Consider the following 144,179-nt stretch of genomic DNA (forward strand, 5'->3'; position numbering starts at 1 on the left):
GCTGGTGAGTGATTAGCACTACAGTTAGAGCCACCTATCGCTAGGTAGAAATGAGCAGTTTCACCAACATTTTTATGTGAAACCATATTACTAACTGTCTGGTGTTTTACAGGATTCATGGAAGTTTATTGTCATATAATTTATTTAATAATAAAATCAAACTCATTAGAAAGGAGATTGAAGACAACGCGCCCCAGCTACAACTGGGTTCTATTAACAGATACGACTGTATAGACGACGGATACTGCCCTCCGAAATAGTCTCTCTCTTTTTGATGAAATAACATTAGGAGATTTGCTACGACGTGTAAATGGGATAAAACAAACAACATGTTTACTTGACCCACTTCCTGCGAAACTTATAAAGGAGCTTTTTGTATTATTAGGTCCATCAGTGCTAAATATTATAAATTTATCACTTTCCTCTGGCACTGTTCCCCTAGCATTCAAAAAAGCGGTTATTCATCCTCTGCTGAAAAGACCTAACCTCGATCCTGACCTCATGGTAAACTACCGGACGGTGTCCCACCTTCCGTTTATTAAGAAAATCCTTGAAAAAATGGTTGCACAGCAGCTGAATGAACACTTAGTGTCTAACAATCTCTGTGAACCTTTTCAATCCGGTTTCAGGGCAAATCACTCTACGGAGACAGCCCTCGCAAAAATGACTAATGATTTATTGCTAACGATGGATTCTGATTAGGGATGTCCGATAATGGCTTTTTGCCGATATCCGATATTCCGATATTGTCCAACTCTTTAATAACCGATACCCATATCAACCGATACCGATATCAACCGATATATGCAGTCGTGGAATTAACACATTATTATGCCTAATTTGGACAACCAGGTATGGTGAAGATAAGGTTTTTTTTTTTTAAATGAGTAAAATAAGATAAATAAATTTAAAACATTTTCTTGAATAAAAAAGAAAGTACAACAATATAAAAACAGTTACATAGAAACTAGTAATGAATGAAAATTAGTAAAATGAACTGTTAAAGGTTAGTACTATTAGTGGACCAGCAGCACGCACAATCATGTGTGCTTACGGACTGTATCCCTTGCAGACTGTATTGATATATATTGATATATAATGTAGGAACCAGAATATTAATAACAGAAAGAAACAACCCTTTTGTGTGAATGAGTGTAATTGGGGGAGGGAGGTTTTTTGGGTTGGTGCACTAATTGTAAGTGTATTTTGTGTTTTTTATGTTGATTTAATAAAAAAAACAAAAAAAAAAACCCGATAAGATAATTAAAAAACCGATACCAATAATTTCCGATATTACATTTTAACGCATATATCGGCCGATGATATCGGCAGGCCGATATTATCGGACATCTCTAATTCTGATGCGTCATCTATGCTGCTGCTTCTTGATCTTAGCACTGCTTTCGATACCGTCGATAATAATATTTTATTAGAGCGTATCAAAACGCGTATTGGTATATCAGACTTAGCCTTGTCTTGGTTTAACTCTCATCTTACTGACAGGATGCAGTGCGTCTCCCATAACAATGTGACCTCGGACTATGTTAAGGTAACGTGCGGAGTTCCCCAGGGTTCGGTTCTTGGCCCTGCACTCTTTAGTATTTACATGCTGCCGCTAGGTGACATCATACGCAAATACGGTGTTAGCTTTCACTGTTATGCTGATGACACCCAACTCTACATGCCCCTAAAGCTGACCAACACGCCGGATTGTAGTCAGCTGGAGGCGTGTCTTAATGAAATTAAACAATGGATGTCCGCTAACTTTTTGCAACTCAACGCTAAGAAAACGGAAATGCTGATTATCGGTCCTGCTCAACACCGACATCTATTTAATAATACCACCTTAACATTTGACAACCAAACAGTTACACAAGGCGACTCGGTAAAGAATCTGGGTATTATCTTCCACCCAACTCTCTCGTTTGAGTCACACATTAAGAGTGTTACTAAAACGGCCTTCTTTCATCTCCGTAATATTGCTAAAATTCGTTCCATTTTGTCCACCAGCGATGCTGAGATCATTATTCATGCGTTCGTTACGTCTCGTCTCGATTACTGTAATGTATTATTTTGGGGTCTCCCTATGTCTAGCATTAAAAGATTACAGATGGTACAAAATGCGGCTGCTAGACTTTTGACAAAAACAAGAAAGTTTGATCATATTACGCCTATACTGTATATACCTTTATATACATATATATATACATACTGTATATATATCAATCATCAATCAATGTTTATTTATATAGCCCTAAATCACAAGTTGTCTCAAAGGGCTGTACAAGCCACAACGACATCCTCGGTACAGAGCCCACATACGGGCAAGGAAAAACTCACCCCAGTGGGACGTCGGTGAATGACTATGAGAAACCTTGGAGAGGACCGCATATGTGGGTAACCCCCCCCCCCCCCCCCCCCCTCTAGGGGAGACCGAAAGCAACGGATGTCGAGTGGGTCTGACATAACATTGTGAAAGTCCAGTCCACAGTGGATCCAACACATCAGCGGGAGTCCAGTCCACAGCGGGGCCAACAGGAAACCATCCCGAGCAGAGACGGGTCAGCAGCGCAGAGATGTCCCCAACCGATGCACAGGCTAGTGGTCCACCCGGGGTCCCGGCTCTGGACAGCCAGCACTTCATCCATGGCCACCGGACCTATGCAACTCCCCCTCGCAAGGGACAGGGGAGAAGAGGAGAGAAGAAAAGAAACGGCAGATCAACTGGTCTAAAAAAGGGGGGGTCTATTTAAAGGCTAGATTATACAAATGAGTTTTAAGATGGGACTTAAATGCTTCTACTGAGGTAGCATCTCTAACTGTTACCGGGAGGGCATTCCAGAGTACTGGAGCCCGAATAGAAAACGCTCTATAGCCCGCAGACTATATATACCTATACTGGCTCACCTGCACTGGCTTCCTGTGCACTTAAGATGTGACTTTAAGGTTTTACTACTTACGTATAAAATACTACACGGTCTAGCTCCATCCTATCTTGCTGATTGTATTGTACCATATGTCCCGGCAAGAAATCTGCCTTCAAAGAACTCCGGCTTATTAGTGATTCCCAGAGCCCAAAAAAAGTCTGCGAGCTATAAAGCATTTTCTATTGGGGCTCCAGTACTGTGCAATGCCCTCCCGGTAACAGTTAGAGATGTTACCTCAGTAGAAACATTTAAGTCCCATCTTAAATCTCATTTGTATACTCTAGCCTTTAAATAGACCCCAGAGTCGGGACCCGGGGTGGACCGCTCGCCTGTGCATCGGTTGGGGACATCTCTGCGCTGCTGACCTGTCTCCGCTCGAGATGGTCTCCTGCTGGCCCCACTATGGACTGGACTCTCACTATTATGTGTCACAATATTATACTAGACCCACTAGACGTCCATTGTATCCGGTCTACCCTAGAGAAGGGGGGCGGGGGGAGGGTCACCCACATCTGCGGTCCTCTCCAAGGTTTCTCATAGTCATTCACATCGACGTCCCACTGCGTTGTGAGTTTTTCCTTGCCCTGATGTGGGCTCTGAGCCGAGGATGTCATTGTGGCTTGTGCAGCCCTTTGAGACACTTGTGATTTAGGGCTATATAAATAAACATTGATTGATTGATTGATTGATACCAGCACATGATACACATGAGATGGCACACAATTTAGTAGCATGTGAACAATAGGATTGGTCCTGGTGGAGATCTACACTCTTAGTGCTTTTCTTCTTTATTCAGAGTAATCATTTGACTTTCTAAAGGTTTTTAACTAAAACAGCTAAGTGGGTTGAAAAATATTTCTGTGTTTCTTAATTGTAGTATTTAAAATGTAGGATTTTTCTTCTTCAATGTTTGCCCTTTTTCTGGTTTGAACAACAGCCATCGAAAAAGTCTGTGCACGTGCTTGTATAGATATATTTTTTATTTTTAAACTGTAGTTGTCCATTATTTGATGTTAGATACTTTTGCCAACCATTGTTTTAAAACAAGATTAAATGCCTTTATTTTGAAAAACCACTGTTGTGGAGTAGGAAACGGAAGTTGCTGGCTTCTAGCGCATGCGCAAATCTACTTGAAGCCAAGCAAAAAGACGAAGACCGCATGCTATGGTTGTTCGGAGATTCTTCGAATTCACGATCTTAAAGTCATATGATTCACAGCAAATATAGCAACAAATATCTCAATTGGTATTTTCCAAAGCCACGAAACGTGCATTGAGTTTGTAGCGATATCTGAAGTGAAGATTGAAGACGTGATAAAAGATGGACGACTACTGCTATGCTAAGATGGCGACGTCCGCTAAAAGAGAACATGAAAGAGAATCAGCGCCACCAACTTCCAGCAAATCACCAACGGAGATAAAGACGAAAGATGAAGGTGAGTGACTTGAAGTTTTGTCATTTGAAAGCTATTCCAAGCCCTTAAAGTCGAAATTAGCCGACCTTGTTGAAGAATGTAAATAAAGAGCCGCCATGATTGTTAGCTTGAAGAAGGCAGTGGAGTTCACATCAGAGGAGATGAAAGAATGCAAAAGTCAAATGAAGAAAGTGGAAGAGCAAAACAAGCGCTTGTGTAAAGAAAATAATGATGTGAAAGAAGAGATGTTGGGGAAGAGTAAGAGATGTGAAGAGAAGACTGGACCACATGTCTACATCAACGTGCAGAGGATTGGAGGTCATAAAGAACAAGAATCATTTCATTACTGTCAACTTTTGATTGGGAAGTTCAAAGTTACTAAAGAAAATGTAAATAATTTGCATTCTTGTTATGCGCCTTATAAGAATATTGTAGAAAGTAAACACTTAAAGGCCTACTGAAACCCACTACTACCGACCACGCAGTCTGATAGTTTATATATCAATGATGAAATCTTAACATTATAACACATGCCAATACGGCCGGGTTAACTTATAAAGTGACATTTTAAATTTGCCGCTAAACTTCCGGTTCGAAACGCCTCTGAGGATGACGTATGTGCGTGACGTAGACCGGCGAACACGGGTATGCCTTCCACATTGAAGCCAATACGAAAAAGCTCTGTTTTCATTTCATAATTCCACAGTATTCTGGACATCTGTGTTCATGAATCTGTTGCAATTATGTTCATTGCATCATGGAGAAAGAAGCTGAGCAAGCAAAGAAGAAAGTTGTCGGTGCGAAACGGACGTATTTTTCGAAGGAAGTCAGCAACAACAGTACACAGCCGGCGCTTCTTTGTTTACATTCCCGAAAGATGCAGTCAAGATAGAAGAACTCGGATAACAGAGACTCTAACCAGGAGGACTTTTGACTTTTTTTTTGCGTATGTACGTAACTTTTTAAAAATATATAAGCTTTATGAACCTTGGGTTAGGTGAACGGTCTTTTGGGCTGAGTGATTGTGTGTGTTGATCAGGTGTTTGAATTGTATTGGCGTGTTCTATGGAGCTAGGAGCTAGCATAGGAGCTAGGAGTTAGCATAACAAAGACGTAGGTGTTTTTATGCAGGATTAATTTGTGGCATATTAAATATAAGCCTGGCTGTGTTGTGGCTAATAGAGTAAATATATGTCTTGTGTTTATTTACTGTTTTAGTCATTCCCAGCTGAATATCAGGTACCGTGAGTATGCAGCCTTGGCTGCTAAACATTTGATAGCTTGACCGTATGTGCGCGTCACGTACGTAACTTTTTAAAAATATATAAGCTTTATGAACCTTGGGTTAGGTGAACTGTCTTTTGGGCTGAGTGATTGTGTGTGTTGATCAGGTGTTTGAATTGCATTGGTGCGTTCTATGGAGCTAGGAGCTAGCAGAGGAGCTAGGAGCTAGCATAACAAACACGTAGGTGTTTTTATGCAGGATTAATTTGTGGCATATTAAATATAAGCCTGGTTGTGTTGTGGCTAATAGAGTATATATATGTCTTGTGTTTATTTACTGTTGTAGTCATTCCCAGCTGAATATCAGGTCACCCCCGGCTCTCACAGCATCTTCCCTATCTGAATAGCTTCAACTCCCCACTAGTCCTTCACTTGCACTTTACTCATCCACAAATCTTTCATCCTCGCTCAAATTAATGGGGAAATTGTCGCTTTCTCGGTCCGAATCTCTCTCACTTCATGCGGCCATCATTGTAAACAATAGGGAACTTTGCGTATATGTTCAACTGACTACGTCACGCTACTTCCGGTAGGTGCAAGCCTTTTTTTTTATCAGATACCAAAAGTTGCAATCTTTATCGTCGTTGTTCTATACTAAATCCTTTCAGCAAAAATATGGCAATATCGCGAAATGATCAAGTATGACACATAGAATAGATCTGCTATCCCCGTTTAAATAAAAAAAATTCATTTCAGTAGGCCTTTAATACACCCTGTAGTTTTAAACTTCAACTAATTGATGAAGTACTATTTTAGTTGACTTCATCTGGCGTCAGGCTGTCGCCGGCCGGTATATATAAATATAATATGTGTATATATATTAAATGGTAAATGGGTTATACTTGTATAGTGCTTGTCTACCTTCAAGGTACTCAAAGCACTTTGACACTATTTCCACATTCACACACACATTCACACACTGATGGCTGGAGCTGCCATGCAAGGCGCTAACCATGACCCATCAGGAGCAAGGTCTTGCTCAGGGACACAACGGACGGGACTCAGATGGCGGAAGCTGGGGATCACACCGGAAACCCTCAAGTTGCTGGCACAGCCGCTCTACCAGCCGAGCCACGCCGTCCCATCCATCTTCTTCCGCTTATCCGTGGTCAGGTCGTGGGGACAGCAGCCTAAGCAGAGAAGCCCAGACTTCCCTCTCCCCAGCCACTTTGTCCAGCTCCTCCCGGGGGATCCCGAGGCGTTCCCAGGCCAGCCAGGAGACTCCCAACGTGTCCTGGGTCTTCCCCGTGGCCTCCTACCGGTAGGATGTACCAGAAACACCTCCCTAGGGAGGCGTTGGGGTGGCATCCTGACCAGATGCCCGAACCACCTCATCTGGTTCCTCTCCATGTGGCTTTACTTTGAGTTTTTCACAGATGGCAGAGCTTCTCACCCTATCTCTAAGGGAGAGACCCGCCACCCGGCGGAGGAAACTCATTTCGGTCACTTGTACCCATGATCTTGTCCTTTCGGTCATAATCCAAAGCTCATGACCATAGGTGAGGATGGGAACGTAGATCGACCGGAAAATTGAGATCTTTGCCTTCTGGCTCAACTCCTTCTTCAACACGTCCGCATTACTGAAGACACCGCACCGTGAACAGGACTCCGAGGTACTTGAACTCCTCTACTTGCGTCAAGATCTCCTCCCCAACCCGGAGATGGCACTCCACCCTTTTCCGGGCGAGAACCATGGACTCGGACTTGGAGGTGCTGATTCTCATCCCAGTCGCTTCACACTCGGCTGCGAACAGATCCAGTGAGAGCTGAAGATCCTGCCCAGATGAAGCCATCAGGACCACATCATCTGCAAAAAGCAGAGACCTAATCCTGCAGCCACCAAACCAGATCCCCTCAACACCCTGACTGCGCCTAGAAATTATGTCCATAAAAGTTATGAACACAATGGTCGACAAAGGGCAGCCTTGGCGGAGTCCAACCCTCACTGGAAACGCCATTAATATTATGTGTAGTATATCAATATATGTGTATATATACATGAATACACACATATATATATATATATATATATATATATATATATATATATATATATATATATATATATATATATATATATATATATATATATATATATATATATATATATATATATATATATATATTTGAAAAGCCCTCGGCCAAATTTTTTTACCCAAATGTGGCCCTCGAGTCAAAAAGTTTACAGACCCCTGCACTGGCCTTTCTAGAGCTTTTCAGCTCTTTAGTATTCAAACCATTACTGCATTTAAACATGTTCTACAACCTGTCACTATTTACACTTCACGCACCCTCTTTATTAACCAGTAGAATTGTCCTTTGTTGCCTTTCTTCCTCTCCACCATGTTATTGCTTGTATGCACTTTGTGTGTGCGTTTTGACACACTCAACATCATGCGCCTCGGCTCTGTAGTCACCGCCTCACAGCAGCATTCAGATGAAAGAACGGTACCGGTACTTTTCAAAGGTGGTATAATACCGATTTCAATTGATTAGTACCACTATACTTTATTAGTAGCAGTATACTGTACAACCCTACTACACACACATACAGTACGTAGAAGAAAGTGTGTTTTTGTTGTTTGTGTCTTGCAGACGTCCAGCAGCTGATCGGTAATCCAGAAGAAGTTTCCCCTCAGTTAGGGGGGAGCTCCACTTTGAAGCAGGAGACTCCACAACCACCCTGCATTAAAAAGGAAGAGGAGGAACTCTGCATCACTCAGGAGGGAGAGTGTCTTCTAGGACGAGAGGAAGCTGATTACACCAAGTTTCCACTGAGTATTCTCTCTGTGAAGACTGAAGATGATGAAGAGAAACCACAAGTAGACAACCTCTTAGCTCCACTATCAGATAGTGAGGCTGAAGACGAGGTTGAAGAACCTTTGAGCAGCGATAAAGACTGTGAAGGTGATATGAGGACTCACACTGACAACAAACACTCTGAATGCTCTTCAAAGAAGAGAGTTAAAACATGTTTGAGCTGCTCAGTTTGTGCTGAAAGTTTTACCAAAAAGAGCCGTTTGACTCGACACATGAGAACACACACAGGAGAAAAACCATTCAATTGTTCAGTTTGTGGCAAAAGCTTTTCTCGAAATTGTGGTTTGACTGAACACATGAAAACACACACAGGAGACAAAACATTTAATTGTTCAGTTTGTAGCAAAAGCTTTTCTCGAAATTCCAGTTTGACTGAACACATGAGAACACACACAGGTGAAAAACCATTTAACTGTTTAGTTTGTGGCAACAGCTTTTCTCGAAATTGCCGTTTGACTCAACACATGAGAACACACACAGGTGAAAAACCATTTCAGTGTTCAGTTTGTGGCAACAGCTTTTGTCAAAATAGCAAGTTGACTCAACACATGAGAATACACACAGGTGAAAAAACATTTAATTGTTCAGTTTGTGCCAAAAGCTTTTCTGTTAAGAGCACTTTGACTGAACACATGAGAACACACACAGGTGAAAAACCATTTAGTTGTTCAATTTGTGGCAAAGGCTTTTCTGTTAAGCGGAATTTGACGCAACACATTAGAACACACACTGGACTAAGACCATTTAATTGTTCAGTTTGTGGTAAAAGCTTTCCTAATAATAGCTCATTGTGTCGACACATAAGAACACACGCTGGAGAAAAACCATTTAGTTGTTCAGTGTGCTGTAAAAGGTTCACACATAATGCAGACGCAGTAAAACACATAGGAACACACAAGGGAAAATAACCAATTAGCTGTTTAGTTTGTGGTATTTTGTTCAAGCTGTTTAATCTGCGAAGACTCCAGGCAAAGACAAAAGTACAGACCACCAAGGTTCATGACTTTCTCTTTGCCGACGACTGTGCCCTGAATGCTTCCAGCGAGCTGGAAATGCAACGGAGCATGAACAACTTTGCCACAGCATGCTCAGACTTTGGACTCACAATCAGTACAAAGAAAACAGAGGTGATGCATCAACCTGCTCCTGGAGACCCGTACACTGAGCCCCTCATCAGCGTAAATGGTGAGGACTTCAAAGCTGCTGAAAAGTTTGTCTACCTGGGTAGCACCTTGTCACGCGTGGGCAACATCGACGAGGAGGTCATGCATAGGATAGCGCATGGAAGTGCTGCATTTGGCCGACTTCGCAGTTCTGTCTGGGAGCGCAGAGGGCTTAGCCTACGGACCAAACTTAAGGTCCACCGTGCTGTTGTCCTACCCGCCCTGCTGTATGCCTGTGAGACCTGGACTGTATACAGCCGGCATTCTAAACAGCTTAACTCTTTCCACATGAGATCCCTCAGGAGGCTGCTCAACATCAGGTGGCAGGACAAGATCCCAGACACTGAGGTCCTCCACAGGGCTGAGATGGATAGCATCTATGCCATCCTCAAGCGCTCCCAGCTGAGATGGGCCGGCCATGTCTGCCGCATGTCAAATGAACGCCTACCAAAAATGCTCCTGTACGGTGAACTGCACCATGGAAAGCGCTCACGCGGCGGACAGCGGAAACGCTTTAAGGACACCTTAAAGGCCAGTCTCAAGGGCTGTGGTCTGGACCCAGAGACATAGGAAGCCGATGCCCAACATCGTTCAACCTGGCGCTCTGCAGTTTGGCATGGTGTAGCAGACTTCGAGGAAAAACGCATCCATGAAGCCGAACAGAAGCGACAGCTTCGCAAGACCAGAGACAGTTCCTCCCTCTCTGCCAGCCACCCCCCCAGCCATAACCTGCCCTCACTGCAGCCGGTCATTCCGCGCAAGGATTGGCCTCATCAGCCATCTTCGCACACACAAATCCACGTGAAGTCACCTGGTCATCTTCGAAAACGAAGGACGAACATGATGATGTTGCTCATATGTGGTGACATCCACCCTACCCAGGACCTCCTCACTGCTTATTTCACAAATATCTGAGGTATTCATACAAACTTGGATTTTTTGGAGCATAATCTTATCCACTCATGACCCCATGTCTTCTCTGTATCTGAAACCTTCCTGAACAGTAAGATAGATGATGCTTCAAGTGCTTGGTTACTCCCTCTTCAGTCCAGGGACCTGGGGCCTCATGTGTCAAGTTTGCCCACGCTCAAAAACCTGCACTACACCCTTTTTTACTGCAAAGTTGAGATGTATCAAAACTGACGTTGACGCATAAGTGATGCTGGGTAACTGTTTGCGTAACAAACTGCCAACTTTTAATCTTTGACTTTGTCATATTTGTATTTTTAAGTTATCATGCCATGATTTTACCCGTCCCGCCCACGTGGAAATAGATTTTCCTCCATGCGGCCCCTGAGCTAAAATGAGTTTGACACCCCTGCTGTAATCTGACTCATGTGAGCAGGTTACTGTATAAACACATTTTGTTATAAGTTATAAAAATGTGTTCAGTTCTCAGAGACACATCAATGTCAGTGTAGCTGCTGACAGAAGCAACATGTATATTTGATATATAATGTCATAGTTGGTGAGAATAAATAAATACAATGCATAAAGATAAGTTCTTATTGTACCCATAATGTGATTAAAAAGGTATTTCCTTGGGTTAATTCATGCAAGTTTGTTAACTTTATTTTTGTTACAAACCCATGTCAATTGAGTGGGGAATATATGTTTTGTTTCCGGTTTGGTCACGTTGTTGGGGGGACAATTAATATGTGAGGGAATTAAGGAAGCAGTATGAGACGACAAGTGTTTGATGTGGAAGACGTTAATGGAGTCTCGGATTGAAAATAAACTTTATTCCCTTGGAGTTTATGAGGCCAACGAGGTATGATTACTTCTGATATGTTTGTGAAATCTATGTGTTTTCTTTTTTGGATGTCAGACTAATTGTAAGTTCTGTTTGCTTATTTTATTACTTCTGACGGCATTATATTTGGCATCGTTGGTAACGGGAAGAAGACGTGGCTGAAATAAATGTCTGTGAGAAAAACCTTGATTAAGACCTCGGAGGGAGTAACACTGATCATGTATGGAAGTAGAATTGTCTCACATCAACTTACATATATCAATATGATATTAATACATATGCATATATTAATAAATATACATATGTTATTCATAAATAATTTGTATGAATAAACGCGTATTTGTAAATATATTTTTGAGATTTGAAAATATATATAAACAAAATGTATGAATATAAAAATGTGACATACAAATAAATCAAGAATTTGTATAAATACACGTGTATTTGTGAGTATATATTTGAGATTTGAATATAAATATGCTTGATTGTGTTTTTGTATTGAATTTGCATTTGTGGGTCGCTTTTTTTCCTTTTGTGTAGATGAGACATTTCCACCACTAACCAGATGCACAAATAAATGTGACCTACACACTCCCCTACACAACCAGGAGAGGGCACTGCAGCCAGAGCGGTCTGGGTCACAGATGCATTGTACAATATACAAAAACAATGCACGTCTTTACAGATAAAACGCACAATGGGCCTGAGCTAGCTAACGTTAGCGTTGTATTAGCTAATGCTAATGTTTTCAGTTAATCTGAAAGACCGTGCTAGCTGCTTATTTTATTGTATCAATGCCGTTTAATGACCTTGTCCCGATGTAGATACTGATCTCTTATTAGTGCAATGTGTGGCTCTGGCTGCAGTGCCCTCTGCTGGTTGTGTAGGGGAGTGTGTAGGTCACATGTATTTGTGCATCTGGTTTGTGGTAGAAATGTCTCATCGACACAAAAGCAGAAAAGCGATCCACATATGCAAATTCAATACAAATAGAAAATCAAGCATATTTGTATTCACATCTCAAAAATATATTTACAAATACACGTTCATTTATAGAAATTCTCGATTTATTTGTATGTCACATTTTTATATTTATACATTTTATTTGTATATATTTTCAAATCTCAAAAATATATTTACAAATACAAGTGTATTTATACAAATTATTTATTTATATATCACATTTGTATATTTATTAATATATGCATTAGTATTAATATAATATTGATATATATAAGTTGATGTGAGACAGTTCTACTTTCATACATTATCAGTTAAAATAATAAATAAAGTATGGGTTTCAACTAAGGCTGTCAATGTTAATGTGTGACCATAAATGAATGATGATTAATCACAGTGTTGGTTTTGACCGGCGCAGGAAGGCAGTGCGCATTGCACAGGCAGCGATGACGTCACACACCAGTGGTAGAGGGATGTGCTCTGCGCCCACTTTCGCTTCAAAACAAACCTCGATGGAACTTCAGATAAAACTGAGGTTATTAGTCAGTAATGCAGCGACAAACTTTCTTATCATCGGCACACATCAAGTTTAAAATAGAATCAAAGAATCAGGACGCACTTTGTCCTGTATGTTTATTAAGTAAGTGGCCAACACAGCCCATTATTCTGTTTTCATGTTCCCGGGTGTGTGTAAAAGAAAAAGGTCAATGGTGACGTCACACGGCAGTTTTGACACAGCAGTTTGGCTACAGTCGCCAACACGCACCGAGCAGGCATCTTGTCAGTGCAGCAGATAACTAAAGTCAGTGTACAAAAGTGAAAATAGAAGTGTTCTGCTGTCTATGCTTGCAATAAGAGCAATATTTATGTGAGCGTGTTTGTTTCCTCACTGAGTGCAGTTGGTCCGAGGTCGAGTACAAGTCATCGTTCAATGAGGATATTACTGATAAAAGTCAAGAGGAAAAAACGTCAAAAGGGTGAAATGCTATAATGTTGAAAATGTATACTGGGGTAGTGTGAGTTTCACACTTTCACAACACTTACTTTGTCAAACAACTTGCCGTTTGCTTCAACCCACTAAAAGACAGAATGCAACATTGTCGATTTTTGTTTCATTTCTATCTCCAAAGTATTTTGATATCAAAAATTGTTTTCGCGAAATAAGGAGCACTTCAATTATGAGCCAGAAATGTAAGAAAAGATGAAAAGGGTCGCTAATTATTTAAAAGGTATTTTATTTTTTAAAGTGCGGTTGTCGATCGGAAGTTGCACACTTCTGGCGCATGCGCAAACACATGGAACAGTGGCAAAGCGGAAAGTCCAAGATGGCGGACTAAGCGGCGTGGCTTTCCGGAGAAGTTTCACATTTACGATCTTATACATTCAAAAATAGCATCAAATACCTCAACTATTCACATTTTCTTAAGCCCAGGAAACGGACTTTGAATGTGGAGCGATGGCGTGTTATCTGAAGTGAAGATTGAAGACGTGATAGAAGATGGACGACTACTGCTATGCTAAGATGGCGACGTCCGCTAAAAGAGAACATGAAAGAGAATCAGCGCCACCAACGGAGAACAATCTGAAAAGCGAAGATGAAGGTGAGTGTGTTGCGTTCCCTCATTTGAAAGCTATTTGAATTCCAAGCCCTAAAAATAGAAATTAGCCGACTTTGTTGAACAATGTAAACAAAGAACCTGTTAGCATTTTTACCTCGATCAAAAATGGCGGAAATGTTTGTCAGAAGTTACCGCAGTAGTATCCTGCACCGGAAAAACTGCCTTAATTTAAATAAAAAGTGATATTAATCGAGATTGGATGGTATATACACTACCGTTCAAAAGTTTGGGGTCACATTGAAATGTCCTTGTTTTTGAAGGAAAAGAACTGTACTTTTCAATGAAGATCATTTATACATTACTATACATTGCTAATGTGGTAAATGACTATTCTAGCTGCAAATGTCTGGTTTTTGGTGCAATATCTACATAGGTGTATAGAGGCCCATTTCCAGAAACTATCACTCCTGTGTTCTAATGGTACAATGTGTTTGCTCATTGGCTCAGAAGGCTAATTGATGATTAGAAAACCCTTGTGCAATCATGTTCACACATCTGAAAACCGTTTAGCTCGTTACAGAAGCTACAAAACTGACCTTCCTTTGAGCAGATTGAGTTTCTGGAGCATCACATTTGTGGGGTCAATTAAACGCTCAAAATAGCCAGAAAAAGAGAACTTTCATCTGAAACTCGACAGTCTATTCTTGTTCTTAGAAATGAAGGCTATTCCACAAAATTGTTTGGGTGACCCCAAACTTTTGAACGGTAGTGTAGTTTGTATTTTTTGTTTAGCACTTAGCAATAGTGCTAATTGCTTGATATGCTTATCACTCAGCTTCTAAAACTTGTAGCTCATCCTCCTTATATTCAGGCTCAAAAATATAAGGTTCTGGATCATAATTTGTCCCAAAGTATTCTTTGATGGCACTCGTGAAGTCTGCCTTTATTAGTAATAGTTGGTGGTGGTGTTGAAGGAAATAGCGAATGTTGTGATGCGTCTGTGAAAATAATGTGCCGCCGTTTGCTTAACATGATAAAAAAAATGATGAAAATACGTAAATATTACATGTTATTATGAATGTGCCTGTTATTACAGTACATATATACTTACAGCGTGTATATAAAAAGTTGCTGGATATTTTGTTAAAGTTTTTTTAATGAAAGAAATAGAGTGCATCCCCATTACCTGCATTGTTAGCTGACTTTTGTTAGCGTTTATTTAGGAGTTAGAATAAGTGATGGGCAGTAATGCACAACAAGTAGCGACGCTATGTAGCTTAACTACAGTTCCCAGTAGCGTGGCGTTAGCCTCACTCCTTTTTGAACCCGTAGTGATGCCGAACAACCCTACTACACACACATACAGTACATAGAAGAAAGTGTGTTTTTGTTGTTTGTGTCTTGCAGACGTCCAGCAGCTGATCGGTAATCCAGAAGAAGTTTCCCCTCAGTTAGGGGGGAGCTCCACTTTGAAGCAGGAGACTCCACAACCACCCTGCATTAAAAAGGAAGAGGAGGAACTCTGCATCACTCAGGAGGGAGAGTGTCTTCTAGGACGAGAGGAAGCTGATTACACCAAGTTTCCACTGAGTATTCTCTCTGTGAAGACTGAAGATGATGAAGAGAAACCACAAGACGAAGACGAGGTTGAAGAACCTTTGAGCAGCGATAAAGACTGTGAAGGTAAAAATGTTCGAGCTGCTCAGTTTGTGGCAAAAGCTTTTCTCAAAAAAGCTCTTTGACTCGACACATGAGAACACACACAGGTGAAAAACCATATGTGTTCAATCAATCAAAGTTTATTTATATATTCCTTAATCACAAATTTCTCAAAGGTCTGCACAAGCCACAACAACATCCTAAGTTCAGATCCCACATCAGGGCAAGGAAAAACTCAACCCAATGAATGGGAACAATGAGAAACCTTTGCGACCAGTGCGATGGACGTAAAGTGGATCTAGTTAATAGTGTGAGAGTCCAGTCCATAGTGGATCTAGTTAATAGTGTGAGAGTCCAGTCCATAGTGGATCTAGTTAATAGTGTGAGAGTCCAGTCCATAGTGGATCTAGTTGATAGTGTGAGAGTCCAATCCATAGTGGATCTAGTTAATAGTGTGAGAATCCAGTCCATAGTGGATCTAGTTAATATTGTGAGAGACCAGTCCATAGTGGATCTAGTTAATAGTGTGAGACTCCAGTCCATAGTGGATCTAGTTAATAGTGTGAGAGTCCAGCCCATAGTGGATCTAGTTAATAGTGTGAGAGTCCAGTCCATAGTGGGGCCAGCAGGAGATCATCTTGAATGGAGACAAGTCAGCAGCGCAGAGACGTCCCCAACTGATGCACAGATGAGTGGTCCACCCCGGGTCCTTGGAACAGCTAGTGCCTCATCTGTGGTCACCTAATAACCTCTCCTTGCAGGAGAGGGGGGCAGAGCAGAAAAGAGAGGGCAGATCAACTGGTCTAAAAGGGGGGTCTATTTAAAAGCGAGCGTTTACAAATGAGTTTTAAGATGGGACTTAAATGTTTCTACTGAGGTAGCATCTCTAACTGTTACCGGGAGGGGATTCCAGAGTACTGGAGCGCAAATAGAAACTGCTCTATAGCCCGCAGACTGTTTTTTGGGCTCTGGGAATCACTAATAAGCCGGAGTTCTTACAACGCAGATTTCTTGGCGGGACATATGGTACAATACAATCAGCAAGATAGGATGGAGCTAGACCGTGTAGTATTTTATACGTAAGTAGTAAAACCTTAAAGTCACATCTAAAGTGCACAGGAAGCCAGTGCAGGTGAGCCAGTACAGGTATATATATATATATATATATATATATATATATATATATATATATATATATATATATATATATATATATATATATATATATATATATATATATATATATATATATATATATATATAAGGTATATATAAAGGTATATACAGCATAGGTGTAATATGATCAAACTGTCTTGTTCTTGTCAAAAGTCTAGCATCCACATTTTGTACCAACTGTAATCTTTCAATGTTAGACATAGGGAGACCCGAAAATAACACATTATAGTGACTGAGACGAGACGTAACGAACGCATGAATAATGATCTCAGCGTCGATGGTGGACAAAATGGAACACATTTAGCGATATTACGGAGATGAAGGAAGGCTGTTTTAGTAACTTGTATGATATATTGTAGCGTCCCGGAAGAGTTAGTGCTGCAAGGGGTTCTGGGTAATTGTTCTGTTGTGTTTATGTTGTGTTATGGTGCGGATGTTCTCCCGAAATGTGTTTGTCATTCTTGTTTGGTGTGGGTTCACAGTGTGGCGCATATTTGTAACAGTGTTAAAGTTGTTTATACGGTCACCCTCAGTGTGACCTGTATGGCTGTTGATCAAGTATGCCTTGCGTTCACTTGTGTGTGAAAAGCCGTAGATATTATGTGAGGGCCGGCACGTAAAGGCAGTGCTTTTAAGGTTTATTGGCGCTCTGTACTTCTCCCTACGTCCGTGTACACAGCAGCGTTTTAAAAAGTCATACATTTTACTTTTTGAAACCGGTACCGATAATTTTGAAACCGATCATTTCCGATATTACATTTTAAAGCATTTATCGCACATTCCTAGTGCAAATATTTTCTAGAGGATTTTCGAGATAAGGGGAATGTGGGACACCGGCCGGTAGTTTACCATGAGGTCAGGATCGAGGTTAGGTCTTTTCAGCAGAGGATGAATAACCGCTTTTTTGAATGCTAGGGGAACGGTGCCAGAGGAAAGTGATAAGTTTATAATATTTAGCACTGATGGCCCTAATATTACAAACAGCTCCTTAATAAGTTTCTCAGGAAGTGGGTCAAGTAAACATGTTGTTTGTTTTATCCCATTTACACGCCGCAGTAGTTCCTCTAATGTTATTTCATCAAAAAGAGAGAGACTATTTTCAAGTGCAAAATCCATCGTAAATACATTTGTATTTATGTTAATAGAACCCAGTTGCAGCTGGGACGTGTTGTCTTTAATCTGCTTTCTAATGAGTTAGATATTCTTATTAACGAAATTCATAAAGTCGTCTGCCGAGTGGGTGGAGCTACTGGCAGGAGTCCTTTGTTGGGTTAGCGATGCTACTGTACTGAACAAATATTTAGTATCATTTTTATTGAGGCGGATGAGATTGGAGCAGTAATTAGCTATAGCTAAGGTAAGCATACCTTTATAAGTTAGTAAACTATCACTCCATGCTTGATGGAAAACCTCAAGTTTAGTCGCACGCCATTTGCGTTCCAGCTTTCTACATGATAGTTTAAGACCTCTAGTTTCTTCTGTAAACCAGGGGGTACACCTTTTAGGGGCCTTTTTTAGCTTTAGCGGTGCTATACTATCAATGGTGTCGCGCAGGGTATCGTTAAAGTTGTTAGTGAGGTTATCGATAGAGCCCACATAATTTGGAAATGGCACCATTACCGAAGGCGGTAGGCAAGCAAGAGTCATAGTTGTGACAGCATTAATTTTGCACCTGCTAAAGCAGTGGTTCTTAGTAGCTTGTTGACAATGAGTCAGAACTTTGAATTTTATAAGGTAATGATCGGACATTTCTTTAGTGTACAGGAGTATCATAACTTGGGACGTGGTGACACCCCGGACAAGGACTTCATCTAACGTATTAACGTTGTGATGCGTGGATTGATATATTATTTGTGTAAGACCACAGCTATCAATTATAGTCTGGAGCGCCACACACGGAGGGTCTGATGGAGTATTCAAATGGATATTAAAATCCCCCATTATAATTATATTATCTGCGTGCGTCACTAGATCAGCGACAAACTCTGAAATTTCACTGATAAAGTATGAATAGGGCCCAGGGGGGCGGTAGATAACAGCTAGGTAGAGAGCTAGCGGCGTGACAGACCCCATAGTAAGCCCCTAAAATTATTTATATTTATTACTTAGGTTAGGGGTAAGGTTAAGGTTTTCATTGTATATTAGTGCGACCCTTCCACCCCTTTTTAAGGGGACGGGCAATATAAGCATTTGTATAATTAGGGGGAGATGCCTCGTTAAGAAGGAAAAATTCATATAACCGGGTTATAAGGCGCACTGTCGACTTTTGAGGGAAAAAAAGGTTTTCAAGTGCGCCTTACAGTCTGGAAAGTACGGTAATAACGTTTTGGGAAACAATGATCTGACTGTTGTTACCCAAAGTATATTAAGTGGGATTTTTCAGAAAAACAAATATATACAGTAACACAAAAACAACCTGTCTCTGTGATCACTATAGGTGTATAAATAATAATATAGTGTTAAATAAAATCAGTCCCTTGGGCACAAAACTGAAAATAATACAGCTCTCCAAAAAGTGCACTTCTGCTGCTATTTGACATAACTGTTTGTTATGACGCCTTGACATTTTTGCACTTTATTTCTTTATTGAAAGAAAATTCTATGAAGAGAAAAGTTGTTTGCAAATGTGGTTACAATGCTAAAAAATGAAAATTTAAAGCTAAAAAAAGAAATACACTTTATTGAGTTAACATTATTTCTTTATAGGTGGAAATATGTGATGTTATGAGCCAGGGAATATAACAGCTACACTACCCAGCATGCAACGGGAGTGACGAGCATGCGCGGTAGCCCCGATAATTGTTGTTGCATGTCATCACCGGGCAGCTAAGAGTGAGGTTATGAGCACGCTGTGAAAGTAAACGTCAAGAACTCAGCCAACACGCCTCGTCTGCATTATTTATAATTAGACAGACAACACATATACAGTGTGATTTTGTTTTGTTTACAAGGAAAGAAAAACAAAAGTTAAAAAAGGGAGATATATGTTGTATATATGTGTATGTGCTGCGGTTGCTTTAAGAACGTTGCGACAGCTGCCGTAAAGGAGGTGCGTTGCTAGCCTGGTTGCTATGTTTCCGGTTGGTCGTAAAAGTGTTGGTCATGTGTTTGTACCCTGCTCAAATCTCTCAGTAAAGTTATTCATTGGATTATACCTTTTGTTTTGAACTTTATTACACCTTGGAGCGCTTTTTCCGGTCCATTGTTTTCCTGCTTTCCCTATCTGCGCCTAATGACTGAGCTACGTGACGTCATTTCTTGTGATGTCACACGGAGCATTTCTGGTTGGGACTCGTTTCGTTCCCAGTGATTCGAATAAAGAACCAACTCTTTTTCTTTACTATAGTGGTCTCGATAACGGGTACTGGTTCTCAAAAAGGGATTTGAGTCTGAGGACTCGGTTCTTTTCTTATCGAACAACCGGGAAAACCGGTTTCGAGTATCATCCCCACTGACTCCTTACTCTGTGTAACAGACACTGTAATTGCCTGTGTCTTGCTCTAGTGTAGTTAGTCAAGTGTGATTTAACCAGTAATCTATGTTTCTAGATAGAGTGATGGCGCCTTCCCTGTTAGGGTGTAGGCCGTCCCTCATAAGCAAGCCCGGTTTCCCCCAGAAAGACGGCAAACTATCAATGAACGTTCTCTACAAAAACTAGCCAGCCACTTGTTAAGCGAGACTAATCTCCTATACCTCTCATAATTACCTCTCGCAGGCAGGAGGCTAGAGACAAGTACTCCATGCCTGGACATCTTTCTAGCGAGATTACAAATCCTAACTACAAACCTTGTTTCCATATAAATTGGGAAATTGTGTTAGATGTAAATATAAACGGAATACAATGATTTGCAAATCATTTTCAACCCATATTCAATTGAATGCACTACAAAGACAAGATATTTGATGTTCAAACTCATAAACTTTATTTTTTTTTTGCAAATAATAATTAAATTAGATATTCATGGCTGCAACATGTGCCAAAGTAGTTGGGAAAGGGCATGTTCACCACTGTGTTACATGGCCTTTCCTTTTAACAACACTCAATAAATGTTTGGGAACTGAGGAAACACATTTTTGAAGCTTCTCAGGTGGAATTCTTTCCCATTCTTGCTTGATGTACAGCTTAAGTTGTTCAACAGTCCGGGAGTCTCCATTGTGGTATTTTAGGCTTCATAATGCACACATTTTCAATGGGAGACAGGTCTGGACTACAGGCAGGCCAGTCTAGTACCCGCACTCTTTTACTATGAAGCCACGTTGATGTAACACGTGGCTTGGCATTGTCTTGCTGAAATAAGACAATGTATGCACTTTGTGTGTGCGTTTTGACACACTCAGCATCATGTGCCTCCGCTCTGTAGTCACCGCCACACAGCGGCATTCAGATGAAAGAACGGTACCGGTACTTTTCAAAGGTGCTATAATACCGATTTCAATTGATTAGTACCACGATACTTTATTAGTAGCAGTATACTGTACAACCCTACTACACACACATACAGTACATAGAAGAAAGTGTGTTTTTGTTGTTTGTGTCTTGCAGACGTCCAGCAGCTGATCGGTAATCCAGAAGAAGTTTCCCCTCAGTTAGGGGGGAGCTCCACTTTGAAGCAGGAGACTCCACAACCACCCTGCATTAAAAAGGAAGAGGAGGAACTCTGCATCACTCAGGAGGGAGAGTGTCTTCTAGGACGAGAGGAAGCTGATTACACCAAGTTTCCACTGACTATTCTCTCTGTGAAGACTGAAGATGATGAAGAGAAACCACAAGTAGACAACCTCTTAGCTCCACTATCAGATAGTGAGGCTGAAGACGAGGTTGAAGAACCTTTGAGCAGAGATACAGACTGTGAAGGTGATATGAGGACTCACACTGACAACAAACACTCTGAATGCTCTACAAAGAAGAGAGATAAAACATGTTTGAGCTGCTCAGTTTGTGCTAAAATTTTTACTACAGAGTGCAATTTGACCCGACACATGAGAACACACACAAGAGAAACAAAATGTAATTGTTCAGTTTGTGGCAAGAGCTTTTGTCAAAATAGCTGGTTGACTCGACACATGAGAACACACACAGGAGAAAAAACATTTAAATGTTCAGTTTGTGGCAAAACCTTTTCTCAAAACAGCCATTTGACTCGACACATGAGAACACACACAGGTGAAAAAGCATTTAGTTGTTCCATTTGTGGTAAAAGCTTTTCTCAAAATAGCGATTTGACTCGACACATGAGAACACACAAAGGTGAAAAACCATTTAGTTGTTCAGTGTGCGGCAAAAGCTGTTCTGTTAAGAGCACTTTGATTGAACACATGAGAACACACACAGGTGAAAAATTTAATAAGTGTTCACTTTGTGGCAAAAGCTTTTCTGTTAGGAGCAAATTGACTGTACACATGAGGACACACTCTGGAGAAAAACCATTTAGCTGTTCAGTGTGCTGTAAAAGGTTCACACATAATGCAGATGCAGTAAAACACACAAGAACACACAAGGGAAAATAACCAATTAGCTGTTTAGTTTGTGGTATGTTGCTCATATGTGGTGACATCCACCCTACCCAGGACCTCCTCACTGCTTCTTTCACAAATATCTGAGATATTCATACAAACTTGGATTATTTGGAGCATAATCTTATCCACTCATGACCCCATGTCTTCTCTGTATCTGAAACCTTCCTGAACAGTAAGATAGATGATGCTTCAAGTGCTTGGTTACTCCTTCTTCAGTCCAGGGACCTGGGGCCTCATGTGTCAAGTTTGTGTACGCTCAAAAACCTGCACTACACCCTTTTTCACTGCCAAGTTGAGATGTATCAAAACTGACATATTTAAAATGCAGCATGAGACACTGCACACTGATATAGTTCTGTGAAAATGATTGTCTTCTGTGCAAATGTAAAGAAAGTGAACAGTGTGTGATTTACTGCAATACTGTCAGTCTTTTAACTTTTTATTTGTGCTTTGTTGAAATTGTTCACACATTGCACAGCTTTTATTTTTCTATCAATACACATTATGTCTAGAAGACAGGAAGTAACTCAACACTGTAGAATAGTTTCTACCTCAGTTTGTATGGTTTGTTGAGTTAGCACAGGATTAATATGTGGAAATGACAAATGAGGTAGTTGATACATAGAATAGTTTTTATTCATGCTTTATTTAGTTATTTGTTCAATCCTAGATGGGTTGTGACTTAAAGTTTAATAGAAACACTGAGATTAAGTCTAAATGCATTGTGTTCTTTAAGGTTTTTTTTGAAAATGCACCATTTTTTTCCCCTCAGAATTTTTAACTAACTTGAAGTGTTTTGTCAAGATGATTATTTGTGATATGTACAAATTCAGAATGTGCTTGTTATATTTTGGGCCAAAGTAAAATAAAGAAAACTATCTGAAGTTGTCATAGTCGTATTTTTAAGTTATCTTGCCATGATTTTACCCGTCCCGCCCACGTGGACATAGATTTTCCTCCATGTGGCCCCTGAGCTAAAATGAGTTTGACACCCCTGCTGTAATGTGACTCATGTGAGCAGGTTACTGTATAAACACATTTTGTTATAAGTTATAAAAATGTGTCTTGTTTTCATGTAAGATAGTTGACATTTAGCATGATAGCTGTTAACTGGCGATTAGTGATGTTAAGTGCCTAAGATGGTAGTTATTGATTAGCAGTGCGATGAGGGCTTTCTGCTGGTGAGTGATTAGCACTACAGTTAGAGCCACCTATCGCTAGGTAGAAATGAGCAGTTTCACCAACATTTTTATGTGAAACCATATTACTAACTGTCTGGTGTTTTACAGGATTCATGGAAGTTTATTGTCATAGCAGCACACGATACACATGAGATGGCACACAATTTAGTAGCACGTGAACAATAGGATTGGTCCTGGTGGAGATCTACACTCTTAGTGCTTTTCTTCTTTATTCAGAGTAATCATTTGACTTCTAAAGGTTTTTAACTAAAACAACTAAGTAGCTTGAAAAATATTTCTCTATTTCTTGTAGTATTTCAAATGTATGATTTGTTTCTTCGATGATTGCCCTTTTCCTGGTTTGAACAACAGCCATCAAAAAGTCTGTGCACGTGCTTGTATATATATATTTTTTATTTTCAAAGAGTAGTTGCAGATTATTTAATGTTAGATACTTTTACCAACCATTGTTTGAAAACAAGATTAAAATGCCTTTATTTTGAAAAAACACTGCTGTGGAGTAGGAAACAGAAGTGACGGGATTCGAGCGCATGCGCAAATGTACTTGAAGCCAAGCAAAAAGACGAAGACCGCATGCTATGGTTGTTCGGAGAATTTTCGAATTCACGATCTTAAAGTCATATGATTCACAGCAAATATAGCAACAAATATCTCAATTGGTATTTTCCAAAGCCACGAAACGTGCATTGAGTTTGGAGCGATATCTGAAGTGAAGATTGAAGACGTGATAGAAGATGGACGACTACTGCTATGCTAAGATGGCGACGTCCGCTAAAAGAGAACATGAAAGAGAATCAGCGCCACCAACTTCCAGCAAATCACCAACGGAGATAAAGACGAAAGATGAAGGTGAGTGACTTGAAGTTTTGTCATTTGAAAACTATTTCAAGCCCTAAAAGTCTAAATTAGCCGACCTTGTTGAAGAATGTAAAGAAAGAGCCGCCATGATTGTTAGCTTGAAGAAGGCAGTGGAGTTCACATCAGAGGAGATGAAAGAATGCAAAAGTCAAATGAAGAAAGTGGAAGAGCAAAACAAGCGCTTGTGTAAAGAAAATAATGATGTGAAAGAAGAGATGTTGGGGAAGAGTAAGAGATGTGAAGAGAAGACTGGACCACATGTCTACATCAACGTGCAGAGGATTGGAGGTCATAAAGAACAAGAAAATAACAAATGTATGCTTTGTTCAAACACTAATGGTCAAATAAGATAGCTGGTAGTGTTTTTGTTATACTGTAAAGTTCAAATTTGAATGATAATGAAAATAAGTCTTAAAGGCCTACTGAAATGATTTTTATTTATTTAAACGGGGATAGCAGATCTATTCTATGTGTCATACTTGATCATTTCGCGATATTGCCATATTTTTGCTAAAAGGATTTAGTAGAGAATTTAGTAGAGAACATCGACGATAAAGTTTTGGTCGCTGATAAAAAAAAAGCCTTGCCTGTACCGGAAGTAGCGTGACTTCACAGGTTGAAAGGCTCCTCACATTTCCCCATTGTTTACACCAGCAGCGAGTGCGATTCGGACCGAGAAAGCGACGATTACCCCATTAATTTGAGCCAGGATGAAAGATTTGTGGATGAGGAACGTGAGAGTGAAGGATTAGAGTGCAGTGCAGGACGTATCTTTTTTTCGCTCTGACCGTAACTTAGGTACAAGCTGGCTCATTGGATTCCACACTCTCTCCTTTTTCTATTGTGGATCACGGATTTGTATTTTAAACCACCTCGGATACTATATCCTCTTGAAAATGAGAGTCGAGAACGCGAAATGGACATTCACAGTGACTTTTATCTCCACGACAATCCATCGGCGAAGCACATTAGCTACGTAGCTAACGTGATAGCATTGTGCTTATCTGCATATAGAAACAGATGAAATAAGCCCCTGACTGGAAGGATAGACAGAAAATCAACAATACTAATATTACTATTAAACTCTGGACATGTAACCACACGATTAATGCTGTGCCGCCTGGCGAAGCCTAGCAATACTGTTTCTAACGACGCCATTGAAGCTAACTTAGCTACGGGACCTCGACAGAGCTATGCTAAAAACATTAGCTCTCCACCTACGCCCGCTCTCATCTGCTCATCACAACCCATGCTCACCTGCGTTCCAGCGATCGACGGCCCGGAGACGGAGGAAGTCAAGGTGAGGACAGCGGTGCGATAGCGGCGCGGCGGCGGGCGTTGTAGCTTTCGACGACACCCCAGCCGCCATCAGAGTCGGCAAGAAACATATATTTCCCCAAAGTTACGTATGTGACATGCACACAGCGCCACGCACGTACGGGCAAGCGATCAAATGTTTGGAAGCCAAAGCTGTACTCACGGTAGCGCGTCTGCTATCCAACTCAAAGTCCTCCTGGTTGTGTTGCTGTAGCCAGCCGCTAATACATTGATCCCACCTACAGCTTTCTTCTTTGCAGTCTCCATTGTTAATTGAACAAATTGCAAAAGATTCACCAACACAGATGTCCAGAATACTGTGGAATTATGTGGTGAAAACAGACAACTTAAGCTGACCACCGTGCTATTCCAAAATGTCTCCTTCAACCCTTGACGTCACGCGCAAACGTCATCATACAGAGACGTTTTCAGCCGGAAGTTTCCCTGGAAATTTAGAATTGCACTTTATAAGTTAACCCGGCCGTATTGGCATGTGTTGCAATGTTAAGATTTCATCATTGATATATAAACTATCAGACTGCGTGGTCGGTAGTAGTGGCTTTCAGTAGGCCTTTAAGTTACAAACATCTGAGCCTCTTTAAATATTTGTGTTTATTTGTAGTTCTTATCTTCTTGTTTTTTCTAAAAAAGTTGTATTGAATTCCTTTGGTGGTGCTATGGTATGATATGTTTTAATAACAGATAGTTTATGTTAAAAATGTGCCTGAAATTAAACAAAGCCCCAAATTCGAACAGAGAACTTTCACCAGGGTGTGACATGAATATTCAAAAAACGGAATAACAGAAAACCTGAATTAGATTAGTTTTTCATATTGCTATAGTCATTTTAATTTATTGTTAATATGATTTTTATTTTACGTGTTATTTATTTGTTACTAATGTATATCTGGTTGTTCTTTTAGATTATATTTAAAATTGAGTTTTGGTGCTACTGTTTTTACGTTTTCAAATTAATAAATAATTTAGTTATTTATCGTGATTCCAAAATCCCTCAAAATAATTGTGATTATTATGTTTTGCCATAATTGTCCAGCCCTAGACGAGGTATTGGAAAGGACTTCATGATAAACTATGTATCACGGTACTTGAGTCACGATACAATAGTCTATTGTAATATTGTGACATGGAGTTTTACTGACATTTTTACAAAATTGAAAAAACTACTTAAAATTAATGTTGTATAAATGTATACTTGATGATAGGTATTATTTATTGGACAAATTGTGTCAAAAACAAAGTAAATAAAATGATCATTGCAGTTGTACAGAAAGTGGATCACATTTCTTGCATTTAATATCTAAAAAAGTCCTCAACTTCTTAACTACAGACTTCTTTCAGATAGAAACTATCTTCTTTAGTTTTGCGATGTATTTCAATATTGACTTTTTCCCCACTGTTAGTTTGTAGTATCCTAATGTCCTTCGCAGCAGATGTTTTCTACTTTCTGTGATTCTAGCTGAACTTTTCTGAGTCTATGACAAGTCATGTAAACATTGATCCATCATTCTGGCAAGGCACTAAATGAATGGCCATGAAACACTACACACTAGGGTTGTCCCCATACCAATAATTTAGTACCGGTACTAAATGTATAGATACTTTTCTAAATAAAAGGAACTACGAAAAATGTCAAAATTGGCTTTATTTTAACAGAACATCTTACACTACTTTAAACACTCACAGTCAAAGAACAATTTTACAAGGTTAAAATATAAATTAAAAGGCATTAAACACATTGGGCTTTTCTTGTTGCACTCAATTTACAATTTTCCATATTACATATAGTCTGCTATAATCAAGTATTAGATTAGAATAGAACAGAAAGTTTTACTGACATTATATAAAGTTATTCTTCATTTATGGTTGCCACTCCTGGTCTGTGCTTTAAGAAAAATACAATTATTAATGAAGTACTAAAACAAAACTATGAATACATGTACACAGATAAGCCATGTAAGGCTGAAACGACGCGTCGACGTAGTCGACGTCATCGGTTACGTAAATACGTCGACGCCGTTTTTGTGCGTCGACGCGTCGCATATTTACGTCACACTACCGTCATGGCGGAGCGCAAAACAGACTGTGCGAGCGAGGGGAAAAACGCACGCCAAAAGTCGTCAAAAGTGTGGGAGTATTTCAATACACAGCCTAATAATGTTGTTGTATGCACAGTGTCGAGCGGAAATGGCCTATCATAGCAGCACAACGGCTATGGACGAACATTTGAAAAGAAAACCATCAACCATCAACTAGTCAATCGTCCGCGTTAGCATACGTTGTCATCATTACACAAAAACATGAATGTGTCTTTTGTATCTGCTAGGGGTGTAACGGTATGTGTTTTGCATTGAACCGTTTCGGTACGGGGCTTTCGGTTCGGTACGGGGGTGTACCGAACGAGTTTCTAAGCTAAAGCTAACTTTAGCTGCTAAAGTCTTAACAAGTTGCTTTGCTCCTCTGTCTCAGCACGCAGCATTGTCCCACCCATACAACCATCTGATTGGTACACACGCAGCATTGTCCCACCCACACAACCATCTGATTGGTACACACGAAGCATTATCAGCCAATCAGCAGTGCGTATTCATAGCGCATGTAGTCAGCGCTTCAGCGTGGAGCAGATATGTGTTTAGCAGGTGAGCATCAGGCAGCGGACTCTCCCCAAATGATAATAAACACCTCCCAGTCAACTACTAGTAACATCACCATGAGCCCGTTGACCTACTAGAAACTTAAACTGCAGCTCAGCTCGCTCGCAGTCCTGGTTTGAGGTGAAGGCTAATTACCTCTCAGTTCCAGCCACATCGACCCCTTCTGAGCGCCTATTTTCAGCTGCTGGGAATATTGTAAACAAGAAAAGAAGCAGCCTCACCCAGAGCATGTAGACATGCTAACCTTTCTTCATTACAACTGTTAGTCACTCACTGGAATGAGTAGAATTGGTTATTGTGTACTGTGTTGGACTGGATGTTTATTTTGCACATTTTAAAAGCAATACTTAATGTTTACAGTGCTCCAGAATATTTAGATTGGCACTTTTTTGTATTGGATGTTTATCTTTATTTTTGCACATTTGAGCAAATAAGCAATACTTTTACTTTTGAAATGCTTATACTATTGCAGAATATTAAGATTTGCACTGGATGTTTACTTTTATATTTGCACATTAAAAAGCAAATAAGCTACTTTTAATTTTGTTAAATGTTAAAAGTTTTAAATGTTTACATTGTTACAGAATATTTTGTCATGTTGTTGTCAATGTTGACTTAGTGGCTATACTTTTTTTTTTGTAAATAAAAGCCATGCCTTTTGAAAAAACTGGCCTACTTTTATTTTTTCATCTTCATTTTAAATAAAATAAAATAAAAAATAATCGGTAAAAGGTAAAATAATCTATAGATGAATCGAAAAAATAATCTATAGATTAACCGATTAATCGAAAAAATAATCTATAGATTAATCGATAGAAAAATAATCGTTAGCTGCAGCCTTAAAGCCATGTAGCAGGTAAAACACATTTATTAAAGACAAAACACAAATGGTAGGAATTTGTTACAAAATGTAGTCATTTCACTTGCATTAGTTGACTGCTAATTGGGCAGTTTTAACTGTGCTAATATTTGGCATCAAGCCAAGCAGCTGTGTGCGCGTCTACGTATCTACTAACCCCAAAAGCAGTGAAGTTGGCACGATGTGTAAATGGTAAATAAAAAGAGAATACAATGATTTGCAAATCCCGTTCAATCTATATTCAATTGAATAGACTGCAAAGACAAGATATTTAACTTTCAAACTGGAAAACTTTGTTATTTTTTGCAAATATTAGCTCATTTGGAATTTGATGCCTGCAACATGTTTCAAAAAAGTTGGCACAAGTGGCAAAAACATCCCACAGTTGAACAGGCTAATTGGGAACAGGTGGGTGCCATGATTGGGTATAAAAGCAGCTTCCATGAAATGCTCAGTCATTCACAAACAAGGATGGGGGGAGGGTCACCACTTTGACAACAAATATGTGAGCAAATTGTTGAACAGTTTAGGAACAACATTGCTCAACCAGCTATTGCAGAGAATTTAGGGATTTCACCATCTAAGGTCTATAATATCATCAAAAGGTTCAGAGAATCTGGAGAAATCACTGCACGTAACATTGAATGCCCGTGACCTTGGATCCTTCAGGCGGTATTGCGTCAAAAACTGTTATCAGTGTGTAAAGGATATCACCACATGGGCTCAGGGACACTTCAGAAAACCACTGTCAGTAACTGCAGTTGTAATTACAGTCTGTAAGTGCAAGTTAAAACCCTACTGTGCACAGCAAAAGCCATTTATCAACAACACCCAGAAACACAGCAAAAACCATTTATCAACAACACCCAGAAATGCCGCCGGCTTCTCTGGGCCCGAGCTCATCTAAGATGGACTGATGCAAAGTGTAAAAGTGTTCTGTGGTCTGACGAGTCCACATTTCAAATTGGTTTTGGAAACTGTGGACGTCGAACAAAGAGGAAAAGAACCATCCTGATTGTTCTTGGCGCAAAGTTCAAAAGCCAGCATCTGTGATGGTATGGGGGTGTATTAGTGCCCAAGACATGGGTAACTTACACATCTGTGAAGGCACCATTAATGCTGAAAGGTACATACAGCTTTTGGAGCAACATATGTTGCCATCCAAGCAACGTTATCATGGACGCCCCTGCTTATTTCAGCAAGACAATGCCAAGCCACGTGTTCTAACAGCGTGGCTTTGTAGTAAAAGAGTGCGGGTACTAGACTGGCCAGCTTGTAGTCCAGACCTGTCTCCCATTGAAAATGTGTGGTGCATTAAGAAGCCTAAAATAGCACAAGGGAGACCCCCGGACTGTTGAACAACTTAAGCTGTACATCAAGCAAGAATGGGAAAGAATTCCACCTGAGAAGCTTCAAAAATGTGTCTCCTCAGTTCCCAAACCTTTACTGAGTGTTGTTAAAAGGAAAGGCCATGTAACACAGTGGTAAAAATGCCCCCGTGCCAACTTTTTTGCAATGTGTTGCTGCCATTAAATTCTGATTCAATGATTATTTGCAAAAAAAATGTTTCTCAGTTCGGACATTAAATATATTGTCTTTGCAGTCTATTCAATTGAATATAAGTTGAAAAGGATTTGTTGTATTCTCTTTCTATTTACCATTTACACAACGTGACAACTTCACTGCTTTTGGGTTTTGTACATGTGCACAGCAGGGGAGCTGGTTAACTTATGAGAGTAGTATGTGTGTTTGTGAGAATGTCAACGTGTTGTCTGAGTGACGTCAGCGAGTGAGCGGGCGTCAGTGAGTGAGCGGGCGAGTAAGGAGAGGTAGTGGTAGTATGTGCAGGAGTGTTAATAGCATGGTGGATGTCCGGTTGTGCCCTGTGGAAATAATAAATAAAGTGAGCAAGTTGTAACTAATCGACGGCCTCGTCCTTCCGACCAAAGAGCGGAGCTTTATGGACCCAGTGTTACCCCCGACACAACATGGGCCCTGGGGGGAACGTCTCCCCTGCGCTCCTCGACCACGGTCTGGGAGCCCACAAACAGGAAAGGTGTAAAGCAACCCTTGCAGAGCGGCGGCTCCGTGTTTAAAGTGTCACCTTTATTGTTAGTTTAGAAGCCCAAATACCTCCATATTGCACTTCACGCACCCTCTTTATTAACCAGTAGAATTGTCCTTTGTTGCCTTTCTTCCTCTCCACCATGTTATTGCTTGTATGCACTTTGTGTGTGCGTTTTGACACACTCAACATCATGCGCCTCGGCTCTGTAGTCACCGCCGCACAGCAGCATTCAGATGAAAGAACGGTACCGGTACTTTTCAAAGGTGCTATAGTACCGATTTCAATTGATTAGTACCACGATACTTTATTAGTAGCAGTATACTGTACAACCCTACTACACACACATACAGTACATAGAAGAAAGTGTGTTTTTGTTGTTTGTGTCTTGCAGACGTCCAGCAGCTGATCGGTAATCCAGAAGAAGTTTCCCCTCAGTTCGGGGGGAGCTCCACTTTGAAGCAGGAGACTCCACAACCACCCTGCATTAAAAAGGAAGAGGAGGAACTCTGCATCACTCAGGAGGGAGAGTGTCTTCTAGGACGAGAGGAAGCTGATTACACCAAGTTTCCACTGAGTATTCTCTCTGTGAAGACTGAAGATGATGAAGAGAAGACTGAAGATGATGAAGAGAAACCACAAGTAGACAACCTCTTAGCTCCACTATCAGATAGTGAGGCTGAAGACGAGGTTGAAGAACCTTTGAGCAGCGATACAGACTGTGAAGGTCATATGAGGACTCACACTGACAACAAATACTCTGAATGCTCTACAAAGAAGAGAGGTAAAACATGTTTGAGCTGCTCAGTTTGTGGTCAAAGTTTTACTAAAAAGAGCAGTTTGACTCGACACATGAGAACACACACAGGAGAAAAACCTTTTAATTGTTCAGTGTGTGGCAAAAGCTTTTCTCTAAATGGCATTTTGACTCGACACACGAGAACACACACAGGAGAAAAACCATTTAATTGTTCAGTTTGTGGCAAAAGCTTTTCTCTAAATGGCATTTTGACTCGACACACGAGAACACACACAGGAGAAAAACCATTTAATTGTTCAGTTTGTGGCAAAAGCTTTTCTCTTAAAAGCATTTTGACTGAACACATGAGAACACACACAGGTGAAAAACCATTTAATTGTTCAGTTTGTGGCAAAAGCTTTTCTGTTAAAAGCAGTTTGACTCAACACATGAGAACACACACAGGTGAAAAACCACTTAATTGTTCAGTTTGTGACAAAAGCTTTTCTCGAAATAGCCATTTGACTGAACACATGAGAACACACACAGGTGAAAAAACATTTAATTGTTCAGTTTGTGATAAAAGCTTTTCTCGAAATAGCCATTTGACTCAACACATGAAAACACACATAGGTGAAAAACCTTTTTATTGTTCAGTTTGTGGCAAAAGCTTTTCTCGAAATAGCCATTTGACTCAACACATGAAAACGCACATAGGTGAAAAACCATTTAGTTGTTCAGTTTGTGGCAAAAGCTGTTCTGTTAAGACAAGTTTGACAACACACATGAGAACACACACAGGTGAAAAACCATTTAGTTGTTCAGTTTGTGGCAAATGCTTTCTTTGTAACAGCTCTTTGTGTCGACACATGAGAACACACACTGGAGAAAAATCATTTAGTTGTTCAGTGTGCTCTAAAAGGTTCCCACGTAATGCAGACGCAGTAAAACACATGAGAACACACACTGGAGAAAAACCATTTAGTTGTTCAGTTTGTGGCAAATGCTTTCTTTGTAACAGCTCTTTGTGTCGACACATGAGAACACACACAGGTGAAAAACCATTTAGTTGTTCAGTGTGCTGTAAAAGGTTCCCACGTAATGCAGATGCAGTAAAACACATAAGAACACACAAGGGAAAATAACCAATTAGCTGTTTAGTTTGTGGTATGTTGCTCATATGTGGTGACATCCACCCTACCCAGGACCTCCTCACTGCTTCTTTCACAAATATCTGAGGTATTCATACAAACTTGGATTATTTGGAGCATAATCTTATCCACTCATGACCCCATGTCTTCTCTGTATCTGAAACCTTCATGAACAGTAAGATAGATGATGCTTCAAGTGCTTGGTTACTCCTTCTTCAGTCCAGGGACCTGGGGCCTCATGTGTCAAGTTTGTGCACGCTCAAAAACCTGCACTACACCCTTTTTCACTGCAAAGTTGAGATGTATCAAAACTGACATTGAGATGCTGGGTAACTGTTTGCATAACCAAGTGCCAACTTTTACTCCTCAGACTAATTGATGTGCAAATCAGAGACATATGAACATTAACACCCACAATCCAACCCCCACCTCCCTCGACATTCGGGCATAACAGGTTCAATCTGGCCCGTGAGATGAGTTTGCGAAGTGTAAAATTCAGCTGCATTTTTAATGAAAGAAACTGCTGTTCTAATTGTCTCCACTGGATGTCGCAATAGCAATTCTGTTAGGCAAGCAAATAGCATAGCAAGTATATCAAGCAAGAGGTACACGGTAAAGCGGGGCTGTGACTCCTCCCCCTCCACCCAATGTAAAACAGAAGTAAAATAAGCAATCAGTAACCCCACTTAAAATGCAGCATGAGACACTGCACACTGATATAGTTCTGTGAAAATGATTGTCTTCTGTGCAAATGTAAAGAAAGTGAACAGTGTGTGATTTACTGCAATACTGTCAGTCTTTTCACTTTTTATTTGTGCTTTGTTGAAATTGTTCACACATTGCACAGCTTTTATTTTTCTATCAATACACATTATGTCTAGAAGACGGGAAGTAACTCAACAATCTTGAATAGTTTCTACCTCAGTTTGTATGGTTTGTTGAGTTAGCAGAGGATTAATATCGTATTTCCTTGAATTAGCGCCAGGGCGGTAATTAATTTAAAACCTCTTCTCACTCCGGCGCTCACCAAAGGCATGCGGTAAATTCAGGCCTGCGCTTATAAATTTGAGTGTGATGTAAGGATACCATCATGAAAAGCACATTTATTAAAAAAAACTTTATTATGGTCTTACGTTTACTTATAAATGAAGTCCATGCGCAGCTCCTTCTGAACAAAAGCATCGATAACTTGTTTATAGAAGTCTTCCTTATCTTTCTTCAGTTTTAAAAGTCTCTCTGTCTTGATGGAGATATTCCTTTAATTATTACCTCCTGCTTCGATTGAAAGTCCAGTTTAGAAAACTGTTTTATTTTAGATATGTAATCGTCCATGTTAAAAGGCCAGACGAGAGGAAAAAATAATCGATCGCTGCTAACTGTTGCTGCTTGTTGTCACTTCTTCTGCAGCCGAGTAGTCGCAAGAAGGATCACTAGCGCCCTCTACCACCAGGAGGCGGGAGTCATTTAATGACTCATATTTGACACACGCAGCTACGGTATATTAATAAAACATAGCTGATTACTGTTCTTTTTAGCATATTCAAGAGCTTGGACCTTGAATCCTACTGAATAGCTTTTAATCTTCTTCCATTTATGTGATTTTAAATGATTGAAATCAGCCTCCTCCATTTTGAAAATGATGACAGGTGAAGTGTCACTCGTGACGTGACGAGTTTGACCCGGCGGAAATTCTAGACATGCGCTAATAAAAATAATATTTTGCGAAACGAGTTTGACCCAGCGTTACTCCTGAGCCGGCGGTAATGCTAAGCATGTGCTAATTACTTTGCGAAACGAGTTTGACCCCGCGGTAATTCTAGGCAGGCGCATACTATATATCCGGCGGCAATTCAAGGAAATACGGTATGTGGAAATGACAAATGAGGTAGTTGATACATAGAATAGTTTTTATTCATGCTTTATTTTGTTTTTTGTTCAATCCTAGATGGGTTGTGAGTTAAAGTTTAATAGAAACACTGAGATTAAGTCTAATTTCATTGTGTTCTTCAAGGTGTTTTGAAAATGCACCATTTTTTTCCTCTAAATGTTTAACTAACTTGAAGTATTTTGTCAAGAGGATTATTTGTGATATGTACATTTTCAGAATGTGCTAGTTCTATTTTGGGCCGAAGTAAAATAAAGAAAATAATCTGAAGTTGTCGTAGTCGTATTTTTAAGTTATCATGCTATGATTTTACCCGTCCCGCCCACGTGGAAATAGATTTTCCTCCATGCGGCCCTGAGCTAAAATGAGTGTGACACCCCTGCTGTAATGTGACTCATGTGAGCAGGTTACTGTATAAACACATTTTGTTATAAGTTATAAAAATGTGTTCAGTTCTCAGAGACACATCAATGTCAGGCTGACAATCGCTCTTCCGCTTTCTCCAAACACGAGAACAAGGCAGCTCCTACTGACTTGTGATTGGTCAGACCGTGCCCATCTTAATCACATGGCTAATTTCAATATAATAAATTGCGATGTAACACAATTGAATATCTTATATGCTCAGACAGTAATGTGTTTATATAAGTTTAGATTGTGTTATGATGTTTGTAATGGGGAAAGACGTTAATGTGTCTTGTTTTCATGTTTGCATTTAAGATAGTTGACATTTAGCATGATAGCTGTTAACTGGCGATTAGTGATGTTAAGTGTCTAAGATGGTAGTTATTGATTAGCAGTGTGATGAGGGCTTTCTGCTGGTGAGTGATTAGCACTACAGTTAGAGCCACCTATCGCTAGGTAGAAATGAGCAGTTTCACCAACATGTTTATGTGAAACCATATTACTAACTGTCTGGTGTTTTACAGGATTCATGGAAGTTTATTGTCATATAATTTATTTAATAAGAAAATCAAACTCATTAGAAAGGAGATTAAAGACAACGCGCCCCAGCTGCAACTGGGTTCTATTAACAGATACGACTGTATATACGATGGATACTGCCCTCCGAAATAGTCTCTCTCTTTTTGATGAAATAACATTAGGAGATTTGCTACGTGTAAATGGGATAAAACAAACAACATGTTTACTTGACCCACTTCCTGCGAAACTTATTAAGGAGCTTTTTGTATTATTAGGTCCATCAGTGCTAAATATTATAAACTTATCACTTTCCTCTGGCACTGTTCCCCTAGCATTCAAAAAAGCGGATATTCATCCTCTGCTGAAAAGACCTAACCTCGATCCTGACCTCATGGTAAACTACCGGACGGTGTCCCACCTTCCGTTTATTTAGAAAATCCTCAAAAAAATTGTTGCACAGCAGCTAAATGAACACTTAGCGTCTAACAATCTCTGAGATTGTTAGACGCTAAGTGTTCATTTAGCTGCTGTGCAACAATTTTTTTGAGGATTTTCTAAATAAACGGAAGGTGGGACACCGGTCGGTAGTTTACCATGAGGTCAGGATCGAGGTTAGGTCTTTTCAGCAGAGGATGAATATCCGCTTTTCAATCCGGTTTCAGGGCAAATCACTCTACGGAGACAGCCCTCGCAAAAATGACTAATGATCTATTGCTAACGATGGATTCTGATGCGTCATCTATGTTGCTGATTCTTGATCTTAGCACTGCTTTCGATACAGTCGATAATAATATTTTATTAGAGCGTATCAAAACGCGTATTGGTACATCAGACTTAGCCTTGTCTTGGTTTAACTCTTATCTTACTGACAGGATGCAGTGTGTCTCCCATAACAATGTGACCTCGGACTATGTTAAGGTAACGTGTGGAGTTCCCCAGGGTTCGGTTCTTGGCCCTGCACTCTTTAGTATTTGCATGCTGCCGCTAGGTGACATCATACGCAAATACGGTGTTAGCTTTCACTGTTATGCTGATGACACTCAACTCTACATGCCCCTAAAGCTGACCAACACGCCGGATTGTAGTCAGCTGGAGGCGTGTCTTAATGAAATTAAACAATGGATGTCCGCTAACTTTTTGCAACTCAACGCTAAGAAAACGGAAATGCTGATTATCGGTCCTGCTAGACACCAACATCTATTTAATAATACCACCTTAACATTTGACAACCAAACAATTACACAAGGCGACTCGGTAAAGAATCTGGGTATTATCTTCGACCCAACTCTCTCGTTTGAGTCACACATTAAGAGTGTTACTAAAACGGCCTTCTTTCATCTCCGTAATATCGCTAAAATTCGTTCCATTTTGTCCACCAGCGACGCTGAAATCATTATTCATGCGTTCGTTACATCTCGTCTCGATTACTGTAACGCTTTATTTTCGGGTCTCCCTATGTCTAGCATTAAAAGATTACTGTTGGTACAAAATGCGGCTGCTAGACTTTTGACAAGAACAAGAAAGTTTGATCATATTACGCCTATACTGTATATACCTTTATATACTTTGTACATATATATATATATATATATATATATATATATATATATATATATATATATATATATATATATATATATATATATATATATATATATACATATATATATATATATATATATATATATATATATATATATATATATATATACTACCGTTCAAATGTTTGGGGTCACATTAAAATGTCGTTATTTTTCAATGAAGATAACTTTAAACTAGTCTTAACTTTAAAGAAATACACTCTATACATTGCTAATGTGGTAAATGACTATTCTAGCTGCAAATGTCTGGTTTTTGGTGCAATATCTACATAGGTGTATAGAGGCCCATTTCCAGCAACTATCACTCCAGTGTTCTAATGGTACAATGTGTTTGCTCATTGGCTCAGAAGGCTAATTGATGATTAGAAAACCCTTGTGCAATCATGTTCACACATCTGAAAACAGTTTAGCTCGTTACAGAAGCTACAAAACTGACCTTCCTTTGAGCGGATTGAGTTTCTGGAGCATCACATTTGTGGGGTCAATTAAACGCTCAAAATGGCCAGAAAAAGAGAACTTTCATCTGAAACTCGACAGTCTATTCTTGTTCTTAGAAATGAAGGCTATTCCACAAAATTGTTTGGGTGACCCCCAAACTTGGCTCACCTGCACTGGCTTCCTGTGCACTTAAGATGTGACTTTAAGGTTTTACTACGTATGTATAAAATACTACACGTATCTTGCTGATTGTATTGTACCATATGTCCCGGCAAGAAATCTGCGTTGTAAGAACTCCGGCTTATTAGTGATTCCCAGAGCCCAAAAAAAGTCTGCGGGCTATAAAGCATTTTCTATTGGGGCTCCAGTACTATGGAATGCCCTCCCGGTAACAGTTAGAGATGCTACCTCAGTAGAAGCATTTAAGTCCCATCTTAAATCTCATTTGTATACTCTAGCCTTTAAATAGACCCCAGAGTCGGGACCCGGGGTGGACCGCTCGCCTGTGCATCGGTTGGGGACATCTCTGCGCTGCTGACCTGTCTCCGCTCGGGATGGTCTCCTGCTGGCCCCACTATGGACTGGACTTTCACTATTATGTGTCACAATATTATACTAGACGTCCATTGTATCCGGTCTCCCCTAGAGAAGGGGGGCGGGGGGAGGGTCACCCACATCTGCGGTCCTCTCCAAGGTTTCTCATAGTCATTCACATCGACGTCCCACTGGGTTGTGAGTTTTTCCTTGCCCTGATGTGGGCTCTGAGCCGAGGATGTCATTGTGGCTTGTGCAGCCCTTTGAGACACTTGTGATTTAGGGTTATATAAATAAACATTGATTGATTGATTGATTGATTGATACCAGCACATGATACACATGAGATGGCACACAATTTAGTAGCACGTGAACAATAGGATTGGTCCTGGTGGAGATCTACACTCTTAGTGCTTTTCTTCTTTATTCAGAGTAATCATTTGACTTTCTAAAGGTTTTTAACTAAAACAACTAAGTGGGTTGAAAAATATTTCTGTTTCTTAATTGTAGTATTTAAAATGTAGGATTTTTCTTCTTCAATGTTTGCCCTTTTTCTGGTTTGAACAACAGCCATGGAAAAAGTCTGTGCATGTGCTTGTATATATATATTTTTTATTTTGAAACTGTATTTGTCCATTATTTGATGTTAGATACTTTTGCCAACCATTGTTTTAAAACAAGATTAAATGCCTTTATTTTGAAAAACCACTGTTGTGGAGTAGGAAACGGAAGTTGCTGGCTTCTAGCGCATGCGCAAATCTACTTGAAGCCAAGTAAAAAAGACGAAGACCGCATGCTATGGTTGTTCGGAGATTCTTCGAATTCACGATCTTAAAGTCATATGATTCACTGCAAATATAGCAAAAAAATATTTTAATTGGTATTTTCCAAAGCCACGAAACGTGCATTGAGTTTGTAGCGATATCTGAAGTGAAGATTGAAGACGTGATAGAAGATGGACGACTACTGCTATGCTAAGATGGCGACGTCCGCTAAAAGAGAACATGAAAGAGAATCAGCGCCACCAACTTCCAGCAAATCACCAACGGAGATAAAGACGAAAGATGAAGGTGAGTGACTTGAAGTTTCGTCATTTTAAAGTTACTTCAAGTCCTGGAATGAGTGTTGATGAGAAATTGCCCGATTTGAATGTAAAGAAAGAGCCGCCATGATTGTTAGCTTGAAGAAGGCAGTGGAGTTCACATCAGAGGAGATGAAAGAATGCAAAAGTCAAATGAAGAAAGTGGAAGAGCAAATAAATCGCTTGTGTAAAGAAAATAATGATGTGAAAGAAGAGATGTTGGGGAAGAGTAAGAGATGTGAAGAGAAGACTGGACCACATGTCTACATCAACCTGCAGAGGATTGGAGGTCATAAAGAACAAGAATCATTTCATTACTGTCAACTTTTGATTGGGAAGTTCAAAGTTACTAAAGAAAATGTAAATAATTTGCATTCTTGTTATGCGCCTTGTTAGAATATTGTAGAAAGTAAACACTTAACGGCCTACTGAAACCCACTACTACCGACCACGCAGTCTGATAGTTTATATATCAATGATGAAATCTTAACATTGCAACACATGCCAATACGGCCGGGTTAACTTATAAAGTGACATTTTAAATTTGCCGCTAAACTTCCGGTTCGAAACGCCTCTGAGGATGACGTATGCGCGTGACGTAGCCCGGGGAACACGGGTATGCCTTCCACATTGAAGCCAATACGAAAAAGCTCTGTTTTCATTTCATAATTCCACAGTATTCTGGACATCTGTGTTCGTGAATCTGTTGCAATTATGTTCATTGCATTATGGAGAAAGAAGCTGAGCAAGCAAAGAAGAAAGTTGTCGGTGCGAAACGGACGTATTTTTCGAATGAAGTCAGCAACAACAGTACACAGCCGGCGCTTCTTTGTTTACATTCCCGAAAGATGCAGTCAAGATGGAAGAACTCGGATAACAGAGACTCTAACCAGGAGGACTTTTGACTTCGATACACAGACGCCTGTAGAGAACTGGGACAACACAGACTCTTACCAGGATTACTTTGATTTGGATGACAAAGACGCAGACGTGCTACCGTGAGTATGCAGCTTTGGCTTCTAAACATTTGATCGCTTGACCGAATGTGCGCAACTTTTTTTTTGCGTATGTACGTAACTTTTTAAAAATATATAAGCTTTATGAACCTTGGGTTAGGTGAACGGTCTTTTGGGCTGAGTGATTGTGTGTGTTGATCAGGTGTTTGAATTGTATTGGCGTGTTCTATGGAGCTAGGAGCTAGCAGAGGAGCTAGGAGCTAGCATAACAAACACGTAGGTGTTTTTATGCAGGATTAATTTGTGGCATATTAAATATAAGCCTGGTTGTGTTGTGGCTAATAGAGTATATATATGTCTTGTGTTTATTTACTGTTGTAGTCATTCCCAGCTGAATATCAGGTCACCCCCGGCTCTCACAGCATCTTCCCTATCTGAATAGCTTCAACTCCCCACTAGTCCTTCACTTGCACTTTACTCATCCACAAATCTTTCATCCTCGCTCAAATTAATGGGGAAATTGTCGCTTTCTCGGTCCGAATCTCTCTCACTTCATGCGGCCATCATTGTAAACAATAGGGAACTTTGCGTATATGTTCAACTGACTACGTCACGCTACTTCCGGTAGGGGCAAGCCTTTTTTTTTATCAGATACCAAAAGTTGCAATCTTTATCGTCGTTGTTCTCTACTAAATCCTTTCAGCAAAAATATGGCAATATCGCGAAATGATCAAGTATGACACATAGAATAGATCTGCTATCCCCGTTTAAATAAAAAAAAATCATTTCAGTAGGCCTTTAATACACCCTGTAGTTTTAAACTTCAACTAATTGATGAAGTACTATTTTTGTTGACTTCATCTGGCGTCAGGCTGTCGCCGGCCGGTATATATAAATATAATATGTGTATATATATTAAATGGTAAATGGGTTATACTTGTATAGTGCTTGTCTACCTTCAAGGTACTCAAAGCGCTTTGACACTATTTCCACATTCACACACACATTCACACACTGATGGCGGGAGCTGCCATGCTAGACCCTAACCATGACCCATCAGGAGCAAGGTCTTGCTCAGGGACACAACGGACGGGACTCAGATGGCGGAAGCTGGGGATCAAACCGGAAACCCTCAAGTTGCTGGCACAGCCGCTCTACCAGCCGAGCCACGTCGTCCCACCCATCCATCTTCTTCCGCTTATCCGTGGTCAGGTCGCGGAAACAGCAGCCTAAGCAGAGAAGCCCAGACTTCCCTCTCCCCAGCCACTTTGTCCAGCTCCTCCCGGGGGATCCCGAGGCGTTCCCAGGCCAGCCAGGAGACTCCCAACGTGTCCTGGGTCTTCCCCGTGGCCTCCTACCGGTAGGATGTGCCCTAAACACCTCCCTAGGGAGGCGTTTGGGTGGCATCCTGACCAGATGCCCGAACCACCTCATCTGGTTCCTCTCCATGTGGCTTTACTTTGAGTTCTTCACAGATGGCAGAGCTTCTCACCCTATCTCTAAGGGAGAGCCCCGCCACCCGGCGGAGGAAACTCATTTCGGTCACTTGTACCCGTGATCTTGTCCTTTCGGTCATAATCCAAAGCTCATGACCATAGGTGAGGATGGGAACGTAGATCGACCGGTAAATTGAGATCTTTGCCTTCTGGCTCAACTCCTTCTTCAACACGTCCGCATTACTGAAGACACCGCACCGTGAACAAGACTCCGAGGTACTTGAACTCCTCCCCTTGGGTCAAGATCTCCTCCCCAACCCGGAGATGGCACTCCACCCTTTTCCGGGCGAGAACCATGGACTCGGACTTGGAGGTGCTGATTCTCATCCCAGTCGCTTCACACTCGGCTGCGAACAGATCCAGTGAGAGCTGAAGATCCTGGCCAGATGAAGCCTTTAAGACCACATTATCTGCAAAAAGCAGAGACCTAATCCTGCAGCCACCAAACCGGATCCTCTCAACACCCTGGCTGCGCCTATATATATATATATATATATATATATATATATATATATATATATATATATATATATATATATATATATATATATATATATATATTATATATCAATGGCCAAATATATATATTTGAAAAGCCCTCGGCCAAATTTTTTTAGCCAAATGTGGCCCTCGAGTCAAAAAGTTTAGAGACCCCTGCACTGGCCTTTCTAGAGCTTTTCAGCTCTTTAGTTCAAACCATTACTGCATTTAAACATGTTCTACAACCTGTCACTATTTACACTTCACGCACCCTCTTTATTAACCAGTAGAATTGTCCTTTGTTGCCTTTCTTCCTCTCCACCATGTTATTGCTTGTATGCACTTTGTGTGTGCGTTTTGACACACTCAACATCATGCGCCTCGGCTCTGTAGTCACCGCCACACAGCGGCATTCAGGTGAAAGAACGGTACCGGTACTTTTCAAAGGTGGTATAGTACCGATTTCAATTGATTAGTACCACGATACTTTATTAGTAGCAGTATACTGTACAACCCTACTACACACACATACAGTACATAGAAGAAAGTGTGTTTTTGTTGTTTGTGTCTTGCAGACGTCCAGCAGCTGATCGGTAATCCAGAAGAAGTTTCCCCTCAGTTAGGGGGGAGCTCCACTTTGAAGCAGGAGACTCCACAACCACCCTGCATTAAAAAGGAAGAGGAGGAACTCTGCATCACTCAGGAGGGAGAGTGTCTTCTAGGACGAGAGGAAGCTGATTACACCAAGTTTCCACTGAGTATTCTCTCTGTGAAGACTGAAGATGATGAAGAGAAACCACAAGTAGACAACCTCTTAGCTCCACTATCAGATAGTGAGGCTGAAGACGAGGTTGAAGAACCTTTGAGCAGCGATAAAGACTGTGAAGGTGATATGAGGACTCACACTGACAACAAACACTCTGAATGCTCTACAAAGAAGAGAGGTAAAACATGTTTGAGCTGCTCAGTTTGTGCTGAAGGTTTTACTAAAAAGAGCAGTTTGACTCAACACATGAGAACACACACAGGTGAAAAACCATTTAGTTGTTCAGTTTGTGGCAAAAGCTTTTTTCGAAATTATGGTTTGACTGAACACATGAGAACACACACAGGAGAAAAAACATTTAAGTGTTCAGTTTGCGGCGTAGGTTTTTCTCGAAATAGCCATTTGACTCAACACATGAGAACACACACAGGTGAAAAAACATTTAATTGTTCAGTTTGTGGCAAAGTATTTTCTCGAAATTTTCTCTTGACTCGACACATGAGAACACACACAGGTGAAAAACCATTTAGTTGTTCAGTTTGTGGCAAAAGCTTTTTTCGAAATTATGGTTTGACTGAACACATGAGAACACACACAGGAGAAAAAACATGTAATTGTTCAGTTTGTGGCAAAAGCTTTTCTCAAAATAGCTCTTTGACTCAACACATGAGAACACACACAGGTGAAAAACCATTTAATTGTTCAGTTTGTGGTAAAAGCTTTTCTCAAAATAGCGATTTGACTCGACACATGAGATTACACACAGGAGAAAAAACAATTAATTGTTCAGTTTGTGGTAAAAGCTTATCTCAAAATAGCGATCTGACTCAACACATGAGAACACACACTGGTGAAAAACCATTTAATTGTTCAGTTTGTGGCAACAGCTTTTCTCAAAATGGCTCTTTGACTCAACACATGAGAACACACACAGAAGAAAACAAATTTTACTGTTCAGTTTGTGGTAAAAGCTTTCCTCATAACAGCTCTTTGTGTCGACACATGAGAACACACGCTGGAGGAAAACCATTTAGTTGTTCAGTGTGCTGTAAAAGGTTCACACATAATGTAGACGCAGTTAAACACATAAGAACACACAAGGGAAAATAACCAATTAGCTGTTTAGTTTGTGGTATGTTGCTCATATGTGGTGACATCCACCCTACCCAGGACCTCCTCACTGCTTCTTTCACAAATATCTGAGGTATTCATACAAACTTGGATTATTTGGAGCATAATCTTATCCACTCATGACCCCATGTCTTCTCTGTATCTGAAACCTTCCTGAACAATAAGATAGATCAGTGGTTCTCAAATGGGTTTACGCGTACCCCTGGGGGTACTTCAAGGTATGCCAAGGGGTACGTGAGATTTTTTTTTAAATGTCTGTCAAAGAACTGTGAAAAGAAATGCAACAATGCAATATTCAGTGTTGACAGCTAGCTTTTTTGTGGACATGTTCCATAAATGTTGATGTTAAAGAATTCTTTTTTTGTGAAAAAAGTTTAGAATTCAAGTTAAAGTTAAAGTACCAATGGGTGTGGTGAAATTTGTCCTCTGCATTTGACCCATCCCCTTGTTCACCCCCTGGGAGGTGAGGGGAGCAGTGGGCAGCAGCGGTGCCGCGCCCTGGAATCATTTATGGTGATTTAACCCCCAATTCCAACCCTTGATGCTGAGTGCCAAGCAGGGAGGTAATGGGTCCCATTTTTGTAGTCTTTGGTATGACTCGGCCGGGGTTTGAACTCACAACCTACCCATCTCAGGGCGGACACTCTAACCACTAGGCCACTGAGTAGGTAAGTTCATGAATCCAGATGGATCTCTATTACAATCCCCAAAGAGGGCACTTTAAATGATGATTACTTCTATGTGTAGAAATCTTTATTTATAATTGAATCACTTGTTTATTTTTTAACAAGTTTAGTTATTTTTATGTTTTTTTCCAAATAGTTCAAGAAAGACCACAACAAATGAGCAATATTTTGCACTGTTATACAATTTAATAAATCAGAAACTGATGACATAGTGCTGTATTTTACTTCTTTATCTCTTTTTTTTAACCAAAAATGCTTTGCTCTGATTAGGGGGTACTTGAATTAAAACAATTTTCACAGGGGGTACATCACTGAAAAAAGGTTGAGAACCACTGAGATAGATGATGCTTCAAGTGCTTGGTTACTCCTTCTTCAGTCCAGGGACCTGGGGCCTCATGTGTCAAGTTTGTGCACGCTCAAAAACCTGCACTACACTCTTTTTCACTGCAAAGTTGAGATGTATCAAAACTGACGTTGACGCATAAGTGATGCTGGGTAACTGTTCCCACAATGGACCACAATGGAAACAAGCCTTTTGGCTTTTTGTGCCATCAATTTGCCTTTTTAAATTATTACATGGATTCAATTCTTTAAGATGTCAATAAACTTCTCAATTAATCAATCCCAAAAAGGGCCAAATTTTACTCCTCAAACTGATTGATGTGCAAATCAGAGACATATGAACAATTAACCCCCAACACCCAAAACCCAACCCCCACCTCCCTCGACATTCGGGCATAACAGGTTCAATCCGGCCCGTGAGATTAGTTTGTTAAGAGTAAAAGTCAGCTGCATTTTTATATGACAGAAACTGCTGTTCTAAATGTGTCCATTGGGTGTCGCAATTTCAATTCTGTTAGGCAAGCAAATAGTTGTTCCCGGGCGAGTAAGTATACCAAGCAAGAGGTACACAGTCTTTATTAAAGGAAATATATATATATATATATATATATATATATATATATATATATATATATATATATATATATATATATATATATATATATATATATATATATATATATATATATGTATATATATATGTATATGTATATATATATATATATATATATATATATATGTATGTGTATATATATATGTATATGTATGTGTATATATACATGTATATGTATGTGTATATATTTATGTATATGTATGTGTATATATTTATATATATTTATGTATATATATATATATATATATATATGTACATACATATATATATATATATATATATATATATATATATATATATATATATATATATATATATATATATATATATATATTATATTATTGAATATTATATTATTGAATATATAATATTATATTATATAACTATATATTATATACAATATAATGTGTATGTAACCAACAGGAAATGGGTGTCGGACTATGTGTTTTACTGTAAATGTTGGAGGTGTGTTGAGAGGAGCGGTGCTGTCAGACAAGGGCTAGACAGGCAGGGTTGTCCGGGGGCGGAAGAGTGGTCGTGAGGCAGAAGCGAATCGTCGTAGTCCGGGGGCAAGCGAGGAGTGGAGAACCAGGAAGCACGAGGAAGACAGGGAAGATCCAGGAGCACAAGACACACAGCTTGACTCAGGGACGCACACAAGGAACTGCGAGGCGAGGAAGGACAGGACAATTACGCAGGGAAAACACAGAGTTCAGGCTTTGAAAAAGGCAACTAGGGAGCTTGAGACGAGCTTACGGTACGATGTACAGGTCGCTACGTTCTGGCACTGGATCTCTGGTAGCGGTGGTTTAAGTAGGCGTCCCTCTCATCAGTGCAGTGGAAAGCAGCTGGCCGCAGCAGCCGGGCTTACACGCGCGCGAGCGCTCTTGGAGGTGTGTCAGCGCAGCTCACAGATGATTGTGCACTGGTGTGTGTCCGGGCCGTGACATCCCCTCCTCGGACAATTTTTTACACGGGTAAGGTGCCGTGTATTTCTTGAATCTCTGGCTCTTAGCTTTGTATGGACTCATTGATCGTTTAGAAACTGAGTTCGGAGATGAAGTGACGCCAGAAAGACGCACCCCACACAGGAAGTGATGTCAGAAAGAACGCACCACAGCCAGCTTCATAATAAAGCGGTATCGTAACTCGGAGCTAACCACTGGAAATATGGAGGCGAGTCATCCAGACATGCCCGTGTTTCTCCTTCTTCTACATGTACAGACACTTGTGGAAATCACACATGAATACCTTAAGAGAAAGCGATTGCAGTTATTTGGGATACAACACTTCTCGGACGAGAAGATAACTTTCCAATGTGTGATTCACTACAATAGGGCCCCAAAGCACACTGGATTCCAGTTAATTGAAATACCACAACACTGGATATTGTTAAGATAAGTTACATTTAAGAACTTGCACACAAAGCAACACTGAAGTTAAAACTGTGACGTGTGCATATTCCACGCGTGCGTATTAGGTCTCGTTACGCCGGCTGACGGAGGCGGGGAGGGTCTTAAACGGTGGCATTGTGTGTGTGTGTGTGCAAGGATAAGGTTAGGTGGGATTTACCCTTGATAACCTACTTGGTGTAAACGGGTCCTAAAAATAATATTTTGCGTTACCATAAATGAATGATGATTAATCACAGTGTTCGTTTAGACCGGCGCAGGAAGGCATTGCACAGGCAGCGATGACGTCACTGCTCGCTGTACATATCCTACGAAGTCAGACCTACACTGTTTCTATGTCTATTTCTCAGATAATGCAATTGTTGATGACTGAAGTGCTGATATCAACCAAACCTAACCCCCCCTCCACATCCCACCCCCCGGAGATTAAATAATGTAAATAATTGAATAATAATTGAATCAGTCGAGTCAGTCACCGAGCAAGCTCACTTGTTAGCCACGGCTACAGCACCGGCAACAACACACTCTTGTTGTTGTTATGCTCCGCTCGCGGCGGTTTGATGAGGTCATCAAGCGTCGCCAGTAAACCTCTCATGCTGCAGTCGTCAACTCCTGTGTTGTGTGTGGGAGAGGGTAGGGGCTGCTGACTGGGAGACGCAACTGCTCTGTACTTCTCCCTACGTCCGTGTACCGCTCCGTACAGCGGAGTTTTAAAAAGTCATACATTTTACTTTTTGAAACCGATACCGATAATTTCCGATATTACATTTTAAAGAATTTATCGGCCGATAATACATCTCTACTTGAAACTGGTTTTGATAAAAAGGAAAAATCCCACATTTCAGGTCAATGAGTGATTTGGTGGGAGTGTAGCTGTTGCTGAGAGAGTTTGCATGCTTTAAATATGTGTCATAAATAAATAAATATTAATAAACAAGTTAATTATGCAGAGTCATTGGCGTTGTTAGGCCTATTTTAGGGGGGCTCAAGCCCCCCTAAAATGTTCGTAAGCCCCCCTAAATAATTTGGTGTTAAAAAAATAAAAAATCACATTTTTTTTTCTCGATTTTTTTTGCAAATACATGCCGACATATTCATTATAAAGTGGCCCGAATATGAGTTTAAATAAATAATCATATAACCTGTCATTATTCACTCAGTTTCCCCTCACTTCATAGCGTAAGGTGGAGAGCCTCTTTAGTGCGTCGGTATCCAATCCATTCCACTTGTTCATATAGAAAATGCCCACATCACTCAAAATCCAGTCCGCATTTTCTCTGTGACCTTGCTTGCGGTCCTTGGACTTGTTCATATAGAAAATGCCCACATCACTCAAATCCAGTCCACATTTTCTCTGCGACCTTGCTTGCGGTCCTGCAGGTGTACGAAGCACATTAGCACACAGCACTGCAGAACAAGAACCTTGTGTCTGCAATTGTAAATAATTTAGTTTTTAAGTTTTGTGTGTATTATACATTAGCCTATTGTCAAAATAATGAAAAAAAACATCATTAAATATATTTGTTTTATTGTATTGTTACATTAAAGGCCTACTGAAACCCACTACTACCGACCACGCAGTCTGATAGTTTATATATCAATGATGAAATCTTAACATTATAACACATGCCAATACGGCCGGGTTAACTTATAAAGTGACATTTTAAATTTGCCGCTAAACTTCCGGTTCGAAACGCCTCTGAGGATGACGTATGCGTGTGACGTAGCCCGGCGAACACGGGTATGCCTTCCACATTGAAGCCGATATGAAAAAGCTCTGTTTTCATTTCATAATTCCACAGTATTCTGGACATCTGTGTTCGTGAATCTGTTTCAATCATGTTCATTGCATTATGGAGAAGGAAGCCAAGCAAGCAAAGAAGAAAGTTGTCGGTGCGAAATGGACGTATTTTTCGAACGTAGTCAGCCACAACAGTACACAGCCGGCGCTTCTTTGTTTACATTCCCGAAAGATGCAGTCAAGATGGAAGAACTCGGATAACAGAGACTCTAACCAGGAGGACTTTTGATTTGGATACACAGACGCCTGTAGGGAACTGGGACAACACAGACTCTTACCAGGATTACTTTGATTTGGATGACAAAGACGCAGACGTGCTACTGTGAGTATGCAGCTTTGGCTTTTTTTTGCGTATGTACGTAACTTTTTTAAAATATATAAGCTTTATGAACCTTGAGTTAGGTGAACGGTCTTTTGGGCTGAGTGATTGTGTGTGTTGATCATGTGTTTGAATTGTATTGGCGTGTTCTATGGAGCTAGGAGCTAGCAGAGGAGCTAGCATAACACATACCGTACCTACGTGCGCGTCACGTACGTAACTTTTTAAAAATATATAAACTTTATGAACCTTGGGTTAGGTGAACGGTCTTTTGGGCTGAGTGATTGTGTGTGTTGATCGGGTGTTTGAATTGTATTGGCGTGTTCTATGGAGCTAGGAGCTAGCAGAGGAGCTAGGAGGTAGCATAACAAACACGCAGGTGTTATTATGCAGGATTAATTTGTGGCATATTAAATATAAGCCTGGTTGTGTTGTGGCTAATAGAGTATATATATGTCTTGTGTTTATTTACTGTTGTAGTCATTCCCAGCTGAATATCAGGTACCGTGAGTATGCAGCCTTGGCTGCTAAACATTCGATAACTTGACCGTATGTGCGCGTCACGTACGTAACTTTTTAAAAATATATAAGCTTTATGAACCTTGGGTTAGGTAAACGGTCTTTTGGGCTGAGTGATTGTGTGTGTTGATCAGGTGTTTGTATTGTATTGGCGTGTTCTATGGAGCTAGGAGCTAGCAGAGGAGCTAGGAGCTAGCATAACAAACACGCAGGTGTTTTTATGCAGGATTAATTTGTGGCATATTAAATATAAGCCTGGTTGTGTTGTGGCTAATAGAGTATATATATGTCTTGTGTTTATTTACTGTTGTAGTCATTCCCAGCTGAATATCAGGTCACCCCCGGCTCTCACAGCATCTTCCCTATCTGAATAGCTTCAACTCCCCACTAGTCCTTCACTTGCACTTTACTCATCCACAAATCTTTCATCCTCGCTCAAATTAATGGGGAAATTGTCGCTTTCTCGGTCCGAATCTCTCTCACTTCATGCGGCCATCATTGTAAACAATAGGGAACTTTGCGTATATGTTCAACTGACTACGTCACGCTACTTCCGGTAGGGGCAAGCCTTTTTTTTATCAGATACCAAAAGTTGCAATCTTTATCGTCGTTGTTCTATACTAAATCCTTTCAGCAAAAATATGGCAATATCGCGAAATGATCAAGTATGACACATAGAATAGATCTGCTATCCCCGTTTAAATAAAAAAAATTCATTTCAGTAGGCCTTTAATAGCTGTTGTATTATTATAGGATGGCTTGTTAAACATTTCATAGGATTTTCAGAGGGTGTAAAAACCAAGACATTTAATATAAAATGTAAAATGAATAAATACATAAAAAGAAAAAGAAAAAAAATGGTTAAAAGCCATCGTCCCGGGGAGCATTTAATTTCGTCCCGTGCACCACGGGACTACGTTAATCTCAAGCCCTGGAAGTTACATTTTATTGTTTGCATTATTTGTTTCAGCATTGCACTTTGAAGATGGTCCCTCAGCTCTTTGACAGCTTTGGCTCTTTTTCAGATCAGCAGACGGACTCTAAGTCTTTCTTATTTACAGTATATATAAACGTTTCTCATTTCTATTCAGACTTCCATATATATTTAATTTCCTTAACGGCTTGCCATAATATATATATATATATATATATATATATATATATATATATATATATATATATATATATTATATACAAGCCAAATTATCCCGATCAAATATTACTTTAATTCAAGTAATTATGTAATATTTCCAGGGCTTGAATTTACAACCATTTTAGTCACATATGTGCCCAAAATGTAATCTGTGCAACTTCAAAATATTTGGGAACAAACAATTATTGTATTATGAGCGAAAGTGGTGGCATTAGCCTCTAAGTTGTGAATGAATAACATAGAGGCTAATGCCATGACTTTCATTGTGTTTCAGAGTATCTTGAAGGATCATGCAAGTCATTGTTTCTTGTTGATGATGAAAACAAAATGTCACTGTGCAAACCCATGTTTGTTGTTGTACTGAACACACATTGAAAATAAACCCACTGAAATAATAATAATAACAATGAATAATTTCTAAGTCTTTGTTAGCCGTTTGTGAAGTTTTGTGCTCGTGCGCTACGTTCGTTCGCATCCTGTGCATCTCCTGGGGGCTAAGCCCCCCCTGTCCTTAAAAGCTAGTGACGCCCCTGTGCAGAGTTATAAAATATTATTAGAAAATGTGTGATTGTAAAATCTCCTGAGCAAAATGTAAATGGATTGTGTTAATTGTGTTGCAAAGCGGAAGGATTGTTGTGATGTTGCGACCCCACGGACTGTAAACAAGGCAGAACATGCAAGAGGGGAGGGTGCTTGAGCACGTTGTCTTCAGCTCCTCCAAACATTGAAGTGTATTCCATGATTTGTGCAACACTTCAAGCAAGTGATTATTAGAACCTCTTTTTGTTAAAAGCAGCCAACGAGGTATTGTATATTTGTCATTTAAAGGCCTACTGAAAGCCACTACTACCGACCACGCAGTCTGATAGTTTATATATCAATGATGAAATCTTAACATTGCAACACATGCCAATACGGCCGGGTTAACTTATAAAGTGACATTTTAAATATCCGGCTGAAACGTCCGTGATCCACAATAGAAAAAGGAGAGTGTGGAATCCAATGAGCCAGCTTGTACCTAAGTTACGGTCAGAGCGAAAAAAGATACGTCCATCACTGCCTCTCAAGTCCTTCACTGTAACGTTCCTCATCTACGAATCTTTCATCCTCGCTCAAATTAATGGGGTAATCATCACTTTCTCGGTCCGAATCTCTCTCGCTCCATTGTAAACAACGGGGAATTGTGAGGAATACTAGCTCCTGTGACGTCACGCTACTTCCGGTACAGGCAAGGCTTTTTCTTATCAGCGAGCAAAAGTTGCGAACTTTATCGTCGATTTTCTCTACTAAATCCTTTCAGCAAAAATATGGCAATATCGCGAAATGATCAAGTATGACACATAGAATGGATCTGCTATTCCCGTTTAAATTTAAAAAAATCATTTCAGTAGGCCTTTAATTTCTTTCTGAGTGTTTATTGATGTGAAATCAAAGTCTGATGTACTGTATTGTTCTGTATTTTGTAAGTTCTCACGGCGTGTTGGCGTGGATGGTGTGTACAGCAAGAAGGAGTCAATAAACGCCCGTTTTACAAAAAAGGAACTTTCCTGTGTTGCCGTGTATCGAAAGGAGCTCCACTAACTGTCTGGTGTTTTACAGGATTCATGGAAGTTTATTGTCATAGCAGCACACGATACACATGAGATGGCACACAATTTAGTAGCACGTGAACGATAGGATTGGTCCTGGTGGAGATCTACACTCTTAGTGCTTTTCTTCTTTATTCAGAGTAATCATTTGACTTTTTTAAAGATTTTTAACTAAAACAACTAAGTAAGTTGAAAATATTTCTGTTTCTTGTAGTATTTAAAATGTAGGATTTGTTTTCGATGTCTGCCCTTTTTCTGGTTTGAACAACAGCCATGGAAAAAGTCTGTGCACGTGCTTGTATATATATATTTTTTATTTTCAAACAGAAGTTGTCCATTGTTTGATGTTAGATACTTTTGCTAAAATTGTTTTAAAACAAGAATAAAATGCCTTTGTTTTGAAAAACAACTGCTGTGGAGTAGGAAACGGAAGTTGCTGGTTTTAGCGCATGCGCAAATGTACGTGAAGCCAAGCAAAAAGACGAAGACCGCATGCTATGGTTGTTCGGAGATTCTTCGAATTCACGATCTTAAAGTCATATGATTCACAGCAAATATAGCAACAAATATCTCAATTGGTATTTTCCAAAGCCACGAAACGTGCATTGAGTTTGGAGCGATATCTGAAGTGAAGATTGAAGACGTGATAGAAGATGGACGACTACTGCTATGCTAAGATGGCGACGTCCGCTAAAAGAGAACATGAAAGAGAATCAGCGCCACCAACTTCCAGCAAATCACCAACGGAGATAAAGACGAAAGATGAAGGTGAGTGACTTGAAGTTTTGTCATTTGAAAGCTATTTCAAGCCTTTAAAATCGAAATTAGCTGACCTTGTTGAAGAATGTAAAGAAAGAGCCGCCATGATTGTTAGCTTGAAGAAGGCAGTGGAGTTCACATCAGAGGAGATGAAAGAATGCAAAAGTCAAATGAAGAAAGTGGAAGAGCAAAACAAGCGCTTGTGTAAAGAAAATAATGATGTGAAAGAAGAGATGTTGGGGAAGAGTAAGAGATGTGAAGAGAAGACTGGACCACATGTCTACATCAACGTGCAGAGGATTGTAGGTCATAAAGAACAAGAAAATAACAAATGTATGCTTTGTTCAAACACTAATGGTCAAATAAGATAGCTGGTAGTGTTTTTGTCATATTTTTGGTTTGAAAAATGTAACTGACAGCAAGTTACAAACATCTGAGCCTCTTTAAATATTTGTATTTATTTCTAGTTCTTATTTTCTTGTTTTTCTAAAAAAAAGTTGTATTGAATTCCTTTGGTGGTGGTATGGTATGATATGTTTTAATAACAGATAGTTTATGTTAAAATAGTGCCTGAAATTAAACAAAGCCCCGAATTCGAAAAGACAACTTTCTCTAAGGGTGTGACACGAATATTCAAGAAACGGAATTCAGAAAAATTTAAACAGAAAACTTGAATTAAATTAGTTTTTCATATTGCTATAGTCATTTTAATTTATTGTTACTATGATTTTTATTTTATGTGCTATTTATTTGTTATATATGATAAATGGGTTATACTTGTATAGTGATTTTCTACCTTCAAGGTACTCAAAGCGCTTTGACACTATTTCCACATTCACACACACATTCACACACTGATGGCTGGAACTGCCATGCAAGGCGCTAACCAGCAGCCATCAGGAGCAAGGGTGAAGTGTCTTGCCCAAGGACACAACAGGCGTGACTAGGATGGTAGAAGGTGGGGATTGAACCCCAGTAACCAGCAACCCTCCGATTGCTGGCACGGCCACTCTACCAACTTCGCCTAATGTATATCTGGTTGTTCTTTTAGATTATATTTAAAATTGAGTTTTGGTGATGCTGTTTTTACGTTATCAAATTAATAAATAATTTAGTTATCGTGATTACAAAATCCCTCAAAATAATCGTTATTATTATGTTTTGCCATAATTGTCCAGCCCTAGACGAGGTATTGGAAAGGACTTCATGATAAACTATGTATCACGGTACTTGAGTCACGATACAATAGTCTATTGCAGGGGTCACCAACCTTTTTGAAACCAAGGGCTACTTCTTGGGTACTGATTAATGCGAAGGGCTACCAGTTAGATACACACTTAAATAAATTGCCAGTAGTAGCCAATTTGCTCAATTTACCTTTAACTCTGTTATTAATAATTAATGATATTTATCTTTGTGGAAACACTGATCATCTTAATGATTTCTCACAATAAATATATATAGAAACAGATAAATATCAATATGCAACACTTTATTTTTATATTTTCTCTAAGTGCACATTTTTCAAAATGAACATTTTCAAATGATCACTTCTAAGACAGTCTTGTGAAATCACAATATCCCATTTTAACTAGCTAGCCACTAACATTTTTTAACAAATCATGAATTACTTTGCACCATGTTTGTACAAATAATAACTCATGTAAAATACAAAGTAAACTCTCAAATTTTTAAATCATGTCACACTTTGAACTGGACACCAAATCTGTTATCTGTTTCTTTGTCAGTTAGTGGGAAGCCTAGCATTGCATGCTGTTAACTAGTGTGTTGTACTCTGGTGTGTAACTTGACACTGCAACTCTGAGTGAGTCTTGCACATGTGCATCAGTGAGGCGTGTTCTGTGTTTGTTCTTGATGAAGTTCATGTCAGAAAAGGCTGATTCACAAAGATATGATTTTCCTAATTGTTTGCGGAACCTTCTTAATCTTTTGGACATATTTTCACAGCAATCTGGCCTTAAGCTTAATTATGATAAATGTAAAATGTTAAGGATCGAAAATCTAAAGGGAACGTCCTTTCGAATGGAATGCAAAGTGCCTGTTTTGTGGACAGATGGACGAGTTAACATACTTGGTGTTGTTGTCCCAGAAAATCTGGAAGATCTAGGCTCAGTAAATTATGATAATCGACTAAGAAAGCTGGACAAAATTATGCAATTATGGAAAGGGAAATTCTCTAACCTTGTATGGTAAAATGTCTATTGCCAACTCGTTAATTATTCCTGAATTTATTTATTAGTTTTTGTCATTACCAGCTCCATCACAAAACTTTTTTAAGATTTATGAGCGGAGGGTCTTCGATTTTGTCTGGAACGGCAAACCAGAAAAGATTAAAAGAAAGGTTTTGTACAAAGAGTATGAATATGGGGGCCTGAAACTTCTCAACCTTGAAGCTATGTGTCTGTCTTTAAAAGCATCAATTGTTCCAAAGATGTATTTAAACATTGAGTGGTACACAAATGTCCTGTTGGACAAAAAACATGTACTGTATCAAAAGAAATTGTATCCTTTTTTACAAGTGATCCCCTCCCAGAGAGTCTGCTGGGAAACATGGCGGGGTTCATAAAGGAAACAATCCACTCATAATGGTGTTTTGAATTTTATGTGCCAGAAAAAAGAGACGATATTTTGCAGCAGTTAATATGGATGAACTCTAATATTGTAATAGATGGAAAGCCTTTCTTTTTGAAAAAATATGTTTGAAAGAGGAATCATTTTTGTCAATGATATTATCAATGAGAATGGTAAAATTATGAAGTATGATGAATTTAGAGCTATGTATGGTGATGCTTGCTCAAACTTTTCATTTTATCAACTAACTGGAGTAATTGGGAAAAGATGGAAACAAATAATTAATTATGGAACTACTAAATTATTAGTTTGTAAACCTCTAATAAGAAATTCTAGTTGGCAATAAGGAACTAAAATAAATAGAAAAATATATAATTTTTATTTAATAAAGAAATCTTTGAAGGCTGCCTCATACAACACAAATGGAAAATGGGAGGACTTTTTTGACTGCCCGTTGCCATGGGATGCCATATTCAAACTAATCTATAAAACCACTATCGATGTGCAAAATCGTTATTTTCAAATTGAAATTATTTATAACTTCTTACCCACAGGGAAAATGTTAAAATTATGGAATATGACAGAGTCAGATGATTGCCGATTTTGTTGTCAGGAGCCTGAATCCACCCTGCATTTGTTTTGGTATTGTCATATTGTGTCTTTGTTTTGGGTGGAAGTTGAAAAAATGTGTTTAAGGATTGGTTTGTTTATGAAGCTTAATGTGGTTTCTGTTATTTTAGGAGAGTTCATTGACAATCATGATTTAGTCAATTTAATTATAGTACTCGGTAAAATGTTTATTTCTAAGGCCAAAAACAGATATTCACTTAGTATTACTTTCTTTAAAACATTTATTCAGTATTTTCTAATTTTAGTAAGTTACATGGTTGAAAACGATAATGATGCCAAAAAACATTAAACAAAAGATGAGAAGTCCTCAAAGGCTTATTTTGAAAGTATAATGTTTATAGATTATATGATATCTGTTGTTGTATTCCCTAATTTGAGTGACCTGGACATAATCTGGACTGTACATAAATGCTTACTTTGAAAATGTAATTTTGTTTATAAATTATATGCAATCTGTTGTGTTCCCTAATTTTTTTCTGTGTACATGAATGAAGGTGTGTGTTGCTGAGTCCGACTTGGACATTATCTGGACTGGGCCTGGTTTAAAAAACCCTTTAAACAAATCTAATTTCATTGACAACCTGGTCTGTTGAAGATAAAGCCCTTTTTAAAAAAATAAAATAAGATAAATAAATAAAAAACATTTTCTTGGATAAAAAAGAAAGTAAAACTATATAAAAATAATTACATAAAAAATAGTAATTAATGGAAATGTTAGTGGACCAGCAGCCTATACAATCATGTGTGCTTCAGGGACTGTGTCCCTTGCAGATGTGTTGTCTATGTTGTGGGAACCAGAATTTTGGTAGCAGAAAGAAATAACCCCTTTTGTGTGAGTGGGTGTGGATGAGTGTGCATGGGGGAGGTTGTTTGGGTTGATGCACTGATTGAAAGTGTATCTTGTGTTTTTTCTATGTAGATTTAATTTAAAAAAAAAAAAAAATTTTTTTTTTTTTTTTTAGAACAGGCCCGCGGGCGACTTATCTGGTCCTTACGGGCGACCTGGTGCCCGCGGGCACCGCGTTGGTGACCCCTGATCTAGTTAATAGTGTGAGAGTCCAGTCCATAGTGGATCTAGTTAATAGTGTGAGAGTCCAGTCCATAGTGGATCTAGTTAATAGTGTGAGAATCCAGTCCATAGTGGATCTAGTTAATAGTGTGAGAATCCAGTCCATAGTGGATCTAGTTAATAGTGTGAGAATCCAGTCCATAGTGGATCTAGTTAATAGTGTGAGAGTCCAGTCCATAGTGGATCTAGTTAATAGTGTGAGAATCCAGTCCATAGTGGATCTTGTTAATAGTGTGAGAGTCCAGTCCATAGTGGATCTAGTTAATAGTGTGAGAGTCCAGTCCATAGTGGATCTAGTTAATAGTGTGAGAGTCCAGTCCATAGTGGGGCCAGCAGGAGATCATCTTGAATGGAGACAAGTCAGCAGCGCAGAGACGTCCCCAACTGATGCACAGATGAGTGATCCACCCCGGGTCCTTGGAACAGCTAGTGCCTCATCTGGGGTCACCTAATAACCTCTCCTTGCAGGAGAGGGGGGCAGAGCAGAAAAGAGAGGGCAGATCAACTGGTCTAAAAGGGGGGTCTATTTAAAAGCGAGCGTTTACAAATGAGTTTTAAGATGGGACTTAAATGTTTCTACTGAGGTAGCATCTCTAACTGTTACCGGGAGGGGATTCCAGAGTACTGGAGCGCAAATAGAAACTGCTCTATAGCCCGCAGACTGTTTTTTGGGCTTTGGGAATCACTAATAAGCCGGAGTTCTTACAACGCAGATTTCTTGCCAGGACTTATGGTACAATACAATCAGCAAGATAGGATGGAGCTAGACCGTGTAGTATTTTATACGTAAGTAGTAAAACCTTAAAGTCACATCTAAAGTGCACAGGAAGCCAGTGCAGGTGAGCCAGTATAGTTTTTATGTATATATATATATATATATATATATATATATATATGTATATATATATATATATATATATATATATATATATATATATATATATATATATATATATATATATATATATATATATATATATATATATATGTATATATATATATATATATATATATATATATATATATATATATATATATATATATATATACATATATATATATGTATATGTGTATATATATATATATATATATGTATATATATATATATATATATATATATATATATATATATATATATATATATATATATATATATATATATATATATATATATATATATATATATATACATACAGCATATACAGCATAGGTGTAATATGATCAAACTTTCTTGTTCTTGTCAAAAGTCTAGCATCCACATTTTGTACCAACTGTAATCTTTCAATGTTAGACATAGGGAGACCCGAAAATAACACATAGTAATGGAGACGAGACGTAACGAACGCATGAATAATGATCTCAGCGTCGCTGGTGGACAAAATGGAACACATTTAGCGATATTACGGAGATGAAGGAAGGCTGTTTTAGTAACTTGTATGATATATTGTAGCGTCCCGGAAGAGTTAGTGCTGCAAGGGGTTCTGGGTAATTGTTCTGTTGTATTTATGTTGTGTTACAGGGCGGATGTTTTCCCGAAATGTGTTTGTCATTCTTGTTTGGTGTGGGTTCACAGTGTGGCGCATATTTGTAACAGTGTTAAAGTTGTTTATACGGGCACCCTCAGTGTGACCTGTATGGCTGTTGATCAAGTATACCTTGCGTTCACTTGTGTGTGAAAAGCCGTAGATATTATGTGAGGGCCGGCACGTAAAGGCAGTGCCTTTAAGGTTTATTGGCGCTCTGTACTTCTCCCTACGTCCGTGTACACAGCGGCGTTTTAAAAAGTCATAAATATTACTTTTTGAAACCGATACCGATAATTTTGAAACCGATCATTTCCGATATTACATTTTAAAGCATTTATCGCACATTCCTTGTGCAAATATTTTCTAGAGGATTTTCGAGATAAAGGGAATGTGGGACACCGGCCGGTAGTTTACCATGAGGTCAGGATCGAGGTTAGGTCTTTTGAGCAGAGGATGAATAACCGCTTTTTTGAATGCTAAGGGAACAGTGCCAGAGGAAAGTGATAAGTTTATAATATTTAGCACTGATGGCCCTAATATTACAAACAGCTCCTTAATAAGTTTCTCAGGAAGTGGGTCAAGTAAACATGTTGTTTGTTTTATCCCATTTACACGCCGCAGTAGTTCCTCTAATGCTATTTCATCAAAAAGAGAGAAACTATTTTCGCGTGCAAAATCCGTCGTAAATACATTTGTATCTGTGTTAATAGAACCCAGTTGCAGCTGGGACGTGTTGTCTTTAATCTGCTTTCTAATGAGTTAGATATTCTTATAAACGAAATTCATAAAGTCGTATGCCGAGTGGGTGGAGCTACTGTCAGGAGTCCTTTGTTGGGTTAGCGATGCTACTGTACTGAACAAATATTTAGTATCATTTTTATTGAGGCGGATGAGATTGGAGCAGTAATTAGCTATAGCTAAGGTAAGCATGCCTTTATAAGTTAGTAAACTATCACTCCATGCTTAATGGAAAACCTCAAGTTTAGTCGCACGCCATTTGCGTTCCAGCTTTCTACATGATAGTTTAAGACCTCTAGTTTCTTCTGTAAACCAGGGGGTATGTCTTTTACGGGCCTTTTTTAGCTTTAGCGGTGCTATACTATCAATGGTGTCGCGCAGGGTATCGTTAAAGTTGTTAGTGAGGTTATCGATAGAGCCCACATAATTTGGAAATGGCACCATTACCGAAGGCGGTAGGCAAGCAAGAGTCATAGTTGTGACAGCATTAATTTTGCACCTGCTAAAGCAATGGTTCTTTGTAGCTTGTTGACAATGAGTCAGAACTTTGAATTTTATAAGGTAATGATCGGACATTTCTTTAGTGTACAGGAGTATCATAATTTGGGAGGTGGTGACACTCCGGACAAGGACTCCATCTAACGTATTACCGTTGTGATGCGTGGATTGATATATTATTTGTGTAAGACCACAGCTATCAATTATAGTGTGGAGCGCCACACACGGAGGGTCTGATGGAGTATTCAAATGGATATTAAAATCCCCCATTATAATTATATTATCTGCGTGCGTCACTAGATCAGCGACAAACTCTGAAATTTCACTGATAAAGTATGAATAGGGCCCAGGGGGGCGGTAGATAACAGCTGGGTAGAGAGGTAGCGGCGTGACAGACCCCATAGTAAGCACCTAAAATTATTTATAAAATTATTACTTAGGTTAGGGGTAAGGTTAAAGGCCTACTGAAACCCACTACTACCGACCACGCAGTCTGATAGTTTATATATCAATGATGAAATCTTAACATTATAACACATGCCAATACGGCCGAGTTAACTTATAAAGTGACATTTTAAATTTGCCGCTAAACTTCCGGTTCGAAACGCCTCTGAGGATGACGTATGCGCGTGACGTAGACCGGCGAACACGGGTATGCCTTCCACATTGAAGCCAATACGAAAAAGCTCTGTTTTCATTTCATAATTCCACAGTATTCTGGACATCTGTGTTCGTGAATCTGTTTCAATCATGTTCATTGCATTATGGAGAAGGAAGCCGAGCAAGCAAAGAAGAAAGTTGTCAGTGCGAAATGGACGTATTTTTCGAACGTAGTCAGCCACAACAGTACACAACCGGCGCTTCTTTGTTTACATTCCCGAAATTTGCAGTCAAGATGGAAGAACTCGGATAACAGAGACTCTAACCAGGAGGACTTTTGACTTGGATACACAGACGCCTGTAGAGAACTGGGACAACACAGACTCTTACCAGGATTACTTTGATTTGGATGACAAAGACGCAGACGTGCTACTGTGAGTATGCAGCTTTGGCTTTTTTTTGCGTATGTACGTAACTTTTTTAAAATATATAAGCTTTATGAACCTTGGGTTAGGTGAACGGTCTTTTGGGCTGAGTGATTGTGTGTGTTGATCAGGTGTTTGAATTGTATTGGCGTGTTCTATGGAGCTAGGAGCTAGCAGAGGAGCTAGGAGCTAGCATAACACGTACCGTACCGTACGTGCGCGTCACGTACGTAACTTTTTAAAAATATATAAGCTTTATGAACCTTGGGTTAGATGAACGGTCTTTTGGGCTGAGTGATTGTGTGTGTTGATCAGGTGTTTGAATTGTATTGGCGTGTTCTATGGAGCTAGGAGCTAGCAGAGGAGCTAGGAGCTAGCATAACAAACACGCAGGTGTTTTTATGCAGGATTAATTTGTGGCATATTAAATATAAGCCTGGTTGTGTTGTGGCTAATAGAGTATATATATGTCTTGTGTTTATTTACTGTTGTAGTCATTCCCAGCTGAATATCAGGTCACCCCCGGCTCTCACAGCATCTTCCCTATCTGAATAGCTTCAACTCCCCACTAGTCCTTCACTTGCACTTTACTCATCCACAAATCTTTCATCCTCGCTCAAATTAATGGGGAAATTGTCGCTTTCTCGGTCCGAATCTCTCTCACTTCATGCGGCCATCATTGTAAACAATAGGGAACTTTGCGTATATGTTCAACTGACTACGTCACGCTACTTCCGGTAGGTGCAAGCCTTTTTTTTTATCAGATACCAAAAGTTGCAATCTTTATCGTCGTTGTTCTATACTAAATCCTTTCAGCAAAAATATGGCAATATCGCGAAATGATCAAGTATGACACATAGAATAGATCTGCTATCCCCGTTTAAATAAAAAAAAATCATTTCAGTAGGCCTTTAAGGTTTTCATTGTATATTAGTGCGACCCCTCCACCCCTTTTAAGGGGACGGGCAATATAAGCATTTGTATAATTAGGGGGAGATGCCTCGTTAAGAAGGAACAATTCATATAACCGGGTTATAAGGCGCACTGTCGACTTTTGAGGGAAAAAAAGGTTTTTAAGTGCGCCTTACAGTCCGGAAAGTACGGTAATAACGTTTTGGGAAACAATGATCTGATGTTTAAAAAGCCCATATTATAGGTAGTGGGCTGTTTTGAGGATTTTTTGTTAATGTTATCCATAGTAGTGATATTAAAATGTTATGTTTGTTTTGTGTAGTGCGCCTTAAATAATTTAAATAATATATTATTGATATGATGGGGATTTTCACATTGTTTGCTTGGTGCTGCGATAGATTGAACGCGTCATTATTTGCCACCTCAGTAGAATGCATGTTCACATCTGGTACAGTCACTGCAGAAAAAACATTGCGAGTTGTGTGTAAATCCACAAGAAATTATATATGTGCAGGAATTTTCCAGCCTGGCGCTTGTTAGTTCTAGCTTGACTGACTCCTAGGGATGATGTTTGATAAGAAATTATCGAGTTCGAGCCTATTATCAAATACTCTTATCGAACCGATTCCTTATCGATTCTCTTATCGAGTCCAGATAGGTTGATGTATATGGAAAAAAAACACACAATATTTGGTTTAACAAAAGCTCACTTTTACTATATAAGAAAACAACTAAATCTAATAAATAAATAAATATTGACTGTTACCCCCCTAAAAAAATAAAAAATAAATATTGACTGTTGTTACCCAAAGTATATTAAGTGGGATTTTTCAGAAAAAAAAATATATACAGTAACAGAAAAACAACCTGTCTCTGTGATCACTATAGGTGTATAAATAATACTATAGTGTTAAATAAAATCAGTCCCTTGGGCTCAAAACTGAAAATAATACAGCTCTCCAAAAAGTGCACTTCTGCTGCTATTTGACATAACTGTTTGTTATGATGCTTTGACATTTTTGCACTTTATTTCTTTATTGAAAGAAAATTCTATGAAGAGAAAAGTTGTTTGCAAATGTGGTTACAATGCTAAAAAATGAAAAGTTAAAGCTAAAAAAAGAAATGGCGAAGTTGGTAGAGTGGCTGTGCCAGCAATTGGAGTGTTGCTGGTTACTGGGGTTCAATTCCCACCTTCTACCTTCCTAGTCACGTCCGTTGTGTCCTTGGGCAAGACACTTCACCCTTTGCCTCTGATGGCTGCTGGTAGCGCCTTGCATGGCAGCTCCCGCCATCAGTGTGTGAATGGGTAAATGTGGAAATAGTGTCAAAGCGCTTTGAGTACCTTGAAGGTAGAAAAGCGCTATACAAGTACAACCCATTTATCATTATTTATTTATGAGTTAACATTATTTCTTTATAGGTGGAAATATGTGATGTTATGAGCCAGGGAATATAACAACTACACTACCCAGCATGCAACAGGAGTGACGAGCATGCGCGATAGTGAGGTTATGAGCACCCTGTGAAAGTAAACGTCAAGAACTCAGCCAACACGCCTCGTCTGCATTATTTATAATTAGACAGACAACACATATACAGTGTGATTTTGTTTTGTTTACAAGGAAAGAAAAACAAAAGTTAAAAAAGGGAGATATATGTTGTATATATATGTATGTGCTGCGGTTGTTTTAAGAACGTTGCGACAGCTGCCGTAAAGGAGGTGCGTTGCTAGCCTGGTTGCTATGTTTCCGGTTGGTCGTAAAAGTGTTGGTCATGTGTTTGTACCCTGCTCAAATCTCTCAGTAATGTTATTCATTGGATTATACCTTTTGTTTTGAACTTTATTACACCTCGGAGCGCTTTTTCCGGTCCATTGTTTTCCTGCTTTCCCTATCTGCGCCTAATGACTGAGCTACGTGACGTCATTTCTTGTGATGTCTCAAGGGGCATTTCTGGTTGGGACTCGTTTCGTTCCCAGGGATTCGAATAAAGAACCAACTCTTTTTCTTTACTATAGTGGTCTCGATAACGGGTACCGGTTCTCAAAAAGGGATTCGAGTCAGAAGACTTGGTTCTTTTCTTATCGAACAAACGGGAAAACCGGTTTCGAGTATCATCCCTACTGACTCCTTACTCTGTGTAACAGACACTGTAATTGCCTGTGTCTTGCTCTAGTGTAGTTAGTCAAGTGTGATTTAACCAGTAATCTATGTTTCTAGATAGAGTGATGGCGCCTTCCCGGTTAGGGTGTAGGCCGTCCCTCATCAGCAAGCCCGGTTTCCCCCAGAAAGACGGCAAACTATCAATGAACGTTCTCTACAAAAACTAGCCAGCCACTTGTTAAGCGAGACTAATCTGCTATACATCTCATCATTGCCTCTCGCAGGCAGGAGGCCAGAGACAAGTACTCCATGCCTGGACATCTTTCTAGCGAGATTTCAAATCCTAACTACAAACCCCGTTTCCATATGAGTTGGGAAATTGTGTTAGATGTAAATATAAACGGAATACAATGATTTGCAAATAATTTTCAACCCATATTCAATTGAATGCACTACAAAGACAAGATATTTGATGTTAAAACTCATAAAATGTATTTTTTTTTGCAAATAATAATTAAATTAGATATTCATGGCTGCAACACGTGCCAAAGTAGTTGGGAAAGGGCATGTTCACCACTGTGTTACATGGCCTTTCCTTTTAACAACACTCAATAAACGTTTGGGAACTGAGGAAACACATTTTTGAAGCTTCTCAGGTGGAATTCTTTCCCATTCTTGCTTGATGTACAGCTTAAGTTGTTCAACAGTCCGGGGGTCTCCATTGTGGTATTTTAGGCTTCATAATGCACACATTTTCAATGGGAGACAGGTCTGGACTACAGGCAGGCCAGTCTAGTACCCGCACTCTTTTACTATGAAGCCACGTTGATGTAACACGTGGCTTGGCATTGTCTTGCTGAAATAAGACAATGTATGCACTTTGTGTGTGTGTTTTGACACACTCAACATCATGCGCCTCCGCTCTGTAGTCACCGCCGCACAGCGGCATTCAGATGAAAGAACGGTACCGGTACTTTTCAAAGGTGGTATAGTACCGATTTCAATTGATTAGTACCACTATACTTTATTAGTAGCAGTATACTGTACAACCCTACTACACACACATACAGTACATAGAAGAAAGTGTGTTTTTGTTGTTTGTGTCTTGCAGACGTCCAGCAGCTGATCGGTAATCCAGAAGAAGTTTCCCCTCAGTTAGGGGGGAGCTCCACTTTGAAGCAGGAGACTCCACAACCACCCTGCATTAAAAAGGAAGAGGAGGAACTCTGCATCACTCAGGAGGGAGAGTGTCTTCTAGGACGAGAGGAAGCTGATTACACCAAGTTTCCACTGAGTATTCTCTCTGTGAAGACTGAAGATGATGAAGAGAAACCACAAGTAGACAACCTCTTAGCTCCACTATCAGATAGTGAGGCTGAAGACGAGGTTGAAGAACCTTTGAGCAGCGATAAAGACTGTGAAGGTGATATGAGGACTCACACTGACAACAAACACTCTGAATGCTCTACAAAGAAGAGAGGTAAAACATGTTTGAGCTGCTCAGTTTGTGCTAAAAGTTTTACTAAAAAGAGCAGTTTGACTCAACACATGAGAACACACACAGGTGAAAAAACATTTAAGTGTTCAGTTTGTGGCAAAAGCTTTTTTCGAAATTATGGTTTGACTGAACACATGAAAACACACACAGGTGAAAAACCATTTAATTGTTCAGTTTGTGGTAAAAGCTTTTCTCAAAATAGCGATTTGACTCGGCACATGAGAACACACACAGGAGAAAAACCAATTAGTTGTTCAGTGTGTGGTAAAAGCTTATCTCAAAATTGCAATCTGACTCAACACATGAGAACACACACTGGTGAAAAACCATTTAATTGTTCAGTTTGTGGCAACAGCTTTTCTCAAAATGGCTCTTTGACTCAACACATGAGAACACACACAGAAGAAAAAAAATTTTACTGTTCAGTTTGTGGCAAAAGCTTTCCTCATAACAGCTCTTTGTGTCGACACATGAGAACACACGCTGGAGGAAAACCATTTAGTTGTTCAGTGTGCTGTAAAAGGTTCACACATAATGTAGACGCAGTTAAACACATAAGAACACACAAGGGAAAATAACCAATTAGCTGTTTAGTTTGTGGTATGTTGCTCATATGTGGTGACATCCACCCTACCCAGGACCTCCTCACTGCTTCTTTCACAAATATCTGAGGTATTCATACAAACTTGGATTATTTGGAGCATAATCTTATCCACTCATGACCCCATGTCTTCTCTGTATCTGAAACCTTCCTGAACATTAAGATAGATCAGTGGTTCTCAAATGGGGGTACGCGTACCCCTGGGGGTACTTGAGGGTATGCCAAGGGGTACTTGAGATTTTTTAAAAAATGTCTGTCAAAGAACTGTGAAAAGAAATGCAACAATGCAATATTCAGTGTTGACAGCTAGATTTTTTGTGGACATGTTCCATAAATATTGATGTTAAAGATTTCTTTTTTTGTGAAGAAATGTTTAGAATTAAGTTCATGAATCCAGATGGATCTCTATTACAATCCCCAAAGAAGGCACTTTAAATGATGATTATTTTTATGAGTAGAAATCTTTATTTATAATTGAATCACTTGTTTATTTTTGAACAAGTTTAGTTATTTTTGGAAGGTTTTTTTCCAAATAGTTCAAGAAAGACCACAACAAATGAGCAATATTTTGCAGTGTTATACTATTTAATAAATCAGAAACTGATGACATAGTGCTGTATTTTACATTATCTCTTTTTTTTAACCAAAAATGCTTTGCTCTGATTAGGGGGTACTTGAATTAAAACAATTTTCACAGGGTGTACATCACTGAAAAAAGGTTGAGAACCACTGAGATAGATGATGCTTCAAGTGCTTGGTTACTCCTTCTTCAGTCCAGGGACCTGGGGCCTCATGTGTCAAGTTTGTGCACGCTCAAAAACCTGCACTACACCCTTTTTCACTGCAAAGTTGAGATGTATCAGAACTGACGTTGACGCATAAGTGATGCTGGGTAACTGTTCCCACAATGGACCACAATGGAAACAAGCTTTTTTGCTTTTTGTGCCATCAATTTGCCTTTTTAAATAATTACATGGATTCAATTCTTTAAGATGTCAATAAACTTCTCAATTAATCAATCCCAAAAAGGGCCAAATTTTACTCCTCAAACTGATTGATGTGCAAATCAGAGACATATGAACAATTAACCCCCACAACCCAACCCCCACCTCCCTCGACATTCGGGCATAACAGGTTCAATCCGGCCCGTGAGATTAGTTTAAGAGTAAAAGTCAGCTGCATTTTTATATGACAGAAACTGCTGTTCTAAATGTGTCCACTGGATGTCGCAATTTCAATTCTGTTAGGCAAGCAAATAGTTTGTTCCCGGGCGTGTAAGTATACCAAGCAAGAGGTACCGTATTTTCCGCACCATAAGGCGCCCCGTGTTATTAGCCGCACGTTTAATGAACGGCATATTTCAAAACTTTGTTTACCTATTAGCCGCCCCGTGCTAATAGCCGCACCTACGCTACGCTAAAGGGATGTCAACAAAACAGTCAGATAGGTCAGTCAAACTTTAATAATATATTACAAACCAGCATTCTAACAACTCTGTTCACTCCCAAAATGTAATGTGCAAATGTGCAATAACAAAAATAGTAACACTCAAAATAGTGCAGAGCAATAGCAACATCAATAACTCAACGTTGCTCATACGTTAGTGTCACGCAACACACAAAATAAACATTAAAGCTCACTTTCTGAAGTTATTACTCATCTACAAATTCCTTCGAATTCTTCTTCTTCGGTGTGCTTCACTTGTTTTTTGACACCATCTGTGATGTGGACGCGCATGCAGTCATAGATCAACAGGAACGGCGCTGCGTGAAAAAAGTCACCCGGTGTCTTCGCGTAAACGTCTATCAACCACTCGCTCATCTTTTCTTCATCCATCCATCCCTTCGAGTTAGCTTTTATGATGACGCCGGCTGGAAAGTTCTCTTTTGGCAAGGTCTTCCTTTTGAATATCACCATGGGTGGAAGTTTCTGGCCGTTAGCATGGCAAGCTAGAACCACAGTAGGACGACTTCTCATTCCCTGTGGTGCGAATATTCACCGTACGTGCTCCCGTTGTATCCACAGTGCGGTTCACATGAATATCAAAAGTCAGTGGAACCTTGTACGCGTGTCTCTTAGGAGGAGACATTTTGTTGTCTTTACAGAAACACACAAATGAAATTAAATATCCGCGAGCTTCTTCTTCTACGGGGGCGGGTGCTCACCTTGGCGGTTGCTTACAGTAGAAGAAGAAGCGCTTCCTCTTCTATGGGGGCGGTTGCTTACCGTAGAAGAAGAAGCGCTTCCTCTTTTACGGGGAAAAAAGATGGCGACTGTTTACCGTAGTTGCGAGACCTAAACCTTATGAAAATAAATATGAATATTAATCCATATATAAGGCGCACCGGGTTATTAGCCGCACTGTCTGCTTTTGACAAAAATTGTGGTTTTTAGGTGCGGCTTATGGTGCGGAAAATACGGTACACAGTCTTTATTGAAGGAAATATATATATATATATATATATATATATATATATATATATATATATATATTATTGAATATATATATTATTGAATATATAATATTTTATTATATAACTATATATTATATACAATATAATGTGTATGTAACCAACAGGAAATGGGTGTCGGACTATGTGTTTTACTGTAAATGTTGGAGGTGTGTTGAGAGGAGCGGTGCTGTCAGACAAGGGCTAGACAGGCAGGGTTGTCCGGGGGCGGAAGCGTGGTCGTGAGGCAGGAGCGAATCGTCGTAGTCCGGGGGCAAGCGGGGAGTGGAGAACCAGGAAGCACGAGGAAGACAGGGAAGATCCAGGAGCACAAGACACACAGCTTGACTCAGGGACGCACACAAGGAACTGCGAGGCGAGGAAGGACAGGACAATTACGCAGGGAAAACACAGAGATCAGGCTTTGAAAAAGGCAACTAGGGAGCTTGAGACGAGCTTACGGTACGATGTACAGGTCGCTACGTTCTGGCACTGGATCTCTGGTAGCGGTGGTTAAAGTAGGCGTCCCTCTCAACAGTGCAGTGGAAAGCAGCTGGCCGCAGCAGCCGGGGTTACGCACGTGTGAGCGCTCTTGGAGGTGCGCTCAGCACAGCTCACAGATGATTGTGCACTGGTGTGTGTCCGGGCCGTGACATCCCCTCCTCGGACAATTTTTTACACGGGTAAGGTGCCGTGTATTTCTTGAATCTCTGGCTCTTAGCTTTGTATGGACTCATTGATCGTTTAGAAACTGAGTTCGGAGATGAAGTGACGCCAGAAAGACGCGCCCCACACAGGAAGTGATGTCAGAAAGAACGCGCCACAGCCAGCTTCATAATAAAGCGGTTTCGTAACTCGGAGCTAACCACTGGAAATATGGAGGCGAGTCATCCAGACATGCCCGTGTTTCTCCTTCTTCTACATGTACAGACACTTGTGGAAATCACACATGAATACCTTAAGAGAAAGCCATTGCAGCTATTTGGGATACAACACTTCTCGGACGAGAAGAGAATTTTCCAATGTGTGATTCACTACAATAGGGCCCCAAAGCACACTGGATTCCAGTTAATTGAAATACCACAACACTGGATATTGTTAAGATAAGTTAAATTTAAGAATTTGCACACAAAGCAACACTGGAGTTAAAACTGTGACGTGTGCATATTCCGCGCGTGCGTATTAGGTCTCGTTACGCCGGCTGACAGAGGCGGGGAGGCGGTCTTAAACGGTGGCATTGTGTGTGTGTGCGTGTGTGTGCAAGGATAAGGTTAGGTGGGATTCACCCTGGATAACCTACTTGGTGTAAACGGGTCCTAAAAAGAATATTTTGCGTTACCATAAATGAATGATGATTAATCACAGTGTTCGTTTAGACCGGCGCAGGAAGGCATTGCACAGGCAGCGATGACGTCACACACCAGTGGTAGAGAGGTGTGCTCTGTCCAATAATGGCTTTTTTGCCGATATTCGGATATTGTCCAACTCTTAATTACCGATTCCAATATCAATTGATACCGATATATATAGTTGTGGAATTAACACATGATTATGCCTCATTTTGTTGTGATGCCCCGCTGGATGCATTAAACAATGTAACAAGGTTTTCCAAAATTAATCAACTCAAGTTATGGAAAAAAGTGCCAACATGGCACTGCCATATTTATTATTGAAGTCACAAAGTGCATTATTTTTTTTAACATGCCTCATAACAGCATCTTGGAATTTGGGACATGCTCTCCCTGAGATAATCCTGATACCCACTACAACTATGGGAAGTACTATACTTTGACTTTCACAAAGTGCATTATTATTTATTTATTTTTTAAATATGCCTCAAAACAACAGCTAGAAAAACAATGAAGGCACACAGCTTCAGTCCAGAGTATACTAGTGTAATAAAGTAAACAATAATATAGTCCTCCTTTAGTAGACTGCCTGGCATACTGTATAACAGGGAATTATAAACTGGGCTCAATCTGCCCTGCTCTAACGTATTTGTATGAGTAACACAAATGTGCTGCAAGCTAGTGGTGAGTGCTTGAAGTGGCCTAGCAGTCAGTCAGAGCTTCTGAAATGCTGCGTTGAGACAGGGCACCTCTGTTCACTGCAAGCTGCAAAGTGTGTGCCATGCAGGGCAGACTAGCCACACCAAACTCCACCGTAGCTTTTGCCACACTGTGTGCGTTGTACCTGACCACAATGTGGGCTTTCGCCTTGGGGTGGTTTTTGTTGTATTTTTGTCTTTTCTCTGCGGAGTCTTTAAGCGACAACTGTGTGATACTACTTTCTTGTACGGAATATGTACTGTACTGTGCAATCTACTAATAAAAGTTTCAATCAATCAGTCAAGTCAGTCACCGAGCAAGCTCACTTGTTAGCCACGGCTACAGCACCGGCAACAACACACTCTTGTTGTTGTTATGCTCCGCTCGCGGCGGTTTGATGAGGTCATCAAGTGTCGCCAGTAAACCTCTCATGCTGCAGTCGTCAACTCCTGTGTTGTGTGTGGGAGAGGGGAGAGGGGAGGGGCTGCTGACTGGGAGACGCAACTACTCTGTATTTCTCCCTACGTCCGTGTACTGCTCCGTACAGCGGAGTTTTAAAAAGTCATACATTTTACTTTTTGAAACCGATACCGATAATTTCCGACATTACATTTTAAAGAAATTATCGGCCGATAATACATCTCTACTTGAAACTGGTTTTGATAAAAAGGAAAAATCCCACATTTCAGGTCAATGAGTGATTTGGTGGTTTGCATGCTTTAAATATGTGTCATAAATAAATAAATATTAATAAATAAGTTAATGATGCAGAGTCATTGGCGTTGTTAGGCCAATTTTAGGGGGGCTCGAGCCCCCCTAAAATGTTCTTAAACCCCCTAAATAATTTGGTGTTAAAAAAATAAAAAATCAAATTTTTTTTTTTAGATTTTTTTTGCAAATACATGCCGACATATTCATTATAAAGTGGCCCGAATATGAGTTTAAATAAATAATCATATAACCTGTCATCATTCACTCAGTTTCCCCTCACTTCATAGCGTAAGGTGGAGAGCCTCTTTAGTGTTGTTCATATAGAAAATGCCCACATCACTCAAAATCCAGTCCGCATTTTCTCTGTGACCTTGCTTGCGGTCCTTGGACTTGTTCATATAGAAAATGCCCACATCACTCAATTCCAGTCCACATTTTCTCTGCGACCTTGCTTGCGGTCCTGCATGTGTACGAAGCACATTAGCACACAGCACTGCAGAACAAGAACCTTGTGTCCGCAATTGTAAATAATTTAGTTTTTAAGTTTTGTGTGTATTATACATTAGCCTATTGTCAAAATAATGAAAAAAAAACATCAATAAATATATTTGTTTTATTGTATTGTTACATTAATAGCTGTTGTATTATTATAGGATGGCTTGTTAAACATTTCATAGGATTTTCAGAGGGTGGAAAAATCAAGACATTTAATATAAAATGTAAAATAAATAAATACATAAAAAGAAAAAGAAAAAAAATGGTTAAAAGCCATCGTCCCGGGGAGCATTTAATTTCGTCCCGTGCACGACGGGACTACGTTAATCTCAAGCCCTGGAAGTTACATTTTATTGTTTGCATTATTTGTTTCAGCATTGCACTTTGAAGATGGTCCCTCAGCTCTTTGACAGCTTTGGCTCTTTTTCAGATCAGCAGACGGACTCTAAGTCTTTCTTATTTACAGTATATATAAACGTTTCTCATTTCTATTCAGACTTCCATATATATTTAATTTCCTTAACGGATTGCCATTATATATATATATATATATATATATATATATATATATATATATATATATATATATATATATATATATATATATATATATATATTATATACAAGCCAAATTATCCCGATCCAAATATTACTTTAATTCAAGTAATTATGTAATATTTCCAGGGCTTGAATTTACAACCATTTTAGTCACATATGTGCCCAAAATGTAATCTGTGCAACTTCAAAATATTTGGGAACAAACAATTATTGTATTATGAGCGAAAGTGGTGGCATTAGCCTCTATGTTGTGAATGAATAACATAGAGGCTAATGCCATGACTTTCATTGTGTTTCAGTGTATCTCCTGAGCAAAATGTAAATGGATTGTGTTAATTGTGTTGCAAAGCGGAAGGATTGTTGTGATGTTGCGACCCCACGGACTGTAAACAAGGCAGAACATGCAAGAGGGGAGGGTGCTTGAGCACGTTGTCTTCAGCTCCTCCAAACATTGAAGTGTATTCCATGATTTGTGCAACACTTCAAGCAAGTGATTATTAGAACCTCTTTTTGTTAAAAGCAGCCAACGAGGTATTGTATTTTTGTCATTTCATTTCTTTCTGAGTGTTTATTGATGTGAAATCAAAGTCTGATGTACTGTATTGTACTGTATTTTGTAAGTTCTCACGGCGTGTTGGCGTGGATGGTGTGTACAGCAAGAAGGAGTCAATAAACGCCCGTTTTACAAAAAATAACTTTCCTGTGTTGCCGTGTATCGAAAGGATCTACACTAACTGTCTGGTGTTTTACAGGATTCATGGAAGTTTATTGTCATAGCAGCACACGATACACATGAGATGGCACACAATTTAGTAGCACGTGAACAATAGGATTGGTCCTGGTGGAGATCTACACTCTTAGTGCTTTTCTTCTTTATTCAGAGTAATCATTTGACTTTATAAAGGTTTTTAACTAAAACAACTAAGTAAGTTGAAAATATTTCTGTTTCTTGTAGTATTTCAATCAATCAATGTTTATTTATATAGCCCTAAATCACCAGTGTCTCAAAGGGCTGATTTAAAATATAGGATTTTTTTTCGATGTCTGTCCTTTTTGTGGTTTGAACAACAGCCATGGAAAAAGTCTGTGCACGTGCTTGTATATATATATTTTTTATTTTCAAACAGTAGTTGTCCATTATTTGATGTTAGATACTTTTGCTAACAATTGTTTTAAAACAAGAATAAAATGCCTTTGTTTTGAAAAACAACTGCTGTGGAGTAGGAAACGGAAGTTGCTGGTTTTAGCGCATGCGCAAATGTACGTGAAGCCAAGCAAAAAGACGAAGACCGCAGGCTATGGTTGTTCGGAGATTCTTCGAATTCACCATCTTAAAGTCATATGATTCACAGCAAATATAGCAACAAATATCTCAATTGGTATTTTACAAAGCCACGAAACGTGCATTGAGTTTGTAGCGATATCTGAAGTGAAGATTGAAGACGTGATAGAAGATGGACGACTACTGCTATGCTAAGATGGCGACGTCCGCTAAAAGAGAACATGAAAGAGAATCAGCGCCACCAACTTCCAGCAAATCACCAACGGAGATAAAGACGAAAGATGAAGGTGAGTGACTTGAAGTTTTGTCATTTGAAAACTATTTCAAGCCTGAAAAAAGTGCCGACCTTGTTGAAGAATGTAAAGAAAGAGCCGCCATGATTGTTAGCTTGAAGAAGGCAGTGGAGTTCACATCAGAGGATGCAAAAAAAAAAACTGTTTCTCAGTTCGGACATTAAATATCTTGTCTTTGCAGTCTATTCAATTGAATATAAGTTGAAAAGGATTTGCAAATCATTGTATTCTCTTTTTATTTACCATTTACACAACGTGACAACTTCACTGCTTTTGGGTTTTGTACATGTGCACAGCAGGGGAGCTGGTTAACTTATGAGAGTAGTATGTGTGTTTGTGAGAATGTCAACGTGTTGTCTGAGTGACGTCAGTGAGTGAGTGGGCGAGTAAGGAGAGGTAGTGGTAGCATGTGCAGGAGTGTTAATAGCATGGTGGATGTCCGGTTGTGGCCTGTGGAAATAATAAATAAAGTGAGCAAGTTGTAACTAATCGACGGCCTCGTCCTTCCGACCAAAGTGCGTCACTTCCTGTCAATGAGAAAGGACGCAAAGAAGAAAAGCTCCGCTTCTGCTACCGGAGTTTTTGTTAAGTCTGAAGATTTTGACCACTGATTTGCGATCACAGCCACAGGAGAGTCACCTGGCATCTTCGATATGATTTTGGTCAGTTGAGAGGCACTGATACGCTGAAATAAGGCGAGTGGAAGAGTCGTTAGCCTCAAGCCAAAGGCGCCTCCCGCGGTTCAAAGCGGTTGCCTAGCAACCAAAAGTTACGGCGAGTTTACAGCTGTTTTAAAGTGATCCCGACGTCGCAGAGTGATATAAGTTGACAGGCTGACACCTCAAATTGATCTCTGAACGGCGCAAGGTACGAAATTGTTGAAAAAAACAAATTAAAAGTGCCGCAAGTCGCTAAAGAAGTAACTGCCCTTAAAACATAAGAGGCGCTGACGTCAGTGACTGCCGCAATGCCGAAAGTTAAAGGATTGACTGGAAAGACTGATTTGAAGCTGGGCACAGGACATGATGGGATTCAAGAAGGGATACTACAAAAAATACTCCAGGAATTTAAAGAAGAAATGATAGAAAAATTGGAAGAATTGATGGATGGATGGAAAGAGGATATGAAAGAAGAAATTAAAGAAATGAAAAAAGAGAACAACTCCAGAAATAAAGAAGCCACTGAAATGAGCAAACAAATGACGATCCTTCAAGAAGACAACAACATGCTGAGGAACATCATAGATGAAATGGATCAGGATAAACGAATGAATGATATCATCGTGACAGGGCACCGAATTAAACCAAGATCCTATGCGAAAGCTGTGAATAATGAAGGTGAACCAGATGAAATGGATATGGTCTCAGCAGAACAGCAAGTGGTCAACTTTCTGCAATCAAAAGAAATTGAAATTGACATTAATACCATGGAAACATGCATCCCACTGAACGGAAGAAACAACAACGCCACTCCAGTCGTGCTCGTGAAACTCGTAAACAGAAAATCTAAAATGGCATTGCTGAGACAGGGAAAGAAGCTGAAGGGAACAAATGTGTACATGAATGAGCATCTCACAAAACGTAATGCTGGAATCGCCAAGAAAGCACGCGACTTGAGAAGGCAGGGAAAAATCCAGGGAACTTGGAGCGCCAACTGTAAAATCTACATCAAGCTGAATGGAAGTCCAGAAGCAAGAGTAATTGTTGTCCATGACATCAAGGACCTGGACAATTTTTAAAGTTTACACAGCTACCACAACAACGATGATAATGGACTCTGACAGAAAACAAGCACCTAAATTCAGCATGGACACTACTATGTTCCAAGGGACGACTAAACAACAGGACCTAGATTCAGGATTGCATCCACCTACACTTATAGAGATTATTGAAACAACATCAAAGTTTGTTGAACAAGAAAATATGGAACTAAAAAATTTCTGCAACAAAGATCACAAAAACCAGGATTTGGAAAATGATATAGATCCAGATACACATTTTTTCTCCCACATCAGTAATAGTTGTTTTTATTATACAGATGATCAATATATACTAGCAACATTGAATGTGATAACAAATTGTCAATTATTTATTTTAATAGTAGAAGCTTGTATGCAAATTACAACAACATTAAGAACTTTTTGGAACACATCAACGAACCCTTCAAAGTGATTGCTGTCACAGAAACATGGATTGATGATAAAAAACGGATAGATTTTGATCTGGAGGGATATGAACTAAACTACATCAACAGAACCAACAAAAATGGAGGAGGAGTAGCTGTGTACGTGATGAAGAACCTGAACTACAAAGGGGTAAAAAAACATGTCATTTGCCATAGATAATATCTTAGAATGTATAACCATTGAAATATGTCAGGAAAAAAGCAAAAACATATTCATCAGTTGTATATATAGATCACCTAAGTCAAGTATAGAAACATTTGAAGAATGGATCAAGGCAACTTACATGGACAATGGTCAAAGAATAATGTTCTTATGTGGTGACTTTAAAGGCCTACTGAAACCCACTACTACCGACCACGCAGTCTGATAGTTTATATATCAATGATGAAATCTTAACATTATAACACATGCCAATACGGCCGGGTTAACTTATAAAGTAACATTTTAAATTTGCCGCTAAACTTCCGGTTCGAAACGCCTCTGAGGATGACGTATGCGCGTGACGTAGACCGGGGAACACGGGTATGCCTTCCACATTGAAGCCAATACGAAAAAGCTCTGTTTTCCTTTCATAATTCCACAGTATTCTGGACATCTGTGTTCGTGAATCTGTTGCAATCGTACGTACGTAGCATTATGGAGAAGGAAGCCGAGCAAGCAAAGAAGAAAGTTGTCGGTGCGAAATGGACGTATTTTTCGAACGTAGTCAGCCACAACAGTACACAGCCGGCGCTTCTTTGTTTACATTCCCGAAAGATGCAGTCAAGATGGAAGAACTCGGATAACAGAGACTCTAACCAGGAGGACTTTTGACTTGGATACACAGACGCCTGTAGAGAACTGGGACAACACAGACTCTTACCAGGATTACTTTGATTTGGATGACAAAGACGCAGACGGGCTACTGTGAGTATGCAGCTTTGGCTTTTTTTTGCGTATGTACGTAACTTTTTTTAAATATATAAGCTTTATGAACCTTGGGTTAGGTGAACGGTCTTTTGGGCTGAGTGATTGTGTGTGTTGATCATGTGTTTGAATTGTATTGGCGTGTTCTATGGAGCTAGGAGCTAGCAGAGGAGCTAGCATAACACGTACCGTACGTGCGCGTCACGTACGTAACTTTTTTAAAATATATAAGCTTTATGAACCTTGGGTTAGGTGAACGGTCTTTTGGGCTGAGTGATTGTGTGTGTTGATCAGGTGTTTGAATTGTATTGGCGTGTTCTATGGAGCTAGGAGCTAGCAGAGGAGCTAGCATAACAAACACGCAGGTGTTATTATGCAGGATTAATTTGTGGCATATTAAATATAAGCCTGGTTGTGTTGTGGCTAATAGAGTATATATATGTCTTGTGTTTATTTACTGTTGTAGTCATTCCCAGCTGAATATCAGGTACCGTGGGTATGCAGCCTTGGCTGCTAAACATTCGATAACTTGACCGTATGTGCGCGTCACGTACGTAATGTTTTAAAAATATATAAGCTTTATGAACCTTGGGTTAGGTAAACGGTCTTTTGGGCTGAGTGATTGTGTGTGTTGATCAGGTGTTTGAATTGTATTGGCGTGTTCTATGGAGCTAGGAGCTAGCAGAGGAGCTAGGAGCTAGCATAACAAACACGCAGGTGTTTTTATGCAGGATTAATTTGTGGCATATTAAATATAAGCCTGGTTGTGTTGTGGCTAATAGAGTATATATATGTCTTGTGTTTATTTACTGTTGTAGTCATTCCCAGCTGAATATCAGGTCACCCCCGGCTCTCACAGCATCTTCCCTATCTGAATAGCTTCAACTCCCCACTAGTCCTTCACTTGCACTTTACTCATCCACAAATCTTTCATCCTCGCTCAAATTAATGGGGAAATTGTCGCTTTCTCGGTCCGAATCTCTCTCACTTCATGCGGCCATCATTGTAAACAATAGGGAACTTTGCGTATATGTTCAACTGACTACGTCACGCTACTTCCGGTAGGTGCAAGCCTTTTTTTTATCAGATACCAAAAGTTGCAATCTTTATCGTCGTTGTTCTATACTAAATCCTTTCAGCAAAACTAGGGCAATATCGCGAAATGATCAAGTATGACACATAGAATAGATCTGCTATCCCCGTTTAAATAAAAAAAATTCATTTCAGTAGGCCTTTAATATTGACTTATTGAACCCCAACAAGCAAAAGTCTATTGATGACTTCATTGATACAATGTACAGCATCACTCTATATCCTAAAATCACAAAGCCAAGCAGACTCACAGGACAATGTGCCACGCTTATTGATAATATTTTTACCAATGATTTTGATAATAACACTACAAGTGGTCTACTTATAAGCGACGTTAGTGATCATCTGCCAGTTTTTACAATATATGATGGAAACTACAAGAAGAACATGGAAGACAAAAGGACATTTCGAAGACTATGCACAGAGAAGAGGATGACTGCCTTCAAAATTGAGCTACAAAAGCAAGATTGGGACCATGTGTATAATGAAAAAGAGGTTGATGAAGCATATGAACATTTCTTAAACAAGTTCATAATACTTTATGACAAACATTGTCCATGGATACAACTCAGTAACAAGCAGAGAAAGAATAATCAACCATGGATGACAAAAGGATTAAAAAATGCTTGTAAGAAGAAGAATACACTATTTAGAAAATGTATAGAACAAAGAACTATAGAGGCAGAAATTAAGTACAAAAAGTATAAAAACAAGTTAACAGACATACTACGATCATGTAGAAAAGAATATTACAGTGAATTATTGGACAGGAACAAATATAATATGAGAGCAACATGGGGCATCCTCAATAGCATTATTAAAAATGGAACTAAGAGGGACTACCCTCAATACTTCTTAGATGAAAATAAAAAAAATGACAACATAAAGGAAGTAGTTGAAAGCTTCAATAATTATTTTGTAAATATTGGACCAAAATTGGATGAAAGGATTCCAGACCCAGTTCCAATTGAGGACTATAATGATACCATAGAGCGAAATCCCAACTCCATGTTCCTCAGTAATGTGACACAGGAGGAAATAGCTACAATCGTGAAAACATGTAAATCTAAGACTTCAACTGATTGTAACGGAATTGATATGGAAACGATAAAAAAGGTTATTGAAGAGATCTCAGCACCATTAATGTATATTAGTAACCTATCATTTCAAACAGGTACATTTCCAAACAAAATGAAAATAGCTAAAGTTGCACCAATTTATAAGACTGGAGACAAACATCAATTTACAAATTATAGACCTGTTTCTCTACTTCCACAATTTTCTAAAATCATTGAAAAACTGTTCAATAACAGATTAGAAAGTTTCATAAATAAAAATAGAATACTCGAAGAGAACCAATATGGATACAGAGCTAATGTTTCAACTTCAATGGCTTTAATTGAAATTACAGAAGAAATTACCAATGCAATAGATAGTAAAAAATGTGCGGCAGCGGTTTTTATGGATCTAACTAAAGCATTTGACACAATTAATCACAATATTTTAATCAAAAAACTAGAACGATATAGCATCAGAGGGTTAGTCTTAAACTGGATAAGAAGTTATCTAACGAACAGGAAACAATACGTGAAGCTAGGCGAACACATGTCTACAACGCTAAATATATCCAGTGGTGTACCTCAGGGATCAATACTAGGACCTAAATTATTCAATCTCTATATAAATGACATTTGTAAAGTTACAAAAGATTTAAAGTTAGTATTATTTGCGGATGATACAACAGCGTTTTGTTCAGGAGAGAACACACAGGAGATAATACAAATAATAACAGAAGAAATTAACAAATTAAAAAGATGGTTTGACAAAAACAGACTATCGTTGAATCTTAGTAAAACTAAAATAATGCTATTTGGTAACAGTAGAAGAGAAAGTCAAACACAAATACAAATAGACGGAATAGAAATTGAAAGAGTAAACAAAACCAAATTGCTAGGTATAATGATTGATGATAAATTGAACTGGAAATCTCACGTAAAAAATATACAACATAAAGTTGCAAGAAACACGTCTATAATGAATAAAGCAAAACATGTTCTGGACCAAAAATCCCTTCATATTCTCTACTGCTCACTAGTGTTACCATATCTGAGCTACTGTGTAGAAATATGGGGAAATAATTACAAAAGTACACTTCATTAACGGTGTTACAAAAAAGATCAGTTAGAATAATACATAATGTTGGATATAGAGAACATACAAACCCTTTATTTATTGAATAAAAAATACTGAAATTCCACGACATAGTGAATTTGCAAACAGCTACAATTATGCACAAAGCAAACTATAACCTGCTAGCCAAGAATATACAACAATTCTTCTTAAAAAAAGAGGAGAAATATAATCTTAGAGAAAAACGTAATTTAAAACATTTGTTTGCACGTACAACACTTAAGACCTTCAGTATATCAGTATGTGGAATTAAATTATGGAATGGATTAAGCAAATCAATCAAACAATGTACTAATATGATACACTTCAAGAAACTCTTCAAACTTAAAGTGTTTACAAAGTACAAAGAAGAAGAACCATGACAAACATTCTCAATTTATTTCATCCATCCATTCATTCATTCTTAAAGTAATCTTACTTATCTCATCATATGAAATATGACTTACTTCACCAATTATTATTATTAAATTCTTACTATTATTTATTTATTTATTTTTATTGTGATTACTTATGGAGTTTATTGTGAAAAAATTGTGAACAGGAAGTGAACAAAAAGTTTTGCAACTGTTATGTAAAGAAAAGGGGTAGGATAAAATAAGCTCTGCTTCTTCCTACTCCTTTTCGAACATGTTGAAAAGAAACTGGAAATTGTGATGTATCATGTTGTATGCTTGCATGTTCGAAATAAACTCAAACTCAAAGAGCGGAGCTTTATGGACCCAGTGTTACCCCCGACACAACATGGGCCCTGGAGGGAACGTCTCCCCTGCGCTCCTCGACCACGGTCTGGGAGCCCACAAACAGGAAAGGTGTAAAGCAACCCTTGCAGAGTGTTTTGACACACTCAACATCATGCGCCTCGGCTCTGTAGTCACCGCCGCACAGCAGCATTCAGATGAAAGAACAATACCGGTACTTTTCAAAGGTGGTATAGTACCGATTTCAATTGATTAGTACCACAATACTTTATTAGTAGCAGTATACTGTACAACCCTACTACACACACATACAGTACATAGAAGAAAGTGTGTTTTTGTTGTTTGTCTTGCAGACGTCCAGCAGCTGATCGGTAATCCAGAAGAAGTTTCCCCTCAGTTAGGGGGGAGCTCCACTTTGAAGCAGGAGACTCCACAACCACCCTGCATTAAAAAGGAAGAGGAGGAACTCTGCATCACTCAGGAGGGAGAGTGTCTTCTAGCACGAGAGGAAGCTGATTACACCAAGTTTCCACTGAGTATTCTCTCTGTGAAGACTGAAGATGATGAAGAGAAACCACAATTAGACAACCTCTTAGCTCCACTATCAGATAGTGAGGCTGAAGATGAGGTTGAAGAACCTTTGAGCAGCGATAAAGACTGTGAAGGTGATATGAGGACTCACACTGACAACAAACACTCTGAATGCTCTACAAAGAAGAGAGGTAAAACATGTTTGAGCTGCTCAGTTTGTGGTCAAAGTTTTACTACAAAGAACAATTTGACTCGACACATGAGAACACACACCGGTGAAAAACCTTTTAATTGTTCAGTGTGTGGCAAAAGCTTTTCTCAAAATAGCATTTTGACTCGACACACGAGAACACACACAGGAGAAAAACCATTTAATTGTTCAGTTTGTGGCAAAAGCTTTTCTGTTAAAAGCATTTTGACTGACCACATGACAACACACACAGGTGAAAAAACATTTAATTGTTCAGTTTGTGACAAAAGCTTTTCTCGAAATAGCCATGTGACTCAACACATGACAACACACACAGGTGAAAAACCCTTTAATTGTTCAGCTTGTGACAAAAGCTTTTCTCGAAATAGCATTTTGACTGAACACATGAAAACACACACAGGTGAAAAAACATTTAATTGTTCAGTTTGTGACAAAAGCTTTTCTGTTAAGAATAATTTGACTGAACACATGAAAACGCACACAGGTGAAAAACCATTTAGTTGTACAGTTTGTGGCAAAAGCTGTTCTGTTAAGAGATATTTGACAGAACACATGAGAACACACACAGGTGAAAAACTACTTAATTGTTCAGTTTGTGGCAAAAGCTTTCCTTGTCACAGCTCTTTGTGTCGACACATGAGAAGACACACAGGTGAAAAACCATTTAGTTGTTCAGTGTGCTGTAAAAGGTTCCAACATAAAGCAGACGCAGTAAAACACATAAGAACACACAAGGGAAAATAACCAATTAGCTGTTTAGTTTGTGGTATGTTGCTCATATGTGGTGACATCCACCCTACCCAGGACCTCCTCACTGCTTCTTTCACAAATATCTGAGGTATTCGTACAAACTTGGAATAGTTGAAGCATAATCTTATCCACTCATGACCCCATGTCTTCTCTGTATCTGAAACCTTCCTGAACAGTAAGATAGATGATGCTTCAAGTGCTTGGTTACTCCTTCTTCAGTCCAGGGACCTGGGGCCTCATGTGTCAAGTTTGTGCACGCTCAAAAACCTGCACTACACCCTTTTTCACTGCAAAGTTGAGATGTATCAAAACTGACGTTGGGATGCTGGTTAACTGTTTGCATAACCAAGTGCCAACTTTTACTCCTCAGACTGATTGATGTGCAAATCAGAGACATATGAACAATTAACCCCCAACACCCAAAACCCAAACCCCACCTCCCTCGACATTCGGGCATAACAGGTTCAATCCGGCCCGTGAGATGAGTTTGCGAAGTGTAAAATTCAGCTGCATTTTTAATGAAAGAAACTGCTGTTCTAATTGTCTCCACTGGATGTCGCAATAGCAATTCTGTTAGGCAAGCAAATAGCATAGCAAGTATACCAAGCAAGAGGTACACGGTAAAGCGGGGCTGTGACTCCTCCCCCTCCACCCAACATAAAACAGGAGTAAAATAAGCAATCAGTAACCCCACTTAAAATGCAGCATGAGACACTGCACACTGATATAGTTCTGTGAAAATGATTGTCTTCTGTGCAAATGTAAAGAAAGTGAACAGTGTGTGATTTACTGCAATACTGTCAGTCTTTTAACTTTTTATTTGTGCTTTGTTGAAATTGTTCACACATTGCACAGCTTTTATTTTTCTATCAATACACATTATGTCTAGAAGACAGGAAGTAACTCAACACTCTTGAATAGTTTCTACCTCAGTGTGTATGGTTTGTTGAGTTAGCACAGGATTAATATGTGGAAATGACAAATGAGGTAGTTGATACATAGAATAGTTTTTATTCATGCTTTATTTTGTTTTTTGCTCAATCCTAGATGGGTTGTGACTTAAAGTTTAATAGAAACACTGAGATTAAGTCTAAGTTCATTGTGTTCTTCAAGGTGTTTTTGAAAATGCACCATTTTTCCCCTCTAAATGTTTAACTAACTTGAAGTGTTTTGTCAAGATGATTATTTGTGATATGTACATTTTCAGAATGTGCTTGTTCTCTTTTGGGCCGAAGTAAAATAAAGAAAATAATCTGAAGTTGTCGTAGTCGTATTTTTAAATTATCATGCTATGATTTTACCCGTCCCTTCCACGTGGAAATAGATTTTCCTCCATGCGGCCCCTGAGCTAAAATGAGTTTGACACCCCTGCTGTAATGTGACTCATGTGAGCAGGTTACTGTATAAACACATTTTGTTATAAGTTATAAAAATGTGTTCAGTTCTCAGAGACACATCAATGTCAGGCTGACAATCGCTCTTCCGCTTTCTCCAAACACGAGAACAAAGCAGCTCCTACTGACTTGTGATTGGTCAGACCGTGCCCATCTTAATCACATGGCTAATTTCAATATAATAAATTGTGATGTAACACAATTGAATATCTTATATGCTCAGACAGTAATGTGTTTATATACGTTTAGATTGTGTTATGATGTTTGTAATGGGGAAAGACGTTAATGTGTCTTGTTTTCATGTTTGCATTTAAGATAGTTGACATTTAGCATGATAGCTGTTAACTGGCGATTAGTGATGTTAAGTGCCTAAGATGGTAGTTATTGATTAGCAGTGTGATGAGGGCTTTCTGCTGGTGAGTGATTAGCACTACAGTTAGAGCCACCTATCGCTAGGTAGAAATGAGCAGTTTCACCAACATTTTTATGTGAAACCATATTACTAACTGTCTGGTGTTTTACAGGATTCATGGAAGTTTATTGTCATATAATTTATTTAATAAGAAAATCAAACTCATTAGAAAGGAGATTAAAGGCCTACTGAAAGCCACTACTACCAACCACGCAGTCTGATAGTTTATATATCAATGATGAAATCTTAACATTGCAACACATGCCAATACGGCCGGGTTAACTTATAAAGTGACATTTTAAAATTCCTGCCATACTTCCGGTTGAAAAACTCCTTTGGATATGATTTATGCGCGTGACGTCACAAAAGCAACGGAAGTGGTTGGACCCCATCGGACCCGATAGAAAAGCCTCTTGTTTTCTTCGACAAAATTCCACATTATTCTGGACATCTGTGTTGGTGAATCTTTTGCAATTTGTTTAATGAACAATGGAGACTGCAAAGAAGAACGTTGTAGGTGGGATCGATCGGTGTCTTAGCGGCTAAGTACAATACTATAATATCTGTGATATTTGCATTAGTGTACTGTGTCTTTAAGGGTTTGGGGAACGCGCATGCGCGAGTGAGTTGGCGGAGAACTTGTGTGTGTGAGCGTGAGTTTTGGCTAACAGCAGCTCGTGTATGTGTGTGCGTTACTTTTTGAACTACAACCAGTTACCGCTTGTTAATAAAGCGATTGAGCAGCGCTTCCTCGTCTGTGTGACTCCTTCTCCACTGCGGGGCATTACAATACTTACAGCAACACAACAAGGACTACTTACTACGCCTAGCCGATGCTTGCCGCCAAACCCACGGATGAAGTCCTTCGTTGTGCCGTTGATCGCTGAAATGCAGGTGAGCACGGCTGTTGATGGGTTTCTATCTTCATTTGAGAACGATGCTACGCGCTAGCTCAGTAGCTAAGTGTGTCACCGATGTATTGTCTTGGAGATAAAAGTCACTTTAAATGTCCATTTCGCGTTCTCGACTCTCATTTTCAAGAGGATATAGTATCCGAGGTGGTTTAAAATACAAATCCGTGATTCACAATAGAAAAAGGAGAGAGTACATAGTTCTGTGAGGTCTGGTTGCTAAGTTAGCTTCAATGGCGTCGTTAGCACAGCATTGTTAACCTTCGCCAGCCTGGAAAGCATTAACCGTGTATTTACATGTCCACGGTTTAATAGTATTGTTGATTTTCTATCTATCCTTCCGGGTCAGGGGTTTATTTTTTTTGTTTCTATATGCAGTTAAAGCACGATGCTATCACATTAGCTCGTAGCTAAAGCATTTCGCCGATGTATTGTCGTGGAGATAAAAGGCACTGAATGTCCATTTCGCGTTCTCGACTCTCATTTTCAAAAGGATATAGTATCCGAGGTGGTTTAAAATACAAATCCGTGATCCACAATATAAAAAGGAGAGTGTGGAATCCAATGAGCCAGCTTGTACCTAAGTTACGGTCAGAGCGAAAAAAGATACGTCCATCACTGCCTCTCAAGTCGTTCACTGTATCGTTCCTCATCTACGAATCTTTCATCCTCGCTCAAATTAATGGGGTAATCATCACTTTCTCGGTCCGAATCTCTCTCGCTCCATTGTAAACAACGGGGAATTGTGAGGAATACTAGCTCCTGTGACGTCACGCTACTTCCGGTACAGGCAAGGCTTTTTTTTATCAGCGAGCAAAAGTTGCGAACTTTATCGTCGATTTTCTCTACTAAATCCTTTCAGCAAAAATATGGCAATATCGCGAAATGATCAAGTATGACACATAGAATGGATCTGCTATTCCCGTTTAAATTTAAAAAAATCATTTTAGTAGGCCTTTAAAGACAACGCGCCCCAGCTGCAACTGGGTTCTATTAACAGATACGACTGTATATACGATGGATACTGCCCTCCGAAATAGTCTCTCTCTTTTTGATGAAATAACATTAGGAGATTTGCTACGACGTGTAAATGGGATAAAACAAACAACATGTTTACTTGACCCACTTCCTGCGAAACTTATCAAGGAGCTTTTTGTATTATTAGGTCCATCAGTGCTAAATATTATAAACTTATCACTTTCCTCTGGCACTGTTCCCCTAGCATTCAAAAAAGCGGTTATTCATCCTCTACTCAAAAGACCTAACCTCGATCCTGACCTCATGGTAAACTACCGGACGGTGTCCCACCTTCCGTTTATTTACAAAATCCTCGAAAAAATGGTTGCACAGCAGCTAAATGAACACTTAGTGTCTAACAATCTCTGTGACCCTTTTCAATCCGGTTTCAGGGCAAATCACTTTACAGGGACAGCCCTCGCAAAAATGACTAATGATCTATTGCTAACGATGGATTCTGATGCGTCATCTATGTTGCTGCTTTTTGATCTTAGCGCCGCTTTCGATACCGTCGATAATAATACTTTATTAGAGCGTATCAAAACACGTATTGGTATGTCAGACTTAGCCTTGTCTTGGTTTAACTCTTATCTTACTGACAGGATGCAGTGTGTCTCCCATAACAATGTGACCTCGGACTATGTTAAGGTAACGTGCGGAGTTCCCCAGGGTTCGGTTCTTGGCCCTGCACTCTTTAGTATTTACATGCTGCCGCTAGGTGACATCATACGCAAATACGGTGTTAGCTTTCACTGTTATGCTGATGACACTCAACTCTACATGCCCCTAAAGCTGACCAACACGCCGGATTGTAGTCAGCTGGAGGCGTGTCTTAATGAAATTAAACAATGGATGTCCGCTAACTTATTGCAACTCAACGCTAAGAAAACGGAAATGCTGATTATCGGTCTTGCTAGACACCGACATCTATTTAATAATACCACCTTAACATTTGACAACCAAACAATTACACAAGGCGACTCGGTAAAGAATCTGGGTATTATCTTCCACCCAACTCTCTCGTTTGAGTCACACATTAAGAGTGTTACTAAAACGGCCTTCTTTCATCTCTGTAATATCGCTAAGATTCGTTCCATTTTGTCCACCAGCGACGCTGAGATCATTATTCATGCGTTCGTTACATCTCGTCTCGATTACTGTAACGTTTTATTTTGGGGTCTCCCTATGTCTAGCATTAAAAGATTACTGTTGGTACAAAATGCGGCTGCTAGACTTTTGACAAGAACAAGAAAGTTTGATCATATTACGCCTATACTGTATATACCTTTATATACTTTGTACATTTATACATATATACATATATATACACTACCGTTCAAAAGTTTGGGGTCACATTAAAATGTCCTTATTTTTCAATGAAGATAACTTTAAACTAGTCTTAACTTTAAAGAAATACACTCTATACATTGCTAATGTGGTAAATGACTATTCTAGCTGCAAATGTCTGGTTTTTGGTGCAATATCTACATAGGTGTATAGAGGCCCATTTCCAGCAACTATCACTCCAGTGTTCTAATGGTACAATGTGTTTGCTCATTGGCTCAGAAGGCTAATTGATGATTAGAAAACCCTTGTGCAATCATGTTCACACATCTGAAAACAGTTTAGCTCGTTACAGAAGCTACAAAACTCACCTTCCTTTGAGCAGATTGAGTTTCTGGAGCATCACATTTGTGGGGTCAATTAAACGCTCAAAATAGCCAGAAAAAGAGAACTTTCATCTGAAACGCGACAGTCTATTCTTGTTCTTAGAAATGAAGGCTATTCCACAAAATTGTTTGGGTGACCCCAAACTTTTGAACGGTAGTGTGTATATATATATATATATATATATATATATATATATATTGTAATGGACTGTCCGAAGCTTAAACAGGCAACAAAAGTAGTTTAGTACAACAAATGTATTTACCCATTATCAGAAGTGCAGGTTGAATTAAGTTGGCCGTGCAGACAGACCACATGTTACTCCGGAGCAAACAAGACACACACAAGCCAAAATCACTCTCGAGTTCCGGTCTTCTGCCATTTTTTATATGTCTCTTGTGCGTCATTGTTTGTTATCTAATGCGTCAATGTCTTTTATCTAGTGCGTCAATGTCTTTGTTTTCCCTATCTGTTCCATAACAACTCGAATCCTTTAGACAGTCAACACATTCTGTAGACAGGTTGGCACGACTTAATATTCACTTTTGTCCCACTGGCACAGAATAGAAGAGAAATTAAATGAGCGTACATTCTTGACAGACATGCAATATAGGTCAAAGGTCAGAAATTCTACGACATATATATATATATATATATATATATATATATATATATATATATATATATATATATATATATACCTATACTGACTCACCTGCACTGGCTTCCTGTGCACTTAAGATGTGACTTTAAGGTTTTACTACTTACGTATAAAATACTACACGGTCTAGCTCCATCCTATCTTGCTGATTGTATTGTACCATATGTCCCGGCAAGAAATCTGCGTTGTAAAAACTCCGGCTTATTAGTGATTCCCAGAGCCCAAAAAAAGTCTGCGGGCTATAAAGCATTTTCTATTGGGGCTCCAGTACTATGGAATGCCCTCCCGGTAACAGTTAGAGATGCTACCTCAGTAGAAGCATTTAAGTCCCATCTTAAATCTCATTTGTATACTCTAGCCTTTAAATAGACCCCAGAGTCGGGACCCGGGGTGGACCGCTCGCCTGTGCATCGGTTGGGGACATCTCTGCGCTGCTGACCTGTCTCCGCTCGGGATGGTCTCCTGCTGGCCCCACTATGGACTGGACTCTCACTATTATGTTAGATCCACTATGGACTGGACTCTCACTATTATGTTAGATCCAATATGGACTGGACTCTCACTATTATGTTAGATCCACTATGGACTGGACTCTCACTATTATGTTAGATCCACTATGGACTGGACTCTCACTATCATGTTAGATCCACTATGGACTGGACTCTCACTATTATGTTAGATCCACTATGGACTGGACTCTCACTATTATATTGGATCCACTATGGACTGGACTCTCACTATTATGTTAGATCCACTATGGACTGGACTTTCACAATATTATACTAGACCCACTAGACGTCCATTGTATCCGGTCTCCCCTAGAGAAGGGGGGCGGGGGGGCGGGTCACCCACATCTGCGGTCCTCTCCAAGGTTTCTCATAGTCATTCACATCGACGTCCCACTGGGTTGTGAGTTTTTCCTTGCCCTGATGTGGGCTCTGAGCCGAGGATGTCATTGTGGCTTGTGCAGCCCTTTGAGACACTTGTGATTTAGGGCTATATAAATAAGCATTGATTGATTGATTGATTGATTGATACCAGCACACGATACACATGAGATGGCACACAATTTAGTAGCACGTGAACAATAGGATTGGTCCTGGTGGAGATCTACACTCTTAGTGCTTTTCTTCTTTATTCAGAGTAATCATTTGACTTTCTAAAGGTTTTTAACTAAAACAACTAAGTGGGTTGAAAAATATTTCTGTGTTTCTTAATTGTAGTATTTAAAATGTAGGATTTTTCTTCTTCAATGTTTGCCCTTTTTCTGGTTTGAACAACAGCCATGGAAAAAGTCTGTGCACGTGCTTGTATATATATATTTTATTTTGAAACTGTAGTTGTCCATTATTTGATGTTAGATACTTTTGCCAACCATTGTTTTAAAACAAGATTAAATGCCTTTATTTTGAAAAACCACTGTTGTGGAGTAGGAAACGGAAGTTGCTGGCTTCTAGCGCATGCGCAAATCTACTTGAAGCCAAGCAAGAAGACGAAGACCGCATGCTATGGTTGTTCGGAGATTCTTCGAATTCACGATCTTAAAGTCATATGATTAACAGCAAATATAGCAACAAATATCTCAATTGGTATTTTCCAAAGCCACGAAACGTGCATTGAGTTTGGAGCGATATCTGAAGTGAAGATTGAAGACGTGATAGAAGATGGACGACTACTGCTATGCTAAGATGGCGACGTCCGCTAAAAGAGAACATGAAAGAGAATCAGCGCCACCAACTTCCAGCAAATCACCAACGGAGATAAAGACGAAAGATGAAGGTGAGTGACTTGAAGTTTTGTCATTTGAAAACTATTTCAAGCCTTTAAAATCGAAATTAGCCGGCTTTGTTGAAGAATGTAAAGAAAGAGCCGCCATGATTGTTAGCTTGAAGAAGGCAGTGGAGTTCACATCAGAGGAGATGAAAGAATGCAAAAGTCAAATGAAGAAAGTGGAAGAGCAAAACAAGCGCTTGTGTAAAGAAAATAATGATGTGAAAGAAGAGATGTTGGGGAAGAGTAAGAGATGTGAAGAGAAGACTGGACCACATGTCTACATCAACGTGCAGAGGATTGGAGGTCATAAAGAACAAGAATCATTTCATTACTGTCAACTTTTGATTGGGAAGTTCAAAGTTACTAAAGAAAATGTAAATAATTTGCATTCTTGTTATGCGCCTTGTTAGAATGTTGTAGAAAGTAAACACTTAATACACCCTGTAGTTTTAAACTTAAACTAATTGATGAAGTACTATTTTAGTTGACTTCATCTGGCGTCAGGCTGTCGCCGGCCGGTATATATAAATATAATATGTGTATATATATTAAATGGTAAATGGGTTATACTTGTATAGTGCTTGTCTACCTTTAAGGTACTCAAAGCGCTTTGACACTATTTCCACATTCACACACACATTCACACACTGATGGCTGGAGCTGCCATGCAAGGCGCTAACCATGACCCATCAGGAGCAAGGTCTTGCTCAGGGACACAACGGACAGGACTCAGATGGCGGAAGCTGGGGATCAAACCGGAAACCCTCAAGTTTCTGGCACAGCCGCTCTACCAGCCGAGCCACGCCGTCCCATCCATCCATCTTCTTCCGCTTATCCGTGGTCAGGTCGCGGGGACAGCAGCCTAAGCAGAGAAGCCCAGACTTCCCTCTCCCCAGCCACTTTGTCCAGCTCCTCCCAGGGGATCCCGAGGCGTTCCCAGGCCAGCCAGGAGACTCCCAACGTGTCCTGGGTCTTTCCCGTGGCCTCCTACCGGTAGGATGTGCCCTAAACAGGTGTTTGGGTGGCATCCTGACCAGATGCCCGAACCACCTCATCTGGTTCCTCTCCATGTGGCTTTACTTTGAGTTCTTCACAGATGGCAGAGCTTCTCACCCTATCTCTAAGGGAGAGCCCCGCCACCCGGCGGAGGAAACTCATTTCGGTCACTTGTACTCGTGATCTTGTCCTTTCGGTCATAACCCAAAGCTCATGACCATAGGTGAGGATGGGAACGTAGATCGACCGGTAAATTGAGATCTTTGCCTTCTGGCTCAACTCCTTCTTCAACACGTCCGCATTACTAAAGACACCGCACCGTGAACAAGACTCCGAGGTACTTGAACTCCTCTACTTGGGTCAAGATCTCCTCCCCAACCCGGAGATGACACTCCACCCTTTTCCGGGCAAGAACCATGGACTCGGACTTGGAGGTGCTGATTCTCATCCCAGTCGCTTCACACTCGGCTGCGAACAGATCCAGTGAGAGCTGAAGATCCTGGCCAGATGAAGCCATCAGGACCACATCATCTGCAAAAAGCAGAGACCTAATCCTGCGGCCACCAAACCAGATCCCCTCAACGCCCTGACTGCGCCTAGAAATTATGTCCATAAAAGTTATGAACAGAATGGGCGACAAAGGGCAGCCTTGGCGGAGTCCAACCCTCACTGGAAACGCCATTAATATTATGTATAGTATATCAATATATGTGTATATATACATGAATACACACATATATATATATATATATATATATATATATATATATATATATATATATGAAAAGCCCTCGGCCAATTTTTTTTAGCCAAATGTGGCCCTCGAGTCAAAAAGTTTAGAGACCCCTGCACTGGCCTTTCTAGAGCTTTTCAGCTCTTTAGTATTCAAACCATTACTGCATTTAAACATGTTCTACAACCTGTCACTATTTACACTTCACGCACCCTCTTTATTAACCAGTAGAATTGTCCTTTGTTGCCTTTCTTCCTCTCCACCATGTTATTGCTTGTATGCACTTTGTGTGTGCGTTTTGACACACTCAACATCATGCGCCTTGGCTCTGTAGTCACCGCCACACAGCAGCATTCAGATGAAAGAACGGTACCGGTACTTTTCAAAGGTGGTATAGTACCGATTTCAATTGATTAGTACCACAATACTTTATTAGTAGCAGTATACTGTACAACCCTACTACACACACATACAGTACATAGAAGATAGTGTGTTTTTGTTGTTTGTGTCTTGCAGACGTCCAGCAGCTGATCGGTAATCCAGAAGAAGTTTCCCCTCAGTTAGGGGGGAGCTCCACTTTGAAGCAGGAGACTCCACAACCACCCTGCATTAAAAAGGAAGAGGAGGAACTCTGCATCACTCAGGAGGGAGAGTGTCTTCTAGGACGAGAGGAAGCTGATTACACCAAGTTTCCACTGAGTATTCTCTCTGTGAAGACTGAAGATGATGAAGAGAAACCACAAGTAGACAACCTCTTAGCTCCACTATCAGATAGTGAGGCTGAAGACGAGGTTGAAGAACCTTTGAGCAGCGATAAAGACTGTGAAGGTGATATGAGGACTCACACTGACAACAAACACTCTGAATGCTCTTCAAAGAAGAGAGGTAAAACATGTCTGAGCTGCTCAGTTTGTGCTGAAAGTTTTACTAAAAAGAGCCGTTTGACTCGACACATGAGAACACACACAGGTGAAAAACCATTCCATTGTTCAGTTTGTGGCAAAAGCTTTTCTCGAAATTGTGGTTTGACTGAACACATGAAAACACACACAGGAGAAAAAACATTTAATTGTTCAGTTTGTAGCAAAAGCTTTTCTCGAAATTGCAGTTTGACTGAACACATGAGAACACACACAGGTGAAAAACCATTTAACTGTTTAGTTTGTGGTAACAGCTTTTCTCGAAATTGCAGTTTGACTCAACACATGAGAACACACACAGGTGAAAAACCATTTCAGTGTTCAGTTTGTGGCAACAGCTTTTGTCAAAATAGCAAGTTGACTCAACACATGAGAATACACACAGGTGAAAAAACATTTAATTGTTCAGTTTGTGCCAAAAGCTTTTCTGTTAAGAGCACTTTGACTGAACACATGAGAACACACACAGGTGAAAAACCATTTATTTGTTCAATTTGTGGCAAAGGCTTTTCTGTTAAGAGGAATTTGACGCAACACATTAGAACACACACTGGACTAAGACCATTTAATTGTTCAGTTTGTGGTAAAAGCTTTCCTAATAATAGCTCATTGTGTCGACACATAAGAACACACGCTGGAGAAAAACCATTAAGTTGTTCAGTGTGCTGTAAAAGGTTCACACATAATGCAGACGCAGTAAAACACATAGGAACACACAAGGGAAAATAACCAATTAGCTGTTTAGTTTGTGGTATTTTGCTCAAGCTGTTTAATCTGCGAAGACTCCAGGCAAAGACAAAAGTACAGACCACCAAGGTTCATGACTTTCTCTTTGCCGACGACTGTGCCCTGAATGCTTCCAGCGAGCTGGAAATGCAACGGAGCATGAACAACTTTGCCACAGCATGCTCAGACTTTGGACTCACAATCAGTACAAAGAAAACAGAGGTGATGCATCAACCTGCTCCTGGAGACCCGTACACTGAGCCCCTCGTCAGCGTAAATGGTGAGGACTTCAAAGCTGCTGAAAAGTTTGTCTACCTGGGTAGCACCTTGTCACGCGTGGGCAACATTGACGAGGAGGTCATGCATAGGATAGCGCATGGAAGTGCTGCATTTGGCCGACTTCGCAGTTCTGTCTGGGAGCGCAGAGGGCTTAGCCTACGGACCAAACTTAAGGTCTACCGTGCTGTTGTCCTACCCGCCCTGCTGTATGCCTGTGAGACCTGGACTGTATACAGCCGGCATTCTAAACAGCTTAACGCTTTCCACATGAGATCCCTCAGGAGGCTGCTCAACATCAGGTGGCAGGACAAGATCCCAGACACTGAGGTCCTCCACAGGGCTGAGATGGATAGCATAGTGTCTTTCCCACCTTCTCTTGCCGCTGTCTGGCGGTGGTGGCCCATCGACTGGACTGCAAATACAGCCTGACTACCTGTTGCTGTGTGGTTTAAATCCGGGCAGCCTAGCCTTGGACTCCCGGCTGCTAACGTCGGATCCCGGACAAACATTTTCCCTCCGCTTGCTGCCACTATGCTGAAATACTCCTTCTCGAAGCTGCTGGAGCTTAACAAAAGCGCCATTCCAGCATGCATCTCAATAATTCAACAACTTGGACTCATATGCCGATCCCGCTACAAACAGAGGCTCCCGACGACAATTTGTTTACAGCCAGTCCTCTATCCCTTCCATCTGCTCAACACAACGCCAAGTCGCACCCAATTCGCGTCATCAGAACGCCGGCAACATGGGACCATGTAGCAACCCCGGAAATGACGCGAGACCACGCAACCATAAGCTACGTGGAAAACATGGAGTGGATCACACTGTGAAGCTTCCAGTCACTGGAGTGGATTCCACTGCTCACACCGTGAGGCTTCCACTTACCAGGCTGCAAAATAAACGTGGAGTGGATCTCAATCTACTTCGCCCTCTCCAGAGATTTACTCCCTCCCCATTACTCAAAATTGAACTTTTCAATGTTCAATCTCTCACTGACAAAACCGCACTCATTCATACTCACATCCTCGACAAGGGACTAGACCTAATGTGTCTCACTGAAACCTGGCACAAACCAGAGGAATACATCAACCTCAACCGTGCATGCCCTCCTGGCTATAAATACCTAGAGAAGGCCCGCAGCACGGGGCGTGGTGGTGGCATAGCTATTCTCCACAAGGACCACCTGGAACTGTCCCCTGTCCCCCTGCCTCCGCTGTCCACTTTCGAATGCTTTGCATTCAACTGCAAACCCCCCTTTTCCATGACCCTGCTCCTCATTTACCGACCACCCAAACAAAACGCAACTTTCATCTCCGAAGTTTCTGACCTCCTCACCACCCTCTGCTCAACATCCACAAATGTCATAATTCTGGGAGACATAAACATCCATGTGGACAACCCATCCTGCCAATTTGCATCTGATTTCTTACAACTACTGGACTCTCTGGACCTCACACAACATGTGGATACCCCCACACACAGCAGGGGACACACTCTTGACCTGGTCATCACAGACTCCACTCCCATCAAAAATCTGGTCGCCTACTCACTGGGCGTGTCTGACCACAAGGTCATTTCCATGGAGCTACAGTTCCCTACCTCTCATATCAAGCCCAAACGCCAAATCAATTTCCGTAATTTTAAAAACATAAACCCCGCCACTTTCACCTTCGACCTGGAATTCCTCTCTGCTGCAATCCCCCCATCCTTGAGCGATGCAGTCGACCACTACAACACCATTTTGAAAAACCTCCTCGACCTCCACGCCCCTGTTAAAACCCGTACAGTCACCTTCTCACACTCAGCCCCCTGGTTCACACCCGAGCTGAGGAAAATGAAGACGGCCGGGCGGGCTCTGGAGCGGCGGCGAAACTCCACTGGGCTAACTGTCCACAGACAGGCCTTTAGGGAACACCAAAAGGCCTACGCAAGATCTCTCAGGGAGGCACAGTCACAATTTTACTCCAACATAATCAACAAAAACCCTGGCAACTCTAAAACACTCTTCTCCACCGTCAACCACTTTCTGCAACCACAATCCTCCAAACACCATAACACAACAGCTGATCAATGCAACACCTACCTTGAGTTCTTCAGAACTAAGGTAGACAACATCCGCTCCCTCCTTTCTGGCCCCGTCACTCAAATTGTCCCAACCATCGTCCCACTGCCTCTGATCCCTAACCCCCTCTCATCTTTCACCAGCACTACACAGCAAGAGATTGAGGACATTGTCAGAGGAATGAAGCCCTCTACCTGTGCCCTGGACCCTCTTCCCACCACCTTAGTCAAAACCAACATCTGTACAATAAGCCCCCTGATCACCAACATCATCTACCTCTCCTTTCAGACCGGCCACATTCCACTAACTCTTAAGACCGCCATCCTCACCCCTCTTCTTAAAAAACCCTCCCTCGACCCAGACACCCTCTCCAACTACAGGCCCATCTCAAACCTACCATTCCTCTCTAAAAAACTGGAGAAAGTAGTCTCCTCACAGCTCCAAACTCATCTCAAACTCAACAACATTAGCGAAAAATTTCAATCTGGTTTCCGTTCTGCCCACAGCACAGAAACCGCCCTGGTCAGGGTCACTAACGACCTCCTGATGGCGGCGGATGCCGGCTCCCCCTTCTCTGTTAATCCTACTGGACCTTACAGCCGCATTTGACACTGTCGACCACAACATCCTAATCAGTCGCCTTCAATCCACCATCGGTCTCAACAATACAGCACTACAGTGGTTCAAGTCCTACATCTCCGGTCGGTCAGAATATGTCTCCCTGGGAGGTTCACATTCGCGCACCCTGCCTGTCACCTGCGGTGTACCCCAGGGATCTGTCCTCGGCCCCACCCTGTTCACCTTGTATCTACTACCCCTTGGCCGTATCATCAGCAGGCATGGAATTTCCTTCCATTGCTATGCTGATGATACACAGCTCTACCTGCAAACAATGCAAACCTCACCCTCATTTCCAACGCCCCTCTCCATTCTCACCACCTGCCTGGAGGAGATAAAGGCATGGATGAGCATCAACTTCCTGCAGCTCAATAGCTCAAAAACAGTGGTCATGAAAATAGGCACCCCACACCAGATCAACACATGCCCCATAACCAGCATCACCTTCTCTGGACAGGACCTGCCACTCTCCCCAGTTGTGACCAACCTGGGAGTGAAAATGGACCCCCACCTGAACTTTGAAGCCCACATCAACTATCTGCGCAAAACCTCTTTCTTTCACCTCCGCAACATCTCAAGACTCCGCCCCTCACTCACCCCAGCCGACACTGAAAGACTCGTCCATGCCTTCATCTCCTCCAGGCTTGATTACTGCAACGCACTCCTCGTCAGGGTCCCCAAAAAGAGCATCAAAAAGCTCCAGTACATTCAAAACAGCGCAGCGAGGATCCTGACGAGAGTGCGCACGCGTGATCATATCACACCTATCCTCACATCACTCCACTGGCTCCCTATTGCATCCCGGACCCAATTTAAGATCAACCTGCTCACTCACCAATGCATCTACGGCAACGCCCCCTCCTACCTCAAGGACCTAGTTTCCCCTCAACCCCCTACCCGCAGCCTCCGCTCCTCAAACACTAACCTCCTCAAACCCATCAGGACAAAGTTACAATCTATGGGCCGCCGGGCTTTCTGCTCGACCGCTCCCGAACTTTGGAACGCTCTCCCCGACCATCTTAGAGCACCACAGTCGGTCGACCATTTTAAGAAGGGACTAAAAACCCACCTTTTTAGCACAGCTTTTATCTAATTTCTCTGCCTTCTTGTTTTTAAATGCACTGCTTGCTTATCTGTTTTTTTATCCAGTGCTTTCAGGCTCTTATTTCTACTTTATCTATGTTTCTGTTTTATCTAGTGTGTGTCATGATTCATTTCTATTTTAATTTTTTATTACATATTCTTACTTTCTATTTTTATTTTTAATACTTTGTAGCACTTTGAGATTTTAACAAATGTAAAGTGCGTAACAAATGCAATTCATTATTATTATTATCTATGCCATCCTCAAGCGTTCCCAGCTGAGATGGGCTGGCCATGTCTGCCGCATGTCAGATGAACGCCTACCAAAAATGCTCCTGTACGGTGAACTGCACCATGGAAAGCGCTCACGCGGCGGACAGCAGAAACGCTTTAAGGACACCTTAAAGGCCAGTCTCAAGGGCTGTGGTCTGGACCCAGAGACAAGGGAAGCCGATGCCCAACACCGTTCAAACTGGCGCTCTGCAGTCTGGCATGGTGTAGCAGACTTCGAGGAAAAACTCATCCATGAAGCCGAACAGAAACGACAGCTTCGCAAGACCAGAGACAGTTCCTCCCTCCCTGCCAGCCACCCCCCAGCCATAACCTGCCCTCACTGCAGCCGGTCATTCCGCGCAAGGATTGGCCTCATCAGCCATCTTCGCACACACAAATCCACGTGAAGTCACCTGGTCATCTTCGAAAACGAAGGACGAACATGATGATGTTGCTCATATGTGGCGACATCCACCCTACCCAGGACCTCCTCACTGCTTCTTTCACAAATATCTGAGGTATTCATACAAACTTGGATTATTTGGAGCATAATCTTATCCACTCATGACCCCATGTCTTCTCTGTATCTGAAACCTTCCTGAACAGTAAGATAGATGATGCTTCAAGTGCTTGGTTACTCCCTCTTCAGTCCAGGGACCTGGGGCCTCATGTGTCAAGTTTGCCCACGCTCAAAAACCTGCACTACACCCTTTTTCACTGCAAAGTTGAGATGTATCAAAACTGACGTTGACGCATAAGGGATACTGGGTAACTGTTTGCATAACAAACTGCCAACTTTTAATCTTTGACTTTGTCATATTTGTATTTTTAAGTTATCATGCCATGATTTTACCCGTCCCGCCCACGTGGAAATAGATTTTCCTCCATGCGGCCCCTGAGCTAAAATGAGGTTGACACCCCTGCTGTAATCTGACTCATGTGAGCAGGTTACTGTATAAACACATTTTGTTATAAGTTATAAAAATGTGTTCAGTTCTCAGAGACACATCAATGTCAGTGTAGCTGCTGACAGAAGCAACATGTATATTTGATATATAATGTCATAGTTGGTGAGAATAAATAAATACAATGCATAAAGATAAGTTCATATTGTGCACATAATGTGATTAAAAAGGTATTTCCTTGGGTTAATTCATGCAAGTTTGTTAACTTTATTTTTGTTACAAACCCATGTCAATTGAGTGGGGAATATATGTTTTGTTTCCGGTTTGGTCACGTTGTTGGGGGGACAATTAATATGTGAGGGAATTAAGGAAGCAGCATGAGACGACAAGTGTTTGATGTGGAAGACGTTAATGGAGTCTCGGATTGAAAATAAACTTTATTCCCTTGGAGTTTATGAGGCCAACGAGGTATGATTACTTCTGATATGTTTGTGAAATCTATGTGTTTTCTTTTTTGGATGTCAGACTAATTGTAAGTTCTGTTTGCTTATTTTATTACTTCTGACGGCATTATATTTGGCATCGTTGGTAACGGGAAGAAGACGTGGCTGAAATAAATGTCTGTGAGAAAAACCTTGATTAAGACCTCGGAGGGAGTAACACTGATCATGTATGGAAGTAGAATTGTCTCACATCAACTTACATATATCAATATGATATTAATACATATGCATATATTAATAAATATACAAATGTTATTCATAAATAATTTGTATAAATAAACGCGTATTTGTAAATATATTTTTGAGATTTGAAAATATATATAAACAAAATGTATGAATATAAAAATGTGACATACAAATAAATCAAGAATTTGTATAAATGTGTATTTGTGAATATATATTTGAGATTTGAATATAAATATGCTTGATTGTGTTTTTGTATTGAATTTGCATATGTGGATTGCTTTTTTTCCTTTTGTGTAGATGAGACATTTCCACCACTAACCAGATGCACAAATAAATGTGACCTACACACTCCCCTACACAACCAGGAGAGGGCACTGCAGCCAGAGCAGTCTGGGTCACAGATGCATTGTACAATATACAAAAACAATCCACGTCTTTACAGATAAAACGCACAATGGGCCTGAGCTAGCTAACGTTAGCATTGTGTTAGCTAATGCTAATGTTTTCAGTTAATCTGAAAGACCGTGCTAGCTGCTTATTTTATTGCATCAATGCCGTTTAATGACCTTGTCCCGATGTAGATACTGATCTCTTATCAGTGCAATGTGTGACTCTGGCTGCAGTGCCCTCTGCTGGTTGTTCAGGGGAGTGTGTAGGTCACATGTATTTGTGCATCTGGTTTGTGGTAGAAATGTCTCATCGACACAAAAGCAGAAAAGCGATCCACATATGCAAATTCAATACAAATACAAAATCAAGCATATTTATATTCACATCTCAAAAATATATTTACCAATACACGTTCATTTATAGAAATTCTCGATTTATTTGTATGTCACATTTTTATATTTATACATTTTATTTGTATATATTTTCAAATCTCAAAAATATATTTACAAATACAAGTGTATTTATACAAATTATTTATTTATATATCACATTTGTATTTGTATATTTATTAATATATGCATTAGTATTAATATAATATTGATATATATAAGTTGATGTGAGACAATTCTACTTCCATACATTATCAGTTAAAATAATAAATAAAGTATGGCTTTCAACTAAGGCTGTCAATGTTAATGCGTTACCATAAATGAATGATGATTAATCACAGTGTTGGTGTAACGGCTACTCTTGCGTTCAAAAAAGTTTCGAAAAAATAAAAATAAAGTAATGCAGACTAGTCTTGAGGAGGAGGTGTTTGACTCACTAAATTCCTTAAGCACTCGCGGAGATATTTCTAGATTCAAAATTATCATAATTTATTTTCACAAACAAAAAATATTCTCCGTGGTTGACTTTCAAAATAATCAAAATAACTTATTTAGCGTGGCTTCAAAGTAACTTGTTTAGCGTTGCTTGTTTAGCGTGGCTTCAAAATAACTTGTTTTAGCGTGGCTTCAAAATAACTTGTTTTAGCGGTAAACAAACGGTTCACTCCTCACTCCTTCAACATGATAGACAGACAAAGGGCCCCCAGCTGTCCTGTCTTCTTAATTATAGGAGGAGGAAGTGGCTCACCAGTAGGAGCGTGAGCAGCTGAAAACAATCAGTCAATCACAATGAAATCTAAAACATCCAATAATTCATTAACATCATTCTTGACATTTGATTTCATTGTCAAACAATTAATAAATAAATAATATAGATAGGCTCCAACTGGCTCCAACATCCCGGCGCCTAATTGTGTGCTTTAGCAAAACAATTACATAAATAATAATATTCACAAGAGCCATAATGGAACAATACAATCCAAACAATTATGTTCTTCAAATTCAAAGTTAATTAAGTTACTTGAGTTAATCGTCAAGTCTCTTCAAAGTCCATAGTCATATCTGAAGCGGTCATCGAGTCTGGAGAACCGAAGCCCCCCTCAGTCCATCAAACTGCTTCCATTAGCAGCCAGAGTTTATCTATTGGTTGTTGAACCGTGTTGGTCTTGGTTTTAACCAAAACACTTCTCACAAAGCCTTTGGCATCTGGAAATGTCTTTACTTGTTCCATGGTCTTAGGTCCATGGCCTTGTTATGTGTTTCCTTGTTCCATGGTCTTGTTATATATTTCCTTGTTCCATGGTCCATGGTCTTATGTGTTTCCTTGTTCCATGGTCCATGGTCTTGTCCTTGGTGGAGTCCTTGATTTTCTTATTTTTCTCCTTTTCAACTGTTCTGTGTACGTCTTTGCCATCTCCTTTTCCGCCGTATGGGAATGTGTAAGGATCAGCCTCTAAGGGCATTGGCTCTTTGTCAAAAAGTAAGCTTCCCCTCTGACCGTACAGGTCTCAGAGTTCCTCCGTTTTGTCACGTTTGTCTCCTTTGTCCTTCTTGACCTTTTCTTTATCTTCGTCATGGCTTTTTTTGGAAGAAGAAGAGGAGGAATGCCAATGTCTTTCTTTCTCTCTGAACTTATCCTGAGGTGTGACTTTGTCTTTATCCCGGAAAGGCAGTGGCAGAGGATTGTGACCATCTTTAAGAAAGACTGAACTTGAGGCGATCTCCATAGAACATTTATCCTCAACTGACATCTCATTTTTCTCCTCAAATATGTTTTCAGAGAAATCCTGGTTATATTGTCTGATGAGGAGGTCCTTCAGCTCAATTACTGAGATTATGTTAGTTGACACTGCAATGGGCCCAGCATGTTCTGTAGCACTGCAACTGAGTGGTCCAGTTACCACTCATCCCAGTCTGGTTTGGACTGCATATGGTCCATTCTTTTGACTGTTTATTATATTCCACGGCTCCATTGCCCGAGGAACATCAGTCCCAATAAGAAGTTCAACATCTGCCTCAATTTCTTTTAAGTCAATGCCACCAAGATATGGCCACCTCTTCAAGTCAGCCTTTGTGATGATGTTTTTCTTTGAGACAGGTATCTTGCTCTGTGTGTACACTTTCGGCAGGTCCAGATATGTGAACCCTTCCAAGTCTCCAACCTCTAGTCCTCTGACCTCATAGGTCTTCGTAGGCTTTTCCTGTCCCATTGCTCGCAAAATAATTTCTGTTTTGCGTCCTTTCACATTCAGTCGGTCAATTAGATTCTCCGTGCAAAATGTTGCCGTGCTGCCTGGATCGAGGAAGGCATAGGTCTGAACATACCTGTTCCCTTTTCCCGCCTTAACTCTGACTGGAACGATTGCAAGTGCACAGTCTTTCCCGGCCCTGGTTGCATCACCGGCTGAAACAAGAGCAATGCTTATAGGGGTTTCTTCTGTTCCAGCAGTGGGCTTCGCTTGCTTTTCCTGCCTTGGGCCTTTTTCACTTGAAATATGAAGTACAGTAGGATGTTTCATTTTGCAAACCTGACACATTAATCTTCTTTTACAATTTTTGCTTAAATGACCTTTTAGTAGGCAACCAAAACAATATCCTCGTCTTCTTAAAAATTCAAGCCTTTTGTCATGTGACTGTGTTTTGAATTGTGAGCGGTCAATCAGAGCATGTTTGCCATGACAATATCCACATAAAGGGATGAATACCACTGGGTGTGGTTTGAGCAGGTTGTTGTGGAACAGATGATTGTTTTACAGTGCATCCTGCTGGCTCTGTATTCACAGCTACTGAAGTAGCAAAGCTGCTGTGTCTTTGGCTGATTGGTTTTAGTTCACTTGTGCTTCTTGGAAGAGGCCTTTTCGTTGTTATTTGGTCCTGAATGTCTCCAAACAACGGATCCAAAAGCATCTTGGCATGCTTTTCCACAAAATCCACAAAGTTGTTAAATCTGATTCTCCTGCCAGTTCTCTGTTGTGTCTCATAAGCTGTGCTTCGCCACCTTTCTCTGAGTTTGTAGGGTAGTTTGGATGTAATTAGCCTTAGGTTCTATGGGATATCAAGTTCCTCCAAATACTGTAAATATTGCATTACATTACAGCATCCTCTCAAATACATTGCATATGCATGCAGCATTTTCCCATCCTCAGCTTTAATCGCTGTCCAATTCAAGGCTTTTTCCAAATAAGCTCCCGATATTTTAATCTAATTTCCAAAGTGTTCTTTTAAGAGGCACCTTGCTTCATTATAGCCCCTACTGGCTTCCATGTGCAAACAGCTGCGAATCAAGTCTCTTGGCAAACCACTCAAGGTAGTAGAGCCGGTCTTGATCATTATCAGTCTTGTCTTCAATCAAGTGTTCAAATGCACGGATAAAAGACTGATATGCCAGTGGGTTACCATCAAACACGACATCTCTTTTGCTGGTAGTAGAGACAGTTTTTGCTGTGAGGCAATGAGTTTTGCGATGTCACTTTGTCTTTGAATAACCATATCCAAGTTATCATGAGCAGCATTGATAACCACATTATCTTGTGCAGAGTGATTTATTGGTTGAGTCTGATGTACACTTTGGGTCTTGTGTTTTTTAGTTGCGTTTTTGTTTTGAGATTTATTTAGATCTTCTGATGTGTTGGTGTTCCTTTTAAGTAGAGGTCTGTGGAGACTTAAGATGGTTTGGTGAAGTGGGGTCTTGGGTATTGCACCGAACTCTATAAAGTCCATATTGCTCTCCATAGTTTCTCTTTCATGATGAGAATAATAATATTCAGTCATGCCATCACCCGGAGGTACCTGAGCCACATCATGGCTTCCATGAATTAAATCACTTTGAAGGATTTGTATTTTAGCAGTTGATGCTGCGAGGTCTGCTTCCAACTCCATTTGCTCCATCTTTGCTTTAAGCTTTGTTTCCTCCAGTTGCAAGGTGTGTTTTTCCTTCAGTGCAGCAGCTCTAGCCATTGTAGCAGCTTGTTCCGCTTTGGCAATTTTTAATTCTGAGGATACTGAGGAACATCTGGAGGCTTTTGATCCAGTGGCAGACTTTGATTTGTGAGATACATTTGATACGCTGTCCAGTGGTCCAACTTTTGATTGTGCAATTTCTCTTTTCCATGTTTCAACATCTTTCATGAAATAATTCAAATTTATTATTCCGGGTTCATACCAGTCATAATAATCATTTTCCTTTTCCTCTTCTGATAAGAATTCTTGCACAAAGTTGTGAGCATTTTTATATTCATCCACAGCTCCTTTAAATGCATCATTGACTTTATCAGCATTTCTAACATCCGTTCATTTAGACTCCCCGTGCACGCGCCCAGTCTGCCTCTGCGCGAAGCAATGCGCGTTCACAGCATGTCCTCGTGCTCAGCTGCCGTCTCAGGTGTGCCAGACATCATTCCAGGTAATCACACAGCTCAATTTAATGTCCACTTATTTCATTCTTAAATGTCCTTCCAACATCCTGTTTTATTGCATTTCACATCCACAATCTGCAGCTTTCCTTTGATTCCATACAGCGCAGCGGCGCGTTCATTCATGACGTCATCAGCTTATTTTACTCACGGCCCGCCGGCTGCTGGCTGTCATCGGTGCAGCGCGATCTTGGTTGGTCTTTTGGGTCTTCAGTGAAGTTTGTTTACTTGTAACGGCTACTCTTGCGTTCAAAAAAGTTTCGAAAAAATAAAGTAATGCAGACTAGTCTTGAGGAGGAGGTGTTTGACTCACTAAATTCCTTAATAAGCACTCGTGGAGTTATTTCTAGATTCCAAATGATCATAATTTATTTTCACAAACAAAAAATATTCTCTGTGGTTGACTTTCAACATAATCAAAATAACTTATTTAGCGTGACTTCAAAGTAACTTGTTTAGCGTGGCTTCAAAATAACTTGTTTTAGCGGTAAACAAACTGTTTCACTCCTTCAACATGATAGACAGACAAAGGGCCCCCAGCTGTCCTGTCTTCTTAATTATAGGAGGAGGAAGTGGCTCACCAGTAGGAGCGTGAGCAGCTGAAAACAATCAAGTCAATCACAATGAAATCTAAAATATCCAATAATTCATTAACATCATTCTTGACATTTGATTTCATTGTCAAACAATTAATAAATAAATAATATAGATAGGCTCCAACTGGCTCCAACAGTTGGTTTTGACCGGCGCAGGAAGGCAGTGCGCATTGCACAAGCAGCGATGACGTCACACACCAGTGGTAGAGGGATGTGCTCTGCGCCCACTTTCGCTTCAAAACAAACCTCGATGGAACTTCAGATAAAACTGAGGTTATTAGTCAGTAATGCAGCGACAAACTTTCTTATCATCGGCACACATCAAGTTTAAAATAGAATCAAAGAATCAGGACGCACTTTGTCCTGTATGTTTATTAAGTAAGTGGCCAACAGAGCCCATTATTTTGTTTTCATGTTCCCGGGTGTGTGTAAAAGAAAAAGGTCAATGGTGACGTCACACGGCAGTTTTGACACAGCAGTTTGGCTACAGTCGCCAACACGCACCGAGCAGGCATCTTGTCAGTGCAGCAGATAACTAAAGTCAGTGTACAAAAGTGAAAATAGAAGTGTTCTGCTGTCTATGCTTGCAATAAGAGCAATATTTATGTGAGCGTGTTTGTTTCCTCACTGAGTGCAGTTGGTCCGAGGTCGAGTACAAGTCATCCTTCAATGAGGATATTACTGATAAAAGTCAAGAGGAAAAAACGTCAAAAGGGTGAAATGCTATAATGTTGAAAATGTATACTGGGGTAGTGTGAGTTTCACACTTTCACAACACTTACTTTGTCAAACAACTTGCCGTTTGCTTGAACCCACTAAAAGACAGAATACAACATTGTCGACTTTTGTTTCATTTCTATCTCCAAAGTATTTTGATATCAAAACATGTTTTCGTGATGAGGAGCACTTCAATTATGAGCCAGAAATGTAAGAAAAGATGAAAAGGGCCGCTAATTATTTAAAAGGTATTTTATTTTTTAAAGTGCAGTTGTCGATCGGAAGTTGCACACTTCTGGCGCATGCGCAAACACATGGAACAGTGGCAAAGCGGAAAGTCCAAGATGGCGGACTAAGCGGCGTGGCTTTCCGGAGAAGTTTCACATTTACGATCTTATAGATTCAAAAATAGCATCAAATACCTCAACTATTCACATTTTCTGAAGCCCACTAAACGGACTTTGAGTGTGGAGCGACGGCGTGTTATCTGAAGTGAAGATTGAAGACGTGATAGAAGATGGACGACTACTGCTATGCTAAGATGGCGACGTCCGCTAAAAGAGAACATGAAAGAGAATCAGCGCCACCAACGGAGAACAATCTGAAAAGCGAAGATGAAGGTGAGTGTGTTGCGTTCCCTCATTTGAAAGCTGTTTGAATGCCAAGCCCTAAAAATAGAAATTAGCCGACTTTGTTGAACAATGTAAACAAAGAACCTGTTAGCATTTTTCCTCTATCAAAAATTGCGGAAATGTTTGTCAGAAGTTACCGCAGTAGTATCCTGCACCGGAAAAACTGCTTTAATTTAAATAAAAAGTGATATTAATCGAAATTGGATGGTATATACTTTGTATTTTTTGTTCAGCACTTAGCATAGTGCTAATGGGTGAGGGCCGACATCCGGGCAACTGAGCTACATACGGGTTCTTCGAGCCATAGCAACCAGACTGGCGTTGAAAACAAACCGTTGCCATTACTCTTTAACCTGTCGACCTACGCTGGTTGAACCCGTCATTCTGCCTCCAAAATGCCGAAAAACTGTGTTGTTTTTGGTTGTGCTAACCACAACTGGAAAAATGGAAAACAAAGCTTGTATTTTGTTCTGCCAAAGCGTGATAAAAGCCCACAGAGACGAGACAAATGGCTCGCAGCCGAAGTCGGGGCCGGTGGCAACAAGAGCCGCCTCACGCTGTCTATGTCGGTGGCGATCGAGTTCCGCGACTACTTGGTGGACTTCATCGAACACTACGCCCAGTTGTGTCCCAGCAACCTGGGCATGGTGCAGGATGAGCCGCGGCGGGCCCTGAAAAGCGAGTTCCTAGTGCGGGAGAATCGGAAGTACTACATGGACCTGAAAGACAACCAACGGGGACGGTTCTTGAGGATCCGGTAGACCGTGAACAGGGGGCCCGGCTTGGGGTCAGACCATCGCGCTTCCGGCGCAGGGACTTATCGAGTTCCGCGACGCTTTGGGCAAACTTATTGACGATTACGGCGTGGACGAGGAGCCCGCGGAGCTGCCGGAGGGCTCGTCGAAGACTGTGGACAACAAGTGCTTCTTCTTCGACGTGGACTCCAACAAGTACGGCGTGTTCACACAAAGTTGTTGATAACTTCCGCGTCTCTTTCTTAGTAGCGCGCAGGCTAAGCTAACTAGCAAGCTAAGCTAAGCCTGAGAAGCTTTAAAGTTCACTGAGACGAGTCTGACGCAAATAATACATTTTCGTTTTTTCACACGATATGCGAATAAGTAAAAATGCGTAAATGAAGGATTTAACACCGACTTCCAAGCCACAACGCTCGTTAAATGCCTTTTCTGTCAATGCTGTGTTCGCTGTGAGCTGGTTTGTTTTCAACGAATTCCCGGTTGCTAGGGGATTGGTAGGCGGAAGTGACGTAGGTCCGCCCTCACCCATTGCTTGATCTGCTTATCAGTCAGCTTCTAAAACTTGTAGCTCATCCTCCTTATATTCAGGCTCAAAAATATAAGGTTCTGGATCATAATTTGTCCCAAAGTCTCGTGAAGTCTGCCTTTATTAGTAATAGTTGGTGGTGGTGTTGAAGGAAATAGTGAACATTATGATGCGTCTGTGTAAATAATGTGCCGCCATTTGCTTAAAATTATAAAAAATGATGAAAAGACATAAATATTACATGTTATTATGAATGTGCCTGTTATTACAGTACATATATACTTACAGCGTGTATATACAAAGTTGCTGGATATTTTGTTAGAGTTTTTTTTTTTAATAAAAGAAATACAGTGCATCCCCATTACCTGCATTGTTAGCTGACTTTTGTTAGCGTTTATTTAGGCGTTAGAATCAGTGATGGGCAGTAGTGCACAACAAGTAGTGACGCTATGTAGCTTAACTACAGTTCCCAGTAGCGTGGCGTTAGCTTCTCTCCTTTTTGAACCCGTAGTGATACCGAACAACCCTACTACACACACATACAGTATATAAGAAAGTGTGTTTTTGTTGTTTGTGTCTTGCAGACGTCCAGCAGCTGATCAGTAATCCAGAAGAAGTTTCCCCTCAGTTAGGGGGGAGCTCCACTTTGAAGCAGGAGACTCCACAACCACCCTGCATTAAAAAGAAAGAGGAGGAACTCTGCATCACTCAGGAGGGAGAGTGTCTTCTAGGACGAGAGGAAGCTGATTACACCAAGTTTCCACTGAGTATTCTCTCTGTGAAGACTGAAGATGATGAAGAGAAACCACAAGACGAAGACGAGGTTGAAGAACCTTTGAGCAGCGATAAAGACTGTGAAGGTAAAAATGTTCGAGCTGCTCAGTTTGTGGTTAAAAGCTTTTCTCAAAATAGCTCTTTGACTCGACACATGAGAACACACACAGGTGAAAAACCATATAAGTGTTCAATCAATCAAAGTTTATTTATATATTCCTTAATCACAAATTTCTCAAAGGGCTGCACAAGCCACAACGACATCCTAAGATCAGATCCCACATCAGGGCAAGGAAAAACTCAACCCAATGAATGGGAACAATGAGAAACCTTTGAGACCGGTGCGATGGACGTAAAGTGGATCTAGTTAATAGTGTAAGAGTCCAGTCCATAGTGGATCTAGTTAATAGTGCGAGAGTCCAGTCCATAGTGGATCTAGTTAATAGTGTGAGAGTCCAGTCCATAGTGGATCTAGTTGATAGTGTGAGAGTCCAGTCCATAGTGGATCTAGTTAATAGTGTGAGAATCCAGTCCATAGTGGATCTAGTTAATAGTGTGAGAGTCCAGTCCATAGTGGATCTAGTTAATAGTGTGAGAATCCAGTCCATAGTGGATCTAGTTAATAGTGTGGGAGTCCAGTCCATAGTGGATCTAGTTTATAGTGTGAGTCCAGTCCATAGTGTATCTAGTTAATAGTGTGAGAATCCAGTCCGTAGTGGATCTAGTTAATAGTATGAGAATCCAGTCCATAGTGGATCTAGTTAATAGTGTGAGAGTCCAGTCCATAGTGGATCTAGTTGATAGTGTGAGAGTCCAGTCCATAGTGGATCTAGTTGATAGTGTGAGAGTCCAGTCCATAGTGGATCTAGTTAATAGTGTGAGAATCCAGTCCATAGTGGATCTAGTTAATAGTGTGAGAGTCCAGTCCATAGTGGATCTAGTTAATAGTGTGAGAATCCAGTCCATAGTGGATCTAGTTAATAGTGTGGGAGTCCAGTCCATAGTGGATCTAGTTTATAGTGTGAGTCCAGTCCATAGTGTATCTAGTTAATAGTGTGAGAATCCAGTCCGTAGTGGATCTAGTTAATAGTATGAGAATCCAGTCCATAGTGGATCTAGTTAATAGTGTGAGAGTCCAGTCCATAGTGGATCTAGTTGATAGTGTGAGAGTCCAGTCCATAGTGGATCTAGTTGATAGTGTGAGAGTCCAGTCCATAGTGGATCTAGTTAATAGTGTGAGAATCCAGTCCATAGTGGATCTAGTTAATAGTGTGAGAGTCCAGTCCATAGTGGATCTAGTTAATAGTGTGAGAATCCAGTCCATAGTGGATCTAGTTAATAGTGTGGGAGTCCAGTCCATAGTGGATCTAGTTTATAGTGTGAGTCCAGTCCATAGTGTATCTAGTTAATAGTGTGAGAATCCAGTCCGTAGTGGATCTAGTTAATAGTATGAGAATCCAGTCCATAGTGGATCTAGTTAATAGTGTGAGAGTCCAGTCCATAGTGGATCTAGTTAATAGTGTGAGAGTCCAGTCCATAGTGGATCTAGTTTATAGTGTGAGAATCCAGTCCATAGTGGATCTAGTTAATAGTGTGAGAGTCCAGTCCAGCCGAGGGTTAGGTTTAGGGTTAGGGTTAGGGTTAACCCTAACCAACCCTAACCCAACCAGAAAATAGAAACTGCTCTATAGCCCGCAGACTGTTTTTGGGCTCTGAGAATCACTAATAAGCCGGAGTTCTTACAACGCAGATTTCTTGCCGGGACATATGGTACAATACAATCAGCAAGATAGGATGGAGCTAGACCGTGTAGTATTTTATACGTAAGTAGTAAAACCTTAAAGTCACATCTAAAGTGCACAGGAAGCCAGTGCAGGTGAGCCAGTATAGTTTATATATATATATATATATATATATATATATATATATATATATATATATATATATATATAAAAAGGTATATACAGCATAGGTGTAATATGATCAAACTTTCTTGTTCTTGTCAAAAGTCTAGCATCCACATTTTGTACCAACTGTAATCTTTCAATGTTAGACATAGGGAGACCCGAAGATAACACATTATAGTAATGGAGACGAGACGTAACAAACGCATGAATAATGATCTCAGTGTCGCTGGTGGACAAAATAGAACACATTTAGCGATATTACGGAGATGAAAGGCCTATTGAAACCCACTACTACCGACCACGCAGTCTGATAGTTTATATATCAATGATGAAATCTTAACATTATAACACATGCCAATACGGCCGGGTTAACTTATAAAGTGACATTTTAAATTTGCCGCTAAACTTCCGGTTCGAAACGCCTCTGAGGATGACGTATGCGCGTGACGTAGACCGGCGAACACGGGTATGCCTTCCACATTGAAGCCAATACGAAAAAGCTCTGTTTTCATTTCATAATTCCACAGTATTCTGGACATCTGTGTTCGTGAATCTGTTGCAATCATGTTCATTGCATTATGGAGAAGGAAGCTGAGCAAGCAAAGAAGAAAGTTGTCGGTGCGAAATGGACGTATTTTTCGAACGTAGTCAGCAACAACAGTACACAGCCGGCGCTTCTTTGTTTACATTCCCGGAAGATGCAGTCAAGATGGAAGAACTCGGATAACAGAGACTCTAATCAGGAGGACTTTTGACTTCGATACACAGACGCCTGTAGAGAACTGGGACAACACAGACTCTTACCAGGATTACTTTGATTTGGATGAGAAAGACGCAGACGTGCTACTGTGAGTATGCAGCTTTGGCTTCTAAACATTTGATCGCTTGACCGTATGTGCGCAACTTTTTTTTGCGTATGTACGTAACTTTTTTAAAATATATAAGCTTTATGAACCTTGGGTTAGGTGAACGGTCTTTTGGGCTGAGTGATTGTGTGTGTTGATCAGGTGTTTGAATTGTATTGGCGTGTTCTATGGAGCTAGCATAGGAGCTAGGAGCTAGCATAACAAACATGCAGGTGTTTTTATGCAGGATTAATTTGTGGCATATTAAATATAAGCCTGGTTGTGTTGTGGCTAATAGAGTATATATATGTCTTGTGTTTATTTACTGTTGTAGTCATTCCCAGCTGAATATCAGGTACCGTGAGTATGCAGCCTTGGCTGCTAAACATTTAATAGCTTGACCGTATGTGCGCGTCACGTACGTAACTTTTTAAAAATATATAAGCTTTATGAACCTTGGGTTAGGTGAACGGTCTTTTGGGCTGAGTGATTGTGTGTGTTGATCAGGTGTTTGAATTGTATTGGCGTGTTCTATGGAGCTAGCATAGGAGCTAGGAGCTAGCATAACAAACATGCAGGTGTTTTTATGCAGGATTAATTTGTGGCATATTAAATATAAGCCTGGTTGTGTTGTGGCTAATAGAGTATATATATGTCTTGTGTTTATTTACTGTTGTAGTCATTCCTAGCTGAATATCAGGTACCGTGAGTATGCAGCCTTGGCTGCTAAACATTTGATAGCTTGACCGTATGTGCGCGTCACGTACGTAACTTTTTAAAAGTATATAAGCTTTATGAACCTTGGGTTAGGTGAACGGTCTTTTGGGCTGAGTGATTGTGTGTGTTGATCAGGTGTTTGAATTGTATTGGCGTGTTCTATGGAGCTAGGAGCTAGCAGAGGAGCTAGGAGCTAGCGTAACAAACACGTAGGTGTTTTTATGCTGGATTAATTTGTGGCATATTAAATATAAGCCTGGTTGTGTTGTGGCTAATAGAGTATATATATGTCTTGTGTTTATTTACTGTTGTAGTCATTCCCAGCTGAATATCAGGTCATCCCCGGCTCTCACAGCATCTTCCCTATCTGAATAGCTTCAACTCCCCACTAGTCCTTCACTTGCACTTTACTCATCCACAAATCTTTCATCCTCGCTCAAATTAATGGGGAAATTGTCGCTTTCTCGGTCCGAATCTCTCTCACTTCATGCGGCCATCATTGTAAACAATAGGGAACTTTGCGTATATGTTCAACTGACTACGTCACGCTACTTCCGGTAGGTGCAAGCCTTTTTTTTATCAGATACCAAAAGTTGCAATCTTTATCGTCGTTGTTCTATACTAAATCCTTTCAGCAAAAATATGGCAATATCGCGAAATGATCAAGTATGACACATAGAATAGATCTGCTATCCCCGTTTAAATAAAAAAAATTCATTTCAGTAGGCCTTTAAGGAAGGCTGTTTTAGTAACTTGTATGATATATTGTAGCGTCCCGGAAGAGTTAGTGCTGCAAGGGGTTCTGGGTATTTGTTCTTTTGTGTTTATGTTGTGTTACGGTGCGGATGTTCTCCCGAAATGTGTTTGTCATTCTTGTTTGGTGTGGGTTCACAGTGTGGCGCATATTTGTAACAGTGTTAAAGTTGTTTATACGACCACCCTCAGTGTGACCTGTATGGCTGTTGATCAAGTATGCCTTGCGTTCAGTTGTGTGTGAAAAGCCGTAGATATTATGTGAGGGCCGGCACGTAAAGGCAGTGCCTTTAAGGTTTATTGGCGCTCTGTACTTCTCCCTACGTCCGTGTACACAGCGGCGTTTTAAAAAGTCATAAATTTTACTTTTTGAAACCGATACCGATAATTTTGAAACCGATCATTTCCGATATTACATTTTAAAGCATTTATCGCACATTCCTTTTGCAAATATTTTCCAGAGGATTTTCGAGATAAAGGGAATGTGGGACACCGGCCGGTAGTTTACCATGAGGTCAGGATCGAGGTTAGGTCTTTTGAGCAGAGGATGAATAACCACTTTTTTGAATGCTAGGGGAACAGTGCCAGAGGAAAGTGATAAGTTTATAATATTTAGCACTGATGGCCCTAATATTACAAACAGCTCCTTAATAAGTTTCTCAGGAAGTGGGTCAAGTAAACATGTTGTTTGTTTTATCCCATTTACACGCCGCTGTAGTTCCTCTAATGTTATTTCATCAAAAAGAGAGAGACTATTTTCGAGTGCAAAATCCATCGTAAATACATTTGTATCTATGTTAATAGAACCCAGTTGCAGCTGGGACGTGTTGTCTTTAAACTGCTTTCTAATGAGTTAGATATTCTTATTAACGAAATTCATAAAGTCGTCTGCCGAGTGGGTGGAGCTACTGGCAGGAGTCCTTTGTTGGGTTAGCGATGCTACTGTACTGAACAAATATTTAGTATCATTTTTATTGAGGCGGATGAGATTAGAGCAGTAATTAGCTATAGCTAAGGTAAGCATACCTTTATAAGTTAGTAAACTATCACTCCATGCTTGATGGAAAACCTCAAGTTTAGTCGCACGCCATTTGCGTTCCAGCTTTCTACATGATAGTTTAAGACCTCTAGTTTCTTCTGTAAACCAGGGGGTACACCTTTTAGGGGCCTTTATTAGCTTTAGCGGTGCTATACTATCAATGGTGTCGCGCAGGGTATCGTTAAAATTGTTAGTGAGGTTATCGATAGAGCCCAAATAATTTGGAAATGGCACCATTACCGAAGGCGGTAGGCAAGCAAGAGTCATAGTTGTGACAGCATTAATTTTGCACCTGCTAAAGCAGTGGTTCTTAGTAGCTTGTTGACAATGAGTCAGAACTTTGAATTTTATAAGGTAATGATCGGACATTTCTTTAGTGTACAGGAGTATCATAACTTGGGAGGTGGTGACACCCCGGACAAGGACTCCATCTAACGTATTACCGTTGTGATGCGTGGATTGATATATTATTTGTGTAAGACCACAGCTATCAATTATAGTCTGGAGCGCCACACACGGAGGGTCTGATGGAGTATTCAAATGGATATTAAAATCCCCCATTATATTTATATTATCTGCGTGCGTCACTAGATCAGCGACAAACTCTGAAATTTCACTGATAAAGTATGAATAGGGCCCAGGGGGGCGGTAGATAACAGCTAGGTAGAGAGCTAGCGGCGTTACAGACCCCATAGTAAGCCCCTAAAATTATTTATATTTATTACTTAGGTTAGGGGTAAGGTTAAGGTTTTCATTGTATATTAGTGCGACCCCTCCACCCCTTTTAAGGGGACGGGCAATATAAGCATTTGTATAATTAGGGGGAGATGCCTCGTTAAGAAGGAAACATTCATATAACCGGGTTATAAGGCGCACTGTCGACTTTTGAGGGAAAAAAAGGTTTTCAAGTGCGCCTTACAGTCCGGAAAGTACGGTAATAACGTTTTGGGAAACAATGATCTGATGTTTAAAAAGCCCATATTATAGGTAGTGGACTGTTTTGAGGATTTTTTGTTAATGTTATCCATAGTAGTGATATTAATAATGTTATGTTTGTTTTGTGTAGTGCGCCTTAAATAATTTGAATAATATATTATTGATATGATGGGGATTTTCAGATCGTTTGCTTGGTGCTGCGATAGATTGAACGCGTCATTATTTGCCACCTCAGTAGAATGCATGTTCACATCTGGTACAGTCACTGCAGAAAAAACATTGCGAGCTGTGTGTAAATCTACAAGAAATTATATATGTGTAGGAATTTTCCAGCCTGGCGCTGGTTAGTTCTAGCTTGACTGACTCCTAGGGATGATGTTTGATAAGAAATTATCGAGTTCGAGCCTATTATCGAATCCTCTTATCGAACCGATTCCTTATCGATTCTCTTATCGAGTCCAGATGGGTTGTTGTATATGGAAAAAAACACACAATATTTGGTTTAACAAAAGCTCACTTTTATTATATAAGAAAACAACTAAATCTAATAAATAAATAAATATTAACTGTTACCCCCTAAAAAAATAAAAAATAAATATTGACTGTTGTTACCCAAAGTATATTAAGTGGGATTTTTCAGAAAAACAAATATATACAGTAACACAAAAACAACCGTTCTCTGTGATCACTATAGGTGTATAAATAATAATATAGTGTTAAATAAAATCAGTCCTTTGGGCACAAAACTGAAAATAATACAGCTGTCCAAAAAGTGCACTTCTGCTGCTATTTGACATAACTGTTTGTTATGATGCTTTGACATTTTTGCACTTTATTTCTTTATTGAAAGAAAATTCTAAGATGCAACAGGAGTGACGAGCATGCGCGGTAGCCCCGAAAATTGTTGTTGCATGTCACCACCCGGCAGCTAAGAATGAGGTTATGAGCACGCTGTGAAAGTAAACGTCAAGAACTCAGCCAACACGCCTCGTCTGCATTATTTATAATTAGACAGACAACACATATACAGTGTGATTTTGTTTTGTTTACAAGGAAAGAAAAACAAAAGTTAAAAAAGGGAGATATATGTTGTATATATATGTATGTGCTGCGGTTGCCTTAAAGGCCTACTGAAATGAATTTTTTTTATTTAAACGGGGATAGCAGATCTATTCTATGTGTCATACTTGATCATTTCGCGATATTGCCATATTTTTGCTGAAAGGATTTAGTATAGAACAACGACGATAAAGATCGCAACTTTTGGTATCTGATAAAAAAAGGCTTGCCCCTACCGGAAGTAGCGTGACGTAGTCAGTTGAACATATACGCAAAGTTCCCTATTGTTTACAATGATGGCCGCATGAAGTGAGAGAGATTCGGACCGAGAAAGCGACAATTTCCCCATTAATTTGAGCGAGGATGAAAGATTTGTGGATGAGTAAAGTGCAAGTGAAGGACTAGTGGGGAGTTGAAGCTATTCAGATAGGGAAGATGCTGTGAGAGCCGGGGGTGACCTGATATTCAGCTGGGAATGACTACAACAGTAAATAAACACAAGACATATATATACTCTATTAACCACAACACAACCAGGCTTATATTTAATATGCCACAAATTAATCCTGCATAAAAACACCTACGTGTTTGTTATGCTAGCTCCTAGCTCCTCTGCTAGCTCCTAGCTCCATAGAACACGCCAATACAATTCAAACACCTGATCAACACACACAATCACTCAGCCCAAAAGACCGTTCACCTAACCCAAGGTTCATAAAGCTTATATATTTTTAAAAAGTTACGTACGTGACGCGCACATACGGTCAAGCTATCAAATGTTTAGCAGCCAAGGCTGCATACTCACGGTACCTGATATTCAGCTGGGAATGACTGCATCTTTCGGGAATGTAAACAAAGACGCGCCGGCTGTGTACTGTTGTTGCTGACTTCGTTCGAAAAATACGTCCGTTTCGCACCGACAACTTTCTTCTTTGCTTGCTCAGCTTCTTTCTCCATAATGCAATGAACATAATTGCAACAGATTCACGAACACAGATGTCCAGAATACTGTGGAATTATGAAATGAAAACAGAGCCTTTTTGTATTGTATTCAATGGGGAAGGCATACCTCTGTTCCCCGGGCTACGTCACACGCATACGTCATCCTCAGAGGCGTTTCGAACCGGAAGTTTAGCGGCAAATTTAAAATGTCACTTTATAAGTTAACCCGGCCGTATTGGCATGTGTTATAATGTTAAGATTTCATCATTGATATATAAACTATCAGACTGCGTGGTCGGTAGTAGTGGCTTTCAGTAGGCCTTTAAGAACGTTGCGACAGCTGCCGTAAAGGAGGTGCGTTGCTAGCCTGGTTGCTATGTTTCCGGTTGGTCGTAAAAGTGTTGGTCATGTGTTTGTACCCTGCTCAAATCTCTCAGTAATGTTATTCGTTGAATTATACCTTTTGTTTGAACTTTATTACACCTTGGAGCGCTTTTTCCGGTCCATTGTTTTCCTGCTTTCCCTATCTGCGCCTAATGACTGAGCTACGTGACGTCATTTCTTGTGATGTCTCAAGGGGCATTTCTGGTTGGGACTCGTTTCGTTCCCAGGGATTCGAATAAAGAACCAACTCTTTTTCTTTACTATAGTGGTCTCGATAACGGGTACCGGTTCTCAAAAAGGGATTCGAGTCAGAGGACTCGGTTCTTTTCTTATCGAACAACCGGGAAAACCGGTTTCGAGTGTCATCCCTACTGACTCCTTACTCTGTGTAACAGACACTGTAATTGCCTGTGTCTTGCTCTAGTGTAGTTAGTCAAGTGTGATTTAACCAGTAATCTATGTTTCTAGATAGAGTGAAGGCGCCTTCCCGGTTAGGGTGTAGGCCGTCCCTCATCAGCAAGCCCGGTTTCCCCCAGAAAGACGGCAAACTATCAATGAACGTTCTCTACAAAAACTAGCCAGCCACTTGTTAAGCGAGACTAATCTGCTATACATCTCATCATTGCCTCTCGCAGGCAGGAGGCCAGAGACAAGTACTCCATGCCTGGACATCTTTCTAGCGAGATTTCAAATCCTAACTACAAACCCCGTTTCCATATGAGTTGGGAAATTGTGTTAGATGTAAATACAAACGGAATACAAAGATTTGCAAATAATTTTCAACCCATATTCAATTGAATGCACTACAAAGACAAGATATTTGATGTTAAAACTCATAAACTTTATTTTTTTTTGCAAATAATAATTAAATTAGATATTCATGGCTGCAACACGTGCCAAAGTAGTTGGGAAAGGGCATGTTCACCACTGTGTTACATGGCCTTTCCTTTTAACAACACTCAATAAACGTTTGGGAACTGAGGAAACACATTTTTGAAGCTTCTCAGGTGGAATTCTTTCCCATTCTTGCTTGATGTACAGCTTAAGTTGTTCAACAGTCGGGGGGTCTCCATTGTGGTATTTTAGGCTTCATAATGCACACATTTTCAATGGGAGACAGGTCTGGACTACAGGCAGGCCAGTCTAGTACCCGCACTCTTTTACTATGAAGCCACGTTGGTGTAACACGTGGCTTGGCATTGTCTTGCTGAAATAAGACAATGTATGCACTTTGTGTGTGCGCGTTTTGACACACTCAACATCATGCGCCTCCGCTCTGTAGTCACCGCCACACAGCGGCATTCAGATGAAAGAACGGTACCGGTACTTTTCAAAGGTGGTATAGTACAGATTTCAATTGATTAGTACCACTATACTTTATTAGTAGCAGTATACTGTACAACCCTACTACACACACATACAGTACATAGAAGAAAGTGTGTTTTTGTTGTTTGTGTCTTGCAGACGTCCAGCAGCTGATCGGTAATCCAGAAGAAGTTTCCCCTCAGTTAGGGGGGAGCTCCACTTTGAAGCAGGAGACTCCACAACCACCCTGCATTAAAAAGGAAGAGGAGGAACTCTGCATCACTCAGGAGGGAGAGTGTCTTCTAGGACGAGAGGAAGCTGATTACACCAAGTTTCCACTGAGTATTCTCTCTGTGAAGACTGAAGATGATGAAGAGAAACCACAAGTAGACAACCTCTTAGCTCCACTATCAGATAGTGAGGCTGAAGACGAGGTTGAAGAACCTTTGAGCAGCGATAAAGACTGTGAAGGTGATATGAGGACTCACACTGACAACAAACACTCTGAATGCTCTACAAAGAAGAGAGGTAAAACATGTTTGAGCTGCTCAGTTTGTGCTGAAAGTTTTACTAAAAATAGCAGTTTGACTCGACACATGAGAACACACACAGGAGAAAAACCATTCAATTGTTCAGTTTGTGGCAAAAGGTTTTTTCGAAATTATGGTTTGACTGAACACATGAAAACACACACAGGTGAAAAACCATTTAATTGTTCAGTTTGTGGTAAAAGATTTTCTCAAAATAGCGATTTGACTCGGCACATGAGAACACACACAGGAGAAAAACCAATTAGTTGTTCAGTGTGTGGTAAAAGATTATCTCAAAATTGCAATCTGACTCAACACATGAGAACACACACTGGTGAAAAACCATTTAATTGTTCAGTTTGTGGCAACAGCTTTTCTCAAAATGGCTCTTTGACTCAACACATGAGAACACACACAGAAGAAAACAAATTTTACTGTTCAGTTTGTGGCAAAAGCTTTCCTCATAACAGCTCTTTGTGTCGACACATGAGAACACACGCTGGAGGAAAACCATTTAGTTGTTCAGTGTGCTGTAAAAGGTTCACACATAATGCAGATGCAGTTAAACACATAAGAACACACAAGGGAAAATAACCAATTAGCTGTTTAGTTTGTGGTATGTTGCTCATATGTGGTGACATCCACCCTACCCAGGACCTCCTCACTGCTTCTTTCACAAATATCTGAGGTATTCATACAAACTTGGATTATTTGGAGCATAATCTTATCCACTCATGACCCCATGTCTTCTCTGTATCTGAAACCTTCCTGAACAGTAAGATAGATCAGTGGTTCTCAAATGGGGGTACGCGTACCCCTGGGGGTACTTGAAGGTATGCCAAGGGGTACGTGAGATTTTTTTTTAAATGTCTGTCAAAGAACTGTGAAAAGAAATGCAACAATGCAATATTCAGTGTTGACAGCTAGATTTTTTATGGACATGTTCCATAAATATTGATGTTAAAGATTTCTTTTTTTGTGAAGAAATGTTTAGAATTAAAGACTAAAGATTAAAGTACCAATGATTGTCACACACACACTAGGTGTGGTGAAATTTGTCCTCTGCATTTGTCCCATCCCCTTGGGGAGCAGTGGGCAGCAGCGGCACCGCGCCCGGGAATCATTTTGGTGATTTAACCCCCAACTCCAACCCTTTGTTGCTGAGTGCCAAGCAGGGAGGTTATGGGTAAGTTCATGAATCCAGATGGATCTCTATTACAATCCCCAAAGAGGGCACTTTAAATGATGATTACTTCTATGTGTAGAAATCTTTATTTATAATTGAATCACTTGTTTATTTTTCAAGTTTAGTTATTTTTATATGTTTTTTTCCAAATAGTTCAAGAAAGACCACAACAAATGAGCAATATTTTACACTGTTATACAATTTAATAAATCAGAAACTGATGACATAGTGCTGTATTTTACTTCTTTATCTCTTTTTTTAACCAAAAATGCTTTGCTCTGATTAGGGGGTACTTGAATTAAAACAATGTTCACAGGGTGTACATCACTGAAAAAAGGTTGAGAACCACTGAGATAGATGATGCTTCAAGTGCTTGGTTACTCCTTCTTCAGTCCAGGGACCTGGGGCCTCATGTGTCAAGTTTGTGCACGCTCAAAAACCTGCACTACACCCTTTTTCACTGCAAAGTTGAGATGTATCAAAACTGATGTTGACGCATAAGTGATGCTGGGTAACTGTTCCCACAATGGACCACAATGGAAACAAGCCTTTTGGCTTTTTGTGCCATCAATTTGCCTTTTTAAATAATTACATGGATTCAATTCTTTAAGATGTCAATAAACTTCTCAATTAATCAATCCCAAAAAGGGCCAAATTTTACTCCTCAAACTGATTGATGTGCAAATCAGAGACATATGAACAATTAACACCCACAACCCAACCCCCACCTCCCTCGACATTCGGGCATAACAGGTTCAATCCGGCCCGTGAGATTAGTTTGTTAAGAGTAAAAGTCAGCTGCAATTTTATATGACAGAAACTGCTGTTCTAAATGTGTCCACTGGATGTCGCAATTTCAATTCTGTTAGGCAAGCAAATAGTTTGTTCCCGGGCGAGTAAGTATACCAAGCAAAAGGTACACAGTCTTTATTAAAGGAAATATATACATATATATATATATATATATATATATATATATATATATATATATATATATATATATATATATATATATATTATATTATTGAATATATAATATTTTATTATATAACTATATATTATATACAATATAATGTGTATGTAACCAACAGGAAATGGGTGTCGGACTATGTGTTTTACTGTAAATGTTGGAGGTGTGTTGAGAGGAGCGGTGCTGTCAGACAAGGGCTAGACAGGCAGGGTTGTCCGGGGGCGGAAGAGTGGTCGTGAGGCAGGAGCGAATCGTCGTAGTCCGGGGGCAAGCGAGGAGTGGAGAACCAGGAAGCACGAGGAAGACAGGGAAGATCCAGGAGCACAAGACACACAGCTTGACTCAGGGACGCACACAAGGAACTGCGAGGTGAGGAAGGACAGGACAATTACGCAGGGAAAACACAGAGATCAGGCTTTGAAAAAGGCAACTAGGGAGTTTGAGACGAGCTTACGGTACGATGTACAGGTCGCTACGTTCTGGCACTGGATCTCTGGTAGCGGTGGTTTAAGTAGGCGTCCCTCTCATCAGTGCAGTGGAAAGCAGCTGGCCGCAGCAGCCGGGGTTGCGCGCGCGTGAGCGCTCTTGGAGGTGTGTCAGCGCAGCTCACAGATGATTGCGCACTGGTGTGTGTCCGGGCCGTGACATCCCCTCTTCTAAAAAATTTTTACACGGGTAAGTGTGCCGTGTATTTCTTGAATCTCTGGCTCTTAGCTTTGTATGGACTCATTGATCGTTTAGAAACTGACTTCGGAGATGAAGTGACGCCAGAAAGACGCGCCCCACACAGGAAGTGATGTCAGAAGGAACGCACCACAGCCAGCTTCATAATAAAGCGGTTTCGTAACTCGGAGCTAACCACTGGAAATATGGAGGCGAGTCATCCAGACATGCCCGTGTTTCTCCTTCTTCTACATGTACAGACACTTGTGGAAATCACACATGAATACCTTAAGAGAAAGCGATTGCAGCTATTTGGGATACAACACTTCTCGGACGAGAAGAGAACTTTCCAATGTGTGATTCACTACAATAGGGCCCCAAAGCACACTGGATTCCAGTTAATTGAAATACCACAACACTGGATATTGTTAAGATAAGTTACATTTAAGAACTTGCACACAAAGCAACACTGGAGGTGACTATGACGTGTGCATATTCCGCGCGTGCGTATTAGGTCTCGTTACACCGGCTGACGGAGGCGGGGAGGGGTCTTAAACGGTGGCATTGTGTGTGTGTAGACAAGGATAAGGTTAGGTGGGATTTACCCTGGATAACCTACTTGGTGTAAACGGGTCCTAAAAAGAATATTTTGCGTTACCATAAATGAATGATGATTAATCACAGTGTTCGTTTAGACCGGCGCAGGAAGGCATTGCACAGGCAGCGATGACGTCACACACCAGTGGTAGAGGGGTGTGCTCTGTCCAATAATGGCTTTTTTGCCGATATTCAGATATTGTCCAACTCTTAATTACTGATTCCGATATCAATCGATACCGATATATATACAGTTGTGGAATTAACACATGATTATGCCTAATTTTGTTGTGATGCCCCGCTGGATGCATTAAACAATGTAACAAGGTTTTCCAAAATTAATCAACTCAAGTTATGGAAAAAAGTGCCAACATGGCACTGCCATATTTATTATTGAAGTCACAAAGTGCATTATTTTTTTTAACATGCCTCAAAACAGCAGCTTGGAATTTGGGACATGCTCTCCCTGAGATAATCCTGATACCCACTACAACTATGGGAAGTACTATACTTTGACTTTCACAAAGTGCATTATTATTATTTTTTTTTAAACATGCCTCAAAACAACAGCTAGAAAAACAATGAAGGCACACAGCTTCAGTCCAGAGTATACTAGAGTCATAAAGTAAACAATAACATAGTCCTCCTTTAGTAGACTGCCTGGCATACTGTATAACAGGGAATTATAAACTGGGCTCAATCTGCCCTGCTCTAACGTATTTGTATGAGTAACACAAATGTGCTGCAAGCTAGTGGTGAGTGCTTGAAGTGGCCTAGCATTCAGTCGGAGCTTCTGAAATGCTGCGTTGAGACAGGGCACCTCTGTTCACTGCAAGCTCCAAAGTGTGTGCCATGCAGGGCAGACTAGCCACACCAAACTCCACCGTAGCTTTTGCCGTACTGCGTGCGTTGTCCCTGACCACAATGTGGGCTTTCGCCTTGGGGTGGTTTTTGTTGTATTTTTGTCTTTTGTCTGCGGAGTCTTTAAGCGACAACTGTGTGGTACTACTTTTTTTCAGTGTTTGCTTTTCATCCATCTTCCGCTTGTATTCATCGTGTATCTCCTTATGATTCTTGAAGAGGTGGGAGATCTAATTGCTCGTATTAAAGGAAGACGTCTTGGTTCCTCCTCGCATAACCAACTTTTTGCAGTCATTGCAAATTGCCAGTTTTTTATCCGTCAGAGACACTTCAAAATAATCCCAAACCATGTCGTTCTGAACTCACTATGTTCACTGCTCGCTGTACATATCCTACGAAGTCAGACCTACACTGTTTCTATGTCCATTTCTCAGATGATGCAATTGTTGATGACTGAAGTGCTGATATCAACCAAACCTAACCCCCCCTCCACATCCCACCCCCCGGAGAGTAAATAATGTAAATAATTGAATGTATATACTTTGATGATTAACTTGTGTGATGACTGTATTATGCTGATTGTATATATTTGTACCATGAATTAATTAACATGGACCCCGTGGACCCGGATAAGTTGAAAAACATTTAGTGTCAATTGTACGGAATATGTACTGTACTGTACAATCTACTAATAAAAGTTGCAATCAATCAGTCAAGTCAGTCACCGAGCAAGCTCACTTGTTAGCCACGGCTACAGCACCGGCAACAACACCCTCTTGTTGTTGTTATGCTCCGCTCGCGGCGGTTTGATGAGGTCATCAAGCGTCCCCAGTAAACCTCTCATGCTGCAGTCGTCAACTTCTGTGTTGTGTGTGTGGGAGAGGGGAGGGGCTGCTGACTGGGAGACGCAACTGCTCTGTACTTCTCCCTACGTCCGTGTACCACTCCATACAGCGGCGTTTTAAAAAGTCATACATTTTACTTTTTGAAACCAATACCGATCATTTCCGATATTACATTTTAAAGCATTTATGGCCGATAATATCGGCAGCCCGATATTATCGGCCATCTCTACTTGAAACTGGTTTTGATAAAAAGGAAAAATCCCACATTTCAGGTCAATGAGTGATTTGGTGGGAGTGTAGCTGTTGCTGAGAGAGTTTGCATGCTTTAAATATGTGTCATAAATATATAAATATTGATAAATAAGTTAATGATGCAGAGTAATAAAATATTATTAGAAAATGTGTGATTGTAAAATCTCCTGAGCAAAATGTAAATGGATTGTGTTAATTGTGTTGCAAAGCGGAAGGATTGTTGTGATGTTGCGACCCCACGGACTGTAAACAAGGCAGAACATGCAAGAGGGGAGGGTGCTCGAGCACGTTGTCTTCAGCTCCTCCAAACATTGAAGTGTATTCCATGATTTGTGCAACACTTCAAGCAAGTGATTATTAGAACCTCTTTTTGTTAAAAGCAGCCAACGAGGTATTGTATTTTTGTCATTTCATTTCTTTCTGAGTGTTTATTGATGTGAAATCAAAGTCTGATGTACTGTATTGTACTGTATTTTGTAAGTTCTCACGGCGTGTTGGCGTGGATGGTGTGTACAGCAAGAAGGAGTCAATAAACGCCCGTTTTACAAAGAAGAACTTTCCTGTGTTGCCGTGTATCGAAAGGATCTACACTAACTGTCTGGTGTTTTACAGGATTCATGGAAGTTTATTGTCATAGCAGCACACGATACACATGAGATGGCACACAATTTAGTAGCACGTGAACAATAGGATTGGTCCTGGTGGAGATCTACACTCTTAGTGCTTTTCTTCTTTATTCAGAGTAATCATTTGACTTTATAAAGGTTTTTAACTAAAACAACTAAGTAAGTTGACAATATTTCTGTTTCTTGTAGTATTTAAAATGTAGGATTTTTTTTTCGATGTCTGCCCTTTTTCTGGTTTGAACAACAGCCATGGAAAAAGTCTGTGCACGTGCTTGTATATATATATTTTTTATTTTCAAACAGTAGTTGTCCATTATTTGATGTTAGATACTTTTGCTAACAATTGTTTTAAAACAAGAATAAAATGCCTTTGTTTTGAAAAACAACTGCTGTGGAGTAGGAAACGGAAGTTCCTGGTTTTAGCGCATGCGCAAATGTACGTGAAGCCAAGCAAAAAGAGAAGACCGCATGCTATGGTTGTTCGGAGATACTTCGAATTCACGATCTTAAAGTCATATGATTCACAGCAAATATAGCAACAAATATCTCAATTGGTATTTTCCAAAGCCACGAAACGTGCATTGAGTTTGTAGCGATATCTGAAGTGAAGATTGAAGACGTGATAGAAGATGGACGACTACTGCTATGCTAAGATGGCGACGTCCGCTAAAAGAGAACATGAAAGAGAATCAGCGCCACCAACTTCCAGCAAATCACCAACGGAGATAAAGACGAAAGATGAAGGTGAGTGACTTGAAGTTTTGTCATTTGAAAGCTATTTGAATTTCAAGCCCTTAAAGTCTAAATGAGCCGACCTTGTTGAAGAATGTAAACAAAGAGCCGCCATGATTGTTAGCTTGAAGAAGGCAGTGGAGTTCACATCAGAGGAGATGAAAGAATGCAAAAGTCAAATGAAGAAAGTGGAAGAGCAAAACAAGCGCTTGTGTAAAGAAAATAATGATGTGAAAGAAGAGATGTTGGGGAAGAGTAAGAGATGTGAAGAGAAGACTGGACCACATGTCTACATCAACGTGCAGAGGATTGGAGGTCATAAAGAACAAGAAAATAACAAATGTATGCTTTGTTCAAACACTAATGGTCAAATAAGATAGCTGGTAGTGTTTTTGTCATATTTTTGGTTTGAAAAATGTAACTGACAGCAAGTTACAAACATCTGAGCCTCTTTAAATATTTGTATTTATTTCTAGTTCTTATTTTCTTGTTTTTCTAAAAAAGTTGTATTGAATTCCTTTGGTGGTGGTATGGTATGATATGTTTTAATAACAGATAGTTTATGTTAAAAAGGTCCCTGAAATTAAACAAAGCCCCGAATTCGAAAAGACAACTTTCACTAAGGGTGTGACACGAATATTCAAGAAACGGAATTCAGAAAAATTTAAACAGAAAACTTGAATTAAATTAGTTTTTCATATTGCTATAGTCATTTTAATTTATTGTTACTATGATTTTTATTTTATGTGCTATTTATTTGTTATAAATGATAAATGGGTTATACTTGTATAGTGCTTTTCTACCTTCAAGGTACTCAAAGCGCTTTGACACTATTTCCACATTCACACACACATTCACACACTGATGGAGGGAGCTGCCATGCAAGGCGCTAACCAGCAGCCATCAGGAGCAAGGGTGAAGTGTCTTGCCCAAGGACACAACGGACGTGACTAGGATGGTAGAAGGTGGGGATTGAACCCCAGTAACCAGCAACCCTCCGATTGCTGGCATGGCCACTCTACCACCTTCGCCTAATGTATATCTGGTTGTTCTTTTAGATTATATTTAAAATTGAGTTTTGGTGCTACTGTTTTTACGTTATCAAATTAATAAATAAATTAGTTATCATGATTACAAAATCCCTCAAAATAATCATTATTATTATGTTTTGCCATAATTGTCCAGCCCTAGACGAGGTATTGGAAAGGACTTCATGATAAACTATGTATCACGGTACTTGAGTCACGATACAATAGTCTATTGTAATATTGTGACATGGAGTTTTACTGCCATTTTTACAAACTCAATGAAAAATTCAAAAAACTACTTTAAATAAATGTTGTATATATATATACTTGATGATAGTTATTATTTATTGGACAAATTGTGTCAAAAACAAAGTAAATAAAATGATCATTGCAGTTGTACAGAAAGTGGATCACATTTCTTACATTTAATATCTAAAAAAGTTCTCTACTTCTTAACTACAGACTTCTTTGAGATAGATATTATCTTTTTTAGTTTTGTGATGTATTTCAATATTGACTTTTCCCCCACTGTTAGTTTGTAGTATCCTAATGTCCATCGCAGCAGATGTTTTCTACTTTCTGTGATTCTAGCTGAACTTTTCTGAGTCTATGACAAGTCATGTAAACATTGATCCATCATTCTGGCAAGGCACTAAATGAATGGCCATGAAACACTACACACTAGGGTTGTCCCCATACCAATAATTTAGTACCGGTACTAAATGTATAGATACAATTCCAAATAAAAGGAACTAAGAAAAATGTCAATATTGGCTTTATTTTAACAGAACATCTTACACTACATTAAACACTCACAGTCAAAGAACAATTTTACAAGGTTAAAATATAAATTAAAAGGCATTAAACACTTTTGGCTTTTCTTGTTGCACTCAAAGAACAATTTACAATTTTCCATATTACATATAGTCTGCTATAATCAAGGATTAGATTAGAATAGAACAGAAAGTTTTACTGACATTATATAAAGTTATTCTTAATTTATGGTTGCCACTCCTGGTCTGTGCTTTAAGAAAAATACAATTATTAACGAAGTACTAAAAACAAAACTATGAATACATGTACACAGATAAGCCATGTAGCAGGTAAAACACATTTATTAAAGACAAAACACAAATGGTAGGAATTTGTTACAAAATGTAGTCATTTCACTTGCATTAGTTGACTGCTAATTGGGCAGTTTTAACTGTGCTAATATTTGGCATCAAGCCAAGCAGCTGTGTGCGCGTCTACGTATCTACTAACCCCAAAAGCAGTGAAGTTGGCACGATGTGTAAATGCTAAATAAAAAGAGAATACAATGATTTGCAAATCCCTTTCAATCTATATTCAATTGAATAGACTGCAAAGACAAGATATTTAACCTTCAAACTGGAAAACTTTGTTATTTTTTGCAAATATTAGCTCATTTGGAATTTGATGCCTGCAACATGTTTCAAAAAAGTTGGCACAAGTGGCAAAAACATCCCACAGGTGAACAGGCTAATTGGGAACAGGTGGGTGCCATGATTGGGTATAAAAGCAGCTTCCATGAAATGCTCAGTCATTCACAAACAAGGATGGGGGGAGGGTCACCACTTTGACAACAAATATGTGAGCAAATTGTTGAACAGTTTAGGAACAACATTGCTCAACCAGCTATTGCAGAGAATTTAGGGATTTCACCATCTAAGGTCTATAGTATCATCAAAAGGTTCAGAGAATCTGGAGAAATCACTGCACGTAACATTAAATGCCTGTGACCTTGGATCCTTCAGGCGGTATTGCGTCAAAAACTTATCAGTGTGTAAAGGATATCACCACATGGGCTCAGGAACACTTCAGAAAACCACTGTCAGTAACTACAGTTATAAAAACAGTCTGTAAGTGCAAGTTAAAACCCTACTATGCACAGCAAAAGCCACTTACCAACAACACCCAGAAACACAGCAAAAGCCATTTATCAACAACACCCAGAAACACAGCAAAAGCCATTTATCAACAACACCCAGAAATGCAGACGGCTTCGCTGGGCCCGAGCTCATCTAAGATGGACTGATGCAAAGTGTAAAAGTGTTCTGTGGTCTGACGAGTCCACATTTCAAATTGGTTTTGGAAACTGTGGACGTCAAACAAAGAGGAAAAGAACCATTCAGATTTTTATCGACGCAAAGTTGAAAAGCCAGCATGTGTGATGGTATGGGGGTGTATTAGTGCCCAAGGCATGGGTAACTTACACATCTGTGAAGGCACCATTAATGCTGAAAGGTACATACAGCTTTTGGAGCAACATAGGTTGCCATCCAAGCAACGTTACCATGGACGCCCCTGCTTATTTCAGCAAGACAATGCCAAGCCACGTGTTACAACAGCGTGGCTTTGTAGTGAAAGAGTGTGGGTACTAGACTGGCCTGCCTGTAGTCCAGACCTGTCTCCCATTGAAAATGTGTGGCGCATTATGAAGCCTAAAATAGCACAACGGAGACCCCCGGACTGTTGAACAACTTAAGCTGTACATCAAGCAAGAATGGGAAAGAATTCCACCTGAAAAGCTTCAAAAATGTGTCTCCTCAGTTCCCAAACCTTTACTGAGTGTTGTTAAAAGGAAAGGCCATGTAACACAGTGGTAAAAATGCCCCCGTGCCAACTTTTTTGCAATGTGTTGCTGCCATTAAATTTTCATTTAATGATTATTTGCAAAAAAAAACTGTTTCTCAGTTTGGACATTAAATATCTTGTCTTTGCAGTCTATTCAATTGAATATAAGTTGAAAAGGATTTGCAAATCATTGTATTCTCTTTTTATTTACCATTTACACAACGTGACAACTTCACTGGTTTTGGGTTTTGTACATGTGCACAGCAGGGGAGCTGGTTAACTTATGAGAGTAGTATGTGTGTTTGTGAGAATGTCAACGTGTTGTCTGAGTGACGTCAATGAGTGAGCGGGCGAGTAAAGAGAGAGCAGCAGGACAGGTGTAACAACTACATTATACCTGTCACTATTTAAACTCCTTGTGCAGATCTGAATGCTTGTTATTTAAATGTTGACCTAAGTCTGAAGCAAAGGTGGTAATACTAATCACCACATTTGGCAAGGCGTGTTTTAAAGCAGCTGTTGTGATAGTAGTGTATGTGTGTGTGCACCTTTAAGAGTGGCAGTATGTGGGGTGAGTGACGTGAGTAAGTGAGTGGGCGAGTAAGGAGAGGTAGTGGTAGCATGTGCAGGAGTGTTAATAGCATGGTGGATGTCCGGTTGTGCCCTGTGGAAATAATACATAAAGTGAGCAAGTTGTAACTAATCGACGGCCTCGTCCTTCTGACCAAAGAGCGGAGCTTTATGGACCCAGTGTTACCCCCGACACCAACATGGGCCCTGGAGGGAACGTCTCCCCTGCGCTCCTCGACCACGGTCTGGGAGCCCACAAACAGGAAAGGTGTAAAGCAACTCTTGCAGAGCGGCGGCTCCCTGTTTAAAGTGTCACCTTTATTGTTAGTTTAGAAGCCCAAATACCTCCATATTGCACTTCACGCACCCTCTTTATTAACCAGTAGAATTGTCCTTTGTTGCCTTTCTTCCTCTCCACCATGTTATTGCTTGTATGCACTTTGTGTGTGCGTTTTGACACACTCAACATCATGCGCCTCGGCTCTGTAGTCACCGCCTCACAGCGGCATTCAGGTGAAAGAACGGTACCGGTACTTTTCAAAGGTGCTATAATACCGATTTCAATTGATTAGTACCACTACACTTTATTAGTAGCAGTATACTGTACAACCCTACTACACACACATACAGTACATAGAAGAAAGTGTGTTTTTGTTGTTTGTGTCTTGCAGACGTCCAGCAGCTGATCGGTAATCCAGAAGAAGTTTCCCCTCAGTTAGGGGGGAGCTCCACTTTGAAGCAGGGGACTCCACAACCACCCTGCATTAAAAAGGAAGAGGAGGAACTCTGCATCACTCAGGAGGGAGAGTGTCTTCTAGGACGAGAGGAAGCTGATTACACCAAGTTTCCACTGAGTATTCTCTCTGTGAAGACTGAAGATGATGAAGAGAAACCACAAGTAGACAACCTCTTAGCTCCACTATCAGATAGTGAGGCTGAAGATGAGGTTGAAGTAACTTTGAGCAGCGATACAGACTGTGAAGGTGATATGAGGACTCACACTGACAACAAACACTCTGAATGCTCTACAAAGAAGAGAGGTAAAACATGTTTGAGCTGCTCAGTTTGTGCTGAAAGTTTTACTAAAAAGAGCCGTTTGACTCGACACATGAGAACACACACAGGTGAAAAACCATTTAAGTGTTCAGTTTGTGGCAAAAGCTTTTCTCAAAATCGCAATTTGACTCAACACATGAGAACACACACAGGTGAAAAACCATTTAATTGTTCAGTTTGTGGCAAAAGCTGTTATGTGAAGAGAAGTTTGACTGAACACATGAGAACACACACAGGTGAAAAACCCTTTAATTGTTCAGTTTGTGGCAACAGCTTTTCTCAAAATAGCCATTTGACTCAACACATGAAAACACACACAGGTGAAAAACCATTTAATTGTTCAGTTTGTGGCAAACGCTGTTCTGTTAAGAGAAATTTGACTGTACACATGAGAACACACACAGGTGAAAAACCCTTTAATTGTTCAGTTTGTGGCAACAGCTTTTCTCAAAATAGCCATTTGAATCAACACATGAGAACACACACAGGTGAAAAACCATTTAAGTGTTCAGTTTGTGGCAACAGCTTTTCTCAAAATAGCAATTTGACTGAACACATGAGAACACACACAGGTGAAAAACCATTTAATTGTTCAGTTTGTGGCAAAAGCTGTTCTGTTAAGAGAAATTTGACTGAACACATGAGAACACACACAGGTGAAAAACCCTTTAATTGTTCAGTTTGTGGCAACAGCTTTTCTCAAAATAGCCATTTGACTCAACACATGAGAACACACACTGGTGAAAAACCGTTTAGTTGTTCAGTTTGTAGCAAAAGCTTTTCTGTTAGGTGCAGTTTTAATAAACACATGAGAACACACAGAGATGAAAAAACATATAAGTGTTCAGTTTGTGGCAAAAGCTTTTCTGTTAAGAGAATATTGACTCGACACATGAGAACACACTGGACCAAGACCATTTAATTGTTCAGTTTGTGGTAAAAACTTTCATCAAAACAGTTTTTTGTGTCGACACATGAGAACACACACTGGAGAAAAACCATTTAGTTGTTCAGTGTGCTGGAAAAGGTTCCCACATAATGCAGACGCAGTAAAACACATAGGAACACACAAGGTAAAATAACCAATTTAGCTGTTTAGTTTGTGGTATGTTGCTCATATGTGGCGACATCCACCCTACCCAGGACCTCCTCACTGCTTCTTTCACAAATATCTGAGGTATTCATACAAACTTGGATTATTTGGAGCATAATCTTATCCACTCATGACCCCATGTCTTCTCTGTATCTGAAACCTTTCTGAACAGTAAGATAGATGATGCTTCAAGTGCTTGGTTACTCCTTCTTCAGTCCTGGGGCCTCATGTGTCAAGTTTGTGCACGCTCCAAAACCTGCACTACACCCTTTTTCACTGCAAAGTTGAGATGTATCAAAACTGACGTTGACGCATAAGTGATGCTGGGTAACTGTTTGCATAACAAAGTGCCAACTTTTACTCCTCAGACTGATTGATGTGCAAATCAGAGACATATGAACAATTAACCCCCAACACCCACAATCCAACCCCCACCTCCCTCGACATTCGGGCATAACAGGTTCAATCCGGCCCGCAAGATGAGTTTGCAAAGATTAAAATTCAGCTGCATTTTTAATGAAAGAAACTGCTGTTCTAAATGTGTCCACTGGATGTCGCAATAGTAATTCTGTCAGGCAAGCAAATAGCATAGCAAGTGTACCAAGCAAGAGGTCGACGGTAAAGCGGGGCTGTGACTCCTCCCAACGTAAAACAGGAGTAAAATAAGCAATCAGTAACCCCACTTAAAATGCAGCATGAGACACTGCACACTGATATAGTTCTGTGGAAATGATTGTCTTCTGTGCAAATGTAAAGAAAGTGAACAGTGTGTGATTTACTGCAATACTGTCAGTCTTTTCACTTTTTATTTGTGCTTTGTTGAAATTGTTCACACATTGCACTGCTTTTATTTTTCTATCAATACACATTATGTCTAGAAGACAGGAAGTAACTCAACACTTGAATAGTTTCTACTTTAGTTTGTATCGTTTGTTGAGTTAGCACAGGATTAATATGTGGAAATGACAAATGAGGTAGTTGAGACATAGAATAGTTTTTATTCATGCTTTATTTTGTTTTTTGCTCAACCCTAGATGGGTTGTGAGTTAAAGTTTAATAGAAACACTGAGATTAAGTCTAAGTTCATTGTGTTCTTCAAGGTGTTTTTGAAAATGCACCATTTTATTTTCCTCAGAATTTTTAACTAAGTTGAAGTGTTTTGTCAAGAGGATTATTTGTGATATGTACATTTTCAGAATGTGCTTCTATTTTGGCCAAAGTAAAATAAAGAAAATAATCTGAAGTTGTCGTAGTCGTATTTTTAAGTTATCATGCCATGATTTTACCCGTCCCGCCCACGTGGAAATAGATTTTCCTCCATGTGGCCCCTGAGCTAAAATGAGTTTGACACCCCTGCTGTAATGTGACTCATGTGAGCAGGTTACTGTATAAACACATTTTGTTATAAGTTATAAAAATGTGTTCAGTTCTCAGAGACACATCAATGTCAGGCTGACAATCGCTCTTCCGCTTTCTCCAAACACGAGAACAAAGCAGCTCCTACTGACTTGTGATTGGTCAGACCGTGCCCATCTTAATCACATGGCTAATTTCAATATAATAAATTGTGATGTAACACAATTGAATATCTTATATGCTCAGACAGTAATGTGTTTATATAAGTTTAGATTGTGTTATGATGTTTGTAATGGGGAAAGACGTTAATGTGTCTTGTTTTCATGTTTGCATTTAAGATAGTTGACATTTAGCATGATAGCTGTTAACTGGCGATTAGTGATGTTAAGTGCCTAAGATGGTAGTTATTGATTAGCAGTGTGATGAGGGCTTTCTGCTGGTGAGTGATTAGCACTACAGTTAGAGCCACCTATCGCTAGGTAGAAATGAGCAGTTTCACCAACATTTTTATGTGAAACCATATTACTAACTGTCTGGTGTTTTACAGGATTCATGGAAGTTTATTGTCATAGCAGCACACGATACACATGAGATGGCACACAATTTAGTAGCACGTGAACAATAGGATTGGTCCTGGTGGAGATCTACACTCTTAATGCTTTTCTTCTTTATTCAGAGTAATCATTTGACTTTATAAAGGTTTTTAACTAAAACAACTAAGTAGGTTGAAAAATATGTGTGTTTCTCGTAGTATTTAAAATGTGTGTTTTTTTTCCTCAATGTTTGCCCTTTTTCTGGTTTGAACAACAGCCATGGAAAAAGTCTGTGCACGTGCTTGTATACATATATTTTTTATTTTCAAAGAGTAGTTTTCCATTATTTGATGTTAGATATGTTTGCTAACCATTGTTTTAAAACAAGATTAAAATGCCTTTATTTTGAAAAACAACTGCTGTGGAGTAGGAAACGGAAGTTGCTGACTTCTAGCGCATGCGCAAATGTACTTGAAGCCAAGCAAAAAGACGAAGACCGCATGCTATGGTTGTTCGGAGATTCTTCGAATTCACGATCTTAAAGTCATATGATTCACAGCAAATATAGTAACAAATATCTCAATTCTCATTTTCCAAAGCCACGAAACGTGCATTGAGTTTGGAGCGATATCTGAAGTGAAGATTGAAGACGTGATAGAAGATGGACGACTACTGCTATGCTAAGATGGCGACGTCCGCTAAAAGAGAACATGAAAGAGAATCAGCGCCACCAACTTCCAGCAAATCACCAACGGAGATAAAGACGAAAGATGAAGGTGAGTGACTGGAAGTTTTGTCATTTGAAAACTATTTCAAGCCCTTAAAATTGAAATTAGCCGGCTTTGTTGAAGAATGTAAAGAAAGAGCCGCCATGATTGTTAGCTTGAAGAAGGCAGTGGAGTTCACATCAGAGGAGATGAAAGAATGCAAAAGTCAAATGAAGAAAGTGGAAGAGCAAAACAAGCGCTTCCCATGTTTGGCAAACGCCACATTTAAAATATTTAGCTCGCATTACTAAGCTAAGTTATTGATGGAGTCCATCAAGTTATTGGATGGATGTTAGAGTGGACATAACAGCCACTATCTCGAAGTCATCCTCCATCTTGTAAACACTGTAGCAGCTAGTGAAAGATTAAGATGATGTTGTTGAGCCAGGATTTGATTTTGAGCATTTTTGAATTGTATTTCCTAGTTCTTAGTAGGGCTGGACAATTAATCCCATTTTAATCTCAACTTCATTTAAGACATGACACGATCATAAACATGTTATTGTAAAAAAAAAAAGAAAAGATGAACAGCCTGTGGAACGTGCATGCAAATTCTTGAGCCTGTAAGGGTTAAAGGGATGAGTGATGATGATTTAAAAAAAGACCATGTCTACTAGAATGTGCTACTTTTTATTTGACACAGTGCTAGTATGTCTAATCAGTAATCACTGAACTCAACAAAAAAGTAAGACCACATGATTTTCGCTTTAACGTAACTTCGGATTTGGCCACTAAAACAGAATCTGCTGGTAAACGCAGAATTTCACAGAAATGGACATAAATGTGAGTGAAATGTTGTCATTGTGAGGAGAAGGAACATTTGTTTGGGACAATAATGTGTCCGGTACCCCTCGTGCATCCCCGAAACACTCAACCACCCTGTCCTGAACTAAACAATGTGGAGACGGCCACTTGAAACAGCGACTAAACTATGAAGCTAAAGCTAGCAAGAACAATCCATACACCACAAAACACTTCTTGTGTTGTTGTGAACGGCATCACGATGTAAGATCAATGTACAAACAGGAAGGCAGTCGCAACTTGAGAGGCTTTCTTTATTTTACAGCCTCAAGTTTTCTGAAAACTCACACTTTCCGCTTTGATTGATTGATTGGTTGATTGATTTTAGAAAATGTTATTCATGACACAAAAAGCAAACAATCTATTGTGTAAAATAAGTGTGAGAGGTAAGAAACGGAATACAGAAAAATGTAAACAGAAAACCTGAATTTGATTAGTTTTTCATATTGCTATAGTCGTTTTAATTTATTGTTACTATGATTTTTATTTTACGTGTTATTTATTTGTTACTAATGTATATCTGGTTGTTCTTTTAGATTATATTTAAAATTGAGTTTTGGTGATAATGTTTTTATGTTTTCAAATTAATAAAAAAAATGGTGTTATTTATCGTGATTCCAAAATTTCTCAAAATAATTGTGATTATTATGTTTTGCCATAATTGTCCAGCCCTAGACGAGGTATTGGAAAGGACTTCATGATAAACTATGTATCACGGTACTTGAGTCACGATACAATAGTCTATTGTAATATTGTGACATGGAGTTTTACTGACATTTTTACAAAATTAAAAAAACTACTTAAAATTAATATTGTATAAATGTATACTTGATGACAGTTATTATTTATTGGACAAACTGTGTCAAAAACAAAGTAAATAAAATGATCATTGCAGTTGTACAGAAAGTGGATACAATTTCTTGCATTTATTATCTAAAAAAGTTTTCTACTTCTTAAAGGCCTACTGAAAGCCACTACTACCGATCACGCAGTCTGATAGTTTATATATCAATGATGAAATCTTAACATTGCAACACATGCCAATACGGCCGGGTTAACTTATAAAGTGACATTTTAAAATTCCCGTGAAATATCCGGCTGAAACATCGCGGTATGATGACGTATGCGCGTGACGAAGTCCGAGTAACGGAAGTTATGGTACCCCGTAGAATCCTATACAAAAAGCTCTGTTTTCATTTCATAATTCCACAGTATTCTGGACATCTTTTGCAATTTTTTTAATGAACAATGAAGGCTGCAAAGAAGACAGCTGTAGGTGGGATCGGTGTATTAGCAGCGGACTACAGCAACACAACCAGGAGGACTTTGTTGGAGCGCTAGCCGCGCTAGCCGCGCTAGCCGCGCTAGCCGCCGACTTCACCTTGACTTCCTACGTCTCCGGGCCGCCAAACGCATCGGGTGAAGTCCTTCGTCCTTCTGCCGATCGCTGGAACGCAGGTGAGCACGGGTGTTGATGAGCAAATGAGGGCTTGCTGGCGTAGGTGGAGAGCTAATGTTTTTAGCATAGCTCTGTGCAGTCTGGTTGCTAAGTTAGCTTCAATGGCGTCGTTAGCACAGCATTGTTAACCTTCGCCAGCCTGGAAAGCATTAACCGTGTATTTACATGTCCACGGTTTAATAGTATTGTTGATTTTCTATCTATACTTCCCGTCAGGGGTTTATTTCTTTTGTTTCTATATGCAGTTAAAGCAAGATGCTATCACGTTAGCTCGTAGCTAAAGCATTTCGCAGATGTATTGTCGAGGAGATAAAAGGCACTGAATGTCCATTTCGCGTTCTCGACTCTCATTTTCAAGAGGATATAGTATCCCAGGTGGTTTAAAATACAAATCTGTGATCTACAATAGAAAAAGGAGAGTGTGGAATCCAATGAGCCAGCTTGTACCCAAGTTACGGTCAGAGCGAAAAAAGATACGTCCATCGCTGCCTCTCAAGTCATTCACTGTAACGTTCCTCATCTACGAATCTTTCATCCTCGCTCAAATTAATGGGGTAATCATCACTTTCTCGGTCCGAATCTCTCTCGCTCCATTGTAAACAACGGGGAATTGTGAGGAATACTAGCTCCTGTGACGTCACGCTACTTCCGGTACAGGCAAGGCTTTTTTTTATCAGCGAGCAAAAGTTGCGAACTTTATCGTTGATTTTCTCTACTAAATCCTTTCAGAAAAAATATGGCAATATCGCGAGATGATCAAGTATGACACATAGAATGGATCTGCTATTCCCGTTTAAATAAAAAAAAATCATTTCAGTAGGCCTATTTTATTTATTTCTCATAAATCATACACATTACAACAGACAGGAACGAAACAAAAGCACTTAGCACAGGAATACTAGAAGCTAAGGTAACTTAGCACAGGAATCATGAGCTGGAAAACCAGAATGCCAACGTAACTGTTGCAAATGCAAACAATGAAGCCACGACGAGTGACCAGAAAAGGCAGGCTTAAATAGAGTCTCTGATGAGCAACAGGTGCGCGTACAAGGCAGGTGAAAATCATAAGTAACCATGGTGACTAAAACAAACCCCCGAAGTGCACAAAACAACTAAGGAAGTCCAAAACTAACAGAACATAACTAGACAAAACATGATCCGACCACATCATAATACATCACAGTTTCATATCATTTCACTTTACAGGAGTAGGAAGAAGTAAAGCTTATTTAATCCTCCCCCTTTCCCACTTCATACCAATATAGACATCCTTTACTGACCTTTTTATAATAAAATATCTGTGAATTAGTATATACAACAGTTTTGTAATATGTAATTAATTAATTCAGTCATTATTAATATACTGAGATGAAGAATATCTTATTTTCAATAAGGTTGAAAGCATTTCTCATAATTCTTCTTCTTTGTACTTTGTAAGCACTATTCATTTGAACAACCTCTTAAAGTGGATCATATCAGTACAATGTTTAACTTCTTTACTTAATCCATTCCATCATTTAATTCCACATCATTTTAGCTGTTTGCAATTTTACCAAATCATCGAACTTTAATATTTTTGACTCAATAAATAAAGTGTTTGTATGTTCTCTATATCCAACATTATGTATCAGTCTAATTGATCTTTTTTGTAACACGGTTAACGAATGTAGCGCACATTTGTAGTTATTTCCCCACATTTTTGCACAATAACTCAGATATGGTAATACTATAGTAGCGTGCCGTAGACAATGTGAAGTGATTTGTTAAACCAAGTATTGTGTGTTTTTCCATATACAACAACCTATCTGGACTCGATAAGAGAATCGATAAGGAATCGGTTCGATAAGAGGATTCGATAATAGGCTCAAACTCCATAATTTCTTATGAAACATTATCCCTAATCAGTATACTGTACAACCCTACTACACACACATACAGTACATAGAAGAAAGTGTGTTTTTGTTGTTTGTGTCTTGCAGACGTCCAGCAGCTGATCGGTAATCCAGAAGAAGTTTCCCCTCAGTTAGGGGGGAGCTCCACTTTGAAGCAGGAGACTCCACAACCACCCTGCATTAAAAAGGAAGAGGAGGAACTCTGCATCACTCAGGAGGGAGAGTGTCTTCTAGGACGAGAGGAAGCTGATTACACCAAGTTTCCACTGAGTATTCTCTCTGTGAAGACTGAAGATGATGAAGAGAAACCACAAGTAGACAACCTCTTAGCTCCACTATCAGATAGTGAGGCTGAAGACGAGGTTGAAGAACCTTTGAGCAGCGATAAAGACTGTGAAGGTGATATGAGGACTCACACTGACAACAAACACTCTGAATGCTCTACAAAGAAGAGAGGTAAAACATGTTTGAGCTGCTCGGTTTGTGGTCAAAGTTTTACTAAAAAGAGCCGTTTGACTCGACACATGAGAACACACACAGGTAAAAAACCATTTAAGTGTTCAGTTTGTGGCAAAAGCTTTTCTCGAAATATCGATTTGACTAAACACATGAGAACACACACAGGTGAAAAACCATTTTGTTGTTCAGTTTGTGGCAAAAGCTTTTCTGAAAGTGGCTCTTTGACTCAACACATGAGAACGCACACAGGTGATAAACCATTTAAGTGTTCAGTTTGTGGCAAAAGCTTTTCTATTAAGAGCAATTTGACTAAACACATGAGAACACACACAGGTGAAAAACCATTTAGTTGTTCAGTTTGTGGCAAAAGCTTTTCTGAAAGTGGCTCTTTGACTCAACACATGAGAACACACACAGGTGAAAAAACATTTAATTGTTCAGTTTGTGGCAACAGCTTTTCTAAAAATGGCTCTTTGACTCAACACATGAGAACACACACAGGAGAAAAAACATTTAACTGTTCAGTTTGTGGCAAAAGCTTTCCTCATAACAGCTCTTTGTGTCGACACATGAGAACACACGCTGGAGAAAAACCATTTACTTGTTCAGTGTGCTGTAAAAGGTTCACACATAAAGCAGACGCAGTAAAACACACAAGAACACACACGGGCAAATAACCAATTATCTGTTTAGTTTGTGGTATGTTGCTCATATGTGGTGACATCCACCCTACCCAGGAGGACCTCACTGCTTCTTTCACAAATATCTGAGGTATTCATACAAACTTGGATTAGTTGAAGCATAATCTTATCCACTCATGACCCCATGTCTTCTCTGTATCTGAAACCTTCCTGAACAGTAAGATAGATGATGCTTCAAGTGCTTGGTTACTCCTTCTTCAGTCCAGGGACCTGGGGCCTCATGTGTCAAGTTTGTGCACGCTCAAAAACCTGCACTACACCCTTTTTCACTGCAAAGTTGAGATGTATCAAAACTGACGTATGTGGAAATGACAAACGAGGTAGTTGATACATAGAATAGTTTTTATTCATGCTTTATTTTGTTTTTTGTTCAATCCTAGATGGGTTGTGACATAAAGTTTAATAGAAACACTGAGATTAAGTCAAATTAATTTTGTTCTTCAAGGTGTTTTTGAAAATGCACCATTTTTTTCCTCTAAATGTTCAACTAACTTGAAGTGTTTTGTCAAGATGATTATTTGTGATATGTACATTTTCAGAATGTGCTTGTTCTATTTTTGGCCAAAGTAAAATAAAGAAAACAATCTGATGTTGTCTTAGTCGTATTTTTAAGTTATCATGCCATGATTTTACCCGTCCCGCCCACGTGGAAATAGATTTTCCTCCATGTGGCCCCTGAGCTAAAATGAGTTTGACACCCCTCCTGTAATCTGACTCATGTGAGCAGGTTACTGTATAAACACATTTTGTTATAAGGTATACAAATCCTCCAAAAGATCTTGTGTTGCTATAATGTTTAACAAAAAGATTAACTATATTATAAATATTGTATTTTTAGATCCAGAGGGTAGATATATGATTATTAACTGCCATATAGATAATAACAATATCACACTAGTAAAGTTATATGCACCCAATGATGATAAACCTTCTTTCTTTGGTGACATGGAGCTCAAATTGGCAGATTATGTTGATTCTGATATTATTATGGGTGGAGATCTAAATATAACAATAAATCCAAATATTGATAAAACTGGTAAGATTGTTAAACCCAAGGAATCTGTTTTTTCTCTTCGGAAATTAATGCAAACTCTTAACCTAATAGATATTTGGAGAACCTTAAATCCATATGAGAAGGATTTCACTTTTTATTCAAACAGACATCAGTCATTTTCAAGAATTGATATGTTCTTTGTTCCTAAGGTAATTGTAGAAAACGTGCAGGCTAAAATTCACCCAATAATTATTTCTGATCATAGTCCAATTCAAATCGACGTACGCTTTCCTCCTGTCGCTTTCCAATTCAAACAATGGAAAATTAATATATCTTTATTAGATAGTGAGGAAAATAAATTACGAATTAAAGAATTTATTTCAGATTTTATTAAAAATAACCAGGATTCTGTCTCTGACATCTCCCCAATATGGGAAGCACTTAAATGTTGTGTAAGAGGAGAACTTATTAGGATTGCAAGCTTTAAGAATAAAAAACAACGTGCTAAAGAAAATGAATTATTGAATGGAATCAAACAATTGCAGGACACATTGTCCGAACAGTATAATCAGGAAACATGGATCAAACTTTGCAAACAAAGAATGGAATATAAAAATATAATAAAGCAGAAGGTTGAATATAAAATTAATAGGGCAAAATTAAAGTCTCATGAATACGGCGAGCAAGCTGGAAAGCTCCTTGCGTTAAGATTAAAGGAGCAGATGACTAGGAATCATATATCTAATATTAATTTTTCAGATGGTAGTATTTCTGTTGATCCCAAGCAAATCAATGAAACGTTTAGAACTTTTTATACAAATGTATATAAGCCTGAGAAAGATTGTAGCATAGAAGCTATGCAGTCATATTCAAACGCAATACAACTGCCATCCTTATCAGAGCATGACAAAAAATCACTGGAGGAACCTATACAATTAATGGAAATTCAAAAAGCTATAAATTAATTTGCAAAAAATAAATCTCCTGGCCCTGATGGCTACAATACAGAATTTTATCAAATATTCAGTGAAGATTTGTCTCCTCTATTATTACAAATGTACCAATATTCATTTAATAAACAATTGTTTTCTCCAACCTTCAATTTTTCTCATATCTCGTTGATACATAAAAAGGATAAAGACCCATTGAATTGCAGTAATTATCGTCTTTTATCCCTAGCCAATATGGACAATAAAATATTGGCAAAAATCTTAGCCACACGATTATCAAATGTAATAGGAAAATTAATTCATAATGACCAAACTGGCTTCATGGTAGGTCGACAATCTTCAGACAATACAAGGAAATTGTTTAATGTTATTTACTATGCTAGAAGTCTCCCTTATCCCACAGCAGTATGTACTGTTGATGCGGAGAAGGCATTCGACCGCATAAACTGGTCATTTATGTTTTGCACATTACGTAAATTTGGATTTGGAGATAATTTTATACAATGGATTAAGATGCTTTATACAAGACCCATGGCATCAGTCAGAACCTTTTTCGTTAAAAAGAGGAGTAAAACAGGGATGTCCTACATCTGGATTATTATTTAATTTGTTTATTGAACCCTAAGCTGCAAAAATAAGAAGTGAAAATAATATTCATGGTATAAAAATTGGCTCTCAGTATAATAAGCTATCGATGTATTGTGACGACATAATTCTCTACCTGTCACATGTTAACTCCTCTCTTCACTATATCAATAATGTCATCACTGAATATGGCTGTTTATCAGGGTATAAAGTCAATTGGGACAAATGTGAAATATCACCACTTAATAAACACTGCAAGAAATCACAAGTTCAGAACTACAAAATTAAATGGAAAGAGGCAGAAATCATATATCTAGGACTACATATTACACCAAACCTTTATGCAAGTAGAGATCTAAATCTTAAACATTTAAAAAATAAGATAGAGTCCAAAATGGAATGCTGGTCACGTCTCTAAATATCACTTTGGGGTCGGGTGAACATAGTAAAAATGAGTATACTGCCAGCAGTTAATTATATACTGAAAATGATGCCTGTCCTAATTAATAAAAGTTGGTTTAAGAAAATACAATGATATCACATTTTATATGGTGTGGAAAGAAGGCCAGATGTTCATACTTAAGGTTGTCTTGTACACAAGATAAAAGAGGACTAAAATTACCAAACTTCTTACATTATTATATCTCCTTTGGTTGTGAACAAGCAAGCCACTTATTCCATTCTTCTGCAGATAAGGACTGGATCAACA

The 144,179-nt window shown here is 39.7% G+C and overlaps 4 protein-coding genes across 4 annotated transcripts; all 4 read left to right on the forward strand.

Moving 5' to 3' along the window:
* Positions 1-13,615: 13,615 nt before the first annotated feature.
* LOC133632088 (uncharacterized) lies at positions 13,616-118,642 on the forward strand. The gene is made up of 4 exons (XM_062024324.1): positions 13,616-13,922; positions 15,288-15,563; positions 109,293-109,568; positions 118,533-118,642. Exons 1-4 carry the CDS (start codon positions 13,820-13,822, stop codon positions 118,640-118,642), a joined length of 765 nt encoding a protein of 254 aa, XP_061880308.1. The 5' UTR covers positions 13,616-13,819.
* On the forward strand, positions 23,976-35,221 carry LOC133632241 (gastrula zinc finger protein XlCGF57.1-like). Its single transcript, XM_062024563.1, has 2 exons — positions 23,976-24,283; positions 31,600-35,221. The coding sequence occupies exons 1-2, from the start codon at positions 24,169-24,171 to the stop codon at positions 33,087-33,089; spliced, it is 1,605 nt and encodes a 534-aa protein (XP_061880547.1). The 5' UTR covers positions 23,976-24,168; the 3' UTR covers positions 33,090-35,221.
* Positions 42,940-45,040, forward strand: LOC133632281 (gastrula zinc finger protein XlCGF17.1-like). Its single transcript, XM_062024631.1, has one exon. The coding sequence runs from the start codon at positions 43,383-43,385 to the stop codon at positions 44,364-44,366; it is 984 nt and encodes a 327-aa protein (XP_061880615.1). The 5' UTR covers positions 42,940-43,382; the 3' UTR covers positions 44,367-45,040.
* Positions 118,643-139,807: 21,165 nt separating the features above from the next.
* Positions 139,808-141,517, forward strand: LOC133632293 (gastrula zinc finger protein XlCGF17.1-like). The gene has a single exon (XM_062024647.1). The coding sequence runs from the start codon at positions 140,186-140,188 to the stop codon at positions 140,915-140,917; it is 732 nt and encodes a 243-aa protein (XP_061880631.1). The 5' UTR covers positions 139,808-140,185; the 3' UTR covers positions 140,918-141,517.
* Positions 141,518-144,179: the final 2,662 nt, after the last annotated feature.

This window comes from Entelurus aequoreus, linkage group LG17 (assembly GCF_033978785.1).
Source record: "Entelurus aequoreus isolate RoL-2023_Sb linkage group LG17, RoL_Eaeq_v1.1, whole genome shotgun sequence".
Taxonomy (NCBI): Eukaryota; Metazoa; Chordata; class Actinopteri; order Syngnathiformes; family Syngnathidae; genus Entelurus; species Entelurus aequoreus.

Excerpts from the sequence above, each read along its gene's own strand:
- LOC133632088 (XM_062024324.1), top strand. The coding sequence starts at position 13,820 with ATGGACGACTACTGCTATGCTAAGATGGCGACGTCCGCTAAAAGAGAA. Across the intron at positions 15,564-109,292 it reads CAGCGATAAAGACTGTGAAG|ACGTCCAGCAGCTGATCAGT; the intron begins GTAAAAATGTTC and ends TGTGTCTTGCAG. Across the intron at positions 109,569-118,532 it reads CAGCGATAAAGACTGTGAAG|ATAGAGTGAAGGCGCCTTCC; the intron begins GTAAAAATGTTC and ends CTATGTTTCTAG.
- LOC133632241 (XM_062024563.1), top strand. The coding sequence starts at position 24,169 with ATGGACGACTACTGCTATGCTAAGATGGCGACGTCCGCTAAAAGAGAA. Across the intron at positions 24,284-31,599 it reads GATAAAGACGAAAGATGAAG|ACGTCCAGCAGCTGATCGGT; the intron begins GTGAGTGACTTG and ends TGTGTCTTGCAG.
- LOC133632281 (XM_062024631.1), top strand. The coding sequence starts at position 43,383 with ATGAGGACTCACACTGACAACAAACACTCTGAATGCTCTACAAAGAAG.
- LOC133632293 (XM_062024647.1), top strand. The coding sequence starts at position 140,186 with ATGAGGACTCACACTGACAACAAACACTCTGAATGCTCTACAAAGAAG.